This window comes from Manis javanica, chromosome 13, assembly GCF_040802235.1.
Source record: "Manis javanica isolate MJ-LG chromosome 13, MJ_LKY, whole genome shotgun sequence".
Taxonomy (NCBI): Eukaryota; Metazoa; Chordata; class Mammalia; order Pholidota; family Manidae; genus Manis; species Manis javanica.
Window position 1 is genome coordinate 67434391 of NC_133168.1, and position 144179 is coordinate 67578569.

The following is a 144179-nucleotide window of genomic DNA, read 5'->3' on the forward strand; positions in this document are numbered from 1 at the left end:
AGGTGGAATTATGGAAAGGGAAGTCAATTCAAGGTGGAATTTTAAAGGCTAAACAGGAAGGAGGGTCTTTCTGTAATTTCACCGGTTAATTTGTTTTCATTTTTTTTAAACCAGCTTTCTTGAGATATAATTCACATACAATTCATCCATTTAAAGTGCACAGTATTTTAGTATATACACAGAATTGTGCAGCTATTACCAAAATCTGATTTCAGAACATCTTCATCACCCCTAAAAGAAGCCCTAAGCCCTTTAGCAGTCACTGCCCTTTCTAGTCTCAGCGTTTGGCAAACAGTAATTTACTGTGCATCTCTATGAAGTTGCCTCTTCTAGATATTTCATATAAATAGAATTATAAAACGTGGTCTTTTGTGACTGGCTTCTTTTCAAGGTTCATCAGCTGTAGCATGTATCAGCACTTTATTCCTTTTTACTGCTGTGAACTCTGTAGGGATATACCACATATAGATACACCGTATTTATCTACTCATCAGTGGATGGACATTTGCATTTCCATTTTTTTGAGTATTATGAGTAATGTTGCTATGAACATTCATATACAACTGTTTTGTGAAAATGTATGTTTTCTTAGGGTATGTACCTAAGAGTGAAAATACTACATAACCTGGCAGCTATGTTTTACATTTTGAGGAACTGATAAACCATTTTCCAAAGTGTTTAGAGTGTTTTACATTCCCATTAGCAAAGCATGAGGGCTCCCATCCCTCCACGTCCTTGTCAGCACTTGTTATTGTTCATGTTTTTGATTGCAGTTGTGCTAGTGGGTGTGAAGTGGTATCACATTGTGCTTTCAATTTGCATTTTCCTATTGAATAATGGTGTTGAGCATATTTGCATGAGCTTATTGGCTATTTTTATATCTTTTTTGGAGGAATGTCTTCAATTCTTTTGCCTTTTTATTATGTAAGAATTTGTACATATTCTGCATAAAGTCTCATTGATATATAATTTGCAGATATTTTCTTCCATTCTGTGGTTGCCTTTTTACTTTTTTTCTTTTTTATTAAGGCATCATTAATACACAATCTTATGAAGGTTTCACATGAGCAATATTGTGGTTATTACATTCACCCATATTATCTAGTCCTCCCCACACCCATTGCAGTCATTATCCATCAGCACAATAAGATGCTATAGAGTCCCTACTTGTCTTCTCTGTACTATACTGCCTTCTGTCTGACTCCCCACATTATGTGTACTAATCATAATGCCCCTTAATCCCTTACACCTTCCCTCCCCACCCTCTCTCCCCCTCCCCCTTCCTTTGGTAACCACTAGTCCCTTCTTGGAGTCTGTGAGTCTGCTGTTGTTTTCTTCCTTCAGTTTTGCATTGTTGTTCTACTCCACAAATTAGTGAAACCATTTGGTACTTGTCTTTCTCCACCTGGCTTATTTCACTGAGCATAATACCCTCTTGCTCCACACATGTTGTTGCTGATGGTAGGATTTGTTTTCTTCTTATGGCTGAATAATGTTCCATTGTGTATATGTACCACCTCTTCTTTATCCATTCATCTACTTATGGACACTTAGGAGGTTCCATATCTTGGCTATTGTAAATAGTGCTGAGATAAACAGGGGTGCATATGTCTTTTTGAATCTGGAATCTTGTTTTCTTAGTGTAAATTCCTCAGAGTGGCATTCCTGGGTCAAATGGTATTTCTATTTTTAGTTTTTTGAGGAACCTACATATTGCTTTTCACAATGGTTGAACTAATTTACATTCCCACCAACAGTATAGGAGGGTTTCCCTTTCTCCACATCCTCACCAGCATTTGTTGTTCCTTGTCTTTTGGATATTGGCCATTCTAACTGGTGTGAAGAGATAACTCATTGTGGTTTTAATGTGCATTTCCCCGATAATTAGCAATGCGGAGCATCTTTTCATGTGCCTGTTGGCCATCTGAATTTCTTCTTTGGAGAGGTGTCTGTTCAGATCCTCTGCCCATTTTTTAATTGGGTTATTTGCTTTTTGTTTATTGAGGTGTGTGAGTTCTTTACATATTTTGGACATTAACCCCTTATCAGATATGTTGTTTATTAATATATTCTCCCATACTGTAGGATTCCTTTTTGTTCTACTGATGGTGTCTTTTGATGTACAGAAGCTTTTTAGTTTGATTTAGTCCCAATTTGTTCATTTTTGCTTTTGTTTCCATTGTCTAAGGAGATGTGTTCAGGAAAAGTTGCTCATGTTTATGTTTAAGAGATTTTTGCCTATGTTTTCTTCTAAGAGTTTTGTGGTTTCATGACTTTTGTACCTTTTTATACCCTTTGCCTATTTCATCCACCCACCTACTCCAACCCCTCCCTCATGGTAAGCACTTATCAGTTCTTATGTCTGTAAGTTTATTGCTGTTTTGTTCCTTTTGTTTTTCTAGTCCACAAATAAGTAAAATCATGGTATTTGTCTTTCTCCTCCTGGCTGATTTCACTTAGCATAATACCCTGTAGGTCCATCCATGCTGTTGCAAAAAGCAGGATTTCCTTTCTTTAATGGCTGAATAATATTCCATTGTGTATATGTACCATATCTTCTTTAGCCATTCATCTATTGAGGGACACTGGTTGCTTGTTTATCTTGGCTATTGTAAATAATGTGGCAGTAAACAAAGGGGTGCTTATATCTTTTTGCATCAAAGATTTTATTTTCTTTGGGTAAATTCCTAGGAGTAGAACTACTGGGTTACATGTCATTTCTATTTTTAGTTTTTTGAGGAACTTCCATACTGCTTTCCATAGTGGCTGCTCCTATTTGCATTGCCACCAACAGTGTAGAAGGGTTCCCTTTTTTCCACATTCTCACCAACACTTGTAATTTTTTGTCTTTTAAATAGTGGCCACTCTGACTGGTGTGAGGTGATATCCCATTGTGGTTTTGATTTGCATTTTTCTGATGATAAGCAATGTGCAATATCTTCTCATGTGCCTGTTGGTCATCTGTATGTCTTCTTTGGAAAAATGTCTGTTCAGGTCCTCTGCCCATTTTTTAATTGGCCTATTGTGTTTTTGGTGTTGAGGTGTGTGAGTTCTTTACATATTTTGGATATTAACTCCATATTGGATATGTCATTTATGAATATATTCTCCCATACTGTAGGTTGCCTTTTTGTTCTGTTGATGGTATATCCTTTGCTGTACAGAAGCTTTTTAGTTTAGTGTTGATAATTTTTCCTTTTGTTTCCCTTTCCCAGGGAAACCTGTTCAGAAAAAAATTACTAAAGCTTATGTTTAAGAGATTTTTGCCTATGTTTTCTTCTAAGAGTTTTATGGTTTCATGTCTTACATTTAGGTCTTTAATCCATTTTGAGTTTACTTGTGTATATGGTGTTAGTAATACATTTTCATTTTCTTACATGTAGCTAGCTGTCCAGCCAACACCATTTATGGAAGAGACTTTCTTTTCCCCATTTGTATATTCATGACTCCTTTGTCATATATTAATTGACCAAATATGTGTGTTTATTTCTGGGCTCTCTATTCTGTTCCATTGATTTACATGTCTGTTCTTTTGCCACCACCATACTGTTTTGATTGCTGTGGCTTTGTGGCATAGCTTGAAGTCAGGGAGTGTGATATCAGGGAATAGGTCTATCAGACCCTACTTTGTTCTTCTTTCTCAAGACTGCTTTGGTTATTTGGGGTCTGTTTTGGTACCACATAAATTTTAGGAATCTTTGCTTCAGTTCATTGAAAAATGCCTTTGGTATTTTAGTAGATATTGCACGGAATCTGTAAATCACTTTGAGCAGGATGGCCATTTTGACAATATTAATTCTTCCTATCCATGAGCATGGGATAGATTTCCATTTATATGTGTCTTCAAATATTTTCATTAGTGTTTTATGGTTTTCAGAGTACAGGTCCTTTACCTCCCTAGTTAGGTTTATTCATAGGCATTTTATTCATTTTGATGAAATTGTAAGTGGAATTGTTTTCATTTCTTTTTCTGCTATTTCATTGTTAGTATATAGGAATGAAACAGATTTCTGTATATTGATTTTGTATCCTGTGACTTTGCTGAATCCAGTTATTAGTTCTAACAGTTTTTTGGTGGAGGTCTTTTTACTTTCTTGATGGTATCTTTTGCAGCACAAACATTTTAGATTTTGATGAAGTTTGCTTTAGCCATTTTTACTTTTGTTGCAAAACATTGGTTTTTGAACTGTTTCATAACATCCCCTTCAGGACAACTGGAGTGAGTGGAGACACCCAATGGATGGGCTCTGCCCACAGTCCCCTCTCTGCTCACCTGCTTCTGTCTACCCCAGCACATGTGGCCTATATGTTTGGCATGGGTACATAATAGCATAATGGACAAAGCTCTGGAGTTGCAGGATAGGATTTCCACTGAAGAGCTGAGTGATCTTGGGAAACTTCCCAAAGTAGCATCTCGAACTGTTTCAACTGCTGATGCCATACTTGGTTAAGTATGAGTAACTCCTGGATAAAGCATCTTCTAAATTTCATGCAATACATTTTAACAAGACACAGATCTAATATCTTAGGTCTACTATGATGGAAATGTGGATGAAAAGTAGGCCAATTATTTAGGTGAGGATGGTGGTTTATATCCTATGAGTTTATGTTACTTTCTGATTAAACAGCAAGTTGACAAGTTTTGTTGGGATGATGCATCATTTTCTATAAGTTGAGGCAATATTTTGAGTTTGCTAAAATGCAGTAATGCTTTTGAACCTTTATAAAGCCAGAACTGGTCTTATTCAACCTCAAGGTCATGTTTCTGTAAAAGAAATACCTGCCATAAAAGGCAGTATCAACATAGTTCAAACACTTTACTTACATTTAAGAAAACCCCAGAGTGGATTGAAAACACAGTTCAGAGTTATATTTATTAAAATTCCCTCTCTCCCCTATTATTTTAACATCTTTCTGCCCAAATCCCCATTGAGCCTGGTTCAGAGCCTCTTCCTCCATAATACTGAACACTGAACACTCCTACACATGTATATGTAGGTAAAGTGCTAATATAACATCTGACATGGTAAGCAATCAATGATATCTTGAAATTAAAGAAAATGAATAAAGCAGAGAGAAAAATGGGAAGCACAACATAATCTTACCACTTCTAAATACTTCTGTTAAGATTTTGATGTTTGTATTTCTAAGTTTTTCTTCATGTATAGGTATATTTTTTGCATTTCTAAGATTAAAAGGCCAGGATCATTCTGAAGTATTTTCCAATTCCTGAAGTTTTTGTCTGGTTGGTTTTGTTATTATTGTTGTTGTACTTTTATTTTTGTAATTTTTTTTTCCAATTTACTAGTTCCTGCTGGAGGGATAGAAGGTTTTTCTTTTCTTTTTTTCCTTGGATAGCAGTATGATCTGGCATTCAGTAATGGCCTGGAACTCATAAATACTTGATTTCTAATCCCTCGTCTCTGATTAACTATGTGACCTAAGTCACATTCTCAAAGTTTTACTGGAAAAGAAGTTATTTGTGGTCAACTTGAATGATGTTCAATCTCAAACCCAGATTCCCCAAGGGAAATGGGTCATGCTGAAAGATAATAGCATTCTGACATCCCCTAGTGGTCACCTGAATATTCCATAAAACCACTGCAGACAGGTGCTGCTGTGGACAGAGCATCAGTTAGAATGAACTAAGCCATCACATTAGAGATTCTTGTTTTCCTTGTTCTCCTTTCTTCTTATTTTTCTTTGGTGGATCACATTTCCCCTTTTCAGTTTAGTTAACCTTCACCCATTTCCAGAGCCTTTAGGAAATAAAAGGGAAAATCAGTTCATACAGAGGATACTTCTAAAGTGTTGATTCTCATTAGCTGTACATTTCTTGGGGCAGGCACTGACTATGTTTTCTGTGTATTTGCCCCACAAACCATTGAGCACAGAGTAGGTGCTCAGCAAATGACTGATAGGTGATGAATTCCAACATTTGAAATGATTTTTTAAGCCTCTGAGGTGATGCTATTTCAATTGAAGGGTGAAATGGGTCTGCTAGAAGGCATAATCAATTAGATTAATTAGTAGCCAAATGATCAAAGCAATACATAGAATATAATTGGTAGCTTTTCATAAATGTATGCATCTTTGAATCCTGGTTTATTCATTCAATATTATATGTGATCAATTTCCCATTTGTTAAAAATTCATAAAAAATGTGACTATAAATGGCTACAACTGTTTCATCATATAGCTAGATCATATTTTTTTTCTCTGTAGATTGTTCAAAATTGTTGCTATTTAAAAAAGAAGCTGATGAACATCTCTGACAACTAATACCCATTAAGATTTGGAAGTCTTCAGTTACTGTGAATTATGTGAAGCCACCCAAGTATTCTACTTCTCCTACAATAGTGTTTGTATTAGATTTATAGCCCCAAACTCTCAATATTAATTGCTTTATATGAGAAGGAAAGTTGCTTTTCTCCTTACTTTTTATTATTTAATTAATACTATGTATCATGCTGATAACTTTCAATCCTGCTTGAGTTCAATACAAAGGTTAGGCACAAGGGGGAGATCCTTCAGCATAGTAAAGTGGCTGGATTTTTCTTCTGTGCTATTTAGTACAGAGATTACAGCAAGTGAAAAACTGGCAGAGTATAATTTTCATTGTTGACTCCACACATTTTTGTGGTTTCAACTTTAGAATCATTATACTGGAGCTAGGATTCTAGTATCTTCCATGGTAAAACCCATTCAATGACAATAAAATTGTGTTCTTGTTCCTTTCTTGGCTGAAATTTTATACATACGTATAATGCTTGCAACAAAATATTACAGTGGTTTCTCATAGAAGTATAAAAAAGTGTACTTGAAAATAAAATTTGGGGCAAGTGGAAAAAGGAAAAATAATTGTTAACTATGTACATAGTCACACTAGAAAAAACTTGGTAAGAAAATAAAAATAATTGCTTTCCATTCACTTAACCTTTGCTTGAAGGAAAGAAACAATACTATATTTGTTTTCTTATTTTGTTAATTGTAAAAGAGCAAATTAATTTTTACCATAATTGAAAATTTGATGGAATTAGTACTCCAATTCTATGTTAAATTTAAGAAGATACAAATTAGGCTTGATATCTCTTCAATGCAGAAATTCTTCAACTGGTGTCTGAGGGATTCAGCAGACAGAATTCAGATGGTTTGTATATTTGGGCAGGAAAGAAGTTTCACCTTTGTTTTAATTAATATTAGGTTGAAAGTTCATAATTTCTTCAATTTTGGTTATGGACCATAAACCTCAGAATATTAGCAGTATGTGTATCTCATCACCTATAGAAATCACAGGTCTTTTCAAATTACATTATGGTTATTCAGGCTATCTTGAATTACTGCTTCATCACTACCTCAAAAACTTAGACACTTTATTTGAAGAAGTTCATGCCACAAATAAGTAGTTAAGAATGCCTGCTCTTATTTTTCTCCTTTTGCTCCAATTTTCCTTCTTTTCACAAAATGGGTGGGAGTGGGGGGGAGCCTTGGTTCATTTTACTGCCCTTTTTTTTTTTTTTAGGTAAAGAGGAGACACATTATACTGTATTTTCTTCCTAACTGAAATTTCACTAAATACTAATCTCCTATTGTCCAGCTTGATGCCTTCCAGGGGTACTTAAGAGAAACAGAAGATTTTACCAGTGCACATGGATGGAGTCATACTTAACTTTATCATTAGGAGTTTTTTTTTAACAAAAAGAGACGAAAATGTATTTGGAATGTTTATTCTATTTATAATGCTTATCTTAAAATATGTTAAAGATCCTAAAAATCAGACATCGGAAAGAGCTGTTTAAAATACAGAGCAAGAAGCAAAATTCAACATTTTCTTTCATGTATTTTCTCAATTTTTATGACAGTTTTTGACAATCAGTGAATATCAAGCATATATAGATGCATTATCATCAGAATAGATACCATTTATGGAGCATTATGTCCCACCCTTAATGGCTTTACTCCTAATGTGGCATGATAACCTCATAAAAATCTGGGAGGCAAATATTTTTATTGCATCATGCATATAAGAGCACCAAGTCTCAGTGATTTCAAGTAACTGGGCACAAGGTCACTCAACTAGTCAATGACAGAGCCAAAATTTACACTGATACGCTGGACTCCAAAACCCAACTTGCGGCTTTCATTTGAAGTTACTATGCCTTTAGCATAATTTGTAACCATGTAATTAAATTATTTTTTAAATGAATAAATGTATACTATCAATGGAAATCTGCCATGAGATTATATGGATCATAAGCCATATTATAATTTATTAATATGTTGAAGTCTCAGTACAAGAAGAAAACAACTCAGCTAAGTATCAATTATATGTTTTAAAATAACTATCCAGAATGGGGAGTAGGGAATGGGGATTGTTTTCTCTTTATTATATTCCATATCACTGGGCAATATGAATTCATGGAATTTTACAGTAGGCTGGATACCACACTGAGAAAGGAAGTCTTCTCTGAGAACTTTGGTGTAGAGGGCTAAACATCAGCAAATCCAGGAATGAAAAAGAAGCTTTTCATATTTCAGGCCATCAACCAGCTGAAAACCAGTGGGTAGTTATTTTGGAGGGAAATGATTCTTGTGAGCAAATGGAAATGATTTGATGAGATGAATTGGCTCATTCTTCCAACCAAAGGGTTGATATAAAAATTGTTTTGCTATCTTGAAGAAATCCAAAATCTGTTCATGTTAAGTATTCCAATTCTTGCTCCGTCTTCGATAGCAATACTGATAAGTTGTTTAAAATTAAATGAGGCACAATTTTATATTAATCTGTAAAAGTGCATTTGTTCTAGATTTCTATTTCCTTTCTCATCAGTTCCCAACTGGAATGTGATTTGAACTGCTAAAACCCTAATGGTGATTTTAGAGAAGACCCTCAGCCACTTTCCATTATTAAGCTGGGTTCTTATTCAAAGGGTTGATACCTTAGGCAAGGAATCTGAATTCCAGCCCCAGCTCTGTTATTAATTAACTATGTGATTTTTAGCTAGGTCTTCAATTATTCTGCTACTTAATATCCTTATATATAACAGTAAACTCACTTTTAGCTCATTCTGTAATTTTATGATTTAATTGCGTTTTCTGCCATGCATGAAGACAGGGCAAACTTATTTGCTCCTCTTGCACAAATCCTGGCATATTATCTTTGTGGAAAATTCTGCTTTCTTATTGCTTCTTTGTTTATGTCATTTTTTTCTTCATGGAAAACTCTACTTTTCCTCTCCACTAATTTCTGTTTAGCCCGTTGAAATATTGACTAGTTTCTCTGGTGATTCCTATCCATAAGATAATGACTCCTACCACCACTTTGGGCAGGTTGATGGTACCTATTATACATGACAAAGCACTTCTGCAAACTTAAGCATTTTGGAAATTTTAAGTGGTTTCTATAAGACAAATCATGAGGATATAATTGAACATGTTGATAAGAATGAAGGGTTACAATTTCTTTTCAGTTAAAAGAATTGATTGAAAATATTCCACATTGTAGACTGTAGATACTATAGACAGAAATTCTTATGGAAGGGAGAAATATTTTATTATATTGAGGAGCCTAGCTTAATATATACTCACATGCTATATATGATCATTTTACACATGAGATAACAGACTCTGACAGCATAAGAAACTTACCAATGGTAGCAAGTGGCAGACCTGTATTTGAACAAGGTCAAAAGGGTCCATCCCCACAGTTTTTGCCACACCTACATTGCCTCCCATTGTAACAATACTCTATCATACACTTTGCAAAAGAATTCACATACTATGTCACATCATCCCAAGAGCACTGTGAGATAGGTTATCATTGCCTTCACTTGATCTTTGGGGCATCAGAGGTTCAAGAACATTCCACACAGCAAGTGACTGGATTGGAGTTTGAACCCAAGAGCTTCCAAGTCCTCTGCCTTCCTATGTCCCCATGAATTCTTCAAGACAAACAGTAAGACCTCCTAGAGATTAGAAATAACATTATAAAATGTTAGACTTTTCCTATTGGCCTCTGGTTCTCAACCTGTACTTCTAGGAGCTCTTGGGGTTCAAGCGAGGTACTTTGTGGATTTGAGGCGTGTGTAAGATGGGGATCATGGGGAGACACTTTAATGGGACTCTAGCAACTCACTCCCTGTCAACTAGGTGAACCAAGGGAATATCCAAATCAGTCGGCTCTGCACACTGGGTTACTGAAAAAAACTCCAATTGAACAAAGATTCATTGATTTTAAAAGAAGAAAGTCTTGGAAACCACTGCTACAGGAAATAGGGAGCCATTGAAAGTTTCTAAGGAGAGAAGTGGTAAAAGTCATGTTTTAGAAAGATCAATCTGGCAGTTTTGTCCAGAAGACTTTCAATGCAGAGAGTCCAGTAGAGAGACTTAGTTGGGGAGAGAAACTAGTTGGGGAGGGGACCCAGGAGAGCGTAGGGGAGGGCAGGAAAGCTGAAGCAAACAGTGGGGAGCAGCAAAAACTCAAATTTTCCAGATCTTAGGGTTGATAGGACTAAAAATATATATGTATATTTACATATTCATGTATTTCTAAAATTATCATATAGTAAAGTTGACTTTTTAAATTTTGGAGTAAAATTCCATGAATTTCAACACATGTGTGGATTTGTGATCATAATCAGGATACAGGAGAGTTCCATCACTCCCCAAAAACTCCTTTGAGTTGTTCTTTTATAGAGGGTTTTGAACAAGAGTGGCCTGCTCAGAGTTATATTCCAGAAAGGCCACTCATGCTGGTGGGAAGAGGATAGGCTCCTAAGAGAATGTGTACAACATGGATTGGGAGAGTGGGAAGAAACTGAGGCAAAGGAGCCATGTGATCTGGGCCTGAATTAGGCTGATGGTAGAGAAAAAAATGGAAGAAAGGTGAATGTGAGAAAATATTTTAAAGGAAAATTGAGTTTATTATCTAAGAGCTTATATAAATTGAAAATTTAGTAATTCACAGAAGTGCAGATAAACTGATAGATGATAAGTCAGTCATTATAAATCATAAAGGAAGCTAAGGATGGTGGTGGCACGTAGTAGCTTGTGATTGAATTCACAGTGTGAATTCACACTGTGCTCTGAAGAGCCTGTGGGTAAGGTGTTTCCAGGGGTTCCAGAAACAGTTTGGAGCTGGAATCACCTTTTCAAACCCCACTTCAACCAAAGAAGGTCCAAGATGATCTGTCTTATATATTTGCTTCCCTGTAAAATTTCACTGGAGTGGTGTTACACAGGTAAAAAAAGAGGATCATTACTCTTTGGGAAGCCATACACTCGAAACCTCTTTTTCGATGATTGAAGAGTCTTAGTCTCCCCCAGAGATAGAAGCTGGCCCTATAGCATGGGGGCCAGGATGTAGAGGGGTGGGGGTATTATAGATCCAACCCAGTTAAGAAAAATTCCCCACAAATAATTTTATCACTCTATGTCTTCTTCTAACTGTATCTTATACAGTTAGTTCTAACACTTCAGTTTTAGTTTTACTCACTATTCAAATGTTTTATTTTTAAAAATGAAAATGAATTCATAATACATCTCTTTTCATACATTTCTAACATTCTCCAACAAAATTCAGCAGATCACATGTCTTTTTGCTTTATTTTTCTGTTGTAAAGATGATACACTCTATAGCTAAGGCTGTTAGTTGTTACAAAAGGTAAACACCTAAAGTTCATTGGGTCAACAGAATAGAACATACTCTTCTGAAGTCTAGTTGACCAGGATGTGTGAGTGGGAAGTGATGGAATTATCTGCTCCATGCAGACATTCAGGGATCTAGGTTGTTGGAGGCTCTGCCATCTTTAGTATGTGGCATCAGTGGTCATCCCGGAATTAGGATCTAGCCAGAAGATGGGGGAAGAGATAGCACACAGAATCACTCACGGGCCAAACCTGAAAGTGATGTATTTGATTTCTACACACATACTGGCTGGAATTCAAGACCACACCTAACCAGTTTCTGCCACTTACATATATGGTAGGGATGTAAAAGTTAGAAAACATAAACATGGGCCCTGGATTTATGTCTTGCTTTGGAGCAAGTCAGGCTGCATTTCTGTCTGAGTCTTTGTGACTGTGTGTGAACCCTGCAATGTGTAAGGTGGATTCAGAGTTTTGTTCACATGTTATAAAATGGCTATCCCTGAAGCGCCAAGTGCTGGGAGTTAGGAAAATTCTTGCTTTTTCTCATTGTATCTTTTGGAATTCCGGTAAGCTTCATGTCCCCAGTGAAGTCTGTCCCAACCTATCATCAGGTATCTTCATAACTTCAGCCTGACTGTGTTTGCAATACTGCCCAGTGACTCATTTTTTGTGGTTGTGTTTTATGGTTTTTCTCTTGTCCACATCTCATAGTACCTCATTCATCTGTAAGTCCTCGAGGTTAGAATTAGATACCTTTTCCTCTCTTTTTAACTCGCTGTATGTTCTGATTGCTATTCTCTATGAAGCAGGTATTAAGTAATTGTAACTGATTTAGCCAATGAATAAAAGGCAGTTTACTCTCATAAATCAGTGTTTCATATCAATGATGAAACTTAGGAATCATCTCAAGAGGCTTTTGTCCCTGGGAAAGCTGAGGCGTTCATTTCTTTAACAAATGATTAGCTGGATGCTGGGCTTCCTGTATCTTGCTTCCTTCTCTTTTTTATTAGAGGAAGTTTTATAGACCAAAGAAATTTATGATTAGTAGTGCAAGCTTATAAAGAGGGTATTTTAATTGAGGTCAAATCTGAATCAGCAGAAGATAAAAATCTCTTTTCCAAAATTAATTTATTTGGATGACTTTTTGAGAGGAGTAGCCGAGGATCCTTTTACACGTATGTTCAGAGCTGGCTAAATCTCACCTGGTAATGAAATCTAGCCTGGTCTGAATCAGAAAACATATTGAAATGGTTTTGATTACTTTTGTGAAAGCCTCAGCAGGAAGTTGGAATTAGTACCGAGAAGCCAGCGCAGTGCATGTGAGGAACTGTTTTCCCTCCCAACTTTTACAAACTTTTTATTAACAAGAATTATTTGCTGCTTTTTGAAAGAAAGCTGGCATAATTTAAAAAGAAACCCAAAGCATGTCTAAAATGGGGTCAGGAAAATCCCACACTCTTCCACGCAAAGCCATAAGATTTTCCAAAATAATAAAGACGTTTCCAAAATAATAAAGATCCAGAAGAAGCTGGGTTTTGCTTAATTTAGAAACCACATTTGCTTTTGAAAGTTGATTTTAGTGGAATGTTTGGCAAATTATCATATTTTTCGGTGGAATTTTTAACATTGGTCCTCCAAGAACTCCAATTTGTGGGATCAAAAAAAAACCCCGAAGAACTGCATTCAGTTTTTTCATCACTGTCTTAGACTAATCCTGAGTAAACATAAGGTGACATTAGGTCCTGTTCTCTTGAACACTCCCCTGCACATCCTGTGGATCGATGAGATCCTGGGGGAAGACAACTTCCCTGGGGAGGACTTTGTGGCCACAGGCTTGTAGGCTTTGAAGGTGGAATCTGGGTCTTTAAAAACCTGAAAGCCTATGTATTAATTTAGATAAGAAATAAAGCTATCACATCACAGGTCATTAGTGTTTGATGTCCATTACCTTTCCCCTGAGCTTTCATTGTGCAATAACTTCTCTTGTGATTACCATATTCCTTCCTTATATATGTTAATGTATTCAATTAGGCCCCAGTCCTTTTTGGCTGGGGAAAGAGTACCTGTATAGGGTGTTTTGCATCTCTTTGGTTTAACCAAATGAGGCCAAGTGATACCTAAATTCTTGGAGATGAGGCACCTCTGTTGATTCCAGTTACTACCTACAAACCCTTTCTATAATTTTTATTTCCCAAAAGAAAAGAAAATGCCTTAAGAATTTGTTCTTATGTACTGAGTAGTTAAAAAATTTTTCTTTTTTTTAAAACTACGATCTCCCAAAGTTCTGAGAAATCTAGAATAAGAGTAAACACTTTTCTAGTCCTTTTTTGCAGTGCCTTATGGGGGATTTTCCACTCTGTGTTTTAAACTAACATTTATAACCCTTAGTAGCTAACACTTATTCTGTACTTTGTTCCAGGTTCTATACTAGGCACTTTATATGCATTAACTCATGTAATTCTTAAAACAACCCCATAGATTAAGTACTATTATTCCCTCTATAGTACAGATGAGGGAATAGGCCCAAGAAAGTAGAGGGATTTGCCCAAGATTACAAGGCTAGGAAGTGGCAAAGCCAGGATTTCATTCCAGGCAGGCTGGATCTAAGGTCTGTCCACTTAACCACTTTCTGAGGGCCTCCAAGTCCAGGGGTAAATCCAAGGACTTTTAGTATTTTTAAAAAAGGACAAGATCTTGATTGTTTATAGTTCATGATGCGTGATCAAAACTGAAAGTTTCTGTGATATGACTGCCCTTGCACTGTTCACCATGTAAGAACTTATTCACTATTGAAGAACTTGTTCACCATGTAAGAACTTGTTCACCATGTAAGAACTTGTTATGCTTCAGAAGATTGGAGACTGTTGAGAATTAGGCTTGGGGTTGATTAATGATTGTGCATTGAGTCCCCTGTACAGAATTTTATTGTTGTTAACAACCATTTGATCAATAAATATGAGAGATGCCCTCTCAAAAGAAAAAATTAAAAAAAAAAGGACAAGATCTCTCACACAAGTTTATACTTCACTAGTGCTTTTTTTTTTCTTTCTTGTATATGAAAAGAACTAGATGTCATTTATAATCTGATTTCAATTAAGGGTAAATATACTGATTGCCAACTTTGTGAAAGTTGGGGAAATGCTTGACCCTACCACATTTTCACTGGGTAGTCTATTCTTTATTTTCAGCTTCTAAGGAGGAGGGCTGGCTTTTGCCTGGGAAAAATTTGCCAACTGCACGGATCAGTTCCAACTTTTCAATACATCTACTGAAGTGATACAGCAGTAATATTCTTTCAATGTTGTAAACCTGTCTTTTAAAGATTCTGTTGCTGTCTTAACAACCAAAACTATTTTTGTAAACATCATTGTTGCATTTTTCTTCAAAGAATTTTATAATCTCTTTGATACTTTCAAGGATATTTTGCACAATGAATTTTGATTCTCACATCTTTTTGCTGATACCATTAATTTTACTTAAAATTGTACCAAATTAATAGCCAGCAAACACAGTAAAAGTTATTATTTTTTCTAAGTAACATTTGGTTTGCTTTTTAGAATACATGATAAATGGTGCAACTGTTTGACCTCATTCTTATTCTTCACTTCATTTTTTCATCCCTCAGGAGTTTACAATATGGATAGAATAAAAAATTCTATGAGGCAGAGAAAATAAAGATTCACAGATTCACATCATTTTGTCATGTGTGATAAAATTCCCAAAACTTTGTACCTGTAGAATGTTTTGGAAAATCTATTTTTACTTAAGGTGGATAATTTTTAATAAGAATATAAAATTAAAAAAATTCATATTACATAGTCATGTATCAAATTAGCAGGAAGTACATTTGGCTTATTCCATTTAATTATCACAGCATTAAATACTAGTTATTTAATGGCAATTGTCAGAATGAAAATACATGTAGATTTAAATTGGGAACTCAAAGATATCATTCTGTACAATCAACAAACAGCAGATCCTACAAACTGCAAAGTGAAGGTCAAGTTTAGTCCGTGTCTAATTCCAGTGGAATACAGTAGATTCTTGTTATGCACAGTAATTGTAGTCTATAAAGTTGCTTCAAACACACAATTGGCAAATACTGAACCATTTTTCCTAGGGGAGACACGAGACTAGGTTCCTGTGAAACTTTGGTCACAGCATTTTCATTGACTGATCAATACATAGCCTTGTTTTATGTGTGTTTCTGTTTAAAGATATTTTATCTTTACTTTTTTGGCACTAAAGAGACCAGAAAAAGGACCCTAGTGTGGATGGTGTCCCTTAACATGTGGTGCGGTCGTGTTGTGCATGACCCGACCAATCACTGATTGCACAACTAATCCCTCAACAGTTTTTCTAAAATAGTAAACTATTTCAAACTTATAGTTTTACAACTGAAAGATCATTTCAGTAAGGCCATGGAGGATGGTGTCATGTACAACAGCTCTGTTTTGGCTAGTTGAGGAAATGTAGATTAAAATTGAATTAAAATGTGTTGGATAAAAATTATGTAAGTTCAGAAAAAAATGTATTTATCATGGGTGTTTATCATTACCCTCTATTTACCCAGCTAAAATATTTTTAAAGTACTTTAAATTTTGGTAAGTGTTTTGCTTTTTTATTTAACAGAATGATCTGTAATTTCCTTTAGTGGTGGAACGGGAGGTCCATGAGTTGGTTATTTTCCATAAAGTGAGCTCTCAGTGGTTCTCTAAACTTACCTTACAGTAAAGTTGTAAAATGGATCATATTTATTTTAGGCATAAAAAAACATTGGAAACAGTCATATGTATGGAGAAAAAGAAAATGGTCTTTAAAAATAAGCAATACAAAAATTTATGAAGATCTGTGGTAGTGACATCGACAAATTGTTTTATAACTAGGCTACGTTGTCATAACAGAACAAATAAGGGACAGGGATTTGTTTTAGGATGAATTGGTAAAACTAAATCATTGCTGAAGAAGGACTTATTTATTAGAGGGCTCAAACAAAGAAGAGAACAACTCAAGTCTCAGGGAGGGCTGAGAATGGCTTTAAAGACCTTTAAATGCTGTCACAATAGCAGTAGATTTTCGTGGTCTCTATTTCCCCGAGGAATCTCTGTTGGATGACTAAAGTAGTCATTCGTAGCCTTTGGCAACATTTCATTCAGTTGTTTAGGAAAATACTTAAGTCAAACATAAGTTTTAAAAACAGTCTCTAGACAACTAAAATGTCACAGGAATGGTTTCAGTGTCAGGTTTCTAAGTATTAATAAAAAGCCCCCAAACTTGCTATTGTATCAAAAATTTTCCCTTGAGAAATAGGTATATTTGCAAGACAAACAAGCACACAAACAAAAGGAGGAAACCAGAGTAATAATATATTTATGGTGCCAAAAGAAAGCTCAAAAGAAAAGCCGAAGTTTTAGATGGAATAAGAGGGAGAGAAAGGGAGAGTTCTGCATCACCCCAGAGATACTTCTGAAGCATTTTTATCTTTTCTCAGATACCATGTTTATTTAACATATATTTCAGCATGCCTCATATTACAAAAATATTTCAGGATAAAATTTAACATTATAGCAGAATGAGCTGGAAATTTTGGTTTAAGCTGGATGTGCCCAAATGGGATTTCCTGTTCCCGAACTGCAAAAAATATTTGCCTTCCCCGATCAGCTAAATTTGTCCCAAACGAACTCTCTCTTCTGCCTCCTCTGCTCCATCTCCTTGCTGTCTACAGGCCTCCCCATGCTTCTGGCCTATGTGAGTAGCTCAGAATCCAGCTGATTCCATCTCCAAATTTTCTCCCCTCACCATTGGCATACCATTCCCACAGTCCCAGCTCTCACCTGACCTAGGACAGAGCCCCCTCCTGCAGGCCTCCTCGCCCCCTCTATCTCTACCAATATATCCCACCTACTATTGCCCTGTTATCTTCCTTTGGGTGAAGCATTCATAATGTTGCTCTTCAAAACCTTGACCAGTGAATTGACTTCCCATACACCATAGTCCAAACTCAGCCTGGCATCTACTTTGGGGGATCCCATTTCTATAAAAAAAGTAGTTATGTGAGGTGTGCTAGGACACACAATTGGCAGCTTCCTGTTTGCTGTCATTATAAAGAAAACACAGAAATCTGCACTGAGGGAGTATAGTTCGTAACACATTGCCCACACATGTGGTTTTGGGAGAAATCTAGGCTGGGACATGCTTTGTGCATTTTTACTTCCTCCCTTGCCAGCCTTCAACTTTTATCACCATAGTCCCAGCTAGTCCCAAATTGTAATCCCTTCCAGGTTTCATCTCAGACCTGCAACTGTACTCAGAATCCTCCCTCTCAGCTCTCAAAGGACACGTCATCAGATGTTGCTGTGAGGACTCACCCAGCTCACGTCTGGACATCCCAGGAAGCTCAAAAACATCCGGGCAGGGGCCAGGCTACTCACTTTTTCTGTGACCACCTACCTCAAAAGTACATTGCTTTCACACAGAGAAACATGTTTCTCTGAGTAAATACATTTCATATGTGTGCATTTGTTTTTTTCAGCCTCACTGATGCATAATTGACAAATAAAATCATAAAATATTTTAAGGTGCATGGTGACGATCTGGTATATTCACACACTGTGAAAGGAACCTTCCTGTCTAGCTAATTAACCCATCCATCACCGACACTGATGTTTAAAAACTGCAAATTGATATCTCTTATCATGGAGAGTTGCCCAGTTGACCAGAGTTACCAGAATTAGACTTCATAAAATTGAATTCTGAAATTATCGCATGAGACTTTCTCAGGTTGGTTCTCCTCCAGGTGTTTTGACGTTTCCTAACTTTTGCGTTTCCTTGGGCAGTGTTTTTTCATCGAAAATTTAACAAGTGTGTAGTGTAGTGATGCTACTGAAAGGAAAAACTGCAATTTGAAAACATGTTTATTACAAACTGTACTATTAAGAGATTTATGAAAGCCTAGTGTCCATTAAGGTTTTTTTTAAAAAATGTTGCTTCAAGTGAAAGCATTGAGGTGATACTGGATTGGATATTTGGTAGTGTTACTGTAAAATCAGAAACCATTGTCAAGGGCAAAAAGTCTTCAGAGAGAGTACTGGATGCATGTAGATGGCATGAAGAGAAATCGCCATCTCTCTCTCCGATTTTTAATTTTAGAAAGCACACAGGTCTACCAAGGGCCTTAACGTGAGGTGAACAGTGATTCCATTTTTTAGGTTCTGCAAAAAATAGTGGGATTTTAGGCGGGTTACTCACCTTTGTGCTTTATAAAGCACAGGTCCGATCCTCATTCCACCACTGATCAGCTGTATACTCTTAATTTATTTCATTTCCCTATCATTGTTTCCTCATTCAAAAAATGGATTATTCTAATACCCACTTCATAATCTTGTTTTATTTAATGAGATCATACGTGGAAAGCTCTTAGGGCAGGTCTTGGAAGAACACTTGTGAGTCTCATCACGGGGAGCTGTGGCTGTTACTGACACTCGGAGTACTATTATATTTGCCTGCAGGATTGTTGAGAAAGTTAAATTAAAGGACCATCACTAGGACAGGCTACATAATTTGCGGAGCTCAGTACAAAATGAAAATGTAGGGCTCTTCGTTCAAAAATCACTAAGAATATCAAGACTGGGCCAGCGGAGCCGTAAACCCGGCGCGGGACCCTTTTCTGCGCATGCCCTCGAAGCCGCCTCCGGGGCTGCGAGCAGAAGCGTTTGCACACAGTAGGCGCTGAGTAAATGCCGTTCACCTGTGTGTCTGCACGCGTCTCCACCTCGCGCGCCCCAGCGCCCTTGGCAACGGCCACTCGCTGTCGCTTGTCCCCGACTTGAGGACAAGACCTGGAATGCGCTCGCGGAGGAGACCGCGCTGCGAGCCCGCGCAGCCCGGTGCTCCGACCCGTGTCTGCCGCTCGGCCGCGGCGCCGGCGCAGGGACCCCGGGCCCGACAGAGGGCGGCCCGGCCCGGACGCGCGTCCCGCGAGCGCCGCCAGCTCCCGGGCTCGCCGCCGCGCCGCGTGTGGACCCGTTTCCGAGGAGACGCGCCCGGCGGCCCCGCGCGCCGCAGCCCGGCTCCCAGCCGCTCGCGGGGCCCGGCGCGCCGCGCGGTCGGCCGACATGAGTCGCGGCGGCTCCTCCGGCTCCGCTAGCCTGGACCGCGCCCGCCCCGGCGTCCTGGCGCCCGCGTCTGAGGTACGGTTCCCGCCGCGGGCGGCGCCGAGAGCACCCAGGGCGGGCGGCCCAGGACGCGCGAGGCGCTCCGGTTTGCGAACTTCCCTCTCCAGGGCGCGGTGGGCGCTCGCGGATGGGCGCCGCCTTGGAGGGACCGGCCGGGCCGGCGGCCGCCCACCGTTTGCAAGATACGGGCAGGCCCTGGGCTTGTGAAGTGCGTCTGCATTTTAGGTTGCACCAATTTGCTTCTCTGACCATTTAAATGGGTTAAATCCTGTGAATGTCGGGCTCCTGTAGAACCCCCACCCCCTTCCTCTCCCGGGAGCGAATAATTCTTTGGTTTAATTGACGCTACGAGCTACTGAGACGTGATTTAGAGCAGTTGCTTCGAATTCTGATGTGGTAGGATTCATACCAGTCCTGAGCAAAGTCGCTGGTCTTTTTGGTGCTAATCATTTCAGAAAGAATACTTCAGTTTCAGTTGTCATGGGATCTGTTTACTTATTTACTCCCAGGAGGTGTACACACACACACACACACACACACACACACACAAACACACACACGACGCTCGGGCTGGCTCAGCCTGGGTTAAGTACCCTCTTTTGGACCTGCTGTTAGGGGCCCACCAGGCATAGAGTGTGTCAAGGGTGGTTGCCAGGCATTGGGAAATTTGTGTGCAGCTGAACTGTTAACCTAAGAGGTGTCCTCAGCCTGGCCGTACTGACCACAGGAATCTCGGGAGCTGCTTTTAGATTCAGAACATGCGGTGGATTCTCCAACATGCTATAAGGAATTCTTCTAATATTCAGTAGCTTTGATTGTTGCCTTACATCTGACCTGTATTTAGATTTCTCCGATTCTTGGCATATCTGTGGAAAATAGCCAAATTTTCTTCCATTTGATATTTGCATATTTTATTCTGGTGTCGTTTGTGAATTAAGAATGTTAACCCTTGCATAAGTACCTAATAGCTTTTCTATTATTTATATTTGTTTGGAGAACCAATTGAAAGTAAATCACGGACATCATGACCCTACATCCCTAAGTACTTTAGGGTGTGTATCCTAAGAACAAGGACATTCTCTGACTAAAATATAATGATCAAATTCAGGGTGTTTAACATTGTTACAATTATATTATCTAATGTACACTATCAACAAAAATTTAACCAGTTGTCTTAATAATGCTATTTACTGCAGAAATTTTTTTCCTTTTTTTTAGTTGTTATGTATCTTAGTCTGTGTGAACCTGGAATAGTTTCTCAATCTTTCTTTTCCTTTGGTGATACTGGTATTTTTACAGAGTCTAGGTCATTTGTTTGTAGAATAGGTTAATGTGATTGTTTTTTATGATCAGATTTTTGGGAGATACTATGTAAGTGATGTGACTCAGTGTGTCATACCAGGAGTTGCATGAATATCAGTTTGTTCCACTACTGGTGATGTTCCTTATTGGTGGTATCTGCCAGAGCTTTCCACAGTAAAGGTGGAAAAATAAGTAAGTTTTAGCAATAAATAAGTGATCATATTGAGTAATCTTATTGATTCACATTGAGATTTTGGTATAAATTTTACTATCTACATAAAGGAAAATATCCACCAATCCCAAGATTTTAATTGACTAGAAAGACCTGAATTTTACTGAGAATAAAAGTAGAAGCAGGAAGGCCAGTATTTATTACTGTTAATTTTTCAGTTTACAAAATACTACATCTGAGACATTCTTATAACAGGTAGGCAAGACGGGAATTTCTCATTGTGTAGATGATGGAATGGCTTGCTCAATTAGCAAATAGTGGACTCAAATATCTTTCTTTTGAAAGTTTAGTACTTTTCCTACCACACCAGGATGCATAGAAAGACATTAAAATACTAAGCAGGGATAGTGTGCAACTGTATGAAGAAACAGAATACTGCAGAGACTGATCATACCACTTATTATCTGTGACACCTTGGGCAAAAAGATTACTTAAGGTCTCCTAACTTTCGTTTCTTCACCTGAAATATTTATTTTAGCATAATTTTGTGGTTTCACAATTAATATATGTAAAGAGTCCATAGAGTGACAGACAAGTGCTTATTAACATTAGCTATTCTTACTCCTTATAACTTCTGGAATTTGCCTTGACATCACAACACCCTACCACCTACTACAGTAATATTGCCATTACTGACACTTCTATCAATACCTCAGCCACCACCTCAATAATTAGTTACTGATGATCCATGGGAGGGACTGAGGACACAAGTGAATTTGATACAGTCCCTACTCTCAGTGAAGAATTATGATCTCACAACTGAGAGACACAGACACATAAACAGATGACTGGTTCATTGTTATCATCCATGAAACAAATTTAATGCTGCATTTTTCTCAGGTTGGGTTTACTGCTAATTAAATCACCAGCAGAGTTTTACTAGGCTAGAAAATGTGACAAACACCAAGAGCAATATTACATGAATTGAAGTGTTAACAGCTCAAGCCTGGAGGACAGAAACACGCGTTGGGGAAATTTACAAATACACCTTTGGGCAGAACAGTGTAACTTTGCGATGCATTTGAAATAAAGTATGGAAGCTGAAAAATGTTACCAAATCTAAGTGTAGTATCATCAGCTGGGAAAAAGCTATAGCATTCACTTAGTGAAAAGTACTGGGATTTTGTATCAGAGGTACAAACAGTGGTGACTTTCCAGCTACTTTGCTGTGCTACTGTTTTCACATGCCTGGGAGACCTGAACTAAAATTATGGCTCCAGTGTAGACTATTGTTGGGAATTTGAGCCAGTTTCTTTCCTCTTTGTAAAACAAGGGCTAATGGGAGTAACTCTCTGACAGGCTGTTATGAGAGGCAAATGTAAATAGCGACACAGTTATGAACAACTATAGACTCAAAGCAAAGTTCCTCAAAGCAGAGGACTGAGAGCTGGTCACGTATGATTATGAAGGAAATCAAGTCAATTTTCCCTTTATTTCCACTTTTTAAAAAATTGTGGAAAAATACACATAACAAAATTTATCATCTTAACCACACTTGAACTACACAGTTCGGTGGCAGTAAGTTTATTCACATTACTGTGCAACCATTACCACCATCCATCTCTAGAACTATTTTCATATTGCAAAACTGAAACTCTGTACCCCCTAAACTGGAACTCCCCATTGCCTCCTTTAAGTAGCCCCTGGCAGCCAGCATTCTGTTTTGTGCATCTGAATTTCACTACCCTAGGCACCTCATATAAGTGGAAGAATCATACTGTTTGTCCTTTTGTAACTGGTTTGTTTCACTTAGTCTAATGTCCTCAAGGTTGATCCATGTTGTAGCACATGTCAGAATTTTCTCCCATTTTAAGGCCGAATAGTGGTCCATTGTATATGAATACATATATACAATGTCTTGTTTAACTATTGCTCTGTCCATGGACACTTGGCTTGTTTCCACCCTTTGGCTATTGTGAATAATGCTGCTGTGATCATGAGTGTACAAAAACCTCTACAAGATCTTTCAGTTTTTTGGGGGTATATACCCAGAACTTGGACTGCTAGATGATATGGTAACTCTATTTTTAATTTTTTGGGGAACTGCCATGGTGTTTTCCTTAGTGGCTGTACCATTTACTTTCCCATCAGCAATGCACAAAGGTTCCAGTGTCTTCGAGCCCTCGTCCACTCTTGTATTTTCTTCCTTCCTCTCCCTCTCTCCTTACCTCCCTCCCTCCCTCCCTCCTTTTCTCTTTCCTTCCATCCTACTTTCTTCCCTTCCTTCCTTCCTTCACACCTACCTACCTGCCTTCCTTTTTTATACTACCTATCCTAATAGGTGTGAATTGGTGTCCATTTCCACTTTTTAAAGAACGGTTTCCTCCCTCTTCTAGTTTGCTCTGTTCTTTTTTCCTTTTTCCCCTCCTGCTTTTAATCAAACTTAGGTTTAAGAGAAGATCTGAATCTAATCACGTATCTTCAAACGAACTTAAGTCACAAGGCAAACTCCCTACATAGTCAAGAAAGGAAAGAAAAAAAACAGAAGACAGAGAAAAAAAACCAAACTGACTATGGAAACAAATACAAATATATCAGTAACTACAAACAATATAAAAGGACTAAGTGCTCTGTTAACTGACAAAATTGTCAGATTGAATTAAAAAAAATCTAGGTATATGCTATTGAAAGACACATATAAACAAAAGTATATGAAACAGTTGAAAGCGAAGTGTATAAAAGAGTTTACCGGGCAAATGATAATCTAAAGAAAGCTGATTACATATAATAATAATAATGTACAAAATACTTTTAAGACAAAAAAAGCATTACCAGAGGTAAAGAGGGTCACTAACTATATTGATACCAATTATCTCACTGTCACATAATTATAAAACATTTCACTTACCAGGAAGTTATAACAATATTAAATGTGTATGCAATAACATAGCATCAAAACTTGACATCCAAATACATGAAACAAAAGTTGACAGAAGCAAAAACTCAAAGGAGATATAGACAAATCCAAACTAGAGTACTTTTCTTAGTATCTGAGAGATCAACCAGATAAAAATTCAGTAAGAGAGCTTCTAAAAAAGCTTAAAATACAAAAATACAGATGCGGTGGTGAGCTGTTGAGAAGAAGAAAGTATATAAAATATTTGAGATACTGCTATAAAGGTTAACAGGATGATTTTTTCCCTTTGACCAGGGGAATATATACCTTTAGACTATGAAACAATTGGACAGAATCCTAGAAATTGTACTCTATTGGTAGGGATTGAACTAGCTAATTACAGGTTTTCCTCGTGTTTTAAATAAAAAAGGGCTTTATACTATCTAAAATAAATGATGACAATCTGACCATGATAAAACATTAGGCAAACTGAGTTTGAAGGATTTTCTACGAAATAACTGACCAGTGTTCTTCAAAAGAGTCAAGATTGTGATTGTTGGAAGCCAAGGAGACATGAAACTAAGTGCGATTTGGGAGCCTGGAAAAGGATATGAGTGGAAAAACTAGTGAAATTTGAATAAGGTCAGTATGTTATAGTATTGTACCAATATTAAATTCCTTGTTCTAATAAACGTACCTCGGTTATGCAAGTTATCAATATTAGGAAAAGCTGAGTCAAGGGTAGTCAGAGACTCTGTTCTGATATTGCAGCTTTTCTCTCAGTCTAAAATTATTTAAAAGTAAAAAGTTTATAAAGTAAATGATAACCAGTTGATTCATTTGATATCCAGTTGACTCATTTGATATTGTTTATTTCAACTACAGCTCTTAGTCACTCTTACCTAATTTTCCTTGGACCACCTGGCTTTAGAACGCAGCATGAAAGAAAGCATTCAAGGGACAAGTAGGAGAGAAGTTTTTAAACACCAAACCGAAAGCAAGATTTTCTTTGCATATTTTTTAATGATTGTGTGTGTATTTACTTAATGTTGCCAAATATAATGTGCAGTATATTTGAAACAATAGTGAATGCTCCTTGGTTTGTACTTGAGTTGAGTTGACTAGTGATAAAGACTTTTTTTCTGTGTTCAAGGACAACTTAAAAAAATTTAATTGAAAGAGGGAGTAACTTTTGCTGCACCAGAAATTATTTATGCTATGTACTTTACCCAAGGTTTCTTTTTTTCTTTGTTTCTCTTCCAATTTTTTTCCCTTTGAAATTGGTGCTTTGGTGGCTTTGATCTAAGGCAGAAAATTTCAAAGGCATTTGGTGAATGGACCAGTAACACTACATCCTGTCTCTTACTGATGCCCTGTATCTATTGATCATGGCTTCGATACCTACATATTTAGATAGTGCCTGAATAAGAATAAATATTGCTTATAAAAATAAGTATATGAATTATATATCTGGGTAACTGACATAGCTCCCTTTTCATTGACTGAATTTACCCTGTGATTTCCCTCTTGTGACTTCCCTGTTAGCTTTGTACAGAAATGGGTTTCTCAGCATTTTCAGGACATCATAGTCTACCCTTAATGTCAATGCCAAGGGGAACAGTTTTAAAACCTGACTGTAGTTATCACATTTCTAAGTCTCCTCTACTTCAGGGTAAAAGCGATGGATAGTAGTGGTGAATACCAACAAGGAAGTCTTGACACTGAAATCTTGTGAATGTTTGGACAAAGCAAAGATGAGAACTTGGGAGGAAATGCAAAACAAAGACTCTTGCTTAGTGAATCAGACGTCGTGTCAGTCACCAACCCGGCGACCTTTCACTGGAGTCTCAAACTCTTTGTGAGGCACCAAAGATATGGACATTCTTTCCTTTAGCAACTATAAAATGAGTGTCTATTCTAAAGCAGGCACTGTTTCAGATCAGCTTCCATTTCCATAAAAGTTATATTCTTGTGGGGGAAATAAGTAATAAAAAAGTAAACACACAAACAAGATAATTTACGGTAAAAAAAGAGAAGAGTGGTAAATGCTTTGAAAAGAACAGAAAGCATGATAACAGGCCTGAGACTGACTGGGGAAGGGTGGCCTGCTTGGGTTAGGGTCGGCAGGGTGGGCTCCCCAGGGAGAGGAGTCTGTGCTGAACTGGGGAGGATGTTGGGAGGGAGTGTTCTCAGAAATAACAAGATCAACTGCAGGCCCTTAGGCAGGAACAGGGGCCATGTGTGTAAAAAGAATACAGTTTGTAGAATGTCCTTCCGTTTGGGTATGCCTAATATTTCCTCCTTATAGATTCAGGTTAATCGTTTTGGCAGTTGTGGTGATTCTTTTTGAGCGATGTGTTCTTCCCGGTGATCATGGAGCCTTATGTCAGTTTTATCTCATGACTGATGTTATGAGAGTCACAGAAAGGCTGAGAATCTGTTCAAGATTAAACAGACTAAGCATTCCCAACAGCACATGCAGCACATGTATAGTTGTTCTAAGAAAGATTATTGAGAAAATATGGTATTGTTGTTAAATTTCTTCAATTTGATAATGGGACACAAAGGAATGTCCTTGTTCTTTGGAGATAAATGCTGAAGTATTTAGGGATAAAAGGCCATGTTCTCTGTAAATTACTCACAAATGATTCAAAATCGTAATGTACACATAGGGAAAGGAAGAAATCAAATGTGGTAAAATGTTCTTACATTTTGAATCTAAGGGAAGCATATACTTAAGTTAATTGGATTATTCTTGCAGCTCTTCTGTAAGATTGAAATAAAACTTAAAAAAAGTGTGCCTCCAACAGATGGGGTTACAATGTAGAAGGCAGTGTTTCTAACTATTGAGCTTACAGTATAGAGAACTGAACAATAAATGCTAGCAAATAAAAGTTTAAAAAAGGAAGAAGGCCAGTGTGGCTGGGGTAAAGATACAGTCCTGGATAAGGAGCTGGCAGGCAAGACAGGCAAGCAAACAATTAAACTGGATACTCCGGTAGACCAGGGGAGGGGATGCAGAAAGGGAAGTTTTGCTGAGGCTCTTGCGGGCAGTGGTGGTGGTGGTGAGGGACGGTGTTGTCTTTGAGGCATTAGCAGGACATACAGGTGATGTTCAGTAGAGAGGTGGAAACGTGGCTCTCGCTAGAGATGCAGATTCGGGAGCCGTCAGTTACTGGAAGTTGTGGACATCCCAGGAGAGCATGAAGTAGGCCAGTGAAGGTGAAGAGGCAAGAAGGCTGGGGACAGGACCCCAGAGAATACCAAGTCAAGGAGTGTGTGGAGGAGGAGGGGCTACAGGAGGGGCTGCGAAAGGTGGGCCAGATAGGCCGGAGAAAGGAGAGATGCTAGGGGATGGTGTGTGGAGATGAGTAAGAGAGCTCCAGGAGAGTGTGTGGCACTGGGTGACTGCCTGCCTGCGGGGTAGGGGGTGAGGGGTCACAGTTCCTGGGGCTTGGTGGTCAGAGCAGTCTTCTCCCAGGAAGTGAAATTTAGGCTGAGCTCTGGAAGGTGAGTAGGAGTTAGCTTGGCAAAGGATTGAGAGTGTTTGTATTGGATAAACTTTCTTTGTGGCACAAAGCTTGCGTGACGGCTGTGGGATGGGAGGAAGCAAGGTCCATACAGGCAACTGCAGAAGGCTGGAGTGTGGTCGGGACGGTGAGGTGAGAACATAGTGGGAGATGAGCTTGGTGAGGTAGCTGGGGCCAGATTGTGTACTTAATTCAGACCTTGCATAATATTTATTACCTGGTGGCTATAAATAATAATAATAATAATGCTCTCCTGGAGCATTCTGATAAGGTGAAAATCACCTCAAGAAAGGAAATAAACAAAAAGAGGCTGATAGTTGCTTAAAGAGCTCCAGAGAAAAATTCCACATTTATACTAATTTTAGAAATGAATTACTTGTTACAGTCACAATGGAAGGAAAAGGCAAGACAAAACATCTTTTAATTTTTTCTGATTAACTAGTGATTTAAGTGACATTTATCAGTGAGTTTACAGAGTAAAGCTGATGAAGTTATAAAGCATGGATTAATGTAATTTCCTGTACGTCCAGCATGTACAACTTCCATATCAAGATTAGCTGTTGCACAGGGCATGACAAGCTTCTAAAGACAGTATGAGTTAAAGAAACAGTTGCAAATTTATTAGCCAAGATAATTTCATAACACAATACAGAATACTATAAATGAGATAGGAAGGGTCCTTTACCCTAACAAGGACTAAGGTCCATAATTTTGGTTCCTTCAAGGTAAGGATTTGATAGTTGTTTTATGCTTGACCCTTATCTAACAAAATGTGGATGAATAATCCATGTTCTTTTCCTCCCAGTATATCTTGGTCAACTATCTCCTATCCTCTCCAGCTTCTTTTAAGGCTCATAGTTCTGCTCTGGATTGATCTCTAGCCAAGGCTAATTCTAAAACATAAAGCTTATTGTTTCCTATTTTTATAAGAGGTGAGTAAAATTCCATGTATACTTCTAAGGGGCCATTGTTTAGCACTACTAAGGTGCTATTATAATTGAGTAAAGAAGTAGAGCCAGGTATTTTTATCTTTGATATGCTACCCCTAGAGATGTGAACAGAGGGAAGAAACCTTTCCATTCTGTTTGGTCTATCCATCATCCACCCATCCATCTACCCATCCATCCATTCATTTATTCAACAAGCACTGAACATATATCCACTCAACAGATCGTCATAGGCTAGGAAATGTGCTTGGTGCTAGGGATACAAATGTAATTAATTTCTAGGTTCTGCCTTCAAACTCACAACCTTGTAGCTGAATCATTCATTCATTTGTTAATATTCAGCATGTATTCGTGAGCATCCACTCTGTACCTGGCACTGTAGTAGATGCTGAGGATACAGTGCCGAAAAACAGACACAGGGCCTGCCCTCCTAGAGCTTACATCTGCTGGGATGCATAAAAACAGGTGTAGACTGTAAGAGCTGTGCTCCCCAAACAGGACCTGTGGCTACAGGGTATACACAAAATGGTTTGAGAGGTGCAGGAAGAAATAGTTAAATTTTTATTTATCTTAATCTCACTTCACTTAATTTCTATTTTTTTGGCTATTTTATAATGCACCTAATCTGTGCAATAGTACTTGTATACCATTTATACATAAATAAATATTTAAATTTAGTCCATAAATTCATACTGATAGGTTCATAAACAAAAGCATTTGCAGACCCCAGGGTAAAAGCGTGGATTTAGGATCAGAAAGACTTGTAGGTTTGAAGTCAGTTTCTGTTATTCCCTAGCTGTGGATCCTTGGGCAAATCCAGCCTCCTTATATTTTGTAAGAATTGTAAGAATTGAGTGTAATCATATTAGTAAAGTGCTTACATTGTGTCTGTTTATATAAAATCCTTAAAAAAATGTTGACTAATGTTACTTTTGTTAGTATTCATGTGATAATTATAAAAATGCAGGTATCATCAAAGTGATACACAAAATATTGAGAAGGGATTATTATGTAATGACCCTTAGTGTCATGAAAATGTTATAATAAATTGTTGGTGGGAATGAAAATTGATGGTCCAAATCCTTAAAATTTTCATTTACTTGGACCCAGTTACTTCCCTTCTGGGAATTTATCCTGAGAAAACAATCAGAAATTCCAATATAAAATTCTGCATTTTATAATAGCGACAGACAAAAAAAGAACTAAATGTCCAAAAATAGGAGAATGGTCAGATTGAATTACACCTTTATGAAGGAATATTGTGCAGTTCTTCATGTTTTTAAAGGATATTTGGGAAAATACTAATATTTAGTGAAAAAGATCAAATACAAAATTATGGTTATAATGTGACTCCAATTGTATTTTTTAAAAGAGTGCACAATATATGTATATGTAGGAAAAGTACTATAAAGAAATGTACCAAAATATATCAGTATTGTTCTTGACCGGTAGAATGAGGGTGACATTCATTTTTAGATGACATTCTAAATGATTAGATAATCAATGACATTCTTTGGTTAGATAATCAGAGAATTATTAACCAAAATAAATAAAACAAGATGAAGGTAAAGGCAGGAGTGGTAATTGGAATGGAAGACCCTGCCTGGGGGGTATCTTTTTTCCCCCACAAGACTGAAGGTTTAGTTGGATATCAGACACTGGGGCAGAAACACTGGTAATGGGGGCTGAGTGAGAAGAGATTTGTGGACCTTAAGGAGTTCATTCCTGGTCTTCGGTGTGCAGCTTTTGTAGGCAGGAGGAGGCTGAGCAGGTGTGCATGTCACCACGTCTCCTCTGTGGCAGTGAGAAGGTTGGATCCTCACAAAGGGAGATGGAAGGAAGGGAGCACAGTAGCAGGCTACTGCATCCACCTGTATTCAGTTTTGGATGACACTTTTAAAGGGCCGTTTCCAATCTCCATGTTGAAGTGACTTAAATTTATTACATCCAAAGAATATATGACATTTGAGAGCTTGGCAGGCTGGAGTTAGGTATAGAAGGCTTCTACACACACCTATCAGGACATGTTTCACTGGTCTGAGCAGGAAGCTAGATCCAGATGGTTGGGAATGTAGTCTTGACCCTGGACTAGAGGTCTCAGAAATATGTTTCTGATATGAACTAAATTAACGTTGTAAAATATCTGAAATGATATTCAGAGGATTGGCTGAAGAACGTGCATTCATTCATTCTATGTTCTACTTCAAAATTGTCCTTGAAAAGCCAGAACCTGAGAGATATCTGCTTGGACTCCATTGTTTTGATCCTGCTATAGAAATGCTTTTGCTGAACAAGACCTGGATTATGCTGTTGGGTTGTTTCATGAGTTTAGAAATTTGTCATGATTTCCCACAGTGAATAGATGGTTGTTACTGAGCAACTTGTCTGCTTCACCTTCTGGCTGCAGTGGACTGTGTGGCTCAGGCTGATCTGCCCAGGGGAGCCGTGTCAAACTGGAGTCCCTCTGTCACGTGACACCAGTAGACGTGTGTGATACTTTCTTGCTTCCTCTTACTCTTTCCCTCTTTTAATTTTTCTTTACTTCTATTTGCCTACTTCCTTTTTTGTTTTTCTTGTTTTGACATTGGATAAGAAATCAACATGAACCTTTGAATGGAGGTTTCTATGCAGGAAACACCAGCAGGGTGAGACTTGTCTTTGGTTTATGATCTTGCCACAGTACAGGAGAAGCTATTCAGTTATTGGGAGGCAGGTTCCAGAACTCCCATGGGTCAAAAGGAAGGCAGCTTTTCTCCTGTCAGGGCTTATGGTTATGTGATACATCCACTGTTTCTGGTTTGTTAATGCTACTAGAGAGGGGCAGGCTGAGGTGAGGCATAGTGGGAGAATCTGTAGGCTTCCTAAGCTAGCCATCACTGGTGCAAGGCACTCCAATAGAAGTCAGCCAGCTGCCGCAGCTGGTAGAATTTGGTATAGCATATGAGAATGGGATGAAATTGTGGAAAGAATCAAATAAGAGGACTAGGATATTAGTAAAAAGAGCATTCATCTATCCATTCATTCATTCATTCACTTGTTCACAAATAATTATTGAACGGTTTCACAAATTATTGAGGTCCTGAGCTCAGGGTTGTTGTGAAGAATGAATGGGAATAGTTCATGGGCTCAGTAAATATTAGCTGTGATTACACACACACACACACACGTATTATATTTTAGAATTGCATCAGGGTTAGTTCTTGAAGCAAACCCCAAAAAGTTTGGCATCTTAAGCTTTTCTAACTGCAGACTGTTTCCACTCAATGAAAAGAAGACTCAATTCCTTTTAATAATAGTATTAAGAATATTTTGGAATATTATATTTTTACAATAGACAGATTAAATTATATGGGTTTTAAATAAATAAAAATGACATCCAAGAGAAAAGGGATGGGAAAATATTATAAAATCAATAGATCAGCTTCTTCACAAAACTTGATTTTAGCAGAAATGTCTGTCCCAAACTTTTCCCGTAACTGCTAAGATGGAGGCACTCAGGTTTATTTCCCAGATCCCACACCCATGACGGTATCCCCTGCAGGCACTAGTGAAACCCAGAAACAACGTGCAGATACACCAAGAAAGAAAAGCAGGAGGACCTGGAAAGTCCTTCAAAGTAGGGGGAAGAATTGGTGAGTAGTCCAGAATTTATTGGAGCATTGATTAAGTTGGAGAATTACAATTTGCAAGACTTAATTTATGCACTGCAAATTAGGGAAGAAACTTTACTCATTGGGAAGAAGTTGTAACAGAGGGGGTCTTAGAAGGGACTGCTCACTGGGGCAGCACTGGAAGCTTGATGAGAGACGATGCAAGGGAGAGAGAGTGAGAGAGGGAAAAAGGGAGAGATGCTAAAGGAAGCCCTCCATAATGGGAGAGCCCTAGCCAGACAATGTGCCCTGCAGTATGGAATAATGCTGGAACAAAGGGGAGATTGGTCATGGGTAGACGAATGGATTTAGGAGCTCTCCTGTGTCAGCGGCTCGAAGTGATTTTCTTCTCATTTTTTTGTCCATGGCATAATAAGACAACCAATATCACAGTAGCAAGACTGGCCCAAGACATTGTCCCTAGGTCAGATAATTGGGCACATTGTGTACTAAATTATGAAGAAGCTTATGTCTTCTTTATGCTATTCAGCTTTGAAACCATCTTTTTTACTGAAAAGACATTGAGCCACCCTGTGAAGCAGTTTCCATCATTACCATATCAGTAGCAGCATCAAATCAGATGGAGCTGGCTTTCTAAAATTAATATAAAATTGCTTGATGGGTTAGCTGACACAGACCCAGTAATTCAGGTTTTTCTCATGTGAGGACCAATGGATGAGTCTTTTTTTTTTTGCCATTTTGAATAGCGTAAAATTAGTTTTTTTTCTTTTTAAGTGAAGATGGTTTAATACTTATGGAAAAAGCTGAAAAAATTTCAAAACATTTTACTAACTATAGAAGGTTTAGTTAAGAGAGAAAAACCACTGAAATGCATCCAGGCAGAACCCCTCTCAGATGCATTCAAGGCTTCTATGCTACCGAGGGTTGTTTCTTTGTCTTCACATTCTCTGTAAAGACACCACATGGCAGGGTTTGTGATTTCTGTCTATCCTGTCCTTGCTCCTTTCTTTTCACTTAAGGGGTGGGGGGAATGTTTACTCGGATTATGAAAGTAATACATGGCTATTGCAAAGGATTTGCAAAATACAAAAACTTATAGTAAAGAAGAAAATAAAATCTAATCCTATAGCTAAAAGATAACTGAGGTTAACATTTTTCTTTCCAGTATTTTTCTTTCCTTTCAATTATTTTTAATTATACAAATAGTGCAAAAATACATCATTCTTGAAAAAATTGCCTTCCCACCCCCAACTCTAATTCTAATGTCACACCCCAGAGGTGAGGACTGTTATTAAGGTGATTTTTCTCTCAGACCTTTTCCTCTAAATATATTTGTAGAAATGACATAGTACTTTTCCCCCATGTGTGTTTTATGAAAAAGGGTGCCAAACTAAGGATCTACTTGTATAGAATGATATATCTTAGAGATATTATTATACCCAAACATGTCTCATACTACCTGCTTACATAGTATTCAAAAGTATGAAAATGCCTTTATTTAGTAATTGCCCTGTTATTTTATTCAACCGTCCCCCTCTATTTCTCTTGGTATTAAAAATAATGGTATAATGAGTATTCTTTGGATATTATCTAAATAAGTAGAGGGATACCTTTTGGTGTAATCTAAAGATACTATTTAAAGTTACAGTAAGAATCTTAAAACTAGAGCAAAAATACAAAGCTTCTTAATTACCAGACAAAACAAACAAAAACAAGACTCCATAGTGAAATATTTTAACAGAGCAATAAAACAAGAAGCATAACATAAAATAATGCAGCAGAACTAAGACCAAACTTCTCTGTCATATTAACAAATGTAAATGTAGTAAAGTCATTCAGGAAGGGAAGAAGAATTTTAGAGTTGATGACAAAACCAGACCCAGCTTTATCTATATATGAGACATCTAAAACAAAGTGATACAGAAAGGTTGAATATAAAAAGATGGCACAAAGGTCAGATGCAAACAAAAAGAAATCAGGGACAATGATCTCATCAGAAAAGAGTGAATTTAGAGCAGGAAGGCGTGAGACAAATAATGCCGCATTATGATGCTGTGTGTACAAGGCACAATGAAGATACCAACATTCTGAATCTTTGCACCAAATAGCAGAGCACCAGCTTTCATAAAGCAAGAATACAAATGCTCCAAGATTATAAAGAATCACATTAGTAATAGGCAAGCCTAGAAGTGCCGAACTAAAATAATGATTAAGGCAGGACTAATTGATATATATTGAACGCCAAGCCCTGAAGACAGAGAATATACTTACTTTTTGGCTCCCATGGGACCTTCATGAAATTGGGCATTCACAAAAACTTAAATAAAATCTAAATACATAGATATTACTATGCTAGAAACAGGAATGATGGTGAAAGCATAGGGTAGCACAGACACCTTCCAGTCTCAACAGACCCAGTTCTGAATGGATACTGGTCAGTCACACTGGTGTCCGCCAGTGATTGTCAGCCCTGACTGTAGACGATGTTCTCTGAGTGCCGTGCAATAAAGTAGAAATCCATAACAAACCTCAAAAATAGAGAGCCACAGCAACAAAGCTCTTGTGTAACTCAGGTCAAAGAAGAAATCCAAACCAAACTGAAGACTGTAGGAGAGAGCAAGAATACTGCACAGGGATCCATAGGTTAGCAAAAGAAAGGCTAAGAGGGAAAAGCTAAGACATAATCCGTAAATTCATGTGTTCTTCTTTCAGTATTCATACCACCTTTCCTTGTCCCTGTAATCCTGTCATGCTACTGCTGTACATTTCTCAGCCAATCTACCCCGGAGTGTTTTGAAGGAATGGATTTTTGTGGTCCACTCCAAAGCCTCACTCAGCACAGAGGTGTCTCTGGGGCTTAGTCAGAATTCTCCAGAGAAATAGTAGGAGATATGTGTGTGTGTGTGTGTGTGTGTGTGTGTGTGTGTGTGTGTGTGTATGCACATACAGTAAGAGATTTAGGATAAGGAATTGGCTCACACAATAATGGAGGCTGAGAAGTACCAAGATTTGCAGTCAGCAAGCAGGAGACTCAGTAGAGCTGATGGTATAAGTTCCAGTGTGAGTCCAAAGGTAAAAGAAGTCTGCTGTCCCAGCTCACGGACAGTCAGTTGGAAAGAGAAGATTCTCTTTGCACAGCCTTTTTGTTCGATCCAGACCTTCAGTGGATTGAATGAGGCCCACCCACACTGGGGAGGACAATCTGCTTTATTCAGTCTACTGATGCACACATTTATCTCATCCAGGAACACCCTGACAGAAACACCCAGAATGTTGTTTAATCATCTGTCTGGACACCCTGTGGCCCAGTCAAGGTGACACATAAATCCCAGCTATTAAGAGACATATAAGAATTCTTGAATATATGGGGAAAATGTTTTCATTTGGAAGACTCAACACTTAAAAGATGTCAGTTCTCCTTAAATTTATTTATAAAATTAACACAATCTCAATAAAAATACCAACAAGATATTTTGGAGTTTGATAAGCTGATTATAAGTTTCATATGGTAAAATGCACAAGTAGAATAGCCAGAATATTCTGGAAAAGAAGCCCTATCAGGTACTAAACTATAGCAGTGAGCTCAGGGCTGCTTTTCACACCCCAAAGCTACTGTTCCTCAATTGCTCTTATCCCTCAGACCCATTGCCTTCTCTCATCGTTGATCACACGGGAATACTCCTGCCACAGGACCTTTGCTCGCACTTTTGGCTATTTGAGTGATGTGTGTATGTTGCTCCTGCTTCAATACCTCTTGCCTATTTAATACCTATTTAATCACCATTTATTTAGGGAAACCTTTCCTAGCCACTTCTTTAATTCTAAGTCAGTTTCCTTTGTTGTCTGCTTCTTTCTTTCCTTGCACTTATTTGAGTTTAAAATTATGCAGTTACTAGTGAGGTTGTTTCATAAATGCTCTTTTTCCTACTAGATGGTCAGGTCAATGCCTGACCCAGAATAGGTTTTCAATAATTATTTGTTGGTGAATAATCTCTAGTCTTCTGATCTTTGAAGGGTGATTGAGACCTAGCAATTGTCTTCTCAACTCAGTAATGAAGAGTCTTCCTGATGTAGGCCCTGCTCCAGCATGAGAGGTAATGATATCCTAGTGTGTTGTTTCTTTCACCCACACACATTTGAAGATGCTAATGCTTTTTGGCAGTGTTCTGCCTTAGATGGCAATCTCCTGAAATGAAGGGCCTTATCTGAACTATCTTATGTAGCTTTTAATATTATGTCCAATGGATATACTGTTTTTTCATATAAAGGGGATAAAAAATTCTGCAATGAATACATCATTTCCTAAAAGGTGATATTAGTTCTGAAAAGAAATAATCATAGCTATTTTTTTTTGAGAGGGCATCTCTCATATTTATTGATCAAATGGTTGTTAACAACAATAAAATTCTGTATAGGGGAGTCAATGCTCAATGCACAATCATTAATCCACCCCCAGCCTAATTCTCGTCAGTCTCCAATCTTCTGAAGCATAACGAACAATTTCTTACATGGTGAACAAATTCTTACATAGTGAATAAGTTCTTACATGGTGAACAGTACAAGGGCCGTCATCACAGAAACTTTCGGTTTTGATCACTCATTATGAACTATAAACAATCAGGTCAAATATGAATATTCGTTTGATTTTTATACTTGATTTATATGTGAATCCCACATTTCTCCCTTTATTATTATTATTATTATTATTATTTTTAAATAAAATGCTGAAGGTAGGTAGATGCAAGATAAAGGTAGAAAACATAGTTTAGTGTTGTAAGAGAGCAAATGTAGATGATCAGGTGTGTGCCTGTAGACTATGTGTTAATACAAGCTAGACAAGGGCAATAAAACATCCACGGATGCAGAAGATTTCTCTCAAAACAGGGGCGGTGAGGTTCTAAGCCTCACCTCTGTTGATCCCCAATTTCTCACCTGATGGCCCCCCTGCGACTGTGCCTGTCTTAGGTTGTTCCTCCCTTGAGGAATCTTACCCGTCTCTGGCTAACCAGTCATCTTCCGGGGCCATACAGGGAAATGTAAAGTTGGTGAGAGAGAAGCCATATTGTTTGAAAAGCTTAGCTTTTTACTTCTTTGCAGTAATCATAGCTATTTTAAGGGCTTACTTTCCTAATGAATTGTATAAAACAGTGTGCCATACACAGTGTAGTTCAAACCTCTCCTAAGTGACTGAGGTTCTTACATGTCCTATGTTAGAAAACACTGCTGTGGTAGTTAGGGTGGAGAAGTTCCTTCTGAATATTGAAGGAAGCTGACAGGATGTGGTTCTCTTATTAGATGCAGTTAAATGTTTCATGCTTTCTCCCTAGGAATACAACATACCTACCATTTTCTTGGAGATGTTGTGATTGGCAAACACTAGATGTTGCTAAGTGCACTGAAGGCTTTGTTTGGTGTTTTGTGGCTTGAAACATACTAGCCATGCCAACGCTTGTTTTAAAGTTAAAGACTGTAAGTTGACTTTTGCATTCATGAGGATTTCCAAACAGTGGTCTTTGGCAGCTCAGTAGCAGGGCAATCATACACCAGTGTTACTGGGGTGTCCCCTAAGACCCCACAGGTAATTCCAGGAAACCCTCCTTTTTGTGACCTCTTTCATATTCTTTCAAAAATGAATGGCTTTCTTGTGTGTCTTTCCCAGAGACTGCAGGCCCTGGAAACTTCATAGAGATGGGCATAGGTATATGACCAAGCTCAGGAATAATTTCTTGAAGGAAGCAGGTGTTGTGGCGTGGGTAGGACAGAAACAGAACCAGAGGTTCCTGACTGCGACTCACAGGCCAAGACCATCAAATCTGCTCTGCAGATGTGTTTATTTGGATCATACAGTGTTCCTTTTTCAAACATTTAAATTAGTTGCCAAGCTGCAAAAACTGGGAATTTTTACTTCAGTAAGTCTGGATATGTGACTTTTCTTGAAAAACTGGAATACTTTGGCCATGTTGGGATCCATATTTTTGCAGTGGAGCTGAGAGCTATTCCCTTCCTGAGGCAAGATGGGGCAAGAAGTGCACCCGTGTACCACCCCACGATCTCTGGTCTCATGCAGTCATTTGAGTCACCTTCATGACCCCTAGATAGGCTTGGAGATTGAGAATAAACGTCATAATCAATCATTATGAAGGAGACAGCATTTCGCATTGAACTCACATGTTCTCTTTGATACACAAACAAAACACTTTATTCAACAGACCAGATGAGATGCATTTGTTGTCTGGAAACAGAAGAACAATGAAAACTGCTTCCTAGGTAATGTGATACTACGTTGTGTTTCTTCCGACAATTCTTTGCTTTCAGTACTGGTCAGAGGCCAAATATTGGGGTTGGGTGGCAGGAAACTCTATAATGTGGCAAAGGCCATTTCTTAAATGCCATCCTGAGGGAGAAAATCATATGTTCCTACACTGTCTCCTGCCACCCTTAGAAGTTTGAGAATAAGAATGAAATGATCAGACCAAAACACTTCTCTGGGCAGCATTTTTGACACATTTGGACAACAAAAGAGTGCTCTGTATTTAATCTTTGTATAGCTGCACGGAAAAGATTGCTCATCACTCTTTTGTCTTTTGCGGAACCCTATCAGAAAACTCACGACCATTTTTTGGAAGGCCCCATCACTCGGGAGCGATTAAACCACTATTGGAATGTGGCTGAAGACGCTCGAAGTGAACTTGCAGCAACCTTGGTCAAATTTGACTGTGCTCAGTCTGAGGTAAGATTGTCCATCTTCAATTAACTCAGAAATGGGCCTTTTTGGCTTCTTACAGAGTGAAGCAGAGTATAGAAGTGATGAGAAATAGGACAGGAGAGTACAGATTTAAACCTTTTGGCAAAATTTAGCAAAATTTATAGTTATTGTCTTACTGTGCACTCAGCCACTTGCAGAGAATTCCTGAGAAGTTATGCCTTTGCCTTGCTGCAAAGCAAGTGAAATAGGCTGGATTCTAGATTTCAAGGGCCTACCACAGCCTTGAGAGATATGGGGGCTCCCGAGGACTGTGTTGAAGCTGTGAGGGCTTTGGGGCACTTGAGGATCTCTTGGGATATATATTTTTTAATGTGGATTGCTTGTAGTCTACAGCTCCTAGGATGGAATTCAGAATCCTTTCCATGTAGTTCTGATTTGCTGGGGGTGTCCTTGGAAAGTGTGCAATCCATCTATCCCGTGGGCTGAACACATACTGCCCATAGCCTGGTGACCTTAAAGAGCCCTAGGCTTGTCTGTGAGGTGACTAGTGGTCTTACAAGACTGCCAGGATCCCACTGAAAGATGAGTGGATAACATGCGCACATGCGTGTGTATGCATGTGAGTAAGTGTATGCATGCATACTCACGGCTTGAAGGAGTACATGAATTCATGAATTTTGCTTATAGGGCATACCTGACATCTTAACAGAGCACATACGTGGTTCAGCATTTTGGTGCCACAGAATTCATAAAAATTAAAATGTCTCCTTTGTATAAATCCTATAAGGATTTTCCTTTTCTCCCATATTTTTCCCAGAAATCTTAATATTACTTTTCTTTATCATCCACAATAAGGGTCCAGAAAACATGTGGGAGAAATATAGTGATATATCAAGTAGTCCATATTTACTCGGGAACCAGTTGTGACCATGGAATAAATTATAAATAGCATAGCTTGTAGGTTCCTTGTTTCATTGTCAGCAGCAATAGCAGCAAATGCAGATTTAGAAAATGAGCTACCATTGCAAAATATTTTATTGCTTTTTGCAAAATTTGCCATAAATGTCTCTTGAGTGAGACCAAATCACCACAAGACATTGCTCAATTGGTTTGGAAAAAGACAGAATATGAAGTCCAATAATTAGGCCTAATTTCTCATCTGGTGTTACAGATACAAATATGAAAAAAAAAAGAGGCAAATAAAGTTGGATTAATCCATGAACAAAAGAGTGAAATGTTGAATGATGGTTTTGGGTTTCTTAAAGGTTCTCCAAACTTACACCATTGAAATCCTTTTCCTCTTTTTACTTCTTTTCCACGTTAGCTTCGAGACCTCAGATCCAAGGTGCTTTCTCAAGACGTCTCCTGTCAAGAATTGAAAGCTGAAATAGAGAACTACAAAGAAAACAATGCCAGAAAATCATCTTTGCTCGCTTCTTTGAGAGACAGAGTTAAGGAGCTAGAAGAAGAAACAGCAGCAATTTCCACTTCTAAAATTAGAACAGAAATCACAGCTCACAATGCAATCAAGGAGAACCAGGAGTTAAAGAAGAAAGTTGTAGAACTAGACGAGAAATTACAGTAAGGGTATTTCAGCGTATTTCTTAGTTAGTGTTAAAACACTGGTTGCTGATAGGTTATGCCTTTGAAGGTACTGGCATTTTGTATTATTTGGCCGTGACACTCAATTTGGAAACAAAAAAATTATTGCCCTCAAATATGTCTGGAGTCTCGAAGATTATTCCTAAGCTCATTTCTAAATGTCATCAAGAGTCTTAACAAACATGACATTGTCCTAAACATGTTTCTGTCTTATGGATTAGGGCTACAAATGCTTATATATATAATTGGAAGATTTCCTCTAAGTAGAGGTTTAACCAGAGGCAGTAGAGTAGTGCACAGAGGGAGGTGTTTTTTCAGAACCTAGTTATAAAAATGCCCAGAAGCCCAGACCACTCCAGACCACCCGGAACATTCCTTGTTAGGTTTTATTGCCAGTTTATGCAGAGAACTCATGAAACCTAGGTTTTTCCACACTTAGTTCTGGCAAAAGGTAATTCTTGAGACAAAACTGAGAACTGCTTGTTCCCAAAATATACTTTTAAACTTCTACACGTAAAAACATAAATAACTTCATTAATAAAATACTTGATATTTATTTTGCTTATTCCATCTTTAAAAAAAAAAACCTAACAATTCCAGCTCCTGTCCTCTTTCTCTCTTTTTTACATAAAATATTTGTATACATTCTCTGTCCCCAGTTTCTCTCATCTCTTCTCTCTTGGATATGCTCCCACTGAAGCCACTCATTAAGATGACCAGTGACCACATTGCAAATTAACTGATCAGTCTTTATCTTACTTGACCTATTGGTACAGCAGTCGCAGTTGGGCTCTCTCCCTGAACCACTTTCTTCTTTTGGCTTCCATAACACTACACACGCCCACTTTTTATCTTTCTAGCTGCTCTGTCATATAGTCTCTTGCTTTTTCCTTTCTATCTCCTTACTTCCAAATCCTGAGTGCCCTGGGCTCAGGCCTTTCTCTCTTCTTGTTTCTATCTTAATTCATTCTCTTGGTGATCTCTTTAAATCTGATTTAAATGCTTCTGACTCCCACATTTCTTGATCTAGCCTCGATCTTTTCCCAGAACTCAAACTCAGATATCTTACTACTTACTGGTCATCTCCATGTGGATGCCCAACAGGTATCTCAAACGTAACATGTCCAAAACTGAGCTCCACAAAATCCTGCTGTGTGTTTCCTCATCTCAGTTAATGGTAATTCCATTCTTCCAGTTAGTCAGGTAGAAAACCTTGGTAACATACTTAGTTTCTTCCTCTTTCACACTCCAAGTCTGATCCTTAAGCAGATACCATTCTCTGAGCCTTTAGAATACATCTATATTTTGACTACTTCCCATTGCCACGCTCATTGCCATTAACCTGATCCAAGCAATTATCATCTCTCACCTGGACGTTTGCAGTAGCTGCTTCAGTGGTTTTCCAGCTTCTGCTTGAGCCCCCTGAAGCCAGAATGACCCTGCTAAAACACAGTTGGACCATATCAGTCTTTTGCTCAAAGACCTCTGATGACTTTTCTTCTCACTCAGGTAAAGACAAAACATCTATGACCTTAAAGGCCATCTTCACCTTGGTTTGCTTCCATTCTCTCCCTTATTCTTTCCATTCCAACTCACTGGCTTTGCTGTCCCTTGACCAGTATGATTGGGTATTGACCCTACTGCAGGACTTTTGCACTTGCTAATCCCTGCTTGGAAAGCTCTTCCCCCAGATATTGCATGGCTGCCCCTCTGCTTCCTTTATGCCTTCACTCAGAACTCACCTTCTCAGTGAGGTTTCTCAGGAAAAACTACATCTAAAATTTTAACCCACTCTCCCCTAATGTCTTATCCCCTTTCTTACTTAATCTTTTCTCTCTAGCCATTTTATAGCATAGCATTCACTTTACATACACTAGTACTTTGATTATTGTTTGTCTTTCCAACTAGAATGTAAGCTCCATGAGGACAAGGATGTTTATCAGTTTTGTTTATTACTGTATGTTTAATACCTTATTTAATAGGGCCTGTTGCAGAGTAAGTGCCCAATAAATATTTATTAAATAAATGAATAATAAAAATGACCTATACTCATTATGAAAAGGGTTTAAAAATATAGAAAAGTGTCAAAAAGAGATTAAAATTACTCAAAATCTTAAGATCCCAGAAAAGCTATAGTTAACATTTTGTTGAACAGATTTTCAGACAGTTGTACATAAATGACATCACATAATGTACTATTTCTACTTAATATGTTATAGACATTTAAAGAAGCATTCATTATGTCATTTTTTTATGGCCCATGATATTCCATTGCCTGAAATACCAAAATTTACTTAACCAGTAGTCTTTCCTATTTCCTGAAGACACTTATGTTAGTCCCACTCAAAAAATTGCAAGTGGATACAATAAATATCTATGTACATTTACGTGATTATGTCCTTAGGGTAGATTCCTGAAAGTTTGTTGGGTCACAGTGATATGTAAATAGAACTTGTTTAGAAATGCTCAGAATGGAAAAATGAGATTGGAATCTTGGAGTGAATGTATTGAATCATATACATAAATCAGTCTGAGCCATAGCATTAACTGTTCCTTTCATGACTTAAAGAGACTGAATAAATATTACCTTTCATATGCTAAAAATAAGAACTTAGAGATATATTGATGTTGGTCCTTTATTGTTGAAGATTTTTCTAAATAGAAATATGATATGTTTTTGAGTATATGCAATTACATGCTTTGTTAATCTTTGAATAGAGTGAAAGAATTTACAGTAAACACTCAACATGATAAAAAGAGAAAGCAATAATCATGTTTATTATCTAGAGTACTGAAAAAATGATACCAAATTACTGAAATGATTCTAATTTGCCTTTAAAATATGTCTTATTTTTTGATGATCTCTTAATCGCTAACATTTAAAACATTAGAAATAGACCATGCTATTTCAGCAAACCCATCTGAGATTTCAAATCAAATGTTTATAGCAGAGCACAAATTGACTGATTTTTCCTTGAGAACTGACCCATTCCAATATTCTTTAAAACTCTGGGTGTATGAAACTAATAAAGATCCTTGCTGGTGACTGAACACTTCTCTTTTCCAGAGGTGGGAACATCCCCTGCTCCTGATGTATTTATTATAGTTGTGCTTGGTCATGAATCAAGGTTTGCCTTAACCAACCCTTATAGATTAGTGGATAGCCTTTGAAAGTAAAACAAAGCATGACCCCCTAGAACCAGTGTAACAACACTCTCCTTCATTCCCAAGAAGCCCCGAGATCCATGACTATATGGATCCATGTGTCATTTAAAGACTGTGTGTCACTCTGCAGATCCTAAAAGGTTGAGGACAAGAGGCAGGGAATCTGTCTCCCTTGCTGTTGCTAGATCTAAGATTTCTGCAAAGTGTAGGTACTCCAAAATTGCTTCCGATTTTCTCCCTCCCTCACAGGGCTTGCATGAGAGTAATGGGCTCTGTGCCTGGGAAACCGTGTTGTGTTGAGCATGATGACTGGTTCTCTCCCACAGAAGGTTTTAAGCTCTAACACCCTAGAAATGGTGGTAAAACAAATTATTTATTGTTTGCCCCATAGAAAGTGTTTAAAGGAAAAGGAGGAGAATAAGAATCAAGCCTTGGAGAATTGCAGGAAACAGGAAGAATTTCTAGTTCAACTGCATGATTGCTTAGATCCAGACAAGAAGAATGAAAAGGCATCAGATGAAGATTTAATTCTAAAGGTATTTTTATGCAGATTAAAAATGCTATGAATGTAGTGTTCATTCTGACATGTGCCATGAAAGGTAGTGCAGGGGTTGAGAATGGGGTGGCGGGAGAAGGGGTCAGTAGCCCAAGTGCAGCATTAACTGACTGTGTGACTTGGGATAAACCACATCACTTCTCTGAGCCTCAATTCCAAGATCCTTTCTAGCATTATTTGGGATGAATTATTCTCCAGAAGGGATTAATTGTTTTGTCTAAAATATATTTAGGTTGTCAAATACAATTAATTATTCATTTTAATAATCTATTTTAGGAAGACTCTTTTTGTTTTAATAACAGACAGAAACACACACACAACCAACACCAAAAGAAGCTATGTAGTATTTTTGGGATACATATTGAGTATAAAATTACAGTTAGTTCTAAAATACTTCTAAATTTTACATTGAAACAAAGTGTAAAAATTCTACCCTAATGGTAGATTAAGATAGAAATTAATTATATCAACTGAGTAATTCACTTGACACATGGTGATACATTAGGGCACCTGAAAGTGCTTGAGTCTCACCATGACTTTGCTTATTCACACCCCTTTAATGTCCTTGTTTCCTGACAGATTTCCATGCACCCAACCTCTTTTTAAATAGAGGTATAATTGACATACACCATTATGTTAATTTCAGATCTACAGTGTAATGATTTGACACTTGTTTTGTATGCACTGCAAAGTGATCAATCACCACAGTAAGTCTACTCACCATCCATCACCCTACAAAGTTACAAAAACATTTTTTTCTTGTGATGAGAACTTGCAAGATTCACTCTCCCAGCAGCCTTCAAATATGCATTCCAGTACTGTTGTCTGTAGTCACCGTACTGACATACAGAACCATGCTTTATATCACCTCTCTGTAATCTACTCTTTTCACAACTGGATGTCTGTACCTCCCAGCCCCCTTCTACCATTTTTGCCTACCCCCAAACTTGGCCCCACCCCAGTAACCATTACTCTGTCTCTCTATCAGTGAGTTTTGTTTGGTCTTGTTTGTTAATTTGTTTTGTTTTTTAGATTCTGCATGTAAGTGAAATCATATGGTATTTCTTTCTCTGACTCATTTCACTTTACCCCCTAGGTCCATCCATGTTGTCATAAATGGCAAGATTTCATTCTTTTTTTGGCTGAGCAGCATTTCATTACATATATATGATATCCATTTTCCACTGAATTACACACACACACACACACACACACACACACACACACACACACACACACACACAGGTTGTAACCAGAATAAGATGTCCACATCTTCTTTATCCTTTTACCCATCAGTGGACACTTAGGTTGTTTCCATATCTTGGCTATTGTAAATAATACTGCACTGAACGTAAGGGTTCGTATTTCTTTTTGAATTAGTGTTTTCATTTTCTTCAGATAAATACCCAAAAGAAGAATTGCTGGATCATATGGTAGTTGTATTTTTAATTTTTTGAGGAATCCCCATATGTTTTCCATAGTGGCTGCCCTAATTTACATTCCCACCAACCGTGCACAAGGGTCCCCTTTCTCTGTATCCTTGCCAATGCTTGTTATTTCTTGTCTTTTTGAAACTAGCCATTCTGAGAGACAGGGGTGATATCTCATTGTGGTTTTGATTTGCATTTGTTAGATGTTAGTGACATCTTTTCATGTGTCTGTTGGCCATCTGTATGCCCTCTTTGGAAAAATGTCTATTCAGATCTGCCCATTTTTTAATTGGATTGCTTGTTTTTTTTGTTTTTGTTTTCATTATTTCATTGTATAAGTTTTTTATGTATTTTAGATATTAACCCCTTATTGGATATATGATCTGAAAATATTTTCTGCCTTTCAGTAGGTTCCCTTGCCATTTTGTTGTTGGTTTCCTTTGCTTATCTTAGCTTGATGTTGTCCCACTTGTTCATTTTTGCATTTGTTGTCTTTGTTTTTGGAGTCAGATCCAAAAACACATGGCCAACACTGATGTTAAGGAGCTTACCACCTATATTTTCTTCTAGGAGTTTAATGGTTTCAGGTCTTACATTCAAGTCTTTAATTTTGAGTTAATTTTTGTGTACAGTGTAAGATAATAGTCTAGTTTCATTCTTTTCCATATAGCTACCCAGTTTTTCCAACACCATTTATTGAAGTGACTGTCCTTTCTCCACTGAATATTCTTGCCTCTTTTATCATAAATTAATTGACCACATATGCATGGCTTTTTTCTGGGCTCACTTTTCTGTCCCATTGATCTATGTGTCTGTTTTTATGCCAACACCACACTGTTTTGAAAAATGCCATTGAGATTTCGATATGGAGTGCATTGAATCTACAGATTGCTTTGGGTAATATGGACATTTTAACAATATTAATTCTTCTAATCCATGAGCATGGACTATCTTTCCATTGTCTTCTTCAATATTGTCCATCAATCCATGTGGCCATTCTTAGAGGCCATCTCTCAATTGTTTATTCGTAAGATCCCCACTTATACTCTTTGAAAGCACAAAATAATTTCATCTTCAGGAGTACTGCCTCACTGCTGGATTTTGATTTCTAAGGGCTAGAGTCTCCTTATACCCTTGAGGATCCTGGATGCATCTCCTCCTCTTCCCTGTTGCTCACATGTAATCAGGAGCCTGACTATAAAAGTCTACTTTTCACTGTAGTTCAGGGGATTATCTTTAAAGCCAAGGGGTGGAGAAAAGAAAAGGGAATTGAGAAGCTCCCACATTAGAGAAAATCTCCAGGTGCTAATCTGGGTGTTGATACTTCATTAAACATGCCTTATTATTTTCTGTATTTCTATCGCTTTGACATCTGGGGCTTTCCTGACCCAGCAGAGACTGCTGATCCCAGGTAAGCCAGTTCCTAGTAAATGACTCTCCTAGGAGCATGGCTTTCATATGCAAACCATGATCCAGAGTCCCCACCCCAACATTTCCTCTGTCAGGCTCTGATACTCTGGGCCCCTCTCCACCTTCTCTAATCACCCCTAGAGCCAGGTACCACATACCTAGGGACAACCCCAACACTCCAGAGCCTGCGCAAATCATTCCAAGTAGCCAATCCCAAGCCTGCTTACCTTGCCTTCCCCATTCCTTTCTGTGGAAGCCACAGTGAAGACTCTTGCCTACCTTTTCCCCTCACTCCCTCTGTCTCCTGACCAGCCCTGGTGCTTCCCTGTGTGGCCCTCCATGTCATGGCATGGCCCTTCCTCTTGAGTAACAGGCTATCTTTCTATGGCAACTGTCTCCTAATCTGTTGGCCTCGCCATACCTGGATAACAGACCCTTATTTTATAACAGATACTGAGATCCTAGAGCTTTAGCATCCTGAACACTTGAGCAGGTGCCTGTCTTAAAAAAAAAAGACTTGCCAAGAGCAGAAAGGCTGCTGTCTAGATTAACACTCACCAGGTGTTCCCCTCCTTACTTTTCAAAGCTGTCCCCTCACGTTTACAGCCACATGCGCCTCATGACCACAAGTGCACACACACTCCCAAGGAACCAAGGAGGCATTCCCAAGAGCTTATTTGATGTTCATTCATGCATTTAACAAATATTTACTGAGTGACTCCTGTATGCTTGGTGCTGTTCTAGGACAAGCAGCAAGTGAGACAAGACTAGGTAGGTCTGTCTTTCCTAGAGTTTTCATTATCATGAGCCAAAGATGATGAGGAAAAAAACAGATACAAATCTAGTATTATCCCATGTGGTAAAAGGAGCACTGAAGAAAAACCAATCAGAATGTAGGGATAGAGAACACAGCAGGTCAGAAGCGTGGGATGCCACTTTACGTTGACTGGCCAACGTGTGCTTCTCTGAGGTGGGGGCTTTTCAGAGATACTAGGGAGTGAGCCTGAGGATATGAGGAACAGTGTTTAAGAGAGAAGGAATGACATGAGCTGGGAGCAGGGCACCAATGTTCACGAATTACTGTGGCTTCAAGATATGTCACTTCTCCAGGTATTCTTTACACAAATGCTGACCCTGTCATGTGGAGAGTGAGCTGTCTGCATGGCTGGTTCCCTGGGGGCAGGAAGCCTGTCTGGTTTTATGTGACTTTCTTGTAAATCTACAAATCTCATTAATGTTCCCAGTTAACAATTCAAATGCACAATACAGACGAAAAGGCTTGCTAATACCAATGATAACCCCTGTTTGAACATGTTACTCAGGAGTTTTCTATGCTTAGATTAATTAGAAGGATTTTCTTTTTAAAAAAGAGAGTCCTGCTTTCTTCTCTGTATTCCCACACCTGCTCCCCACCCCATTCCAGGGACCACCTTGCATGCAGTTGGTGCCAGTGGATGTGGGCTGAATACAACTCCCTTGCTTCCTCACCTGCAGTAACCTCTGTAGAACATCACCTCCCCTTGATTGTTTAGCAGCCAGAGGCTTGCTGATACTTTTTCTGTGTTCAGAATGCTTTTGGTTGAACTCATCTTTGTTGCCTTGTAACCACCTTTGGATTGACTTTAATTTCATCACTGGGTCTGCACATAACAAAAGGGTTTAGAGGCTGCCTTTGCAAATGTAATCTTTTGAATGGATCAGGGTATAATGCTTTCGCTGTTTTCATATGGTGATACAGTCATTGGGAGTTGCTTAGAGGAAGTGGCATGAAATTGTTAATTTTTGTAGGACAGCTGTAAATGCTTTCTCTTCAGATTAGAGAGCTGTGCAAGGAAAATGCATCTCTGAAAGGACAAATTGCTACTCTTGAAGAGACTGTAAATGTCCATGAGATGGAGGCAAAAGCTAGCAGAGAAACTCTCATGAGGCTGGTTTCAGAAGTAAACAGAGAGCAGAGGAAAGCTGCCTCCTGTACTGAAGAGAAAGACAAGCTGAACCAGGTACAGTATGTGGAAGTGTGTGTGCATCTGTGATCATGTTCATGAGGCAGAAATTGAGAACCACATGTGGGTGAGCATGCTCACATTACTTCCAAAGTCTGCTTTCAGCAGGACGGCTGGGGGCAGCATGGGACCCAGTGACCTGGACAGGTTATTTCATACATAGTTTTTTCTAATTAGAAACAAAACAAAACAAAACACTTTAAAATAAAGAGTTTGTAGAGAATATGTCTTACACTGGTTAAGCTCTAAGGATTTCTAAAATTTCAAAATTTATTTTTTTGAACAGATAATATAGCCACAAGATACAAAATTTTAAATGGACACAAGAGTATATGGTGAAAAGCCTTGTTCCAGCCCCTTCCTCCTGACACCGAGTTGTTCTCCTCAGAGGCAACCTCTGTTAACCATTTTTTATGTACCTTTCTAGAAATATTCTGTATGTACATATATTTATTCTTTTTATTAATTTTTAACACAAGTGGCAACATACTCTGCACACTGTATTTTCTCTTTTTATTGATTTGAAACACCAAATAGTAATATTCTGCATGGTATTATAAACAAGGCTGCTATGAGTAATCTTCTATTATTTCTCATGCATGAGAATGTATCAGTAAGACAAAATCCTAGAACACTTGCTGGGTCGAAGGATATGGGTCTTGTAATTGTAAGAGATATTATCAAAGGGAAGTGTCTCTTAATTCTAACTTTTATTTGGGTCTTGTAATTGTAAGAGATATTATCAAAGGGAAGTGTCTCTTAATTCTAACTTTTATTTATGCAATGAAGTGCTTGATCTTTTCAAATTAGCTAGAGCCTGTTTGAGTGTGAGAACTAATACTGTATTTTCTTTAACACTATATAATCCTTTAATTGTGTTTAAAAGTTTTTGTAACAAGGAACTAATTAAGGGATTAATAATAATGATCAGTTTCCAGAAGCAAAAGGAAGCTAGTGCAACCAGTTAACAAAATACACAGGAGACAGTTAAGTAGTAAAGGAGATGGGATTTAAAACTTGGTAAGACTAACGTGCAAAGGAAAGGCTTTGAGAAGTGTGAGGATCCAGGGGTGTCCCGCAGGCTGAATGGCGTTCTGGAATTGATGGGATGCAGTAGAAGGAGCCCTCTCTGTGGGAACAATTTTGGGTTTTCCATGTCTACAGTGATGTCACCGCCAAGCTGAAGTGAGACGGGACATTGGGGTGTGAAAGTGATCCACATTAATGACAATAATTTCCACCTCCATAGCCCTCCAGCCCTGCAACTCCCTGCCTCAATAAACTCTTCTTACTGCTGGATTTCTTCTCCTGACACGTTAGCTTTGTGGAAAAGCAAAGATTTTTATCACTGTTAGCAGGCAACTCCAATCATTTCAACACCCTTCTCTTAGTCTGCTGGGGCTGCCATAACAAAGTGCCCCAGACTGGGTGGCTTAAACAATGGTCAATTATTTCCCCCAGTTCTGGAGGCTGGGAAGGCTAAGATCAAAGGTTCCTGGTGAGGCCTCTCTTTCTGACTTGCAAATGACCACCTTCTCATTGTGTCCTCACATGGCAGAAAGAGTGAGCAAGCTCTTGGGTATCTCTTCTTATAAGGGCACTAATCCCACATGAGGGCCCCACCCTCATGATCTCATCTAAACTTAATTACCACCCAAAGGTCCCACATCCAAATACTATCATACTGGGTGTTAGAGCTTTAACATATGTATTTTGAGGGTAACACAAAATTCAGTCTACGGCAATCCTAAATTATTTTTCTGTGGCTTTTTCTTATGAACCATTTCAAATACATGAAAAGGGTGAAGGAATACAATGAATACATATCTATCATCCACCTAGATGCAACACTTGTTAACATTTTGCTCTATTTGCTTTATTACTTTTACACACACACACACACACACACATATTTGCACAACTGCTTGAAAATAGGTTGCAGACATCATGTGTATTGTTCCTGAGTCCTTAAGTATTTGTATCCTAAGAATAAGGACATTACATAACCGCAAAACTAATATCACATCTGAAAAATTAACAGTAATGCCACATTATTATCTGTGGTGGTTTTCAAAACCATACATCTTTTGGTGGTTTCCAGAAGCAAAAGGAAGCTAGTGCAACCAGTTAACAAAATACACAGGAGACAGTTAAGTAGTAAAGGAGATGGGATTTAAAACTTGGTAAGACTAATGTGCAAAGGAAAGGCTTTGAGAAGTGTGAGGATCCAGGGGTGTCCCGCAGGCTGAATGGCGTTCTGGAATTGATGAGATGCAGTAGAAGGAGCCCTCTTTGTGGGAACAATTTTGGGTTTTCTAAAATTTCAAAATTTATTTTTTTGAACAAACAGATAATATAGCGAGGTGGAGTTTAATTTCCCTCTCTTTGTGTGTGGGCTGGACTAAATGACTCACTTCTAGTGAATAGAATATGTCAGAAGTGATGGGATTTCACTTCTGAGATTGAGTTATAAAAACACTGTGGATTCTGTCTTAGATATGCTCTTTTGGTCTCTCTTGAATCATTGCTCTTGAGGGAAGCCACCTGCACATGGTGAAGTCCCTCAGGCAGCCATTGTGAGGTCCATGTGGCCAGGACCTGAGGCCTGTCAACTACCAGGTGAGTGAAGTTGGAAGTGAATCTCCTTGAGTTGAGTCTTGAGAAGATGGCAGCCCTGGTTAACAGCTTGACTATAACCTTATGAAAGACCCCAAGTCAGAAATACATAGCTAAGTCTTGTCCAGATTCCTGACCCATAGAAACTATGCAATGTTTGTTGTATGGCATTAAGTTTGGGGTAATTTGTCACATAGCAAGAGACAACCAATAATCATCTAATATCATGCCACATTCAGATTCATGAATGTTTTATAGCTGTTTTCTCTTCAAATTGGGATCCAATCCAAGTTCATTCATTGCATTTGTTGATTATTTTTAGCCTTCTACAGTTTTTTAAAAAAATAACATCAGCTTTTGGGAAAGTCCAGAGTAGTGGTCTGATTGTTTCTTCATGATGTTGTTTAACTTGTTGCTCTATATCTGGTAAACTTCAAGTTAGATCTAGAGGCAGGACTGGATTCAGGTTAAATATTTTTGGCAAGAATATTTCAAACGTAAAGTCGTATACTTCATATCGAATCACATTACAGACAATGTTAGATTATCCTCCTTTGTTGCTGACACTAAATTTGATTGCCCATCTGTTTAAGGGTAAAGTTACATTTATTTCTTCTGCAGTTAAGTAAGGTATCTGTGGGGTGATAATTGGCAGTTATTTCTGGTCCTCAATGACTTTACCTAATGATGTTATCATCCATCAATTCTTGCCCAGATCAACTTATATCAGGGTTGCAGAATGGTAGCTTTCCGATTTTATTAATCCTTCTACTTATTAGCTGGCATTCTTCTGTAAAGAAAAGCTTTTTATTTTTCTTTACTTTTCTCAATTCTATGGGCACGTGGATTTTTATTTAGTCACTGTTTGTAATCAATTATTCTTTTTCTGCCCTCCAAATCTCCTAAATTTTCCTAGCTGGAGCCCCTTCCTGATGATCTCTGTGACTTGTAGCCTGACTCCTTTAAGTCTTTCAAGACTTACTTGTTTTCTGACAGAAGATGACACCTTAGGTTCTCTGACAATTTTCAGGACACAGAATTAAAACCAGCCCATCTTCTAAGGAGCTTTCATTCTGTTTCCTGGAGAATGGTGCTTAGAAACCAAGATTTAGGCTTTAGGTGTGCTCATTGCTATTGAGGTGTCATTTCTTTCAGTGGACAGAGCTTGAAATATGTTTTTAGTAATAAGTTAATATTGGTATTTTTAATTAAAAATTATATTTAATGTTTTCTTAATATCTTTTGTTTTTATACCTTTCAATTCTAATTATAATAATTACTCTTTTGCTTTGTCTTACAATATACATAAAATTATTTCAAAATTATACTTTCAATATTTTATTTACCAGTAAATTTTCTGAGTGAAGTTTAAGGCTCTCAGACTTTTTACATTAGCAATTACTAGTATAGTAGTCACTATTTATCAATCACCATTAGCATAGTCATTACACTAAGTGCTCAGGAAGGTCATGTATTTTGCTCAAGTTCACACAATTATTTAGTGGCAAATCTGGGATTTGAACCCTGGTCATCATCTTATGCTTTCATTAATAATCTTCTTTACATATATATTCACAGCTACATCCTACATATAAGTCTGATGCCAAAAATTGTCTGTGGAATAAAGTAAATACCTATGCACATTTCCTCAGTGAAAGAATAACTTTAATTTGATTATAAATAATAATTATGTTATTATACCTTGAAAAATTAGGAATAATTTAATATTTATGTATAAAAATGCATTTCAGGAGATATGCTATAGGAAAAGAAAATGTGTTGTAACACCACAGGAAAAAAAATACAGAACTTATTCCTTTTCTTATATAAGCTTCTTTACTTGTAAATGACTGATGCAATGTTGTTCAGACTTGGGAAACACATTCCCTTTGGGATGAAGTTCCTGCCAAAATAATAAAAGCTGTAAAAAAATATGGGCAATAAAAAAACTTGAGGTCTTTAATAAAGTGCTCATTCATAGGATTTGGACTCCAAAGATTTACTACTGAAAAATACTGTCAAGTGGCTTTACTGACATATTAATGGTCTCAGGAAGAGTCTTCATAATGCTTTCTAAAGCTGTTTTTGAGGTAGGAAACTTACTTTATTAGTGGAGTCCAGAATAACTGTAGAGGCAGTACTTGTAGGGCTGGATTCTGTTTCTCCCAAATTCAGCTTTTCTGATTTTCTTAATTACTCTATTGAAGTTCCTTTATGAAAATTTCCCAAATAAAAATCCAGGTTTATACATTTGGAAAATATATTACTTGAAAATCTTTAGTAGTTAATGTTGAGGTAAATTTTACAAACTATCCAAGGTTGGTACCTTTTCTCTGGGTTATCTTGAAATAAAGCAACGTTGAGAAAAGTAGGCTCTTTACCTACATGAACCAAATGCATATTTCCTATAGACCGTAGACATTCAAATCAGTGGATCAGAAATTAAACATACACATTGGATTTCAAACGGCTTCTTTTCCTTTACAGTGTTAACATTTTCTTTAATTCTAGTAGCTAGAATTGATGCTAGGAAAGAAGACTTGTTTTGGAGTCAGGCAGACCTGGTTTGGAGGAATGTCCTTGTCTTTTGTTTGCTTGGTTTGTTATCCTGCAGTGGTGAGTGTTCAGAGGTGAGAGCGGGAGAGAGTCACACACAGAAGAGTGGTTAAGAGGCAAGGCGCTTGGGTTTTTTATTCAGGCTCCAGAATGACTTGGCTGTGTGATCTGAGGCATATGGCTTGACTTCTTTGAATCTCAGTTTCTTTCTTTCTTTTTTTTAAAATTAAAGTATCATTGATATTCAATCTTATGTCAGTTTCAAATATACAACACAGGGGTTCAACATTTACCAATATTATCAAGTCCTAACCCCTTCCATTGTGGTCACTGTCCATGAACATAGTAAGATGTTACAGAATCATTAACTGTATTCTCTGTGCTGTTCTACCATCCCTGTGACCAACCTATATATATTGTGATTGTGAATTATTGTGCCCCTTAATCTCCTTCCCCCTCCCTCAAACCCTCCCTTTTGGTTAACACTAGTCCCTTCTCTGTGTCTATGAGTCTGATGCTATTTTGTTCCTTCTGTTTTGTTTTGTTTTGTTTTTATTCTCCACAAATAAGTGAAATCATTTGGTATTTGTCTTTCTCTGCCTGGTTTATTTCAGTAAGTATAATGTCCTCGATCCATTTATGTTGTTGCAAATGGGAGGATTTTTTAATATTCCCTTGTATATATGTACCACGTCTTCTTTATCCATTCATCTACTAATGGACACTTAGGTTGCTTTATATCTTGGCTATTGCAAATAGTGCAGTGATAAACATAGGGGTGCATATGTCTTTTTGAATCAAGGATCATGTTTCTTCAGGTAAGTTCCTAGGAGTGGAATTAATGAACTTCAGTTTCTTGTCTGCAAAATAGGAAAATAATTTAAGGACCTATCTCATTATAATTATGAATGATATTATTTACATAAAGTACTCAGGACATAGCCAGTACATAATTGATGCTCAGTGTTTTTATTTTTCTTTCCTAGTTATTTACTTTTTCCCAAGGATTAAAATAAACATAAAAAATTTTAAGGAGTATAGGCATATGGAAATAGTTCCTGAAAGTGGGAAAACATTAGACAAGATACATTTCTAAAGGAATCTTTCCAGTCCTAGAGTCATAATGTTGGAAGTGACTGTGAGGTCTTTTAGAATCTAGATCACTTAACACTCTATGTGAAATAGGAATCATCTTTAAAATGTCCTTGTCTAGCTAGTGTCCAGCCTTCCCTTGAGCCCCCCCAAAGGCAGGAAACTCACTACCTACTAGGAGGTCCACCTCCTGTGTGCATTTGTGATTGTTTGATAGTTCTTCATTGTAGCAAGTCAGGATCAGAACCCCTGTAATTCATGGCCTCATATTGATTCTATCTTAATGAACTTCATAGAATAAAATGGAAATCTCTTTTCTTAGGGCTAACCTTCAAGCATTTAAAGACATTTATCATGGATTCTAAGTCTCTTCTGTAAACAGCCCGAGCTTTCAAACTTTTCTTACTTGAACCTTCTTTCTTATCATTTGTTTGGTTGAGAGAATTCTAACCTCTGGGTGAGGAATTAAAATGAAAATAGACACTAAAATAATATGTACACATAAAAAAATTAAACTGTTCATAGGAGTCTAAAGTTGTAAGAGTCTAAAATTTAAAACCTCTCCTTCCATGTCTAGCCTCACTCCTATGTGCTCGTTTTAACTTCTGATAATTACCATTAAGACTATAAAGTTGTAAATTTCTATTCCTGATTCACCAATCTGAGGTCACTTCTTCCATGAAATATAAGAAATTTAATGCTTCCTACGTTTTATTTCCCCCTTTCTACTTCCGAGTTTTATTGAATTATTGTATTTACAATATCAAGTTTTCTAATATTTACATACTGTTCTGTCATTTTAAGTATTCAATGCTTTGCATTAGATTCATTCTACATGTTTAGATTAGAACATGTAAAATTACATGATTACATAAATAATTTTATTGTGGGTTTAATCCTAGTGTGGATTGCTGAACCCATTCCACTTTGATGATGTTTCCCTTAAAATGGCCAGCTGGGAACTGTCCATGGTCCTCCAGGCACAGTCTGACCAGTTCAGGGCACAGGGTTTGCAGTACTGTAGTAAAGCCGAGGAACCCAGTGGCCTCTTGGGCAGCTGAATTCATTGCCAGCTTTTTCTGAGTTTGTCAATAATGAGAATTTCTATCCTAAGCTGAATTCCTATTGTTTTCTAAGGTTGATGATGCCAACAGGACAGCCTAAGTTTGTGTGTGTGTCTGTTTTCTTATCGCTGTTGACCAGCACTTTAAATGGACCAAAATTCCCTATGTGTTTTCATAGTTGTCATTGTTCTGTCACATCTTCCATTTCTGTTCCCAGCTACAGTTCCCTTCTCCAGACATACTCAGAATTGGCAGTTGTTTGTGCTTATTTCTAGAAAGACTTTCTCTTTTATTTTTAAGTTTAATTAAAAAATTTTTTAATTTAATTTTTATTTTGATATTAATGTACAATTACTTGAACATTATGGTTACTAGACTCCCCCTATTATCAAGTCCCCCCCACATACCCCATTACAGTCACTGTCCATCAGCATAGTAAGATGCTATAGAGTCACTACTTGTCTTCTCTGTATATACTGCCTTTCCCGTGTCTCCCCACCTGCTACATTATGTGTGCTAATCGTAATGCCCCGTTTTCCCCTTTATCCTTCCCTTCCCACCCATCCTCCCCATTCCCTTTCCCTTTGGTAACAGTAAGTTCATTCTTGGGTTCTGTGAGTCTGCTGCTGTTTTGTTCCTTCAGTTTTTTCTTTGTTCTTATATTTCACAGATGAGTGAAATCATTTGATACTTGTCTTTCTCCACCTGGCTTATTTCACTGAGCATAATACCCTCTAGCTCCATCCATGTTGTTGCAAATGGTAGGATTTGTTTTCTTCTTATGGCTGAATAATATTCCATTGTGTATATGTACCACATCTTCTTTATCCATTCATCTACTGATGGACACTTAGGTTGCTTCCATTTCTTGGCTATTGTAAATAGTGCTGTGAGAAACAAAGGGGTGCATATGTCTTTTTCAAACTGGGATCCTGTATTCTTAGGGTAAATTCCAGAAGTGGAATTCCTGAGTCAAATGGTATTTCTATTTTAAGTTTTTTGAGGAACTTCCATATTGCTTTCCACAATGGTTGAACTAGTTTACATTCCCCCCAGCAGTGTAGGAGGGTTCCCCTTTCTCCACATCCTCGCCAACATTTGTTGTTGTCTGTCTTTTGGATGTTGGCAATCCTAACTGGTGTGAGGTGATATCTCATTGTGGTTTTAATTTGCATTTCTCTGAAGATTAGTGATGTGGAGCATCTTTTCATGTGCCTGTTGGCCATCTGAATTTCTTCTTTGGAGAAGTGTCTGTTCAGCTCCTCTGCCCATTTTTTAATTGGCTCATTTACTTTTTGTTTGTTGAGGTGCATGAGCTCTTTATATAATTTGGATGTCAACCCCTTATCAGATATGTCGTTTATGAATATATTCTCCCATACTGTAGGATGTCTTTTGTTCTACTGATGGTATCCTTTGCTGTACAGAAGCTTTTTAGTTTGATAGAGTCCCACTTGTTCATTTTTGCTTTTGTTTCCCTTGCCCTGGGAGATATGTTCATGAAGAAGTTGCTCATTTTATGTCCAAGAGATTTTTTCTAAGAGTTTTATGGTTTCATGACTTACATTCAGGTCTTTGCTCCATTTTGAGTTTACTTTTGTGTATGGGGTTAGACAATAATCCAGTTTCATTCTCTCACATGTAGCTGTCCAGTTTTGCCAGCACCATCTGTTGAAGAGACTATCATTTCCCCATTGTATGTGGGAATTATTGTATTATTGTATATTAATTGACCATATATGTTTGGGTTAATGTCTGGAGTCTCTATTCTGTTCCACTGGTCTGTGGCTCTGTTCTTGTGCCAGTACCAAGTTGTCTTGACTACTGTGGCTTTGTAGTAGAGCTTGAAGTCAGGTAGTGTAATTCCCCCTCCTTTATTCTTCCTCCTCAGGATTGCTTTGGCTATTCGGGGTCTTTTGTTGTTCCATATAAATTTTGGAACTATTTTCTCTAGTTCATTGAAGAATGCTCTATGTATTTTGATAGGGATTGCATAGAATCTGTAGATTGCTTTAGGCTGGATGACCATTTTGATAATATTAATTCTTCCTATCCAAGAGCATGGGATGAATTTCCATTTATTAGTGTCCTCTTTAATTTCTCTTAAGAGTGTCTTGTTGTTTTCGGGGTATAGGTCTTTCACTTCCTTGGTTAGGTTTATTCCTAGGTATTTTATTCTTTTTGATGAAATCGTGAATGGAATTGTTTTCCTGATTTCTCTTTCTGCTAGTTCATCATTAGTGTATAGGAATGCAGCAGATTTCTGTGTATTAATTTTGTATCCCGCAACTTTCCTGAATTCAGATATTAGATCTAGTAGTTTTGGAGTGGATTCTTTAGGGTTTTTTATGTACAATATCATGGCATCTGCAAACAGGGACAGTTTGACTTCTTCCTTGCCAATCTGGATGCCTTTTATTTCTTTGTGTTGTCTGATTGCTGTGGCTAGGGCCTGCAGAGACTCTCTTTTTATGTAGGTAAAAGATGGAACTAGACACATGGTTAGCCATCTTACTTTTTTAACTACGTTTTGGAGAGTTTTCCATATCAGTACATAAAACATTTCCTCTATTATTTTTAAGATTACATAGTGTTCTGTGGTATGGATGTCTTTTCTTTGTTTATGCAGTCACTTATCAATGAATATTTGTGTACTACCTAATCTTTTGGTATAATTGAATAACTTTGCACATACTTCATTTTCCAAATTTAGTAATCTCTCTTACAGATATAGTCTTAGGACTGGAATTACAGGGCCATAGGATATGTGAATATTAAATTTTGTTAGATATTTATGCCAGAATTTTACCTATTCATACTTCTACCAGCAGTATATCAGAGTGCTTGGAAGACTTTCTGAGTTTGTTAGTCTTAACTGCAGTAGACAGAGGTAACCAGTTGGTTTTAATTTTACAAAATTTGTCTAGGTTTGGGTAAATTATGCTCCAGTCACAGGTTCTCTACCTTGATGATAATTGGCCATGGCATTTTTGAGAGGCAGTTTGATCTCATGCATACCCAAGTCTGTAAAATAACAATATTATGATAGGCATCAATTGTGTTTTAAGAACACAAACCTTTGAAGGGTTTCATTACTTAATACATTTAGTTGGGAATTTAATGCAGACATGCATTTAATTGGGAAGTTATTGAAAACATTAATCATAGTATTTACAATTGTTTTGTTAAAACTAATTGTGAAGGGGTCATTATTCATTTGTTACATTAGTAGGACTGAATATAAAGATTCATTAATTGAAAAATATTTTTAAGTGATCCCCGTCACGGACTCTGTAGGGCCTGACCTCATTGGCAAATGTACTTTCTTTGGTGGAGGTCAGCCCTGATTTGCTCAGAGGCAGCTGCTTGTTTCTTGTCCTGCATGTCAGTGTGGTCTGACAGCAGTCCCCAGGTCCTGGTGAGTGATACCAATGTCACTTCAGTGTATCCTTGAGGTAGCCATGCAACCAGACTCCACTCTAGCTGCTGACTCCTGATAGCTCTACAGGTAATTGCATTTGCAGTCTGAGGACATCTGTTTCCAGTGATCCAGCCCAGTGCCCCTGAATCCTGAAATGCTTAAGCAGGTCACTGGGGGAGCAGCCAACTCGAAGGCATGGTCACTGGCTCCCAAGTCCTGAATTTCATACGAGAAACAGCATATAGTTCACTGGGCTGAAATGTTCCAGAAAAATATCTGCCCTGCTTCCCTGTGCCTCTCTATTCTATGATCACAAAAGAATTTTCTGATTTTTACTAGATATAAGTGTTGGTGTTCCGAATTTGTTAGAGGACTGTTTTGGCCCATGTCTCTAAGGCAGAGAGACAACCGGCTGATATTGGGGTGGAAAAAATTCCTCATAGATGAATATTTTAATTGCATCCATTGCTCTCCCAGTGTAAGCTGCCAGTTGATTAGTTTACTCCAAACTGACAGTAGATCTATAGTACTCAAGTGTCTGATGTATTTTTTGTGTATTTTGAGAACCTTCTGTAAACACCTGGTTTAAAATATCACTCTGTGGTGTCAAGGTAACTCTCTTCTGTATTAGGGATTTCATTTCAATATAAAAGTTAATATATAATATTCTATAGGGTTTTAGAACTCTAAGGGAATTAAAATTAATTTTCATCCCCGATTCATTGAATTTAGCACCTCAATTTTCTAACCACACATTAGATTGCAGTTTCTGAATAAAATACAGGCCCGATTTATTACCCCCAGTGCTGATACTAGTTACTCTAATTGAGCAGCTTTTGTATTACTATCTGAAAAGAAATGTGTAAAGTGTTAAAATATTGTATTCTGGATAAAGTGTCCTTGACTTTTTAAGGGCTATAATTTAATCAGCAGCAGTAGTGGGGCCTCTCTGCAGAGGACTAGTTAGGAAAGGGGATAGGGAAATGAAGCTGTTGCCAGGACCTTGAAAAGCTAAGCATTTCACAAAATAGGTTTCATAATTAGGTTAGTTATTACATCTGAAAAGGGCAGCCTTCTCTAACTATCTAGCCACTTGATGACTTTTATTTCAAATTGATGCCTGAGACTTCCTTGATTTAAAAAAATCACCAGAAGGGAAAAAAGAGGTAAGATACTTACCTTTTCATAAAAGGTAGGAAGTAGCATTTCAAGGGACATTTTTCCTGTCTCCAGGCTGTTAGTGAAGACAAATTTCTTTTAAAGTCTGGTTCTGATGTAAAAGGGATGATTACATTTTAACCAGCAGCCTGACATGTTACTGGCCACTTTAGAGGTAGAATCTGTTATTCAAATATATTGTTTCTTTTTAGTTGTTTTTGACCCTTACATTACTAATTTTAATAAAAGACAAAATATTTTTTTGCCAGTTACCTAGGCAGTAATACCATAGCAGTGCTAGTTAAACAACTGCTTAATCTTATTTAATGTGAACTCATGTATTTTGGAACTTGATGTCAACAAGTGTTTTTCTTTTCTTTAATGAACTTTAAAGATATCCCTTACATTGCCTCTTTGGACCATTTTAGATTGTGGTAAATAGAACTGGTGCAGAGGTAACCCATCGAGAAAATGGAAGTTCCACGGCCAGGGTTCTCACCTGGTCCTGGTCTACTTGCCCACTGTGCACGTGCAGTGCTCGCAGGTGCAAGCTTGCACACGTGTGGGCCGTGAGTTATTACTGACTATATAAAGAGCTCTGCCCAGTGTTGCGGGGTGGCCCAGAGTCAGAGATGGGCTTGCTACATGCAGACTGGCCTGGAAGCAGATGGGGTTCTAGTGCTTGACCTGCCGCCAGGAGAATAAAGCTGGGTATAAGCCCTTTTACCCCCAAAATTTTCAGTAATCATTTTTCTGTCTCACTGAATCCAGAGTGAACTTGCCCACAGCTGAAATTGTCAGCCTTCCCTATGCCCTTCATTATTTTTATGAATCTAATAATACATAGTACATTCATTAAAATTTCGTTCTCAGTATAGTACTTTATCTTCCTCACTTTGTGATCCTCCCACCCACCAAACTGCTAGCTATTTGTCTCCTTTCTTCAGGTTCTCTCAGTTTTGGTTTTGTCTGTGTGAGACAAGGGAATATACAGTCAATGAATATTGAAGGAAAGATCTGATTCTCTTTTATGCCATGATGTGTTTATGGTAATGCTACTCTATTATTTAGAATAGTATGAAGTAAGTATCTTTATTCAAATAATTTTTAGTGCCTAGTTAAGACTGAGGACTTACTGTGCGTCCTAAATCAATTTCCCTGTATATCACACTTGAGAACAGATAATTATGTAAACGTTTTCTGTATGTGGTTTGAATCTACTAGTGCATTAGCCAACGATTTGTTTTTATTGACTCTTTCTAGAGGTCCACATAGAACAGGCTTATGTGTCAGTTTCCTTCTTTCTCAAGTCCTGATTTTATATCCCTGCTCTTTTTCAGGCCTAAATTTACCTGTCATTGCCTTTACAATTTAATAGCTTTTTGAAGAGACAGTAGAGAATTTAGCATTAAGAATGGAATGAGCATTTGACCCTAACTCCTCAAAGTCACTCGTAAGGCAAGTGCATGGAAAGCAAATGCAGGTGCCCGTCACTGGCCGCTAATGTTACCATCTTCCCTTTCTGTTTTCACTTTAGGACCTGGTCAGTGCCACAGAGGCAAAGGAAGCTCTTGAAAGGGAAGTTAAGCTCTTCCAGGAAAGGCTGCTTGCTGGCCAGCGGGTCTGGGACGCCTCGAAGCAGGAGCTGAGCCTCTTGAAGCAAAGCTCTTGTGAGTTGGAGAAGAATGCGAAGGCTAGTTTGGATGCAGCCACAGCCTCACAAAGCCAGTACTCCTCATTCAGGGAGAAAATTGTAGCCCTTCTTAGGGGCAGCTTGAGCATGACTGGGTCCATGGAGGACGCCATTTTGGAGAGGATTCGAGAAATGGGCAGCCAGGAAGAGAGCAGGGAAAGGGTAAGTGGCTGCTTATAAGCTTCTTAAGGACAGTAAACTCATTCATTTAGCCTATGCAATAAATGAGTTAATTAAAAGTGTCATTCAAATGTGGTTTTTATTACTTTCAATTATATGTCGTCCTAATGCCACAGGTTAGTATGGGAGTCACTCAGGTCGCAGCTGACTGTGATGCAGGTGCTGGGGTCCGAGCTACCTGTGCTGAATCCTGTCTCTACCACACACTCCCTCCCTCCAGGTGTGACCTTGGGCAGTTTCCTGAGATAACAGCCTCTGAGATTTTGTTTCCTCAGCTTCTGTACACGGACAGCCCAGGGGCCACAGCCCTTATCTGAAACCCTTAGGGTCTGATATGTGCAAATTCAGGGTTTTTCAGGGTTTGGAAAGATCAAAGAGTACACAGAAAGGTAACAGGGAAAGCAGTGTTACCCATTCCTCCTCAGTAGACGGCATCCGTAATCTACAGCAAAATCTGTGTCAGCTCCACCACGTGGGACACCAAGACAATGGATAGCGTCCATCACTTCAGGTCGGGGTTTCCTGCCAAACCCAGTCAGGTCAACTTTAGCAGCAAAAGAGTTATGAAAAAACTGTCTAGTGTCAGATCCCTTTGGATTTTGGAATTGCAGATAAGGGTTGCTAGATAAATAACAGTATCTGCCTCCTAAGGTTATTGCTTGCTGAATGCATTAAATGAAAAAGAAAGGGTTATGAAGTCCTTACCACACTATCTGCAAATAGCAATGACAAATATTAACTGCAGCTGCTCATGCTTCTCCTCCTCCCTCCTTTTCATAACGTGTTGACATCTAGAGCAATCTTCTAGGGGACCTTTGTTTCTTTATCATCACATATCATTTTCTAATTGAAGGATGATTGACATAATATTAGTTTTAGCTGTATAACATAGTGATCTGACATTTATATACATTAAAAAAGTGCTCACCCAGGTAAGTGTAGTTACCATTTGTCAACACACAAAGTTATTACAATATTATTGGCTATATTCCCAATGCTGTGCTTTTCATCCCCTTGACCTGGCAATTTTATAACTGGAAGCCTATACCTTCCAGTCCCCTTAGGGGACCTATTTAACAAGTGGAGAAAAATGGTTTAATTTACAAGAATAACTGAAGCTTGTTTAATTTGTTTTGTTTATACTATTAATAATTCTCATTTTTCAGAATGGCTAGTATCAAAGTGATAAGAAATAACAAGTGTTGGTGAGGATGTGGAGAAAAAGGGACCCTCCTGCACTGTTGATGGGAGTGTAAATTGGTTCAGCCACTATGGAAAACAGTATGGAGGTTTCTCAAAAAATTAAAAATAGAACTGTGATACAATCCAGTAATTCCACTTCTGGACATTTACCCAAAGAAAACAAAAACACTAATTTAAAAGGCATATGCACCCCTAAGTTTATTAAAGCATCAGTTACAATAGCCAAGATATGGAAGCACCCCATGTGTCTGTTGATAGATGAATAGGTTAAAGAGATGTGGTACATATACACAATGGACTATTACTCAGCCATAAAAAGAACAAAATCTTGCCATTTGCAACAACATGCATGGATCTAGAGGGTATTATGCTAAGAGAAAAAAGTCAGAGGAAGACAAATACCATATGGTTTCCCTTATATGTGAAATCTAAGAAAAACAAAACAGAACAATAAGTGAACAACAACAAAAAGTCCAGAAACAGACTCATAAATACAGAGAACAAACTGGTGGTTGCCAGAGGGGAGGGGAGCTGGGGAATAGATGAAATAGGTGAAGGGGATTAAGAAATACAAACTTGAAGTTATAGAGTAAATAAGTCGTAGGGATGAAAAGTACAGCATTGAGAATATAGTAAATAATATTGTGGTAAATTCTTTCTATAAAAAATTGACTCTTTAGTTAGCAGAGTCAGCTTTAGCCCATCTCTATTTAAATTATCATCAAACCCAAATTATTGAAGTCCTAATTAATGAAGTTTTAAAGCAAATAATATCCAAATTCTGTCTACAATCCCATTATGACCTATTTCTTCTATTGAATTCATGCTTATTCACAGGTGAAAATGCACTTCTCCATCTCTTAATGTTCCTAAAATACTCAGCGATCACTAACTCAGGGTTCAGGGTTGCATTTGTAAACTTCCTTTAATGACAAAACCCTTAAAATTCCCTTTAGAAATTCTCCAAAATTCATGTGTGCTCTAGGAGCAACCCAAGTTACTCCTGTATCCAAGCGCAGGATTTTCTTTGTGGATAGAAAATGTTCATCCCTGGAACCTGAGTGTGACTTCAGTTTTGCCTGTGATTGGCACTGGATTGGGGAAGAAAATTATTTATAGGGCTGAGAAAAACTTCATTAAGTTATTTACCTTGAGGAGTAACAGATGTAGTTCAATAGCTAATGGTTCTTTTTCATTTCATTGCTTCCCTCATCTGTTTTTCCAAATGTGTTCCTAAAAGCATCTTTATTCCAGCATGTGAAAGATGGCATAAAATTGTCAGCATGGTGTATATGTTTATTTTCTAAAGCAAAACGATGTAAATTGGTTAAGCTGGCTATGCCTTCCCCTAGTCCCCATAAAAATTAGAATGATTCAGAGTCTTTTTAGTGTCTTTGTCTTTCCTACCCTGTAATTTTTTTCTCAATAGCTGCTCTCACTGTTTAAAAGCCTGAAATCAAGCATATAGCTGGCATCTTGCGTGACTCATCTTCAAGTAAAATCAGGAGAAAATGGATTTCATATATTGTCTTGGAAATGTTTCTGAAGAATGAGAGCTTTACAAATTGATGAATCTGTTTGTTGAGGAGGCTGCATCTCCCCGCCAGCTGCCGTGGCTAAGCGCACAGTCAACAGTTGAGTCATACTCGAGTGAAGGCCCAGTGATGGGTTCAGGCTGGGCCTGGCAAATTCTCCACTTCATGCCGTCTCCTGCTTACTGAGCACTGCTTTTCGCATTTACCCCTTTGCTATTTGTGTTTAGTCTCCTGTATCTGCAGTTCTCTGCAAAATTCAGGATACCACCCATCCTTTTGCAGTAAGTCATTTCTACTTGTTCCTTGCTTTTCTGCTTATAGCAAAATCTAATTTTCTTTTTAAAAGCAATACTCTATCTTAGAGCAGGGTTTTTCAGCCTTGGTAGTATTGACATTTTGGGCCAGATAATCCATTGTTGTGGGGGCCATTGTGTACAGTAACAGTAGGATATTTAGCAGCATTTCTGGCTTCTGCCCATTAGATACCAACAGCATCTCTTCCCTCCAACCCCCCCAATTTTGTGACAACCAAAGATGTCTCTAGACATTGCCTAATGTCCTTGAGGGGTGAAATCACCCCCATTTGAAAACCACTCTCTTAGAGCAATGTTCTACTCTCGGGTTCCCAAGAATTCTAAATGTGTACTTAGATTACTTAGATGTTATTTAGCCTTGAAATTTCAGGACACTTGAAACAAGTGTTTTTGCAATAATGATTTCTTGCACAATGACAGGAAGTTGTGGCATTTTCAGATTTTCATTTAGGGTTTTGATGCAAAATTTTTTTCTTTTAGATGTTTCCTCACTGGCTAATGATTTGGATGAGAATTGATTATGTACAGGGAGTACATGATCATGAATGATTTCAATGTCATTTCCCAAATTAAAGACAAATTAATACAAGCTCACAGACATTTATCTAGACAGCTCTTTTGTTCTTAGGCACACATAAGGCTTTATTTCCTCCACTGGAGTGCTGCTTAGCCCGGTGGCTCTGGGTGCTGAGGCGACCCAGCCTGATGCCCCAGAGGACCTGAGATGCACTCCACAACTCCCCTTCCTCTTTTTGCTCTAATCTTAGTCCTCCAGTGTACTACACTGAACGTGTGCCTAGAAGCTTCAGCAGACTTGCACTGACATTTGACTGTCCAAAATTATGTCACATGGTCATCTCTGCAACAAGGGCATCTGCGAGAGTGAACAGAGATTTTAGCTCTCTCAGCCAGCAAAGTGTGTTCATTTGCTAGGAGAGCTACTAACAAAGTACCACTAACTGGGGGGCTTAAACAACAGAAATGTACTGTCTCACAGTTCTGGAGGCTAGAAGTCCCAAATCAAGGTGTTAGCAGGGTTAATTTCTTCCAGGGACTGTGAGGGAGAATGTGTTCCATGCCTCTCGCCTAGCTTCTGGTGGCCCGAGGTGTTCCTTGGCTTATGGATGGTATTCTCTGAGTCTTTACATCATTTTTCCTTCTACTTTGAGGTGTCTATGTGTCCAAATTCCCCCTTTTTAAAAGGACACCAGTCATATTGGATTAGGGCCCACCCTAATGACCTCATTTTGACTTGATTATCTCTGTAAAGACTATTTCCAGCAGGGTTGCATTTGGAGGTACTGGGGGACTTCAGCTTATCTCTTTTTTGTGGGGGCGGGAGGGAACCCAATTCAAAACATAACAAAAGCTGACATGCACAAAGGTGGAGCAGGGTAGGGTTAGCCAGTCAATACTGTTGGACACACATATTGACAAGAAGGAAGGAAGATTTGATTGATGTTATTATATTCCTGGTTCCTGACAACTTATTTTATGTATTTCCTAGGTGGAAATGATAGCTCAAGTAATCAGAAAAGAGTTGTTTATGTCCAAGAGGCACTGGTCCTTAAGTGACCCAAGTGGCTTTTTCTTCACTTTAGAGCTCTTGCTCTTCCATTTGGCTTAATCTTAGGGCAAAATTACCTCTCTAGTGAAACCACCTAGTACTTGTCCTGGGGAAGTAGAGAATTCTTCTGGGGCATTATGACTTCCTTTGCAAAATTCAAGCTGTTGGCTCTTGAAGTGTAGTGTGCTTTAGTGCCTTTTCTGTTTTAAAAAAAAATGAGGTATGTATTCTTTATTAACCCTCGCCCCTCCCACAGTCCCAATATCTCTAGCATTGACATTCCTGGCTTGTTTTGTTCCACACATTATCAGGGATATGTTAACAGATGATACTAAGAAAAAAAGAAGGGCTTATTGATTCTTTAGTTTCCTTGGTATGAAAAATGTAACACAACTTCACAGTTGGGCAGGATGCATATGTTCACCCAGTCACTGGCATTTAATGTTCCTGAGAAGAGAGTCATATTGGAATGTTTATTTATTTGAATATATTTATGTAAACTTAGCTCTTAAAATTTGGTGGTAGCATATGCTCTGAGACCTAAAGAAGCTTATGAAGCTAAGTTCTGTGACATATAAACTATACGGAGGTTCTCAGCTGCGTGCTCTTCTCTGGAAACTAGAATCTTGGCAGGGCAGTGTTTGATTCTGCATTGTTCAGCCATCTACAAACTGTGTTTTAAAAGTTATTCTCCGCTGAGTCTTCAAGTTCCATAGAACACTCTTGGGTCCACACAGGATGCAGGAGGGACCACTCACCTTTGATGCAACATATTTGTTCCTTATTTGTCCTTTCCAGAAAGACTTCTTGTTGAAAAGCAGCCTCTATGGGCTGAAAATAGTTTGAGAAACATGATGTAGGACAATTGCTGCAGGGCTCCTTTACCTCTTGATGCCAAAAGCATAGGATTGACTTGACTGAACCAACAAACTAGAATAGTAATGCTGCTGCTGATAAAAATAGATGCAGTGAATTGAACTTCAATTGGGTTCACACCAATTGTGCTACTCAAATGATCTCAGTTAGCCAGCCCATCTGATCATCATGACAAGTCTATACGTTTCAGAGAGGTTAACCGCTTGCTTCGGTGAACATGGTGGTACATGGTAGAGTGGGAATTGAACCGTATCCAGTGTCCCTGTCCCACAGTTTGGTCTACACCAGGGCGCCTGCTTCTTCCTTCAGGTGCTCCCTTAGTCTAGCTTCCTGCGACTGCTCCTTATACCCGCTTCAAAATGAAGTCTTCTACCGAGGTCTGTGGAGGATTCTGCGTTCCCCTGCTTAGGTGGGCGGCGTGTAGACTGTGGTTGTGGTCGCTCATTTCTCCATCTCCCAGTGGAGGTTTTCTATGTCTCTTTGGTTTCATTCTCTTCAGGTCAACTCTGAGGTGGGAGAAGTGTCGAAGGATCTCCAGGGAGAGGGACTTACTTCCTACTTGGAGTCACATGTGAAATCACATTTCCCACCGCACAGAAACGCACGCCTTACCTTGTATAATATAATATCATTAAACAGCCCCCAGCAGGCAGTGTCTTGGGGATGTCACTTCATGGCTGCCGTTCTGTGGGTTCCTTTGTGTGCTGTACCAAGACAAGCACACCTTTCTCTTGCACTGAAATCAGATCTATTATTAGTTCATAAGTACTGAGGGTAGAAAATACAAATGAGAGTTCTCAGAGCCTAATAGTATGGAATGAAATTTCCTTGGGGAATATAATTCCTTGCATGTGGCACTGAGCAGTTTGCCATCGAATATTTGATTTCAAGCACCCACAAAAGTATAGAATTAAATAAATTGTGGGCCTGGGACCTTTAGAGCCATAGAAGCACAGGATTAGAGAGTTTAGAGATTCAGTAGTCTTAATATTCCTGATCGTAGCACTTCAGTTCACCCTATGACCTTTTTAACAAATGGTTGGCCAACTTCAGGCCATCTCCAGACACTGGCTATCCACTACTTGGCATGGGAAGATGCTTAAGATATGAGGTAAAAATGAAGACATAAAATCGCAAATATAGTATCATCTCAACTGTTTTTTACCAAGGCATAAAAAGAAATTATTTGAAAATATTAATAGTTGTTGCTTCTGGGTTGTGGAATCATAGAGGTTATTTACTTGCTTATTTATACTTTTGTTCTTAATGAATCTTTTACAATGAACATTAATACTTTGTAATATGTATTATTACAAAGGGAAATATTATATGGTACGATTATAGGGAAATATATATTACATATAAAATAATCTCTATTATTACAAAGGGAACAGGGAAAAATTCTTACATTGTAGTAGAATTCTTTCTCTGGTTTTTCCCTGTTTTTCCCTCACTGCAGCTCTGAGGGCAACTCTGAACAAATTCTATTGTTCTTCCATATATCACATGAACAGTCTTAAAAGTATTTGAAGACAGCTTGAATGTCTTATTGCTTTTAAGTATGGTTGTTTATAGATCAGCAAACAAATTTTTTGAAAACTAAGACTATAAATCTGAAACTCAAGAGATTTCAATTTTTGTGAGAATGGTACTGAGTATTATGTAAATATCTACTTTTTTCCTTTCCATTTCCAAAACGATCCATCAAAAGAAAACCAAGTTATCACCTCAAACTCTGTGTCTTTTATTTATTTTTTAAAATTGAATTCAACATTTGTTGAAAACTTCATTTGGTAGAATCAATTTGAATATTCTCAAAGTGTGCCTGAGATCTTTGGTAAACTTAGGTTCTTGGTTTTAGGGAAAGTCAAGGACAAAGAGAAACTCCAGGGAAAGATGGAAGTACTGGGTAAGCCAGGGCGGGATATGAAGAGTCCTTGCACCTTTAATGGAGAAGCACTGATTTTATGCTGTAGAAGAGGAGATAGACTCAGATTCTCAGGCCTTCTTGTATGTTGCCATTGAAGGAGTCACCCTATTGAAATAATTTTGCTAAATGATTCTTTCAAATGTGGAGATAATATTACCATGTAACTATGCAGCACAGAGAGTGCCACTAAAGTTTAGTGCATGACTAGCCAATACTCAACAGAATATTCAGAAAAAGCTTGAAAAAATATTATGCACTTGAATTCCTGATAATGTCCCAAGGTTACTCTCTGTATAATCTTTAATCCACTATATATGGCAGAAGAGTTTCTCTGGAAAATGAAACTTTTATAGATTTGAAAAATACTTTCTGTATGAACTCTTTTTCCAACTAAGTTTTGAACCTTCTAAGCTAATGGCAGTTTTAGGGGTAAGTAAATATTATCCATAAATACTGAGCAACCTGTTTAAGGAATTTCATAAATATTAAAAATATCAATAAAAATACAGGCATACCACTTGTGTTACTGTGTTTCACAGATACCGTGTTTTTTTTACAAATTGAAGGTTTGTGGTAACCCTGGGGCGAGCAAGTCTATTGGTGCCATTTTTCCAACATATTTGCTCACTTTGTGTCTCTGTGTCACATTTTGGCAATTTTAGCAATATTTCAAACTTCCGAATGATTATTATATTTGTGATCTGTGATCAGTGAGTATAGCTTGCTGGAAGCTCATGTGATGGTTACCATTTTTTAGCAAGAAGTTTTTTTTTTTTTCAGTTTACTTTGAATTTATTATACCTATTTATGTTTAAGTTGAGATAGAAGCATTCAATTACAGAAGTCATATGTGATGACTGGAAATGTTTACATGATACAGAGATGAATAAGGTTGAACATGAAATTACAGCATATTATGTCCTAGAGTAATTACTGTATATAGTTTGCTATATATTCTGCCAGGTTTTTTGATATGCATATACTGACATTGCTTTTATTGTTAGTATTAGAAACATCCATAGTGTTGACAATGAAATATTTTAAAATTATGGTATATACATTGTTTTTTAGATATAATGCTATTGTGTACTTAATAGATTGCAGCATAGTGTAAACATAGTTTTTATATGCCCTGGAAAACCACAAAATTTAACATGCTTTGTGATATTCCCTTTATTGTGGTCTAGAATCAAATCATCAATATCTACAAGCTATGCCTATATTTTATTAGACAATGAAGGTAGATTTATTTCAAGCAGAGGCACATACAGTTGTCAGTTACCTGTTTTTCACTTAGTTTTTACAAAGAACCTGGAAGTTGGTCTTATAAATAGTTAGGTTGCTTGGGCTGAGCACTAGATTTTAACACTTGAGTTGCATCTAAAACAAGGCTTATCCTTGTTCTGTTTCTTTGTTTCCAGATGATCTCCCAGCTTGAAACCCAAATATCTGAGCTTGTTGAACAGTTGGGAAATGAGTCTGGGTTCCACCAGAAAGCTCTGCAGAGAGCCCAGAGAGCAGAACACAAGTTGGAGACTCTCCAGGGTCAGCTGACACACCTGGAGGGGGAGCTGGTTTCTGGAGATGTTTTGCGAGACAACTTGCATTTTGAGAAACAAAAAGTAATAACCCGAGGGCATGTCCATGGGTGGAAACATCTGTTGCAGCGTAAAACTGTACCTGAATATATTCTGAATTTTATGGTACTTTGGGAGATTGGTTAAGTTCTGAGTCATGAGTAAATGCCAAGGAACAATGGATATTTTTTGGAGTGTCTTCCTATTGTTTGGAACTTCCTTGATTCAAATTAATCCAATTCAATTCAGTTAAACTCAACATCTATTATATAGGAGACCCTGGAGGGTTGGGGGCTAAGGTATAAATAACACACAGTTCTTGGTCTTCAAAGGCTGGTAGTTGAAAAGAAGAGAAGGCATTCAAATAATCTGCTGTACATGAGGCTGTATGTGTTGTAAGAGATGTGTGGATTACTAAAGTGCAATGGGATCCAATGAAAGGAATGATAACTTCTAGATAAGGGGAGGATTTTACCAAGGAGAAGATAATTAAGTTCATCTTTGAAAGGCAGGTAGGCATTTAGTGGAGAGAAGGTGTAGAAACGATAGGGGAAACGGGGTAAGGCATGCAAGCTTGTAAGGGACCGTGTGTTCAGTGAATGCAGAGTGGTTATTCTCATACAGAGGAACATGGCACTCTTGTTGGGGCTATAGCAGGAGAGGAGACTGGAATGGCTTAGATTATGAAGATTGGGTATTCTTTTTTGCATAGAATATGAAGTAAAATATGTGATTTTGAGCATCACAGTATCTAGAAAGATCATGTGATGGCCCTGTGGAGCTGAGATTGCAGGATGGAAAGACTCAGAAATGACAGTGGTGATAACCCAGGAGGACATCAGGACAGCAGGAGAGCAGGAGGAGAGAAGGGGTGCTCGCTGGTTCAGCCATGGGAAGGTCACCCGTGACCTCCGAGAGGCAGGTCAGTAGAGTGGCATAGAACAGAAGCCAGTTTGCCGTGGGCTGAGGGGTCACAAGAAAGGGATGGCGACAGATGTAGAAGTAGATTACTACAGAGTCTGGTGACCACAGAGAATTGAGGCGTGAAGCAGAAGGGTCCAAGCTTTTATTGGACAGAATGGGAGGGTACCTACCTGACAGTTGCAGGCATCTGTAGGGAAAGCAAAAGAGAGAAAAACGGGATCAAGCATAGGTGTGGAATTGGGCATGAAAAAATACTGTTAGGTTAAAAAAATCTGTGCTCTGGAAACTCATTCATTTTCATTCTCTGTACTTAAAATAATTGAGGATGCATTGTGCTTGCAATGAGGGTGGCTGTGCAAACATGCATAGAGGTGTCTGTGGGAAGTTCTAACCTGGTGGGTGAGACAGGCAAATCAGGACACATTTGGTACAATTAGTGCTATAGTAGAGACAGGTACAAAATTCAACAGGAGCTCAGATAAAGTAGTAATTACATCCTTTCTATTTCTGTGTGTAAGAAAATAAGCCATTTTCAAACAAGAGGTGACATTTGTGAGGGGCTTAAAAGAATGAGAAGGAATTTGTCAGGCAGAAGAGGTGGGGAAGGGATTCAAGGTAGAGGGAACAGCAGGAGGGCAAAGGAATGGAGGTGTGACAGAGCTGCACAGGAGAACAGTGTGGCTGGAATGGGGTGCTTGGTGGGGCCGGAGGTGTGAGGTGGCTCTAGAGGCAGGCAGGAATAACACATGGGACAGCCTGGTTACTCGAGGCTTTATCCTATAGCTAATGGGATATTGTAGAAGGTTTTTGAGTAAAAGAAAGATTTCTCTGACCCATAGACTGACTTTAGAGAATAAAGGTAGGGAATCCAGTTGGGGGGAGTCTTAGAATAGTGATCAGAAGATAATAAGGGCTGGGAACAAGAAGTGCTTTTATGAATGAAGGTGTAGACTGCAGCAATTTGATAGGGTGAAGGGAATTTTTCCATCAGATATCTGAAAAAGGTGTGTTGGTTGAAATTCTGGGTTTGAAAGGAAGTACTGCACCTAAGGATAATATGTTAAATTAGAAGAAATCTAACTCTTCTCAAATTTCCCCTCTCCTGCCTCATCATGACCTGCTTTCTTCTAGTTGCCTAAGCCCCAAAGCCCTAAAGTCATCCTCAGTGCCTTCCTCTTCTAATCCATTCCTAGGCACTGAAAATTCTGTCTCCTTAATGCACCTCAAATAGCCTCCCTCCTGCATCTCTATATTTAGTAGCAGTGCTTTGATTCAGAACATTATGCTAATTTGCATGAACTATTGAAACAGCCTTCTAACCCATCTAACCAATCATTTCCCCACTGCTGCCAGGGAGGGCTTAATAAAATGCATTTCATCTTATCTTTCTCCATGTTAAAACTAGTCAGGGGCCCTCAGGATCAGCTACAGATTGCTTCTTCCCATGGCTGAGCATTCCGTGACCTGGCCAGTTCCCCTCTCCAGGCTCCCCCTCACCTGCAATCTTCCAGCCAACAGAGGCCTGCTGGCACCAGCAAGGCTCCTGGTAGGGTCTGCTATGAGTGGTTGCTGAGCCCAAAGACATCAGCATTTCAGTTTGTAAAAACCAGTGGCCTAGCCAAAGAAAAGAGGCACCCTTGCTATCCCACATTGCCATTCTCTCTGAGAAAATGTTCTCCTTATCTTCTTCACCTGGTAATAACTGCCCCTCAAGACTTACTTAGCCCCAACATCAATTCCCCTGGAAATCTTCCCAAGGGACTTACCTCTCCCTCATGAGCCTGTGCCCTGTGTCTGTCACAGCACTTCTCACCCTGGTGGTATTCATTTTAAAATTTGTCTTCTCCAATCAATTCCAAGCTTCTGAGGCCAGGGAAATTTTTTTCTGGGTTTCTCCAGGGCGTAGGGAAGAGTCAGTAAATATTATTTACTTTATAGAGAGAACATATTAAAGGCAAGAATTTTAGGTAGAGTGGATCTCTTCTCTTCCTGCATCATAATGACTTGCTCATTTGAATTGAGATTATGCCAAAACAACTCTCAGTTATGAAAGCAAATTATGTAAAATGATACTGTCTGGTGAGTTTCCCAGAGATAACTGCTCATGACATGCATGTCCTAGTAAGGATGGCAGGCACGTACCTTTGAAAAGCAAAGTTGTACAGAGTTTAAGTTTGAATACAGGTAATGGAGGTTTACACAAAGTGGAATGGAATGTATTCATGCTAAACTGTGATTCAAATGACAAAATACACAGTAATCCTCCCAGCAGCCCTAACTCTTGGAGGCATAGCCAGGGCGGTTGAAATAGGCACATCCTCTGTGGCGCCTTGGCTGCGTCCTGTTTGAGTCCCTTTTTGCCTGTTGTAACTGTTGCCTGCTAAGTGGATGGGTCATATACAGAAATAATACAAGAGGCGTTTATGTCTTTACATGAGAGGTCCCAACTCTACTGAGAATAAAAGCAATATTAGTTACTTCACTTTTCATTCCCACCAGTTGGGGATGAGAACCAGGGGAGGGCTGATATGCATCACAAAGTGACAAAGTGAACATGCAGAGACACGCGCAGCCTGAGGGGTTCTTTGCAGCACATTACACTAAGCGGTATTTGTAAGGACTGTGACTTATAAAGAAGAGATTAAATTTTGTGTAGGCTACTTAACAAAATTGGAAATACCTACAAATAATTTCATTCTGATGACTCAGCTATAGATAGCTCTGGGCTTTCAGCTGGCATGCTTCGGTCACAGGAAGTTATATTTATTTAAACATAATTGCCTGAAAATGCCAGATGGATGAGTAGTTATTGCAATGACAGGAACATTTCAAAGACAGAACCCAAATCATGAAATAGTGATGTAGAGCTCATTGAGTGATTTACTCATCCAGCCAGTATTTAGCAAGCACTACTCTATGTCTGGCCTGGCCAGATAAACCACAGAAACCAGGTGGAGGAAGATGCTAGAAGAGTTTTATAACTTTAACTTATTAGAATATGACCCTTGACTTCCTGGATGTAACTACTTTTGAATGTTATTCTTGATAAATGTTGTTTAATGATAAATGAAAAGCCCTTGACACTTTCTAAAACATTTTAACTTAAAAAAACCAAAACATTGCCTGAGTTTGTTTGTATGGAGAACTTTGATTTTGGAGTGATTTATGGACCCAAGGAGAAAAAAGTGGCAACTGGTTAAGTTGTCATTTTGCACTTTTGGGACAAGTGCCCACTTAGGTGGGAAATGCTGCCATGAAAACTATGTGGATGAATGGATCTGGGGGGCCAGATCAACCTGGAAGGGGAGGGTGACAGCAGCATGCAGCCAAGCAGAGAGATGCAGATGTCATCAGGAGTGGGCCAGAGCTGTCATGGGTGGGGTTAAGCAGAGTGAACATGTCAGATTGAACATCAAGGTCACTGACCAGGAGAGTCCAGAGAATTTGGACAAGGAGCAGGACACGGAACAGGCAGGGTGATTGGGAATTCATCGCCGAACATGGGGCTCAGGCCCAGGCTGCATACTGGGTCCAATGAGAACTACCTTTTGAAGCTTAGTGAAAAAGGATTCTGTGAGTTCACCTGTTAACTTTACTTTTGTGTCCCCTTTTCATTTTTGTTCTTGGGTTTAGTATCTTAAATTTCTGGATCAGCTCTCAGAGAAAATGAAATTGAACCAGATAGCTGCTGAACTTGGCTTTGATATGCGTCTAGATGTAGTTTTAGCTCGCACGGAGCAGCTAGTCCGCCTTGAGAGCAACGCAGTCATCGAAAACAAGACTATTGCCCACAATTTACAGAGAAAGGTACGGGATTTGAAAGTTTTTAATGTTGAAAGAAGGAATTCTTGAGAAACTTAAACATCAAAAAATAATCTACTCCCACTATACTTACTGGTGTGACTAGGAAACATATAAAGATATGCATTTAGAATTTGAGTCTCTCTTTCAAGTCTGAAGGGATGGTTAAGTGTATCACCTAAGGTTATATTTGAGAGTGAGCAACAGACCCAAAATAACAGTGGTTTAAACAAGGAGAAGTGTTTTTGTTTTTATTTTCCTTCACATAAATTTCTGAAATGTGGCAGCTTAGGGTGAGTGTAGCAGCTCTGTTTGTAAAGTCTAAGGAACCAGGCTCATTAATCTCCCGCCCCTGGGGTGGTCCTTAGCTTCATGATTCAGAAGGGTGCCTAGAGCCATTATAACTGTATTCCAGGTAGGAGGTTGGAGAAGAAAGGGATAAAGAAGAGCATGTGGGACCTATCTTTTAGGGAGGCTTCCAGAATCAGCTATGTGAACTTGTGTTTATATTCCACAGTTCTTTTGGGTAAATCTAGCTGCAAGGGAGGTTTGACACGGTAGCCTTTATTCTGGGTAGCCACTTGCCTGCCTAGTGAACCAATTCACTGTTTCTATTGCTTAGGGGGAAGAAGAGAACTGGAGAACACCCAGCAGTCTCTGCCTTCACAGGCTCTTGCACTGGAAAGGAGAGAGAAGAGCAGCTTACTTTTCACTCACTCAAAGAAAGAGTTAGAAACAGTTTAGACTAAATAAATGAATGAATTGATGAGAAGGATAAAAATATAATTACTAGTTAAATAATTATTGTCATTGGGGAAAAAAGAGGAAACACAGATGTGTTCTTATAATAGTTCTTAGGAGAAAGTTCTATGGTAGAATTATAGAGTGCAGGCTGTATAATGTCACATCTGGGTTCCCAGTTTAGCTCCACCAAGCTTTTTGACCTTGGGCAAATTACATACCTCTCTGTCTCTGTTTCCCCATGTTTAAGATGGGGATGATACCTACCCCATGAAGTTCTTAATTTTTTTTTTGAGAGGGCATCTCTCATATTTATTGATCAAATGATTGTTAACAACAATAAAATTCTGTACAGGGGACTCAATGCACAATCATTAATCAACCCCAAGCCCAACTCTCAACAGTCTCCAATCTTCTGAAGCATAATGAACAAGTTCTTAAACGGTGAACAAATTCTTACATAGTGAATAAGTTCTTACATGGTGAACAGTGCAAGGGCAGTCATCACAGAAACTTTCAGTTTTGATAACGCATCATGAACTATAAACAATCAGGTCAAATATGAATATTCATTTGATTTTTATACCTGATTTAAATGTGAATCCCACATTTCTCCCTTATTGTTATTATTATTATTTTTAATAAAATGCTGAAGTGGTAGGCAGATGCAAGATAAAGGTAGAAAACATAGTTTAGTGCTATAAGAGGGCAAATGTAGATGATCAGGTATGTGCCTATAGACTAAGTATTAATCCAAGCTAGACAAGGGCAACAAAACATCCACGGATGCAGAAGATTTCTCTCAAAACAGGCGGGGTGAGGTTCTGAGCCTCACCTCTGTTGATCCCTAATTTCTCACCTGATGGCCCCCCTGCGACTGTGCCGGTCTTAGGTTGTTCCTCCCTTGAGGAATCTTACCCGTCTCTGGCTAACCAGTCATCTTCTGGGGTGAAGTTATTAATTTTTAATAAATAATATCTTTAAACTTTTCGCCCACAGAATATGCTTATTAACATTTGACCTCTTTTCCATTTGCCATATCATATTTTTATAAAAGAAAGCAGACAACTTCCATTGCCATCAGAGGCTTTAAATTGAGCTACAATTCTTTCTGAAGTTCTCAGATAATCGATTTTTCCCCTCAATATCCAATGCCATTCCTTCTTAGGTATTGTGTAGTTGTTAAAATTATTAGAGCACAGAACTTACCAGTGTAAGTTTGCAGTAGAGTGGAAGCTGACATATAAAAGCTCGAGGAAGGGAGTTCAGTTAGAGAAATATTAAAAGCACGTTGTTAAAAATGGACCTGAATGTGGACATTGCTGTTACAGTTAGACTTTGTTTCTCTAAGTCCCTCACACCTCCGAACTCTGCCAACACAGAATGTATAATTAGCAAAAGTAGGATGGTCTTCAGCTCCTATGTTCTATGATTCTATACAGTTCTGATTTCCAATGTTTGTAATAGATGAAAGAGGTTTCTGTACTTAATATTCCATTCACTAATTGTAACATGTGAAGCCCAGGAGGGTTTTTTCCCCCTTTTAGAGTCCATACTCTTTTCCTAAAAACACTAAAATTTCCTTCATCACGTTTGATTGTCAATGATAAGTGCTGTTTGAAGACCATAATCTCTGCTCAGTTTGTGGATGGGGTGGGCCAGGCATATAATAAAGACATCAGTGAACTAAAACTTTTTGAAATCCCTTCTGTTTCTAAGATTTTCACCAGATGAAGCTTTCTGAAAAGCCTCCTTGGTATTGCTTACTTTAAAAATACGTCACTCTTATGGTTGATGCCACTCAGTCTGGTTCTAAGGGATTGAAGTTAGTCATTCTAGGTTTTGGTACTAATTTGTACTGTATCTTGTTTTGGAAAAGACCATTGCAAGTATAGTTGCCATGTGGTGTTGGTGAGGATTTTGTCTCCTTGTCTTATCATATATTTGGCTCTTGAGAAGCCCATTTTATTTTTTACTAAAGTATAGTTGATATACAATATTATACTGGTTTCAAGTATACAATACAGTGGTTCAGTAGTTGCCCATACTATTAAATCCTCACCCCAACTAGTGCAGTTACTATCTGTCAACACAGAAAGATATTACAGAATCATTGGCTATGTTCTCCATGCTGCACTTCCATCCCTGTGACCAGTTGAGAAGCCTATTTTAGCAATTTAAAAGGTAATTTTACATTTTTATTATGATGCACATAATTTTGGCGAGAATCAGATGTTGCAAGCCCACTTCTCTGCACACTTTCTGTGGCTCTTTTGGGTCCTATTTTGCAGCTACAGAACTAAATTCTTGGAAAAAATGGGAATAAAGAAATGCAACCAGGAAAAGGAATCCAATAACCTTTTTTTTTTGATGGTTTACAAATTAGTCTTATTGAAGTATAGATAAAGATCAATGTTATCTGAGTAATTCATTTATATTTACTGACTGTTCAATTATTAATGTTTTTGAAAAAAATTCCTGTTTGTATCAAACCAGCTGAAGACTCAGAAAGAAAGACTGGAGAGCAAAGAATTGCACGTGAATCTCCTCCGGCAGAAGATAGCACAGCTGGGGGAGGAGAAGCAGGTGTGTGCGGCCTTGGCCGTGGAGCGGGATGAGGCCAGTCTCACCCTAAGGAAGTTACAGAAGAAGGTGGAGAGGCTGCAGAAGGAGCTGAGCGTGTGTCAGGAATCAAACACTGAGCTCAAAGCCAAGCTGGCTGATACCAATGAGCTTAAGGCAAGTGCTCAGACCCATTTCTTTGTTGCTTTTTGCAAGTTACAATTGAAGTTTCTGCAATAGACTGACAGACTTATAAGAGACACACCAGAAGAAAAAAAGATGGAAACTTTCTCTGGTTTTTCGAGAGTTGTGGGAAAAGTGCAAAAATTACACAAATCAACATGTTAGGTCAATTTAGTGCCTTCCTTTCATACCTGAAATGGGCTGTTAGCTGCTGAGTGAAAAGTCAGAGAAGGGTGATGTTAAGTACAGAAAATTAGCACATTTCTTCAAAGTGTGGGTGCCTGTGATACTAGGGATCACGCCGGGCTGTAAGGATTTGCTCAGGAGGAAATGAGAAGGGGAACACAGCTGTTCACAGATAAGAGCCAGGCAGCTGCAGTGTTGAGGCTGTGCCCTGTGAGATGCACCACACCAACTAGCAAAGGGGGCACACAGATTGGGGCACTGTTTTCTGGATTTGAGGTGTTCAACTTCTAATGAATATAGAGAAAAAAGAAATGAAACTTAATTTAATAAAAACATTTAAATGTCATGTGTGCCACTGGCAATAATATGTAACTTCAGATATGCATGCCATGAATACAGACGAGCACTTTGTAGAAAAGCACTCTGAAATGGGTTTTGGAATGTTTCTAAGTCTGGAAACAGACCAGTAAGGAAAAGGAATCTGGAATTAAACAGCACTTAAATATGTGTAATGGGGAAAAAACAATATTTTAGGAAATATTTTCCACTTCATTTTCCCCTCTGAGTCCTGAACTCTTTTTGCTAAAGCCCTTCTAAGGTGAGGCTTTTAGAGAGGGGAGGGCAAACAGCCCAGGGGAGGGGACATGTTCAAATAGAAGGGAAGGAGGAAGAAAGGGGAAGCATAAGATGGGGTGCCATGGCTGGGGAGAATGTATCAAGGGAATTATATTCAACACCCCAACCCCACACCTTGAGACTGACTTTAGGGTATGTGTGTGCTGGATTGCGGGTAGAGTCCCCAAAGTCAGCATCAGCTGCTCCCACTCTGGCAGGAAGGGACTGGAGGAGGTGCTGAGGAATGGAACTAGATTGCTCCTTGATTCCCTGTAGCCTGAAGCTCCATCCCCGTGGTGGATGTGGAAGACAGCCAGCGATGCTGCTGGACCGCTCAGTGTGGGAGCAGGTGGTGGGACCAAGTGACCCTGCGTCAGAGTCTCCAGAGCAGACACCCAAGCCACAATCCAATGGCAGTGACAGCCAAATCTTGAATTAGCTAAGGCCAATGACCAAGCCTTGCCTTTGATCAGTGAACCCTCACAAATGTCACCAGATCTCAGATACAGGAAGGTTTCAGTGAGAGTCTGAGGATAGGAATCCCCTCTCCTAACACCGCAAAGGTTTTCTTTTCCCAAATACCACCTCAGGAAGAAGGAAGGGAGAGAAGAATCCCTGAAAGATGGAGTGATGCAGGAACAAAACAATTTTAAACCAGAGGAAATATGGTTAATTACAAAATGCCATCTACTCTGACATTTTGGGATGGTGGCGGGAGTTGGTTTCTTCTTTCTGAAAGGTAATGTAGCTTATCCTAAAGTTAATGTGCTGGGACCTTGCATTAGCTGTTCCTGACCTGCAGGTTGTGTGGACTGTTCAGGTCCAGGCTGGAGACACATATCTCCCCCACTTCCTTTTGTGGGGCCACAGGAGCGTTGCTTTATTAGAGAGAATAAAGGGTCCCTAAATACTTCCAAAGAAGCCAGAAAGGAAAAGTTAAAGACATGAAAACCAGTCGTGAGACATATGATAGTGGGAGAATATCGTGGAGCTTAAAGGAAAGAAAAGGAACTTCAACACTATAGTCAAGGTATAAATAATATAGACCTTTGAAAATGAAACATAGGTTGGTTTTCTCTTTCATCAAAATTTCTCCTCTATTAGTTACTTTTTTTTCTACTTTGGTTTATTTTGCTATTTCTTTTCTATCTCCCTAAGATGTGCATCAGCTTATTCATTTTTAGTGTCCCTTCTTTTCTAATACATGTAGTTATGGCTGTGAATTTTCCTCTAAGTATTATTTCAGCTGCACCCCCAAAAGTTTTATATGTAGTAGATTGGTTGTCATTTAATTAAAAATAGTTTCTAATTTTCATTGTGATATTTTCCTTTGATACAGATTATTTAGAAGCACATTTCTAAACTTAAAAGTATTTGGAGGTTTTGTAGTGATATTTGTTTAAGTGATTTGAGGTTTAGGATGATTTTATCTTCCTTCAGAGAGGATTTTATTTCTTTTTTCCAGATTCCTGGGGACATTTTTACCTTGTAGCTCAGGGTCATCTTAATCCAAAATTAAGACTTGAGACATTTTGAGGTGACTCTGTGTTGACATGAAGTGAAGTTACACACTACATGAGTGAGGATTTTTTTCTATTTCCCTTCCTTGTCGGATACAGCCTTTCAGGGACCTCTTCTAAAGTAGGAGTGATTTGTCAAGTGTTCCATCAGTTGCAGGAACCAGGCTCTGACTCTTGAGACCCATCCCTGAAAAGCTGCCAAAATGCTCCTGAGCCTCTCAGCCACCCCTTCCAGATTACTACATGCTCCCATAGGACAGAGGACCTCAAAGTCTTTGTACACTTCTGAGTCCCTGGCTTCTTCCAGATGTTGGCCTAGTAGTTTCTGGCATCTTATAAGCTCTTTGAATTTTTAAGAGGTATTTTTTTCCTTGTTCCCTCTTATTATATTGAGTGAGAACATTAGTCTGGACTACCTAATCTCCCTTTTCCAAGGTGATAAGAGAAGGTGGTGTTTATTTAAATCTTAGCCACTAGTGGAAAAGTGGCTACCTCTGTACCACGGCAGCAGTCTCTATTTTTTTCTGAGTGTGCACTCTACTTTATAGACCACAGTCTAATAGCAGAGGTGATAATGATGGAGCAAGGAATTTCCAATCTCTGATGTCCAGGATGAGAGCAAGTGAAGAGCAGTTTTAGAAATGGGTCAGTACCTAGTGGATGGCAGTGTGAGTGCCATTGGGAGTTTCGGTTTGAGGCAGGGTGCTTTCCAGGCTAGGTAGATTGAGAGTGGCAGTGGAACACCTGGCCAACAGCCCTGTGAAGTAGGATGGAGTTGGGGTGCAAGTAGCCCACACTTTCTGTGGCAGGTAGCAGGTAGCAGAAGTAGGAAAACAGCTAGTGAAAAACAAGTCCCGTGTTTATATAATATGTTCCTGTTTGGGGTCTATGACTTCTGCCTTGGGTCATTTTTCACATGGATTATTATAATTATTTATAAGTGGTCTTTTTCACTTAACCTTTTCACAAGCAATCCTGATTGCTATAGTTAAGTTTTGTTCTTTGGGTGATGTGATTATGCAGCATGTGGTTCTAGTAATACTGTCTCGTTTGAGAATTTCCACTTCCTGCATCATCAGTGTAATGCAGTGTTTTTAAGTGTCAGGCACATACCTCTGGGAGTTCACAAGATGTTTCTGGGTGGCACATAACAATGATGTTCAATCCTGAAGTGAAAAATGAATTGCCTTTCATTTTTCTTTCAATTCTTTCACTATCAAGGAGAAAAATCTTTCAAGTTATTATGTTCTTTTACACCTCTAGAACACCCACTAGTCAACTTTTTGAACAAAGAATAAGACTTAAGCTCAGTGCTGAGTTCAAGCAATAGTACCTAGTTTTGTTTTCATTATAGAGTGTTTGTTTTATTGTTATCTTCCAGTCATGATAAGTTCTATTGAAATCATATAAAGTTCCCTTGAAAACAAATAAATTCATTCCAGTTAAAGAGATGGTTGATTTAAAGAAAAAAATGATTAATATAGGAGATATGTGGCTGTGGCAAAAATTGTGGAGTTGAAATGGGAATAATGGAAAGAGACAGATTGGAGATGAGAATGATAATAAATGATAATTAAATGCAATTAGCAGTTAAATAGAAGCTCTGATTGGTTGCTTCTGATACCATGATAATTTCTGGGAATTGGCTAGTGGTGGAGGAAGAAGCTGGGCAGAGAACAAGGGCCTGATCACACAGGGCCTCATGAGTTCCCATAAGATGCTTGGACTTATCCTCTGAGTCCTGGGGAGCCATTGGAGAATTTCAAGCAGGAGAGTGAAATTATCAGGAAGGAGACTAAAAAGAAATGGAGAGATATGAGGGGAGCAGGGGACCTCCAGAATGAGGCTGTGATCAATAGTATCAAGTGCAGCAGTAAGATAAGGATGGGAGGGCTGTTCACTGCACTGGGCTTTAGAGCATCTATGGCTGAAGCGTGTATGTAGTAGGTTGTGTTGGTAGTGGGTGAGGACTTTTAGAGTAGCCAAATTTCAGTAGGCTGCAGGATGAAGGAGAAGTGGAAACCAAAAAAGTGGCCTGCTTTTCTGGAATACTTGGATGAAAAGGGGAGGAGTGTTGGGAAAGTAAAGACAGCCTGAATGTTTACTTTGTTGTTTTATTTTGCATAAAGAGACCACACTTTTACTTAAAAGATAGAGGAAAGGTATAGGAGAGACTGGACTTGACTACTCAGAAATTACTCAGGCCCTTAAACATTTAAGTAGAACACTAAGTCTGCCTTCCAGTGGAGACTGGAGATCTAATTTACTGACACAGTACATGCCAATTCTATGAATCTATCAGAGATGTCAACCACAGAATAGCTTATTTTTTAATTTAAGACATATGATATTTGCATCCAAGATAGACTAGTAATACCAATTATCCATCTTTGACCAGGGCATGTATTAACTTTACTATTGATAAAGCAACATTTCTAGACATTAGAAAGAAGGCCTTTCTGTATTCATTTTCTAAGGCTGCTGTAACCAGTTACTACAACCTGGGTGGCTTAATCCCACAGAAAATTTTCTCTCTCTCTCACAATTCTGGAGGCCAGAAATCTGAAATCAAGGTGTTGACAGGGTTGATTTCTTCTGGAGGATCTGAGGGAGAATTTATTACATGTCCTAGCATCCTTGGCTGGCAGTTGTGGAATTCCAGTCTCTGCCTCCATCTTCATGTGACCTTCCCCTCTTGTGTGTGTCCTTTTCGCATCTTGTAAGGATACATTTGAGTTAGGGCCCACCCTAACCTGGGGTGATCTCATTATGAGAATCTTACTTACACCTGCAAAGATCACATTCTGAGGTTCTGGGTGGACGTGTCTTTGGTGAGGACATTATTCAATCCATTAAAATTAAGAATTAATTTCACCATTTATAGAAGATTGATATAATTTGGATTATATACTGACATCATAAAAAATTGAGATACAATTTACATGCAATAAAATTCACCCTTTTAAAGTGTACAAGGCATTGGTTTTTTAGTATGTTGACAATGTTATGCAGCTATCACACCACTCCATAATTCTAGAACATTTCTATTATCTGCATTACCCTCCCCCTGCCCCCAAAATCCCATACCTATCAGCATCACTTTCCATCCCACCTTTCCTTAACCTCTGGAAACCACTAATCTGTTTTCTGTTTCTATGGATTTGCCTAATCTGGACAATTCATATAAATGGAGTCATGTAATATGTGGCCTTTTACCTCTGTCTTCTTCCATTTGGCGTAATGTTTTCCAGGTTCATCTATGTTGTACTGTGTATAGCAATTCATTCCTGTATTAGAGTTCTCCAGAGATATAGAACAGGAAATGTATGTGTATATATCTGTATATAGTATTTATATCTGTATCTATATCGTCTATATCTGTATTTGTAGATCCCTAATGTAAATAGAACTAACAGAATGTGTGTGTGTGGGTACATATATATATGTGTGTGTGTATATATATTTGAGAGAAAGAGAGAGACATTGATTGATTTTAAGAAATTGGCTCATGTGATTATAGAAGATCAAGTTTAAAATCTGCAGGATAGGCTGGCAGGAAAAACCAGTGTTGCAGTTCAAGTCCAAAAGCTGTTGGCAGAATTCCCTCTTGCTCAAGGAAAGTCAGTCAGGCAGTCTTTTGTTCTTTCAGTCCTTCAACTGATTGGATGAAGCCCATCCACATTATGGAAGGGAAATCTATTTTACTCAAAGTTCATTAATTTAAATGTTAATCTCAATGCAAGACACCCTCATGGAAATACCATAATAATGTTTGACTAAATATCTGGGTGTGGCCCAGCTTAGTTGACATGTAAAATTAATTATCACAGTTCCTTTTTTATGTCTGAATAATATTCCAGTATTTGGATATACCACATTTTGTTTATCCAGTCAGCATTTGATGGACATTTTGATTATTTCCACTTTTTGGTTATTATGAATAAGTCTGTTATGAACATTTATGTATAAGTTTCTTTATGCATTTCTATGTCTGTTGCAAAACCATGGCTGAAGACCTTGATTCCTAGGTTATCTAAATCTCCCTCTTTAAGATCCATGAAGTAAATTTCTCCTGAATTCTAGACCAGGAAAAAGTAGAACTTTCCAGATGAACTATTAAATTTTAAGTTGGCAGGCAAACATAACTATTGTAGAAACCCCTTTTTGTAAGAAAAATATTTATTTGTAGATTCTCCTCCTTTGTTTAGTCAAATTAATTTTGTTACAATGTTGCTTACATATGTACTAATTTGACACTGTAGTAATTTCTTAATCTTATTACACTTTTACCATTATAAAATCCAATTTAGAGATCAAGATGAAGTGAAAACAATAAAAAATTAGCAATATTCAATATGCTAGATTATGTTATTTTACTAAAATTATCATTAATAAGAATGTGTGGTATGAATTACTCATGACACAGGGTCTTTTGAGTTTGGCATGCCTATAGTTTATGTTACCTACTATGTGCTTTATTTTATGACTGCAGATACTTTGTTTGCACATGCACCATGACATAGTTTAGCCTTTACTTGGCATGAGCACATTATTTATGTATTAACTCTACCCTTCCTTTTTTCTCATTAACCTGGGATAATTAAAATAGTACTACTGATTGGCACAAACACAGCCTTATGCACAGATGCAAATGCAGCAACTGAAATCATGTGGCAGAAACTCCAGAGGATCTAGACAATGCTTTGTGTAACTCATATAACACTAGTTTCTTCATAGCCCACATGAGTTATGATTAGGTTCAACTGAATACATTGAAACATCCCGTAATAACAGTGGCTTAGACAGGAGAGATATTTATTCCTTCTCACTAAAAGGAAGCATTGAATGAAACATCCCATGCTTAGTAGGGTAGTTCCACAGTCATCAGCAGCCCTGGTTTGTTCTATCCTTCTGCTTTACCATCGTAGCTATATCTTTCATTCTGAACACCATCTCTTAGTGCAAGCTAGCCACTGGGGCTGTGGCCTTACTCCAGTCTCCAGGCAGGAGAAAAGCTGGAAGGACATCCTGTATGCCAGTGCAGCATTTCCTACGTATCCATTGGTCAGAGCTTAGTAGCTGGACCTCACTTAGATGAAGTCAACCTGGGAAATGGGCCTTTAGTCTGCACAGTAAGAAAGAAAGGAAGAATAGATAAGTGGAAAGCTATCTGCTGAAAGATTGTGCCCCATCTTAGTAGGGGGCTGTGGCCAAAATCAGTAGTCAGACAACCAAAAACTAGTGGAAAGCTATTGGTATCTTCATTGTAGTCTCTCAAAGAAACACCAAAAAGGAATAACATTCTTCAGCCACCAGCCAAGATCTCTCCTGCCTTTGAACTCTCTTGATCATCTCCCACACAAGGTAGCTGCTCCCATGCTTCTCCATTCCAGAGCTTTTTCCACCCCAGCCAGTGTAGCCTTTCCCTCTCTGTTTTATTCTAGGCTACCATTTGGATTCAGTTCTGATTCAGTAGATCCATTGACCTTGAATTTGAGCACTCCCCACTCTGGGTGTGTGCACCAAGCAGAGCCTGTCAGGAAGAGCTTCCTTGGTTGTGGAGTGGTCTGTGAGCAGAGGTGTACTCAGACTGCAGAGTTGAACACCTTCCTCTGATTTCTGCTGTGGTTTTCCTGTGGTTCTCTTTAGGGGGGGCACAGCATCTCTTTGGGCCATCAGGAGACTCTCCCATTTTGCCGTCCCACCTTTTTCAGAGAGCCTGAGTGCAGTGCCCAGATCCTGCAGGGTGCTTCAGTGCAGCCTCTTGAAAACCCTCCAGCTGCAACATTGAGAACCTCTAGGGGATTCAACAAATCTGTTTTAACTTGAGTCAACAATCAGATTTTAAATTGAGGCATCTTCTCTTTCAGGCCTTTTGGCCCTTGTAATGTGAGAAAAAAATCGTTCCCTGTATTTCAAAATTCTTTCCCTCAAGGAGGCATACACTGGATATGGTGTTCACCGGAAGTGAAGCACACTAGGAAACGTCTATCTTTGCTGGGGGGTCTGGGTAGCACATCAGTCTTGTTTATGACCAGTTATGTCCCACTGGAAAAAATCTAGGGCACAGTCTCTTGCAGAACTCTGGGTTGGATCTGAGAAGCTCCTTTAGGAGGATTAAGAAAGTTGCTTAGGCCCATCCCACTCCCCGGCATCTCCTTTGTTGGGTTTGATTTAGGAGGCTGAGGCCTCTGTCACCACCGCTGGCTCCCAGTTCTATCCTGGTGGCTTGGCTCAGCGTTCTATTACTTACTCTCGCTCCCTGACAGCAAGAGTTGAGGCAGCCCTCAGGATAGTGATAAAGTCTCAACATATTTTTCAGAAATTCTTGGCTCTGAATTCTTCTCATTAGGACCTGATTTATGTCCTTTGAGCTTTCCAAGCTGTGTTCCTTTGCCTTTGGTAGATAGCTGACTGTAAATGTTTTTCCAGCCTGTGCAGAAAGGCTGAATGTTCTCCACTTCTGTTAATACAAGTTTTGAATTCAACATCCCAGTCCCATCCACTTATCACTTTGCCACATACTTTCTCTAGCAGCGATGTATTTGGCAATGAAGGGGATCTCTTTGTTTTAAATGGGGATGACTTTGTTTTAAAATTGATATTTATTGTGTTCATCTAATATTCCCCAATTTGTAAAATGTTTGATAATCCATAGAACATATTATTTAGAGCTGTTGTTTATATACTTTACACATAAATATACATATGTATGCAAACATTTTTTTGACAGATGCATGATCAATACAGTACATGCAATACATTATGCATGATGTATTGGTCATGTGTGGATCAGGTCCCTTATCCAACTTTCTGGTTAGAAAAATGTCAAATCTATAGAACAGTTGTAAGAATAGTATACTGGATAATTTTTTACTCTTCAATAATGATTCATGTAATAATTGTTAATATTTTTCTGATTACTATAATTTGTCTGATGGGGTTATTTATTATTTTTTTGAGAGAGCATCTCTCATATTTATTGATCAAATGGTTGTTAACAACAATAAAATTCTGTATAGGGGGGTCAATGCTCAATGTACAATCATTAATCCATCTCAAGCCTAATTCTCGTCAGTCTCCAATCTTCTGAAGCATAACGAACAAGTTCTTACATGGTGAACAAATTCTTACATAGCGAATAAATTCTTACATGGTGAACAGTACAAGGGCATTCATCACAGAAACTTTTGGTTTTGATCACGCATTATGAACTATAAACAATCAGGTCAAATATGAATATTTGTTTGATTTTTATACTTGATTTATATGTTGATCCCACATTTCTCTCTTTATTATTATTATTATTTTTATTTTTAATAAAATGCTGAAGTGGTAGGTAGATGCAAGATAAAGGTAGAAAACATAGTTTAGTGCTGTAAGAGGGCAAATGTAGATGATCAGGTGTGTGCCTATGGACTAAGTATTAATTAATCCAAGCTAGACAAGGGCAGCAAAACATCCACGGATGCAGAAGATTTCTCTCAAAGCAGGGGGGATGAGGTTCTGAGCCTCACCTCTGTTGATCCCCAATTTCTCACCTGATGGCCCCCCTGCGACTGTACCTGTCTTAGGTTGTTCCTCCCTTGAGGAATCTTACCCGTCTCTGGCTAACCAGTTCTATGCCCAGCGCTTGTCTCGAGGTATCTTTACCACCTGGAGAAATTATGATACTCGATAAATTCGATATGAGGCACGAATTCTATTTAAGGGTTGTAATTAGGAAGGAAGAAGAAAAGCTATAGAGGTAGCATATGGAAGAAAACATGGGAGGATTGATTATTTCTTTGACATATCTTCTTGTAGAGTACCTTAAGCATGTATAGGTTTTAAACTACCAACTAATTTGCGCTCACATATTAACATAATAGGAATACGGTGACATAAACAAAGCAAATCTATAATTACCATCCATCTCCAGTGAAGCCAAGAAAACCATTTAGGCACCCTAGGCATTTGTGAAAATTTGTCTATGATATGATGGATATTGTCCAACTGTACTTGAACAGTCTGAGAGAAATCAGACAAATTAAAGCAGCCCATTTCTGGGATCTGTTCACATCTGATGGGGTTATTTTTGCAGAACCATTTGAGAGTTAGTTGTGTGCATCATGACACCTCATCCCTAAATACTTACAAGGTATCTCTTAAGAATAAAATGTTCTGTGTGAACTCTGTGTAGTTGTCACATTCAGGACTCAACATTAGGCAATACTCTAATATACTGGTATCTAATACACACGTCTATATTCATGTATGGGTTTTGATAACTTGGAATCCATGAATGATCTCAAGATTGGACCCTGTAGACCTGCACTTACTGGGTGGTATTGTCTCAAGTGCTTGCTCTACAACTGCCATTTCATTGGCTAAAAAGCCGATTCAGAGACCCTTCCCCTAGCTGCTGCCGGCATTTTACTTGTGCATATTTCCCAAACTGCCATGTTTGTTCTTACACCTTCTTGAATTCAAGTCCCACAGCAACCTGTCAGTTTTCCAAGGGATTTCCTCTTTCCTGTACAGAATCAGTTCAAAGCCTTGAACTTGTGCAAGCATGTCTGCCATCGACCTCCTCTCTGCCTGGGAAAGAATTACATTTCTTAAGAAGTTTGTCTGTAGGTAAAAACAAGTTTCCAGTTTAGGCATTGGACTCAGGCTTCCTTAATTTAGTAAAGTCACACAAGATGATATATATCTAGTTTTCCATCCAGATATCCATATTCTGAGCAGTCACTTCTCGGCCATGTCATGTTGTGACTCCAGTTTTAGACGAGTTTCTGTCATTCCTCTGACTTTCTAGAAGTACTGGAAGAACCTTCAGAGTTTAGATCAGCTCTGCTCATGCTCCTTGTGCCATAAACCTGATACTTGGTTAGAGTGAAGTTGCATTCTAAGCCTGAGTGAGACTTGGTGAAGATTTTAATCTCTGACAATATCCTCCAGATGTAATCTAGGTAAGTCACAATCTCAAAATCCTACATCAATAAATAATCAACAGTCCATCAACTAAATGACTATTGTTAGCTTTTTATTGTTACTCAGAAAAAGAAAAATAGGAAAGAGAAATACAAGTGGGATTTCAGTTGGAACTTAGAACTGGGATAAATGTTAGAGTAAGATCAGGTATAATTCTTTCATATTAAAATAAAATTAATATATAAAAACAGCAACACAGACAACAAACAGATATCGCATGAACCCATTTAATCCTCCTCTGAACCTGAGGTTTTCATAAAAGAACTTGACCAGTTGCACTAGAGCCCAGAGCAAATCCCTGTCAGGAAGGCTGCTCAGCACAGTGTCACACCACAGCAGCCCAATTGGGGGTGTCAGGAGCGGAGGGTCAGGGTCCCCAAGCAGAGTTCATACCACTCTGTTATGCCCACCACAGAGCACAAGGCAAAGGAGTGAATTCTTATTGCAGAGTCTCTGAACTATAAAGAAAAAAACCCCCTGTTTTTCTGGGCTGGTAAAAACAGTACTACTAGGGAGTAAAGAGAGGGTGTCCCTAAAACAAACAAGGACTCCACTCATCAGGAGTGGCATTTTTAAGCATCGTTTCCCATTTATTTTTCTCATTTCCTTGCTCCCTGACACCTTGTCTAAGCACCTCAAATTCCCTCTTCCACCATTCCAAATTTCTCCAAAAACCTATTTCTGCAGCCTAGGTAGGACAGACTGTCTTTTCCTCTCCATGATGCTCTTAATCACACAGATCAACTTAGTGTCCCAGGCTTTCTTCCTTCCTGACACTCACCCGACACCCCCAGCTTCTGCCTGAGGAGCTGGGATGGCAGCAGATACGGCAGGGAGGCACCCCCCCCCTTCTCAGGAAAGAAGGGATGGGACTGGAGGAAGAGGACAGCGCGCACTCTTTATTTGGTATCTTATTTTATCACTTTTATAAGCAATTTGAAAAAGATTTTCAACAAAATTAAAACCCCAAATTATACCTTTTTTTCTGTGAATCTGCCTGGAGCCCTTGTCTGAACTGTTAGAAAGCTCAGAACTAAATTCAGAACGCTCCTGCTCTTCTTCATTCATTCCGTAGGTACTTATTTGTGTGTTTCAAAGTGATTTATTTTGATGCCTTTTAAAGACTTCTTTGTAAATGTACTTTCAAATAATAGCTTTATCAAGATACAAAGCACATACCATAAAAGTCACTCTTTTAAAATGTACAATTTGCTGGTTTTTTAATATATTCTCAGAGATGGTGTATAATGGTGACATTATCTAATCTCAGAACATCGTCATCACCCTAAAAGGAAACCCTGTGCACATTAGTGATTCTTCCGCATTCTCCTCCCACAGCCCCTGGCCTTTTCTGGATCTTTTTTACAAATGGATTCATATAATAAGTGGTCTTTGATGGCTTATTTCTTTCTCTAAGACTTCATAGTGTTTTCAAGGTTCATCCGGGTCGTAGCATATATCAATACTTCATTTCTTCTTCCTGCTGGGTAGCATTCCAGCACACGGATAGATCACATTTTATTTATCTAGTCATCAGTTGATGGATCTTCGGGTTGTTTTCACTTTTTGGTAATTATGGATAATGCTGCCGTGAACGTTTGTGGACAGGTTTGGTTTGGTGTGGGCATAAGTTTTCACTTCTCTTGAATATATATACATAGGAGTGGAACTGTTAGGTCACATGTTAACAATATGTTTAACATTTTGAAAACTGGCAAACTTTTTCAGAGCAGCTCTATCATTTCACATTCTCACCAGCAGGGCATGAGGGTCCCAATTTCTCCACATCTTCACCAACACTTGTTATTGTCTCTCTTTTTGATTACAGCCATCCGAGTTAATGTTAAATGGTAACTTACTCATATTTAGTTTTAATGCCCAGTTAAAAAAAATTAAGTATCTAATTATGCAAAACTACCTCAATTTCTTTTTTTTTTAGTTGTGGTAAAAAACACATAACATGAAATCTGCCATTTTCACCATTTTTATGGGTACAATTCAGTGGCACTAAGTATGTTTGCAAGGTTGGGAACCCATCCCCCATCTCTATTTCCAGAACTTTTTCATCATCCTAAGCTGAAAGTCTGTGCCCATTAGGTAATAACTCCCCACTGCCCCAGTGGGAATGTAGAATTCTGTTCTGATAAGAATTAGCCTGTTCTAGGTTCCTCATGTAAGTGGAAGTACACAATATTTGTCCTTTTGTGTCTGGCTTATTTCATTTAGTGGAATATCTTCAATGTTCAGCCATGTTGTAGTATGCGCCAGAATTTCATCCCTTTCTACTCAAATTCTTTTTGTAAGCAGAGCAGGTAAAATTTTAAATATGAAGCTAATAAAGAAAATGTGCCTCATCCTGTAGGATGCTCTGTTTTGGCCTTAAGGTCCTGTGACAGCTTCCTAGGGAGAGGTACCACCCTTGGGCCCTTGTTCGCAGTGGAATGCTGTGGCCAACTCTGCCTCCCTTACTCATTGGTAAAGTCAGAGGACATTTCTTCTGAAAAGTGGCTGACCTGGGTTTTCCTGACAGCAGCGATGACTTACCGAGAGAATTTTCTGTGGGGCTTCTTTGTGGCAAAGCACTAGTAGAGGAGACATTTTACTCTTCCTAATGTTTTTATGGCAGGGATGGCCCATTGTTTGGGGCAAAAAGTATAAGTTCTTTTGCTTAGGGAGCCCATGAGAGTCTGGGTGTAAGTACCAACCAACTTTATTTAGATGTTTAACCCCAGAATCATGCTGTCTCCTATTTTATCCCATTGATTTTCCAAATAATGCTACTCCAATATGTTTATAAACTGTAACTGTTGTAAGAAATGTTCGTCCAACATATATGCTTATTAACAAATAACTGGGGTGGATTCCAACCTTTATTTGATAAAGAAGTCAGTAAGTGAATTTCATTGCCTTCTGATTGGTCTTATTGATACAATTTTCCTAAATAAATACAAAAGAAGTTATCAGCATTCCCTTAACTTCTTAGATTAAAACTTTGGAACAGACCAAAGCCATTGAAGACCTAAACAAATCCAGAGACAAGCTTGAGAAGATGAAGGAGAAAGCTGAGAAAAAGTTACTGTCTGTCAAGTCAGAACTGAATACTGCAGAGCATGAGGCTCAACAGGATAAAGAGAGGGCCCGGAACATGATAGAAGTGGTAACCAGCGAAATGAAGACACTGAAGAAGTCTCTGGAAGATGCGGAGAAGAGAGAAAAGCAGGTGGGTAGAAATCTGGTGGTGAAATCTTCTTTAGGAAAAACAGGACAATTCGAAGGCTTGGTAATACCTGCAAAAACAATTTACAAAGCTTCCTATATGATTTCAGTGTATTTGCCTGCCCTCTAGCATCCTTTTGGCATTAAAATAATTTGGCATTATGATTTACTCTGCTGAGAAAAGCAATTCACATCTTCATGGCACGAATCGTAGGAAAGAAAAAGAAGCTCTTATCAAAGCTGTGGAAAGCCAGTGGAAAGCCAGGTCCTGGCTGTGGAGAGGTTTTTATTAGATTCACTGGATTGCCTCTGAAGTTTGCCATCACCCCCGGGATTTCAGCCTCAGGAGGGAAACCTTATCACCAGCAGAGATCAGTGGCAGGGAACAGTCCCAAATCGCGAACGGCGGCACCGGGACTGGATGGCCGGCGAGCCCGGATGTAAGCTGTGACCCGGTGCTCAGCTGGTTGCACGGAGGAGAGTTTTATCTGGTGAGCACATCAGGAGGTCAGGCTTAGCGAAACGCGCCCCGGACAGCCTGACCCCCGTCGCCCTTGGCTTTCATCTCTCTCTCTCTTTCTAAAGCTCAGAAGGGCGTAGCGCGGACTCGGACACGAGGATGTTTTTCTCTCTGGCTGCCTCTGCTCTGGCTCATGTGTCAGGTGTAGCTGGGGAAGGTCACGCTGTGGGAGTGGGTGTTGTCAGGGGGCGACCTCTCCGGAATGAGGAGCTTTGGCTCTATTCGAGAGGATGGAAAACCTTCAGGGAAACTTTCATCCAGGAGACTAGGCTGGGGAGAGTGTTCTGTTTCCCGAACTGAGCTCCCGTAGGAAGGAGGTTGGAAGTGAATGAGCACGTGGTGGGAATGTCTGGAAGGCTGTTCCCCTGGATTCATATCTGTCTTCAGGTTGGATCACATCATTTTTTAGAACGGAAGGGACCTCTAGTGAGGGGTTGCTTAGATATCCCTGGCTTACCGGCTTCTGCTTTAGCCTAGAATCACAGCAACCAGCTGATGAGAACTGGAGGGGGTATGAGGCACAGTTAATCCGTTGTCTCCAGCCCCACCATCCATTTTTCCTTTTTTGATGGACAAATAGTGTCCCAGAGTCCTGGATTAGGCACGGGTTGAGAGGAGGCCATCTCTGTGATGTGATCTGATCAGCGTTTAGAAGTCCTGCTTTCATCAGCTCAGACTTTCTGGCTCAGACTTTATGTTCTTCCTTTGGTGTAAGAGGTTCACAGCCCAGTTAAAATTCCAGTGTGTATGCTTGTCGCCCACAGACACAACCCCGCCATTTGCAAAGCGCTTCCTAGTATGCAGAACCCATACCCAGTCATCATTCCACCTGATCTGAATTTCAGAACAGCCCCTACAGGAAGGTATATGGTTATTCTCACCCTGAAAATGATAAAATAGACTCTTAGTGAGGTCAGAGTCTCATTCATGGTTGTTTAACAGGGATTCTTGACTTGGTAGCTAATACCACACTAACGGGCTCATCAGAAAGGGGGTTATGAAATATCTGAAGGTTGGTGCCAAAAGGACTTTAGAGGTCATTTAGTAGACTTGCCTTCCTATTTTATGATTGAGAGAACTAAAGTTCAAGAGAGTATGTAATTTGCCTACTTGGGTTTTCCACAGTATTTTATTTTTTGGTTGCATTTGGCCTAGCAATAGTTGATACATTTTTCTCTCTCAGTTAATGTGCTTCTGTTTGTATTATAGCTGGTGGACTTCAGGGAGGTGGTGTCCCAGATGCTGGGCTTGAACATGACCAGTCTCGCTCTTCCTGACTATGAAATCATCAAATGTCTTGAAAGTCTGATTCATTCACATCAGCATCACTTTGTCACCTGTGCCTGCATCAAAGATGTGACTACTGGGCAAGCTAGGCACCCACAACACCCCTTAAAACTTCTTAACTGAATGTCGTATCTCTTGAGGGAGGTGGAGCTGAAAGATAGGGCACAATTCTCAATTTCACAAATTCCAAACCTTTGAAATTTGATTAGTGTGTGAATATGGTACACTTTGATGATAAAGCAAGACTCTTATCAGTGGCAAAAAAACATCTCAAAGGTGCCAGCCGTAGGTAAATGTTTGACACTAAAACCACCTATTATTTCATTTGCTTGTGATTTGGGACCTAGAAGAATCCCACCCTGTTGTGTATCTAGAATGGAAATGGCAGAGAATTAACATTTTTGGGGTATCTTTTATGAGATGGGGCTTTACCACCTAATTTAATTCTCATAATAAGTATGTGGAGAGGCTTTAATGTGTCTATTTGACAGCCTGTCTGGAGCTCAGAGAGGGTGTTTCCCACCCAAGATCGCAGGTGGTTAGTGGCAGGACCAGAGTGGATACCACGTTGGCTCTGTGTCAAAGGCTGCGCCTTCTCTGCCCCTCCACGGGCCTCCCATTGCTCCTGAATCCCTGTGGTTCTGCTGACAATTGCCAGCATAAAGGAAGGAAAACATTCATATAATCAGGAATTGAAGTCCAAAAGTAACTGGGATCTATGATTTCTTTAAAAAGGAACACATCTAATTATTTGGATAAAACATACACAGGTCTGAAGTCTGAAACTTACCTATTCTAAATGTTGCTGCCAGATCATGTTTGGTGGTAATTTTTAATGTTTGTCCAGGGCAGATCTCAGTACTTTAAAAATGAAACCTTTAGAATGTAGAACCATAAGATGAAGGAATCCTGCACAGTTTTATTCACCAAGATATTAACTGCACTCACAGAATTTCTGTCACTTCTTACCTTCCTTTTAAGTTTCTATTTCACAAACATTTCTTCAGGAAACCATATTCTTAACTTGAGTGAGAGGAATGTATTACTCATTTTGGGTGATTCTTATTTTTGTCATATGAAAAAAGCATTGGTGTCTAATTAAAGGAGAAGGACAAACAATAGATTACACCTAAACATTAAGAGAGAACGGAAACTCTAACAGAAAGGAAAGGAATTTGAGACCTGGAGGTTGGATGACAGACCACGTGGAGGGAGAGTGACCAAAGATCTCCACCGGGGGTGGTTCTCCTCCGCCTGGCTTTCTCTGTCCTGTGCAGGGGCTGGATGAAGTACGTTTTGCAGTGGAGTAAACACACCTGCACAGCCCTGACTGAGGACAGGAGCTAGGTTGGTCTGCAGCAGGCAGGAGGGTAGCCTTGTATTTCCCAGGGGAAGGCCTGCTGTCTCTGGAGGGCCCCTCACATGCTCCAAAGGTGCAATGGCTGCCACCCTGGACCTGCCTTCACCTGGAGGAGGCGACTTCCCCATCGGGGTCTCTGGAGGGTCTCACTGCTGAGTGGCTGCTTCCTCATGCCATAGACAGGGGGTTCCAAAGGTGGAGGGATTGTTTCTGTCCATTCTGTGAGTTTTCATTTTCCAAATAAAATCTTTAATGAACTTCACTGATTTTTCTCTGCAAATTATTTTTGACACTCTTCAGAGATACTTTAACAACACTTTAAAAACATATACTGTGTCAATACTTGTTTTCCATTTTGACTTCTCATTAATTACATATCTAGATTTATATAAGATACTGAAGATGGTCCATGGTGGTTAGTACTGTACTCTTCATTGTACAAAATTTCATTCCATTTATCCAAATGCATATTTATATGGCATTTCCATACATGACTCAGGCATATATATAATAACCTTTAATATGTGTAAAGGAGTATTAAAACTGACTATAAACCTTATGGATTTCTGGTGGGAAGATGGGTAAGAAAAAATTCTGTGCCTGTATATAGTCCATATGCACATTAGCTATTTGTCATTTGGGAAAATTGAAAATCCCTTAATAAAGCTATTTCCCTTCTTGTTGAAATGCCTGTTGGTTGTTAGCTTTCCTTCTGTGGCATTCATCCCAGAGTTGGCAGGCCAGCTTCCCATTTTTGTGTTAGATTTTGTCCCTCTGTAATATCCATGTATATTTTATGTTGTCCAGTAAAATGTGTTAGGTTGATGTGATTTTCTAACTAGAGTTTTAAAACATTTAACACTAGCTCTTCTACCAAATATATTTGAGTGATAATTGCTCCTGAGGCTATTATTCTGGTCATTGTCTGAGACATTTAAATGTATGCATAAAATAATTAGGAAAAAATCCTTAAACCTGACCCATCTAAATTTCCAGTTTTACCTTGTAATCTGTCTTACAGATGAACAGTGAGGGATTCAAGGCCAAGGGGTTGTGGGCTTAAGAGTGATAGAATAATGTTTATAGTATTGATATTTTAATAATACTTAGGACTTAGAAGTGGAGTTTAATTTTCACTGGGGAAACATTTCATGGTTGCAAAGCCTTTGACCTGGAAAGCTCTGCCCATGTTATGCACTAGTGCTCTTACCCTCGTGATCGCGCACCCTGTTTAGCTTCTCAAGGCTGGTGGGCCCTGTTTCTCTTTCCCCTATGCAGCCCCTGTACTATTGTTCCTTCATCTTTGTATAAAAACTCTTGCTCAGTGGAAGCTCCTGCTCACTGATCTATGACTTTCTTCTTGTCCTCCTTGCAGTTACCTACTGACATCCCATCTCGTCTTCCTCCTTAAGACTGTTGCAAATGGTTCACTAGGTGTCTTCTCCATTTCCATTAAGTTCTGCCTTCATCTCGGGTGAGTTTACTGCCCATTAGGGAACCCCGTGCACTACCGTATCTTTGGTTTCTTGGGCTTCTTAACTTTCATATGTTTATCTCCTTTTGTTTCAGCCATTCATACCCTATATTACAGTTGATAGAAATCCAATTTAGACTATAGCAAACTAAACAGAGAATTTGGGGGGCTCATCTGGAAGACTCAGGGTAGTCTAGCTTTGGCATGACTAGTTCCAGGGATTCAAATTGTTGTCTGGATTTGTTTTGCTCTTCTATCCATCTTTTACCTCTGCTTGATTTGCTCATCTCCGCATGCTGGTCTCCATTTCTCCTGTTTAGATGGGTTCCTCTATGCTGCCAGGAAAGATGGTCAGAAGCAGCTACTCAGTGTTTACAACTTGTAAGCTGAGTAAGAGACTCTCTGCTTCCAACATTCACAGAAGAGGGAGAAGAATCTGATCACTCTTCTTGGTCACATACCCACCCCTGAGCCAAGCCCTGCAGCCAGGGGGTGAACTCACTGCCCTGCAGCCAGGGGGTGAACTCACTGACCTGCATCTCATGCTAGGCCCTGCAGTGAGGGCGGAGGTGGGGTGGGGTGAGGTTACACTGTGATCTGTTCAACCAAAAGCACATGTAACAACAGAATGAAAGTTCCCCAAAGGAGAGGCTGGACAGACACACAACATGGTCTACGACCATGACACATGGTCAAATTCAGAATCTAATCATGCAGAACTTCTCCATCTCTGAAATCTAAAATTAAGATCTCTAGAAGTTCTTATCATCCCAGACCTCTCTTACTCTCAAATAGCTGTTCTTTGAGTTTCCTTGGTCCTCATATTTTCTCCCTACTAGCTTTGCAGTCTTCATTCCATCTGGAGTCAGCCTAGTTATTATGGTTCATTTCCTCCATTCTTTTCCTGACACTTTGAATTCCTTGTGCCCTTGCCCTTCTGTCCTCAGATTTGAGATAATCCCAGCTACCAATGTTTCTGCTGTTTTTCCAGCTCCACTGACAGAGAGTGGAGGAAATCTCATAAAATCACAGCTAAGTAGCATGCCAAATCCATCGCCTTCGATCTCACTTAAGCCCTCTTTGTTAACTGGTTATCCTTCACTTTTTCCCAGTTGGATCTCACTGCTATTTTCTAAAATGATAATAGCAAACATTCTTTTCTTCCATAAGGTTCTTACTCTATTCTCCCCCCCTTCATTGTTAGTAGATAATTTCACCAACTATTTCACCCAGAAAATAGAAGCCATTACAGAAATACCTTCAATGTCCAATCCTAAAATAGCCTGTGTGTCCACACCCATCCTTGCCTCCCTCCGTCTTCCTGCCTCAGATTATTTCCTCTACCTGGCTGCTGGCATCCTCAGTAGTGTGGTCCCCATCAGTTGCTTTTCTCTGTCACAAATATTTCTAGCCTCATTCTCACTTGTGGCTTATTTCCATCAGCATTTAAATATGTTCATTAAAAAAAAAACCACCCCCTCTACTCCATAACATCTTTTTCCTAAAGCCTTATTTCTCTTTCTTGTCACAGGTGAACCACTTGAAAGTGTGGCTTATGCTGCTGTCTTTCTGATCTTTTATCCTATTCATGCTGTCATCCACGGCAATCTGGCTTCTGTCTCCACTCACACAGGTCTCACATTTTTTGTTAGCAAATTTCTTTTAGTTTTAAAGTGCTTATTGTGCTTGATCTTTCTGTAACATTTGATACAACTGATACAATTGACCCTTTCTTTCTTGAAATGTCCTTTTCCATTAGCTTCCATGATGTGACATTCAATTATTATTATTTTTCCACTCTCTTTGGGTGCTTCAGGTTAGCTTACGGTTGTAAGAAAAAAGAATGAAAAAGGGAGATTAATGTAAGGCTAAGTGCAGACACAAGCATGTATGGGGATCTTGACCTCACAGCCAGAACTCAGTGAAGAAAGGTCGTACATCCCAGAAACTGGAACTAGTTGATATTCCAAGAACCGGAGCGCCAAATGCAGAGTGCAGGGCCGCCCTGCACCTGTCCCGTGAATGTTGGCTTCCTTCGCTGCCATGACGACTCAACTCTCTGCCTCTGTTTCTGCTGCTTCAGCTTTTACCATCATTGTCTCTCCACTCTCCTCTCTACCTTTAGCTTCTGCGTCTGCTTATTCTGGGCTTCCACTTGCTATGTTTTCTAATACTTCCTGGCTTTTCTGTGTGTCTTTCCATTTCTGCTCCACCACTAACTGCTCTCACATTTTCTGTCTGTGTTTCTCCTCCAGAGGGAGAATCTGACTGATTCAGTCAGTCACCCTTCAGGGCGAGGTGTCCTGTTGCCCTGACAATCCCTAGTGACAAGCCTGTAGATTGGCTTCCCTTGCACTGGGCCCCCAGTTCTGGTCCAGTCTACTGCGGTCACAGGAAGTGAGGTCTCTTGTGTTTCTCTTGGATGTAAATGTTCCATGGGGGTCTGTCCTTGGTCTCCTTTTCTCATGCTTTATAGACTCCGCAGTGCGGTTGCCCTGTGACCTCAGGCAAGTTACTTGTCTCCCTGGGCCTCAGTTTCCTCATCTGTAAAGTAGAAGTAATGATATCTACCTGTTAGGGGTTGAATTGTATCCTTCCAAAGGAAGTTGAAGTCCTAACTCTTAGTACCTGTGAATGTGACCTCATTTGGAAAAGGGTCTTTGCAGATGATCAAGTTACGATGAGGCGATTAAGGTAGGCCCTTATCCAATTTAATTGGTTTTGCTGTAAAAGGGGGAAAGCTGGATACAGAGATACACATGCATACAAGAAAAATGCCAGGTAAAGATAAAGGCAGAGACTGGGTGATACAGCTATACACTAAAGAAGGCCAAAGATGAATAAAACACCAGAAGCTAGGGGAGAGGCATGGAGCATATTCTCCTCCCAGTTCTCAGTAGGAACTAACCCTGCCAGCACCTTGAACTCAGACCTCTAGCCTCCAGAGCTGTGAGACTCTGTTGTTTAAGGCCACTCAGTTTGTGCAATTTTGTTAACGTAGTCCAGGAAATGATACACTATCTTATAAGATTGTTATAAGGATTAAATAATGTAAAGAATTTAGAAAATTTTCTGGCACTGGGGGAGTACTCAGTGTATGTTAGCTAATATCACTGTTACTTTAAATATAACTAACCAGTTCCACCTGTTCTCATGGCTTTGCTGATCATCTGTGTGATGATGATACAACCTTTCTGTTCTAGATCAGATCCCTGCCCTGATCTCACCAATGTGTGCAGTAGTATGGTGTGGAGGGGACACAGGGAGCAATTGAACGAAATAGACTTAGGATCAAATACAGGCTCTACTGAGTGACTTGGGCTAGTGGACAAACCTCTGAAAACCCAAGTGCTTCAGTGCTGTAATAGGAATAAAAGAGTGTTTTCCTCATAGAATCCCTATATTCAGTGAGTTCATAGAATCCTTATAAGTATTCAATGAGTTGACATATATAAGGAGTATAGCTCAGAACATGGATGCCACGAGTGCTCAGGGAATGTTATCACTCCCTACAGGCATCTCAAATTCAACATGTGCAACACTGAATGTGTAATTTCTGCCTCCAGCATCTTCTCCCCCCTCCCCACCTGTGCCGCAATGACCTCCCTCCCTCCTGGACTTCCCGCCTCAGTGACTGGCTTGGCGTCTGCTCAGCTGTCCAAGTCGTGTTGGAAGGGAACTGTGACTTCTCCCTCTACCTCCTCCCATATCTGACAAATCACAAAGTCCCGGCTGTTCCACCTCCTGCCGTCTCCCTTATTTATTCATATTTCTCCTTCCACATTGATACCACAGTAGTTTACACCCCATTTCTCACTCACTCTCTACTTCAGCGTTCCTGGAATTAGGGATTGTCCCCTCTCTTCTCTGTGGTAGGTAGTCAGAGTGATCATTTTAAAAAATGCAGATATGATCTGGTGATTCCCTGCTTCCTACCCTTCAGTTGTTCTCCCTGCTTTCTGGACATAGGCCAGCCTTGCTGGCATGGCACACAGGGTTCTCGACCAACCCCGATTCCCCATTAACACCACACTTGATAGAAAACGACTCTTACAGTTTCTCCAGTGTTTTCTTGCCTCCATGAGTTTGTCGCTGCTGATTTGGGGCTATCTATCTTTGCTTCTCTTGCTTGACTGATACCTGCTTTTTTCATCAGTCACCCCCCCACCCCCACCCCCAAAAGAATTTTCCTTGATATCCTATAACTGGGTTTGGTAACCCACCTATGGGTTTCCATGAAGTCTTGTGCATAACTTGCCAGCACTTATTCACAACACTCCCTCATAGTGACATCTCCGCTCATGGACACGGGGACTCAGAGACGTGAGGGTTATAGCCGCTTGAACTGAAATCTAAACCAATCTTATTTTGAAGTCTGCAGGATTCGCTTTCAGCCTCCTGCCGGCTTGTTCATTTTATGTCTAGGGCTGGGCCCAGAGTTGATGCTCAGTGTTTGCTGAATGTTTGGTTGAATCAGCTAATGGGATAGAGTTTGAATATCCAGATGGATTGGCTCTTTCTCTCTTTATGTACCAAGATTTTCAACTGTGTACAGATTTGGCTAGGTTTTCAATACATAGTGATTTGCATGAGTCACTGTAAAGTGGGCACTTGACTAATAATAACTATAGCTTACAGTTGTATTAAAATTCTTACCTGTCACCATGTTCTCATATACATTCCTTTTTTGACCTATAGAATAGGACAAGATAGGCATGGTTATTTCTAGGAATTGAAGAGAAGGAGGGAAAGGGAGAGGTTGAGAGTGAGAGAAAGAGGGACAGAACTGAGAATAGGCCTTAGGCTTCCTGTGTCCTGGTCCCATGCATTTTCCTCTTCACAAAGCTGCCTCTCACCATCTTTTGGGGAAAAGCCCGTGGTTAGTTTTTGACCTAGCAGAAAGTAGGGAAGAAGATGGCATAGAAAATGTTACTACTCAACGTTATAATGGCCAAGAAATAAATGTGGAGAGATTATATCCAGTGTTAATCTGGAAATAGGAGATAGGGGGCAAAGCCTACCCCCTTACTCTCTGAATCCAGACTCACCACTTTTTATCTGAAAAACATGCTTAGCTGATTGTATTGCTAAGTGGAAAATGTTTTTTTCACTCCTATCATCCTGAAAGCCATTTACATACTAAGAAAATACTTTCCCTGTTTTCCTGTGTGGGCTGAATGTCTTCACAAGTCATTTAGGAAGCTGTTGGACATGAGAAATACTTCTCTAGGTTCTGAGCAGTTGCTGTGGTTCACCAGCCAGGTACCCCCTTTAGAAATGAAGTACTCAATCTTCAGCCGCTCAGAGCTCTTGGCTCTTGACAACCCTTAGCTGACGCCCTTGCAAGGACTTGGCCTTGGCTGAAGGGAGCTCCCTCATCCAGGATCACAGACCTCTCCCTAGGGCAGTTTGCTCCAGAGAATAGCCAATGTTGGGGCACAAAGACCTGGCCTTCTCTCAATTCAAGACCGCACTGAAGCATCATGTCAGATTCAGGACTCTCCCCTCCCCGGTGAGATCAGCCAAGGTTTCTATTGCAGCCGCATCACAATGCAGCTGCTTCCTCTCCCTGGACCTGCTTTTTTACCTTCTTTCAGGTTTTGCTCTAAGTGTGCAATTCAGCAAATCCCTTAAATCCAAATTCCCCCGTCAGGGTCTTTCCAGGAAACCTGACCGAAGACAGATTCATTCATTTTCCTTGCAACTATTTGTAAAGGTCCCAAACTGGTATTTTCTATTATATGGTTTTGTCAGTTAACAAGTATTTGTTGATCACTTTGTAGTATAGAATCCACAAAAAATAAAATCAGCAAAACAAAACCAAAACTACCTATGACTTAAATTACTTAGTGTTCTCCTTCTTTTCAGAATTCTCTTAAGAGATTAGTAACTAGTTTCCAGTATCATGCTGAGTACCAAAAACCATTTTATTCCATTTATTATCCTATTTCCTGTCAGTTTCAATAGGGTGGAGTACTGAATAGATACCATTCCAAATAGTTTAAGCAAGAAGGGATTTATAATAAAGTATTAAGTGACTTACAGAATCATTTGAGGGCTGAAGAAATAGACTTGAGATTGAATTTTCCATAGCAATTCCCAAAAGCACGCCACACAACCGAACTACCGGGCGAGCTGTCTTACTTCTACAGACAGAAAGGAAGTGGGTCCAGCATCTCATGGAAACTCTCGAGCTCTGGAAGCCTCCACCGTCAGAGTGCCTCTCCTGCAGCTGCTGACTCCAGAACCTCAGTGCACCTGCTGCCATCTCCAGGGCACAGATTCCTGTGCCTTGCTTCTGAGGACCCGTGGGTCTTTGACTGTGGGCTGGGTCCTCTGTTAATGAGGCCACAGAAGACTAATGAGTGGCTAATGGATGGCAACCAGCAGTTTATATTACACTGTAAGAGAGCAGACGTGGATGTTGAGTGCCAGTCCACGATACTTCACTGTACTATGCTGTTCCCTCTGTTGTCCCTGAATTGACAAAAAGGATTTAAGGCTATGCACAGAAGGGACCTAGTGACGGGGTACTGTGTATAGTGGACCTAGAATCAGGAGAGCGGGTTCTAGGCTTTCCACATGGTTTCTCCTTTTGTCAATGAGAGCATTGGGGTGGCTCTATGTGCTATGACTCAATTGATACTTATTTAGAAAAATTAAGAAGGTAATTGGTACCTTTTAATTTTTAGTAGAGGATGGATTAAGCTCACAAGGCAGTCTTGATGGCAAATGCACTAATGGATCAACTGTTGTACTCTTATGAGATAATTGGTTGGCTTCAGTTTAGGTCCTGGTATACAAGCAGGTGTAAAATCTGATGATTCATTCATTCTAAGAGCCTGATGGTGTGCATTGAATGTGAATGTGAACTGTATAATTAGTTCATCTGCCCCATGTTTGGACAGTGAGTGTTAATTTTGCTGTTACGGTTTGTAAGGAATGTAATCCCTTAATGTAGAGCTTTGAAGTAAAAGCTTATATTTGTCAATGATTGAGGCTTTCAGTAAGGCCTTTTTCTAATGTGGTGTAGGGTTTGGAGGTAATTGGGTTTTAAGCAAAGCCTATTGAGAAGGCAGAACAAATGAACATTTTACAAATGCCTATGCTGTGCCAAATGGTGTACAAAGCATTTTCATCTACAATGACTTATATAATCCTCACAACAATGCTTAGGAGGAATTTTAATTGTCATTTTAACAGACAAGGGGGAAAAAGCTAAGGTGATGAAACGGGGTTCATCCCAGGTCATTAAACTGGCAAGTGGAAGGGTGTGGAATTCGCACTAGGTCCTGGCTGACTTGCTTTCCCTTCTGTACTGGAATGTCTCTGCTGCTGTCATTGTTTGCTCAAGGTGAGTGTAGGTGAGAAAATACTCAAAACAGACTTTATCAGGAGAGCTGAAAATGTGTTAGAAAAAGAGATTTTATAATGGGTACTTAAGCTGCCCATTTTATTTGAGAGTTTTCTAAGCCATACTTCACTCTTTTTGGACCTTGCTAACTACCAGCAATAGGGGACTGTGAAGATGATTTACAGCATTATTTTCATTTAATATTTTTTATGATTTTCTTTTGCTTGTGATAGTGTTTGAAGGAACTGGAAGAATTGGTAGTAACATAAAATACTCCCTTAGGCATGTCCATTTTGTAAACCTAACACAATGGTCTGTTGTCTATACAGGACTTTAATTTTGTGTATACTTAAATTAAATGAGGAATGCTGAACTTGTAAAATGAGATGAAAAAAATCTACCAAGTGTTTATGCCTCTTTAAACATTTGCCTCTTAACTCAATATTTGTTTTCGAATTTTTCCTCTTTTAGAAAAAATACATAAAACTAAATAAACTACTAGACTAAAAAGAGCACATTTCAATGTGATTCTTCATCCATGGAATTGATTTTGTTACCCAGAATATGAAGGTTGAACTGACTCACAAACTGACATGATAGATAATATATGACCTTGGGGGGACCTGGTTCACATCCTTTTGAGAATCACGTTGCTTTTTGTTTTTCTTTCTGGCCAAGTTCAAGTAGCTTATTTACAACCTTCCTGAGATTATTTCTTATAAGTAAGCTAATACACGGCCACATGGTTCTGCTACCAGTCCTTAGAAGGTCCTCTACAGTGAGGACACAGCCCCTTGGAAGCTTCTCTCAGATACGGGGTGAGTTGCAAGGAAGAGGCAGCTTCCAAAGAAAGTCTGAAAAGCAGTCAATCTTGGTAATGATAGTTTCCTGTTATTTATGTACCAGAGACTGCAGTTGAGCTCCTTGTAAGCTTTATCTAATTTAACCTTCCTCTCTGAGGCCAGACACTGTGATCAGCCTCTTTTTAAAGCCGAAGGAACAGTTCAGGGGAGGTCAAGTGACTGGTGTCAGATCACACCTCCTTTTCCTCCCGTGCCCACCTGCTGCCTCCTCCTCCTCCTTCTCGGGGGAGCCCATGGCTGGGCCCCAAGCGGGGTGATCTCCCAAATGAGAGCAAGAACCGTATCTGTGCACGTGTCCTGACCAGGTGACCAGGAGGAAAGACGTCTGCTCGCAGAGAGCTTCGGGCTGGCAGGAGCCCACGCTGACTCACTGGTTAGGGAATGAGGATGATGAACTTCAATGTAATGTTAAAGGTTAATTTTTAAAGACATGCCATTGTCACTACAGTGGGGACCTCTGTGCCATTTATTAGAAGTCTGATAGGGGGCTAAAAGAAGGGAGTTAGGCCTTGTGCTCACTGGACTCTCACCTGAGCCCTACCTTTTGCTCTTTATTTCCGTATCTGGCATCGGCTCTCTCATTTATAAAATGAGGATTTGTAATGGTGCCAGTCTTCTACAGTTGGCATGAGTGTTAAGAGAAATAATAGATATGAAATGTTCAGCCCAGTTCCTGTCAATATATAGATGAGTGATTACTGATATTAGACCCTTAATATGCCTAGTCATCATGTTTTCATGTTTAATGCCTTTGTTCCCAGACTAAATCACTGCAGTCAAATATTGATTTTTTCCCTCCATCTGGGGAGACTGTATGCGGCTGGCTGCCAGAGAGTGCTGGCGCCCTCACGCAATCCTTCTGCACTCCACAATGCCTTCGGGCTTGGCCACAGGACCTGCTTTGGACAATGGGATGTCAGCAGGTGTGACGTAAGCAGAGACTAGATAAGCACTTATACACTGGGGCTTACCCTCTCAGAATCCAGAGGTCATGGGAAAAAAACCAGACCTGGGTGGTCTTCTTAGAGAAAGATCCCAAGACTGCATGGAGAGAGTGGCCAGCCATCCCAGCATTCTGATTCAGCCCAACCCTGGGCCAGTTTTCTAGCTGAAGACGATGACATGGGGGCCCCAGTAATGAATAGAAGGACTGCCCAGATGATCCACAGAATCATGAGAGATAATAAATTAGCATTGTTTAAGCCCCTGATATTTTGGGGTGGTTGGTTGCTATGCAGCAGTAGGTGATTGAAACCCCCTCTGTCATGTCTGCATCATAAAGTGAAGCATAACCCTTACCAAACCTATAGTAATAAATACGCACCACCAACACTATAATCCCAATGGCAAATGGACAGCTGTGCAGAAAAGGGTTTCAAAGAGCTCAGTGTAGCACATCTACAGCATGGACCCACGTCCTGTGGCCAAGAAATCCCTCATAAGGTACCAGGCAGTTGCTAGGACTCCCGCCTGATGGGAAAGGCATCACTGTGGCTGTTGGCCTGTGGAAATATGGAAAAAACCCCACAGGCCCTCCAACCACCTTGCCACAATAATTGAAACTCACATTTCTATTTGCCAACAAGACCAGTGTTTACAGCAGGAAAGTAAGACAATTTATATTTTCAGAAACAAATGTTTTATTTGGAAAATGTAAGTGCCAGTTGCACCCTAATGGTGTTTTTCCAAAACATGTGGTTAGTAAGAAGAGTAGAGTGAAGGCTTGGGTTATTTTGAGAGCACTCTATGAAGCTGACTAAATAATACTGGACATTGTTATATTTGGAAGGAAGGATCCTGTTAGCACTGTTGCTGTTGAATGGACACGACATGCGATTTATTTGTGTTCCTGGGGCCGACATGTACATGCGACCCAATGCTGCTGTGTCTCGAAGTCTCAGCTTCCCTCTCTGAACTGATTTTATTCAGTGCATTTGGATGAAACTGAGTGGTTTGGACATTGGAGAGGATTATAAATCTTCAGGGGAAAATACATTTAATCCATGACTAGAATAGAGTAAATACAGTCAATTTTGAGTGAATAGTTCTATATAAAAAACAGACCTTATTTTTTAGAACAGTTTTAGGTTCACAGCAAAACTGAAGGAAAAGTACAGAGTTCCCTTGGACCTCTCTCTCCCCCCACGTACACAACCTCCCACACCAGAGTGGTACATTTGTTACAACCAGTGAACCCACATTTATACACCACTATCACCTAAAGGCCACAGCTTACGTTAGGGGTCACTCTTGGTGTTGTAGATTCTGTGGATTTTTGACAAATGTATAATGATGCATTTTGTAGCATATAGATTAGTCTCACTGCCTAAAAAATCCCGTGTTCTGCCTGTTCATTCCCCCTCGCCCACAAGACCCTGAAAACCACTGATCATTTTTTTTTTCTGTCTTCATACTTTTGCTTTTTCCAGAATGTAATCTAGTTGGCATTGTAAGTATATAGCCTTTTCTGGACTGGCTTCTTTCATTTAGCAATAAACATTTTTGTTTGTTTATTTATTTTTTAGCAATAAGCATTTTGTTTATTGCTATTATTTCTCCAGGTCTTTTGATAGCTTGGTAGCTCAGTTCTTTTTAGTTCTGAATACTATTCTATGGTCTGGATTACCACAGTTAATTTATCTACTCACCTATTTGTAGGACATCTTGGTTGCTTCCAAATTCTGGCAGTTATGAATAATGGCGCTATAAATATGGGTGTACAGGTTTTTGTGTGGACATGATTTCAACTCTTTGGGTAAATTCCAAGGACCATGAATGCTGGATCATATGATAAGAGTGTGTTTATTTTTGAAAGAAACTGCCAAACTGTATTCCACAGGGGTGTGCCATTTTGCATTCTTACTGACGACATATCAGAGCTCTTGTTCCAAATCCTTGTCAGCATTTGGTGTTGTCAGTGTTTCAGATTTTGGCCATTCTAATAGGTGTGTGCTGGTATCTCACTGTTGTTCTAATTTGCAATTCCCTAATGACATATGATGTGGAGCATCTCTTCCTATATTGTCATTTGTATACTTCTTTGGTGAGGTGTCTGTTCAGATCATTTCCCATCCTTTTAAAATTGGGTTGTTTGTTTTCTCATTGTTGTCTTTTAAGATTTCTATGTATATTTTGGATAACAGTCCTTTATCAGATATGTCTTTTGCAAATAGAACAGTTTTTTTTAGAGTAATAATCTTTGGTAGATTTAAATTAATCTTAGCATTGTATAAACAAGAAGTAAAAAAACTTAAGAACAGATAGAAATATATTAACTATCATGATCAAATTTTTGGCAATGCAATGGTAAGTTGTTAAATCTTTGATAAATCTGATAATTTTATGGAGAGAATATAATGAAAATTCTTTTGAGCTACAAAAATGGAGTTATGAAAATTATCAAAGAATTGGTAAGGTAATCTAGTAAAGGCTGAGCAATAGGGAAAATCTGCAGAGAAGAGGGGAACTTGTAAGTGTATTTCTTTGTTTTGCTTCTATTGTACTGTATTATGGTTATTTTTTGTCTATCTTCTTTACTAGCTCTTGAGATAAAATATCTTCCTGACATTTGAATCTTTGCTGCATGTGAGGTGAGACATGATAGACTTTCAATAAATGTTTCTTCAGTGAATAAATGTATGAATGAATATACACTAATTTGAAAACATTCTGAAGTATCCATGAAATTGGATTTGTCAGTGATCTTAAATGTGATTTGATGTCCAGCTTGGGGCCTTTTGGGGCACATTTGGGCACCCTCTTACTAAGTAGGTAGGAGTTTGGGCTTTGAAATCGGAATGATCCAGCTCTGAATTCTGATTCACCACTTGTAAGCTATGTGATCTTGGGCAAAGTATAAAGTATCTTTCTTATCCTCAGCAGTAAGATGGAACCAAAGTAATACCTGTCTCATGGGGTGGTTCAGAGGATTAAATACAAATGTGGGTGGAAAGTGTAGGGACTCAGGAGATATTAGTTATTTTTATATTAAATAACATGATGCACAAACAATAATGAAATTGTGTTTGTATAAGTAAGGGAGGAATGCCAAGTCCTACTGCAGAGACAGGGAAACCCCTGGAATCCATTTGTGCTGTTAGAACGAGATTCGGTGCTAGGAGACAGGAGTAAGCCTTGCCTCAATACAGGGAGCACTGGGCTACTGTATCTTTCTGCATTTTTTCTTTCTATCATAGTTGGCGTTAGGCCAAGCACACATGCCTTAGGGCATATTTTGATTTTAGGCAGGGCAGGTGTGAGCTAAGGGACAAGCCTGTAGGCAACTTCACTCCTAGAACTCACTGCCAGCCTGCAGTGACTCTCTAGTCCTATGGACCCTACACAAGGCTCCTACAGTACCCCAAGCCCCCAACACCTGAGGCTCAGACTAATTCATAACAATCAGTGATCTCTTAGTTTGCTGTCAACAGCCATAAAACCCAAACACGATGAAGACATTGTTGCTTACATGATTTTAAACCCTGTTCCCTGTTTTACTCCATGGCCTAATATGGAAGGGAGTGCTAAGCGTGACATAGAGGAAGCTAAAACCCATGTTCTTGTTGCTCTTTGGAATTGATGTGCAGTTCATGTGGCACTAAAAGGTTTCACTGGAGAGAGATTAGGAGCAGATGTATAACTATGGGCAAATAAATAAATTATCTCATTTTTAGTAAATAAATCCTATGAAAGTGAGGCTGCTTAAGAGTAAAAGAAGTGGTGAATGGCCCGGGTTAGGTTCTTTGGTCTTCATGAAACACTCTATCTCATCATGAGCCTCAAGGATGGAAGCATTTGCCTCATTCAAAGAATGACAGCTTGGTTCTTACAGCTCCTCTTGACCTGTCACTTCTCTTTGTAAAACCTGCTCCAAAAACACAGCAGTTTTTTCTACCTGATGCCTAGTCTGGGTCACACTGACTGCAAATTACAAATAATAGTGTAATGTATATGTTGATACATTTAGATAATTGTTGAATTTATGTATGTGCATTTCTTCTTGTCTGTTTTATCTGTCTACCCACCTATGTCCACCCATCTATACCTGCCTGACATCTGCCTATCCTGAATGAGCTCTCTCTTACCTATTAGGAAGTACACTGGAAGTTAAGTGTTCTATGCATTCCTCTCTGATAACCATGCAGTGTTTTTCTGTGGAATTAGTAGAAACAGAACTCCTGGGTAATATGATTTCTTTGCATCCTTGATATTTGAAGTAGTTTCTAGATTCTACATATGTAATATATGCCATTATGTGCAGTGTTTATGGAACCTCAAACATTGCCCGACAGCCCATAGGGAGAAAGAAGAATTACTATTACTTGAATTAAACACACACACACACACACACACACACACACACACACACACACACACACACACACACACACACACATTTCCCTGAATATACATATATGTATCCATGAAAACTATATATGAATAGATTCTCCTTGTGAATGTTAACAAAAATCAGGTAAAGTTAAAATTTCCTTCACCACTCCAAATTCCATTCCTTTACCCAAATACAATCACTTATAACAGTTTATTAAATACATGCAAGTGTGTGTGTGTGGAGAGAGAGAGAGAGAGAGAGAGAGAGAGAGAGAGAGAGAGAGAGAGAAAGAGAAAGGAGAGAGAGCGAGAGGAGAGAGAGAATGCCCCCTTGGCACTGCACGCTTGCAGCATTCAAGATGTGCTGGTGGAGAAATTCCGCACTGGCTGCGGTAGTTCCTGTGGGCATCAGGGATGGTGGTGAGAGCAGGCAGAGGGGCTACTCTGATGCCTATTTTTTCAGGGCTTGGGAAGGGACACTTTGTGTGAATGCTTTGGGGGAGAGTGTTGCAGTGAGAGGGTAGGAAAAAGCAAGTCATACAGACAGCACCTCTTCATGTTATTTCACCTATTTTACTGTTCTTTTCAAAGAAAAGCTTTAATAATAAGTAATAATAAGTAATATTGGTCAACAATTTTTTATTAACCGTTTAGTTTTATTTTCAAGTTGACTAATTTCTGCATTTTTAATCATTCATTCCTTTCCTTTTCTGTTTTTGGAGAGGTTTATTTTGTTGTTCTTTAATTTCTTGAGTGGAAGGCTTGTCTCATTTATTTTTAGTCATTTTGGATTTCTAATGAATACATTTAAGGCTTTGAATTTTCCTCTGAATACTGCTTTGGTGGTATCCCCTTGGTTCCATCCCACCCTCAGTCAGAGTTTATTGGTATCCTTTCAACATGCTCCAACACTCATGACACTGTCTATATAACTAGTTATTTTTTATAAAAGCTTTATTGAGATATAATTCATATAATATACAAAGTATACAGCTCAATGTTTCTAAAAATATTCACAGCATATACAACCATTATCACAATGTAATTTTAGAACATTTTTGTCTTCCCTAAAGAGATCCCATTCCCTCCCTCCACCCCACTTCTACTAGTAAGCCACCTTTCCGTCTTTATATATTTGCCTATTCTGGAAATTTCCTATAAATGGAATCATACAGTGTGTGGCCTTTTTAAACTGTCTTCTTTCACTTAGCAAAACGTTTCAAGGTTCATCCATGTTGCAGCATGCTTCAGTATTTCATTCCTTATATGGCTAAATAATATTCTATTATATGGATATCTCACATCTTAAATTCATTTATCAGTGTGAACATATGGGTTATTTTAACTTTTTTGTTATTATGAATAATGCTGTTATAAGCACAGTGTAAAAATTTCTATATGGAAGGATATTTTCATTTCTCTTGTTTCTATATCTAGAAGTGTAATTGCTGGATCATATGGTAACTGTATGTTTAACCTTTTGAGGAACTGCTAAACTGTTTTCCAAAGCAATTGCCCTATTATACATTCCTATCAGCAATGCATAAGGGTTCCAGTTTCTCTCCATCTTCTCCAACACCTGTTGTCTGTCTTTTTGATTGTAGTCATCTTAGTGGGTGTGAAGTAATAACTCATTGTGGTTTTTATTTGCATGTCTCTGATGCCTTATGATATTGAGCATATTTTTACATGCTCATTGGCCATTTATATATCTTCTTTGGAGATATATTTATTCAGATATTTTGGCTATTTAAAAAATTGGGTTATTTGTCTTTTTATTATTGAGTTGTAAGGGTTTTTTATAGTTAGATACAAGTTTCTTATGAGGTACATGGTTTGCAAATTTTTCTATTATTCTCTCTGTTTTCATTTTCTTGATATATCCTTTGAAACCAAATGTTTTAATTTTGGTGAAGTCATTATCATTATTTTTTATTTGGTTGTTTGCTTTTGGTGTCATATTTAAGAAACCATTGCCTAATTCAAGGTCACAAAGATTTACACCTCTATTTTCTTCTAAGAGTTTTATAATTTTAGCTTTTATGTTTAGGTACTTGATCTGTATTGTGTTGAGATATTCAACTCTATTCCGCTGATTTATGTCTACTTTATGCTAGTCATCACTATTTTTCATCTTACTTCTATGTCTTGGATTATTTTTTTCTGTAAAACATCTCCTATAAGGCTTTAAATGATAGTTTGTTTGACAGTCTATTTATTTGCTGTCACATTTGTTTGGGTTTAGAAATATTTGTATTTTGACCTTTGAAATGTCCATTTCATTGTTGTCTTGCAATCAGAGTTACTGAAGAAATGATGTCTGATGTCAATATGATTCTGTTTTCTTAGTTGATGATCCGTGTTTATTTTCTCCCTCTGCACAAGACTTTAGGACTTTATATTTGGTATATACTGGGATTTTCATAATAATGCATGGTGTGATTCATTTTTTAAATTTCCTTTTGTTTTTCAATCTGAGGTTTTTCTATTTATTCTGGGATATTTCTCTTTCCATTTTTTCTGTGAATATCTCTTCTCTTCTATTCTCTCCTTCAAGCACTCCTATTTTCAAGCATTTGCAGTTTTGGATCTAGCCCCCCCCCCAAAAAAAAAAATTTAATAACCCAGTGATTGTAACAGGGTATGTGGTGGGAGCTTGATAGTGGGGGGAATCTAGTAACCACAATGTTACTCATGTAATTGTATATTAATGATACCAAAAAAAATTAATAACCATGCTATGCTAGAAATAGAAGGAACATGCTAGAAATTGATAGGCCAAGAGCTAAGAGAAAGCCCAGGTATACCAAACAGATGTTCCCAGGTCAACTTGTAGGAGAAAAATACTGCTCAACAGATGTACAGGAGAGGAATGCTAGCAAGGTGGAAGCAGCTCCAGGGGTGTCCCCATCAGATGTAGGGCCAAGCGAACAAAGCGGAGTGTGCCTGGGTGAGGAACAGCTCCAGGAAGAGATAGACAGCAGCCAAGTAGCAAATGGCAATATTGGTGTACTCCAGCAGAAATCTGGCTTGGATAGTCATGAAGTACCCATAGCAGGTGGGCATCATCCCAGAGTAATGGGGAGCATCATGCTCCAAAACTAGTAATTACTGCACCCTGTGGCAATACATTCCAATCACCTCACATCTTCAGGGGATAGTTTTGATAAAAAGGTACAGTGATCATGGACAAGCTAATGACAAAACTCCAACTAAAAGATAACTATGAAACCAAGACTAAACATTTAGAGGGCAAATCACTAAAAAAATAAAAAGATTTCAAATTCAACAAATAAAGAAAACAGAGTTAGTGGAACACATAGAAACAAATATTAGTGTTAAGTATTATTAAGTATCTATAAACACACAGAGAGATGTTAGTGATACTGTATCCATAAGAGAGAAACAAATGGAGACCTTAGAAACTGCAAATGTGATGTTGGGAAACAAAAGACTTCAACAGATGAGATGAGTAACAGAATCCGAGACCAGGTGAGGAGTGAGCTAGCAAGCTGGAAGATCAGGCCAAAGAATTTTGTCAGAATGCTTTCCAAACAACTTAAAAGCAGGAACTGAGCCTTACCTGTTTGTTTTGTGTTGCTTTGTTTTTGTTTTAGAGATGCAGTGTTGGAAAGATGAGGTTCAGTCCACCATCTTGTTTCCCTCCTACTTTAAAAACCTGTTCAAGTAGACATAGATATTTTCCTGAGATTGAAAGAAAAATCATCAAAGAATTATCCAGTAATGTGAATTATGAAAACACGATTTCTTCTATTTCATTCTGACTACAAAATTTCCAAAAATAACATACCAATTTAATGAATATTTGTTGAGTGCATGCCAGACACTGTGATTGCTTTCTAGGATACAATGAGGAATAAGATAGTATTGGTCTTTTAGGAACTTCTTTGTGGAATCTAGCAATTTGAGAAAAATCGTAAGAAGTTTCTCACTCACTGTCCTGTTACTAATAACCAACATTTGCACAGAAACTTATAGTTTATAACTGCTTTTTTATACAAGAGGCATTTTGGTTCATTCTCATTATGACCTAAGATGTAGGTGTTATTTTTGTTATTTTTTTTTATCCTTATACCATTTTCCTATGAGAAAATGGTTGGGCTATTTCCCCCCAAAGTACCAAAACATAAATTATCAAAGCTTATGTACAGATTATTAATAACACAAGAAAGGTGATAGAAGTGGCAAGATATAGAGACACAATTAAAATTCTGGATCCCAAAATCTTGGTATCTTCCCACCATCTTATTCTGTATCTATGTTAGCTGGGAAGGTTAACCATTGGATTCATGATCTAAAAATGGAGGAGGAGATTGGTGGTTAAAGTAAAATGTCTAATGTTCCATGTTCCTTCAAATCTGGCATTTTATGAGCCTACCTTGAATTGCACCTCCATTTATAGATTGAGCATTTTGATAAATTCACTGCAGGCTCTTAATTTTATTATTGAAATTGTAATGAGAGCCAGATATTACTCTATGGTAGGATGTATTTGACTCATTTCATTGCTATACTTTATTGTAATGATACACTTGCTAGAATTACTTGCTTTTCCTACCCCAAATAGCATATTATTGAAGTCAGAAAATACAAACTATAGAGAAATAATTTTTTATGAGGCCATCTTTTCTCTAACAGACGAGCACTAAGAAGTCAGATTTCACCTTGGCCTGATACTTACTGTCAATTAGGTGCCTGTGTTGATTTGATAGCTGATATAGCTCACAATGCTACCTCATTAAATATGCAGTCCCTGTTGAGTAACATTGCTGCTTATGTTGCTTAGGTAACATAATCTGAAATATTTCTCTGTTAGCTGTCCTGATTTTATGACTAGACTAGGGGACAATGTTAGTACTTATTACTTCTATGCACATATAAAACTACTGTCTCTTACACACTTACCCAAAGAGACTGCTTAGGTTATAAGAGCAGTGACAGCCATGTCCTGAGTTTTGGCCCATGGGGGAGGTATCTCTGAACAGGACAGCTGGAGGTGCCATAAGTAAGTGTTCTAGAAAATGCAGCCAGGCAGAGGAAATCACAGAGAGTGAATCAGAACTTCAGTTCTGGACCGGGTGCCACCCCTAACTCTTGCAGAGCGTCTCAGTTTCTCTTTATTAAGGCAGGAAAAAGAATGCTTTATCTGCTTCATGTCATTCTTTCTCTTCTTCTTCCTTCTCTCCCTATCCGCTCTCCTCTTTCTTCTCTGAGTTGTCGGAGGCACGGCCAAAAGTTTAATGAGTATCTGCTTTGTGCCTGGCACTGGTGCAGGAGCACTGTAGAATTTATATAATATTCCAACTAATCCACAAGATAATGATACTGCCTTTCGTTTCTGGAGGAGGAAGCAACCAAAAGCTTAAAGAGGTCAGATCAGGTGTACAAGCTCTGAATGTGAGCACAAAGTGGAGAAGTTTCCAATCAGATCTGTCTGTCCCAAAGTCTGTAGTTTTACTTATGATCAATCTATTGATTTCCTTTGCTTAAATAAAATGCCAGAAAATTGCGAGCAGAAGGCTGAAGGTGTTTTTAGTTTGGATAGACAATTTTCCTGAGGTGACACCTTTGATCTCAACTGCCTCACCAAGGGCTCGTTTGGTTGACAAAATTGCATGGTGAAAGTGTCAGCTTGGAGATCCGAAAGACACAAAAGATAAAACTCTGCTATAAAATTTTGGCAGAGTTTGGCAAATTAATTTTAATTTGAGCTCTTACTTAGAGAAAAAATATGGACCAACTGTCTCTAATTTGAAGGGAATTCCCAAGAGAACAAGTTAACTTTAATATGAGCATGAGTAAGATGCCATTTATTCACTTACAGTTCTTTGCTTACTGCCTTCAGCTAAGTCAAACGAAAGTGGGCATATTGGGAGGGCACTGTAGATCACAGACTAATAGGCCACCCAGAGACTGGGGCCACAGGAGTCATTTTGGCTCCGGGGAATGGGCAGCCTCTGGTCACCTTTCCTTTGTTGCATCTGATCAAGATGACAAGCCCTGGAGAGGGTCTGATTAGGCCAGCTTGGGTGGTGTCCCCAGAACTATCTTGCTGAAGTTGTCTGTGATGGACACTGTGGATGCATTAGGCTTGAAAATATGAAAGCCCTTGGTTTAGAATGCCATCAAGTCTGTCTGGGCACAGTGGGGAATATTTATACTTTTATTCTCCCAAGGGAAATCAGGTGATCCCAGAAAGGAGAAATGGTTACTAAGCAGGTGTCTTCTCTCCAGCTAAAAAGTCTGTTTCAATGTATACTTCTAACAACTTTCTATTTTAAAATATGTTTAGGCTCACAAGAAGTTATGAAAAAAATACAGAGTTCCTGTGTAACCTTAATCTGGCTTCTCTCAATGATAATATCTCATAAAACCATAGCACATTATTAAAATAAGGAAGTAGACATTGGTAAAATACTTAACTGAACTACTGACCTTATTCTGGTTTTGCCAGTTTTTATATGCATTATGCAATATTTATTTGTATGTGAAAATGTGTTTGTGTGTGTGTGTGTGTGTGTGTGTATACATATGAGAATTCAAATCATATGTAAGCCTGTTTTGTAAATCATTTTTTCCAATTTATCAGCATTTTAAGATTATTCTCCCAGGTCATTTGCTATTTTTTCTACAACATATTAATGGCTACATTGTATTCTATCTTGTGGACATATCAAAATCTGTTTATGTGAAACTTTAAGGATTTTAAAAAACAGTGTTTTAATGTTGTAAAGATCCTGTAATGGACATTTCTGTACATCAAATTTTCTAAAAGTTGAGTTCTTATAAGATGTTAAACTAGCAGAGACTACTGGTTCTTCTCTTTCACATCTGGAGAAATGGAAAGAAAACATCAAGATTCAGAAAAAACTGAGGACTGTTTTGAGCTGGGGTGTGTGTGTGTGTGTGTGTGTGTGTGTGTGTTTGTGTGTGTGTGGTGTGGTGAGGGGGGCCAGGTGTGGCTGCAACCCAGGGCAGAGGTTTCAGGGGTGGCTGTGGGGTGACAAAGCAGACAAAGAGGTTTTCGAGTTCTGTTTTGCCTGCCCCGACCCACTGTGGGGTAGGTGTCCTCTGCAGCAAAGTCCAGGAAGTGAGGAAGCTGTCTGGGAGCCTAGGCAGGCAGTCCAGGAAAAGAAGTCATGGGCTGTAGTATAATCTTCCCTCTTTGTGTCTATGTCCTCATTTTCTCTTATAAGGATACCATCATATGAGATTAGGGCCACCCTAATGACTTCATTTTAACTTAATTACCTATTTGGAAATACAGTTCCATTCTGGATACTAGGTCTATGTATGAATTTTGGGGGAACTCAACTCATTCCATGCCAGTTTTTTTTCAAACTTGTCATTTGGCTTCATAGATGAACTATCTTTTACTGCATCAATCTTAGTTTAAAATAATGTTTAAGAATAACTGGCAGGGAAACTCATCCTTTTTGTCAGGTATATCAGGTTATTCTCATGCATCAATTTTTCTAGAATGCCTCAATTTAGATGCTAATTTTAGAAATATGGTTATATTTATAATATTAAGTTTCTGAGTTGGTAACATTTTCAGTTTTTAAAGATCCTTTATATAGAAAGGATCTGCTTTTTGCTTTCATGTGTGGGATATTTTTACAATTATACTATTCTGATCTGTAGATTAGACAATAGGAAAGCTTTATTTTTCGGCAATGTTTTGAGATTTTGAACTGAAGTCAAATTGGTCTCCAGAAAGGTTGTAACAATTTATACTTCCACCAGCAGTGTTCCAGAGTGCCTTTTTCTACATATCAGGACCATAAATATTATTTTAAAACTGGTTAGCGTACAGTTAAAAACATTTGTGATTCTTTGGTTGCCAGTAGGGTTTATTTATTTATTTTTTTTTATTTTTGAGAGGGCATCTCTCATATTTATTGATCAAATGGTTGTTAACAACAATAAAATTCTGTATAGGGGACTCAATGCTCAATGTACAATCATTAATCCACCCCAAGCCTAATTCTCGTCAGTCTCCAATCTTCTGAAGCATAATGAACAAGTTCTTACATGGTAGTTATCACAGAAACTTTCAGTTTTGATCACACATTATGAACTATAAACAATCAGGTCAAATATGAATATTCGTTTGATTTTTATACTTGATTTATATGTGAATCCCACATTTCTCCCTTATTATTATTATTATTATTATTATTATTATTTTTAATAAGATGCTGAAGTGGTAGGTAGATGCAAGATAAAGGTAGAAAACATAGTTTAGTGCTGTAAGAGAGCAAATTTAGATGATCAGGTGTGTGCCTGTAGACTAAGTGTTAATCCAAGCTAGACAAGGGCAATAAAACATCCACGGATGCAGAAGATTTCTCTCAAAACAGGGGCGGTGAGGTTCTAAGCCTCACCTCTGTTGATCCCCAATTTCTCACCTGATGGCCCCCCTGCGACTGTGCCTGTCTTAGGTTGTTCCTCCCTTGAGGAATCTTAAGTAGTGTTTATTTTTAAAAATAATTATGTTTATTGGCCTTCAGTATTTTGTCTTTTGTAAACCTTTTGCAAGTTTTTCTGTTCACATATTCCATTTTGAAAAATAGATTTTAAGAGTTTTTTTAATATTTAGAATATTAACCTACTGTCTATTATAATTAGCATTTTGCAAGATCTCTTTCTAAGTACCGTTTTTTCATCTCAAAGGCTCATAATACAAAATACTTGTTTCTCGCTACACCACCTTTTTGCTAGTTTATGATGTCTCCAGTGTGAACACCAGCTCCGGTCAGCTCAGCATTTCCTATTTCATCATTAATAGCATATTTGCCATCTTTGGGAAAAACTACTGATGGTTCTTGAGATAGTTGCTCTGTGCTTTCTTTCAGTAAACAACGTTTATCTGAAAGCAGAAATGACTGTCCCAGGGATGCTCCCAATGCCTGAACAAACTGTTACCTTTGTCCAAAAACATTTGGCTAATAGATTTTATTTGGGTAGGTTCTAAGATTCTGATCAAATAAATGACTATGTAGCTTCACATATCTCTAATCTATTTGATTAGAAATTATATTCTCTAGCTCACAAAGAAGGGAAGTTTTAATTTTTTCCTACTCTATTAAATCCACGTCAGATAATCTAATACTGTAATTGTGAGGGAAAGATATAATCAGATCAAGGCCTCACATAATGGGCTCAAACCATAAAAGGCAGAAAGAACATTCTTTTTTTTCTAAAGTGATGCCGAGACATGGGTGTGAGATATATGAGGGCACAATCATTGGTGTCTTCTAGGACTTGATAAATGTTTCCTAGAGTTTCAGAGCTTCTTAATTATGATGACAATCTCTCACATTAGGAGAATTCTTAGGCCATTGAGGAATGGTGGCTGAACAACTCTTTAACTGTATTAAATTAGTCAATATCTTATTTACAGAGAACACATTTTGTTTAATTTTTCTTTGTTAAAGTGAGGTTATCACATGTCTTTCTTTTTAAAAACTCCGATTTTAGATTTACAATTTTAAGTAAGCTTACTACATGGGGGTTTAAAACTGTTTCAAAACATACATAGCAAAATACAGATGAATTTCAAATTTTAAGATCTACTGCACCAGGGAAAAAGAGACATTAGTCAAACAGGACAACTTTTAAAGATATGAGCCTCTAAAATTAAAATTTTATTGAAGTAAATTGAAACAATTTACTATCCATTGTGAGGTTTTTTTGGGTGGCAATTGTATTTCATCAGTGTTCATAATCTGAATAATCTTCTAAGCAAAACTAGTCTTTTTTGAAGGAAATCATTCTTTATTTAATTGAAGTATAGTTGACATATAACATTATATCAGTTTCAGGTGTACAGCTAGTGATTTGACAGTTACGTACCATATGAAACGCTCACCATGATCAGGGCAGTCCCCAACTGTCACCTTATAAAACCATTACAATATCATCTACTGGGTTCTCTATGCTGCACTTTATATCCCCAGGCTTATTTATTTTATAAGTGGAGGTTTGTACCTTTTTATTCCCTTCACCTGTTTTGCCCATCTCCCTACCCTGTCCTCAATGGCAGCCACCAGTTCTCTGTATTAATGAGTGTGTTTCTGCTTTGTCTGTTTTTTAATATTCCACATCTAATTGAAATCATACAATAATTGTCTTTCTCTGGCTAATTTCACTGGTATAATACCCTCTAGTCCATCCATATTGTCACAAAGAGCAAGATTTCATTATTTTTTATGGCCAAGTAATATTCCATTGTGTATATGTACCACTTCTTCTGTATCTATTCATCTATAGACAGGCACTTACGTTGCTTCCATATCTTGGCTATTGTAAATGATTCTGCAATGAACATGGGGGTGTTGATGTCTTTTCAAATGAGTATTTTAGTTTTCTTTGGCTAAATACCCAGTGGAATTGCTCAATTGTATAGTAGCTCTATTTTTAATTTTTTGAGGAATTGCCATACTATTTTCTAGAGTGGTTGCACCAATTTACATTCCCACCAACACTTGTTGTTTCTTGTCTTTTTGATATTAGCCATTCTGACAGATATGAGGTGATATCTCATTGTAGTTCTGATTTGCATTTCCCTACTGATTAGTGATGTTGAACACCTTTTCATGTGGTTGTTGGACATCCATATGCCTTCTTTGGAAAAATGTCTATTCAGGTCCTTTACCCATTTTTTAATCAGATTGCTTTTGTGGTGTTGAGTTGTATGATATCTGTATATATTTTGGATATTAATTCCTTATCAGATATATCATTTGCAAATATGTTTCTCCCATTTAGTAGGTTACCTTTGCTGGTGGTTTCCTTCAGGAAGTATTTTAAATTTGATTGTTAAATAATATCACTGTACTAGCAAGGTTGCTGGAGTAGATCTACCACGAACATTTAAGTTTTTCTTCTTTACAAAATTTGTTGGGTGAAATTTTCTGCATCACTGATCAGCTTTTTGTACTCGTTTTTTAATCCCTGAGTTTAAACATGTAAATTTTTCTCCCCAAATTTACCCTTAATCTGAAAGGCCCCAGAAGAAATAACTAGGAGTTTAGAGTGAATAGAATATAAGTGTTACACATAGACCAATACATATTTGACTTTAAAAAATGGCTTGTTGAAATGAAGATTAAACCATATAAATTTCTGGTTATACATGTAAAAAATGATTGAATATTACATTTTCATGGCATTCAAACTAAAATATTTCTTTCAGGAGTTTATTGACAAGAAATCGTGATGACTAGAGACTTGTTTATTCTCTCATTTTAAGCTTTTTGCTTTAAAATATTTTTTCAGTATTAGAGTGGCATACATTCTTGAGAACACTGAAAACTTTTGTAGACTTGTTTTTTTTCACAATTTTTTTACAGATTTAATTTTGTGTTATGTTCTGTCTCCCATGTTATATTTTAATCATCTGAGGCAAATACTTTATTCTATACTTCTTAACAATTCTCCATATCACTGAACCATAAATGCAGCCCACACTGCCAAGTCTTGAGTGCATTATGCTCTCAGTAAATATTTGTTGATAGTTCTGATTATAGTGAGTTGAAATATGCTAAAGGTAATAAGCTCTTGTCAATAAAATTAGGTTTCAGGTTAGTTTGACCTTTCTAGTTTCTCTAAATGTTTTCTTTCATGTAGACTAAATGACCCACAGAAGCACTTATTGATTCGGAAACTCTTTTTCCCTTCTGCATTTTTGAACTCTGAATGTAAGAAGTATCTCATAATTCTCACTCACACACAAAAAAATCTGTTGTCTCTGGCATTTGTTGAAATCATTCCCATTAATCTTTATTTAACATAAATAATTGGTCCTCAGTATGCTCTATCTAAGGACTGTTTATTTCACTGAGTCAATAACATTGCTTTGTTTTCCCTCTGTGTAAAAGTTGATGCTAATATTAAATATATTAATATTTATAAATATATTAAAAATAATACAGATATATTTATAAATAATAGGTGTTTTGCATACTGTTATTTAAAATAGTAGTATCATATATAAGCATCTACTATGTGGTGGGCAGTGTTCTAAGTGCATTTAAATTATTATTATTTCATTGAATCCTCATGCAATCCTGAGAGGAAGGAATATTATTGCATTACAGATAAGGAAACACAGGTTTAGAGAAACTTATGTCTAATTCAGGTCATAGTTAGTAACAAAGCCAAATCTGGATCTAAATTCAGGTTGTAAGTACTGTAGTACATATGCACATAAGAAAGGTTTTCTTCAAGATAGCCAGCCTAATGTTCATTAAAGAAAGTTAAAGCCCAAGAAGCATGAACAAGAAATGCTGAGGCAAGCATTGACCAGTGGAGGTGGGACTAAACCTCAGGCTCATTCAGTCCTAGTGGCAAGTCTTTCCTACTTAGAATCAGCCAGCAATTTCCCCCTTTCTGGTTCCATTATTTATCTTGCAAACTTCCATTCATAAAATGGTTTCCCCTTAAATTTGCCCAATGATGCAGATGTCCCAGACCTTTTTATCATCAAGTTTTTTGTGGCTAAAAGAAACTAAATAAATTGGTATTTGGGTTTATCTGTAGGACTCTGTAAGCCAGCCTCTGAAAGAAGGCTCCACTCTCAAGCTGTAGACAAGGTCTGGAGATTAGATCTTTGATGGGAGTAAATGATCAAGACAAGTGTCTTTCTTGCCAACACTCCAGCCTTACCAAGATCTTTCTATTCAAATCAATGACTTAAAGGTTTATAGTGTGAATCTCAACTAAGTTAAAAAAAAAAAGAATAGAAAAAGAGTGCATGTGATAAAAGCATCAACTCATAATGTTTATCCTAAAATTCAGAGCGATGATGGCTGAGTATTAGAGCCAGGTTAAGGAGGCAGCCCCATGTAGAAACAAAAGCAACCGTTAGACATAGTTTGTCTTGAAAATAACACATGACTATGCATAGTTGCTTGTGGGAAAAGACTTACCTTTATTTAATATGGTAAAAAGAACAAGAATTTCTAGCACTTATCTATATGCAATCTTCTAATAGACATGTCTGTATAGTCATCAGTTTAGCACTTTAGAATTCAATAGTTTCATAGCAATCAGAATGAACATCTGTTCTATACCCTCACCTGGTAGGTGAAATGGGCATATCCATTCTATGGGAAAATGCAGCAGCTTCCTGAGGAGCTTTAAAGTATATACACTAGTGCTCAGGCTCCACCCTCAAACATTCTGACTTAATTGCCTTGGGATTGGGCCCAGGGATCAGTATGTTGTATAAAAAGTTCCCAGGTCATTCTGAGTTAGAATTGACCTTTACTGGGATTACTTTGTAACAGTTAGTGCAATAGGTCCTCGGTAAAATGGAGGGGAGGGTAAAAAATAATAAAATGATTAAACTAGTTCAGTGTTTTAGATATCATGGAGAAAAACCGCAACTTTGTTGGTCTTCTTTACACAGATTTTGCAGTTAGTGTTGTTTCTATTTTGAAGTTTGTTTTCGGGGAATCAGGGCGGGAAGAGGAGAGCTGTGTGTAAGGCGGCCACGCCTTGTGACAGGGTGTCCAGAAGAAAGGTAAGTGGAGGCCAAAGTCCAGCCTGCTCCCCCAGTGTGTCCCTTAGGGAGGAATTGCTTGTAATGGGAAAAAGTTATTTTTCCCAATTAGCACAAACGTTCTCAGAGTGCTTACCTTTGTCCCATGGGTATGGCTTTCGTTTTTGTACTTAAAGTCTATTTAATGTCACAAAATATTTGTGTGAACACAAATATTCAAAATAGTTATAGGCACAACCAAAACAATATGGGCACCAACCAATTTGAAGGGATGTTGGCCAGGGACACATGAACAGTGTCCTGGATGTCTCCCCCAACCCATCTACCTACCCCCTGCCAGGTGCTAACCCTTCACTTGTTGGGTGGGATAGGATAGGCAGTCCTGGGGTGGCCAGGGCACTGGGGGCAGCCCAGAAGGGCACTCCAGGGACTCGAGTTAGTGGCTCTTTTAACAACTGGTGTGGAGTTCTTTCAACATTTTAACACCCAATATGGCCTTGCTGCTGTGTACAGGATAACTGTTAGCTCTGCTGGCTCCTTACCACAGAACTTGAAGTCTTTCTGTTTTTTTTTTTTTAGCTGTCACTATATAGTTCATGGCAACAACACATAACTTCTGGTTAATATTGGCAAAAACTGATAATTTCATTTCGTCCTCAGACTACCCTTTGGGATAAGAATCATTTTAAAGGGGAAGGAAACAGCAGTTAAATAAGTTGCCCTGTCAACAGTTGGGAAGTGAGGACCAGGTCTGTCTGGGTTTCGAGCTGAGCTTGAAGTCTGTGCCCTAGTGCCCAGGACTCCTGCTGCCAATCCCCCTACCCCCTCAGCCCTTCCTTCTGCATTAGCAAGTCTCTGGAGAGGAATGGAGAAGTCTGCAGGTGAGCCGAGCCAGCAGCAGCCACTAGAGGCGGTGAACCAGGACGCGCTGCCCGGATACTGTGCTCCCGCTTCCCGGGGGCGCTGGGAGCCCTCCGCCCCAGGTGCAGGAAGGGGACTGTTTCTCAGTGTTGTCCTAAATTAGTTCAAAGAATTGATTTTAAGGTCTCTAGCATGTATTTGGAAAATGAGGGGCTTTATTTAGAAGAAAAAAATGTGTGGAGTGTTCCTGTGCTTCTCTGGGAAATTCTTGTTAAACTTTTGTGCAGCTAGTAAATTAAGTCACTGTTTATTCTACGGAATGGAAAGCATGCCTGAAGAGGGACTCAGGAGACCTGGTTCTAGGAATGGGTTGACCCCCAATTCACTGATACTGGGTAAATCTCCTGAACCGCCGCAAGTCTCATCCAGTAGACAGAGGTCTGGGCTAGTCCCGCACGCTCTTAGGTAAGTTTTCTCACCTACCTGAGCCTCAGTTTCCCTTTGGTGATTATGTAATTGTATGAGGTAACACAGGAGAGCGTTTTATACAGCGCCTGGGACACATGGTGTTTGAGATTGTGTCTTTATTACAGTAAGGAGTTGGTTTAGAAATTAATTAATTAAGTAAGTAAGGGCCTGTAGATCTTCATCTTTTGGTTACTTCAAAAGTTTGATCACTTTTGTTTCAAGCTCTTTTCTTCTGATGCAACCACTGAGAGATTTCTGGACAATAGTCTGTGTCAGTACTTTGCTCAGTACGTTTAGTAAGAATTGGACTAGGATAGGTTCAGACTTAGTTCCCTCCAAAGGCTTGGTGCCTTTTGTTCCCGTGTTTTCCACATTAATGGCACATAATAATTGAAGCATTAGTCAGTTTCTTTAGGTTATTAATCACTGATGGGAGAATTAAGTTTGTTTTCTTTCTTTGTTTCATTCCATTCATTTCCTGCTAGAGCTTTTACTGTGTCCCTACAGCTGTGTGAGGTGCTAACAGTGGTCCCCAAAAGTACAGTCTTGTATTCAAGGAGATGATAATCTTCTTCGAACAAAAGCCTTACATGTGGAACAGTTAGGGAACAGCACCAGAACAATACAGAATGGAAGTTTTGATGGTGGTATGCTTTATGGCTGTGGTCTAAAACAATGCACCAGTTCTTCCAGATAGTGAAGAAATAAGTCTGTGAAAGAATGGGCAACCTAAACTTAAAGTGAATTAACCCAAGAGGGAATTTGGAGCATGTACATTTTCACTGACCCCTCTTGTTTGGTGTGTGCTTCTTCTGATAGTGGTTGTGTTGGCACCTTCTGCTTCAGATCCTGTTCTTCAAAGATGCCCTTTTGATGAAGGACCCTGGATACATTTTAGCAGCTTCCCTCATGCCCTTTGGTTTATATTCCTTGATATAAGGCCAGTTAACATCACACCCTTGCTAAGTGAGTAAAGATAAGCATAATTTGAAGAACAACAACAACAACAAAAAAATTGCAATGGTGGCCTAGAAGTGAGGAAATCTAGATCTCACGGAGAAAACCTTATTTAGATTGTAGGAACATTCTAACACCACCAGAAGGAAGCGCACACTACTTTTATGGATTACTGGGAGAGGGTCAACCTTCTGTAAGAACAAATAAATAAGTGCACCACTGCCATCTTTTCAAGTAAACTAATTTAGAGAACTTAAGTAATGCTAATATCAACATAGTTTCCAAATGATCTACTGTTAAACCCAGTGTTTATTGAAAAATTATTACTAAAGAAATGACTATGAAAATGTATTAAGTTATGATAAGGGTGAAGCTTTAGATAACATGAGAAGATAATTTTTCTTTAGGCAGAAAAATGCCAGGCACAGATTTATCTTTGACAGCATGACCTGCTCAAATGCCTGTTCTCCAGCCCATCTGATAAAGGTCAACGACTGAACACCCAGACAAGTTCATACACACAGCACCTGCCCGACAAAAACAGCAAAACTGTTTTCCTGGACTCAGACTGTGCCATTGGCTTAAAGTTTGGAAAGTAATAAGCTGCATGTCCCTGTCTTGTGTATGAAGTTTGATTTTTTCTTTTTGACACTAGAGGCCAATCAGTGGTGTTGCTGGAAGTCACAGAACATGATGTGTCTGTTTTTTCCTGCCTTCCAACCTTTCTTTTAAACACCTCTTACAAAGCTCTCCCACTTACTTCTAAATTGCAAGGGGAAGAGGAAAGGAAGACTGTGAATTGTCTTTAAAATGGTCTTAGAAGAAAAGAGGTAACACTCATAATCATTTTATTCTTATGATGGGTTTGGTTTTAAGAAGTACTAGGTGTTTTCCAAATTACTGCCTTCGATTGTACAATAGGTAGAAAGCATGCCAAATCTAATTGCCAAAAAGTTGGAGTCCTTAAAATGTATATATATTTGTAGTATTACTATTACTATGAACAGAAATGAAAGTGATAATAAAATCAAATCAAGTTTTGTGAGACCCAAAATTCCATTGGTGGGAGGTAGTTGAGAAGTAGCAGAATTAATGTCCTGCTTTGGTCACAGCTGTGTCCTCCACAGTCACTTTCATGATCTCATTTTGCTGGCTAGGAGCCCCCGACATTAAAGAAGAAAACAAAGTGGTGGGTGGCAGGGGCCAGGGACGGTCAGAGACATGGTAGCATAACAGGGAATTGGACTTGACCCCAAGTGTTCTCCAGTCCACTGATTTTTTAAGCGGTTTGTTTTTTAGATGTGTCTGTCATGGCATGTAAATCATTATTAATGTCATCATTAAACAGAGCTGAAAGAGATTTTGTCTTAAAGAGACAATGCAGTTAGAGAATCAAGAACTCTGAACTGGGAAGCAGAGAACTCCAGAGCTGGAAGCAGTATAACCAGAGTGAGGCAGCTTCCCGTGGTGGGGCTGCTTTTGATTGCTGTTTGCCTGGCTTCCTCTGGTTTCCACGCAGCAGTTTACTCAGCATTGCCCTCTCCTCTTCTCAGGCCATGTTGAGCTTAGTGGGAGTGAATGTTGACAGTTTATTTTATTCAGGATGAACTTTGATTTCGGCAAATATTGAACCAGTGCCTCCTCTCTTTATTGGGGCTGGGAGGGGTCAATGGCCATCTGGTCCCAAGGAGTGGGATGGCTCACCCTGCTGTCATCCCACGAGGCCGGCAGGATTCTTTCTCCCATTCCACGCAGCTTCGTCTTTTCAAAAAGTACATCTTCTCTCCTTTTCTCATGCCAAGACTGAAAAGGTTTCAAAGACTTCAAAAATAAATGATTTCCAAATCACTTCAGATTACTAACATAAAATGTTTTATCACATTTCCCAAAAGCAGAATGGCATATTAAGAAGGGATTTCATTTTTATCCATATTCTCCTTTAGGGGTAGAGAGACATTATCTCAAATTATTACTCCAAAGAGACAGAGACAAAAATTTGCACCATTCTAGTTCTCAAATCATTTTTGTTATTTTATTTCAATTCCAGTAAATCAGGATAGTTATTTCCTTCTATATTTTCTTATATCACTTAAAAATTACATTTTACTTGGTCAGGGTCTAAAGAATCACATAGAAAAACTAAGCAATTATTGGAAAAAAATTCTATTATTACTGCTATAGTGATCAGAAGAAATTGGCTAATTTCAGTGTCTTTCTCTGGGCTCTTCATAGAAAATTGTTGAAATGTGTCTGCCATAAGTAACTGGCATTCTGAAATTGATTTAAAGCTGTAGTGGGGAAGAAAGGCCACATTGAAAAAAATTAAATCATAGGTTTGGAGATATTAAAAAGAAAAAGTCCCACGTCTAGAGGATCTCAAACAGCCCTCCTTCAAAGCCATTAGAAATGAGGACAAGAAGTTGCACAGCTTCTTGAGGGAGGACAGACATATGCTTCCTCTAGCTGTTATGCACTGAAGCCTTTAAAGAACATTTTTGGTTAATAATCTCAACTATTTCTATGAGATAAACTGCATGTTCCTGCTCTCCTAAAGAGGCAGTAATCAGGTTCCCAGTGGATGAGTTATGACCATGCACCCCCAGCTCCCGGGCCACTTGTCTCCCCCGTCCGTCCTCCACTGACCTTGCCACGTCTATTTCAGTCTTCAGCTTAATCTAGCTCTATGAGCTCTCAGTTCTTTGGAAGTGCTGGAGCTCCCGGGCTTCATACGTCCATCTGTGTGGCTAGAAGCACCATTCACTGTGAAGCAGGTGCAACTTGGCTGATTCCTTCCCATCCTGTTGAGGTCTCCACTTCTCCCAGAAACACATGTTGGCGGTGCTGGTGAAGAAGGCTCTGTTCTTACTCTCGGTGTACTTCAGTGCAGCAAGCTTCCTTACATGCTTTGTGTAAGGATTGCTAAGTACTTGTGAGACTAGATGGAAGCAAGCTGAAGGGGAGGGGCAAGGGGAGAGGCAGGACAGCAGAAAGGAAAGGAATGGAAGAGAGGTGGGCAAGTGGAGAATAGCTGGAATGTCCCAAGTATTCTGAGTTAGAAGAGGGGAATTAGAGGGTAGGAAACAGAGCTCAAGTTGAAAGCAGAGTGAGACAGACAAAACATTCATAGGGTTGACATCTGGCCCAGATCTCACTAGCTAGCTTGAACCTTTCACCTTGCTTTTGCTGACTGATCTCTGCTGCATCCCCTTCACTTCCTCTCTGCTTTACTTCCACAGGGAGGCTCTGTGTTCTTTTAGCAACTGATACCTTGCATATCAAAACACTTGACATTTTATTAACATGGCTTTTGGTTAGCTTTGTTTCCCATTGAACAGACAACTTCATAATTTCACGAAGGGTCTATCTGTTTTTGATCAGGGTGGCCCTAAAACTAATACAATGATGGCTGCCCAGAATAAAAAACTAGGCATTTAAAGATTAGAGGTGGCATCCTAGGTGGGGAGAACAGTCAAGAGAGTAGAAAAGCATCTGGCATTTATGAACATAGTGAGGATTTAATTTGGCTATGGCAGGTTACCCAAAGCTGACTTGACTTTATAGGAAATGTGGAACCAGAGCAGATACCTGAGCAGGGTGTAAGCTACAGCCGGGCTTTGGAAATGTTCTCATCAGTGCTGGAGAAGCTGTTTAGGGGCTGGGAAGCCCAAAGGGAGTTGGATCAGAGGAAGCTAGTACACTGACGTCAGGCTGGGGGTGCTGATTTCCAGAACTGGTGTAGTGTCAGGGGCAGGAAGGAGAGGGGTTGAACATGGGCCCCAGAGAAACTGCAGGAGTGAGTCCCCCATGGAGAAGGTGTCCAGTAATATAACTTTACAGAGAAGTTGAGGAACGGGGAGAGAAAAAGGACAATATACCCTTGAGAAAATTGCTTGAAGAACCCGAGGAGACAAAAGTCTAATTCCAAAGAGGGAAGAGCACTCAGCTGGCCCCAGGGGTACAAAGAGCAGACTAAGAGTGACAACACCAACACTAGAATGTTTGAGTCAGAACCTGGGGGTTGCCACTTGCTAACTGCATGACCTTGGACAGCTTGTTAACTACTGAACATGACAAGCATGCTCACTCTCACTACTTTAATTCAACGTAGTACTGGAAGTCCTAGCCATGGCAATCAGACAAGAAAAAGAGATAAAGGCATCTAAATTGGTAAGGAAGAAGTAGAACTGTCACTATTTGCAGATGATGTCATACTATATATAGAAAATCCTGAAAACTCTACCAAGAAACTATTAGAATCAAAAATTGGATTCAGCAAAGTTGCAGGATACAAAATCAATATATAGAAATCTGTTGCGTTCCTATATGCTAACAATGAACTAGCAGAAAGAGAAATCAGGAAGTAATTCCACTTACAATTGCATCAAAAAGAGTAAAATACCTAGGAATAAACCTAACCAAAGAGATGAAAGATCTGTACTCTGAAAACTATAAGACTCTGATGAAAGAAACTGAAGAAGATACAAATAAATGGAAATCTATCCCATGCTCATGAATAGGAAGAAAATATTGTCAAAATGGCCATCCTACCCAAAGCAATTTATAAATTCAATACAGTCCATATCAAAATACCAATTTCATTTTTCGATGAACTAGAGCTAAGAATCCTAAAATTTATGTGGAACCACAGAGGACCCTGAATAGCCGAAAAAATCTTGAGAAAGAAGAACAAAGCTGGGGATATCACACACCCTGACTTCAAGCTATGCTACAAAGCTACAGTACTCAAAACAGTATGGTGCTGGCACACAAACAGATCCATAGATCAGTGAAATAGAATAGACAGCCCAGGAATAAATCCATTCATTTATTAATTAATATGACAATTATTTTGAATTAATATATGACAAAGGAGCCATGAATATACAAATGGGGAAGAAGACAGTCTCTCCCATAAATGGTGTTAGGAAAACTGGACAGCTACATGCAAGAGAATAAAACTGGATGACTGACTAACAGCATACACAAAAGTAAACTTGAAATGGATTAAAGATCTAAATATAAGACATGAAACCATAAAATTCTTAGAAGAAAACAAAGGCAAAAATCTCTTGAACATAAACCTGAGTAATTTTTTTCTCTGGACAGGTCTCCCCTGGAAAAGGAAACAAAGCAAAAATAAACAAGTGGGACTACATCAAACTAAAAATCTTCTGTACAGCAAAGGTTACCATCAGCAGAACAAAAAGTCAACCTACAGTATGGGATAATATATTTGTAACAAAATTGTCCAATAAGGGGTTACTATCCAAAATACACAAAGAACTCATATGCCTTTACACCAAGAAACAAATAACCCAATTAAAAAATGGGCAGACGATTTGAATAGACATTTTCCTAAAAAGACATACAGATGGTCATCAGGCACATCAAGATGCTCCACTTTGCTAGTCATCAGGGAAATGCAAACCAAAACCACAATGAGATATCACCTCATACCAGTCAGAGTGGCCGCTATCCAAAAAGACAAAAAATAGCAAGTGTTGACGAGGATGAGAAGTGGCAACCCTCCTACACTGTTGGTGGGAACATAAATTGGTACAGCTATTATAGAAAGCAGTATGGAGGTTCCTCAAAAAGCTAAAAATAGAAATACTATATGACCCAGTGATTCCACTCCTAGGAATTATCTGAAGAAAACAAAATCCCTTATTCAAAAAGACATATGCACCCCTATGATTATTGCTGCATTATTTACAATAGCCAAGATATGGAAGCAACCAGGGTACATCAACAGATGCATGAATAAAGGAGATGTGGTACATATGCACAATGGAGTATTATTCAGCCATAAAAAAGAAAGAAATCCTGCCATTTGCAACAACATGGATGGATCTAGAGGATATTATGCTAAGTGAAATAAGTCAGGTGGAGAAAGAAATGCCATAGGATTTCACCAATTTGTGGAATCTAAAAACAAAACAAAACAAAATGAACAAAACGTCAGTCGACTCATAGACCCTGAGAAGTGACTGGTGGTTACCGTGGAGGAGGAGTTCAACCTCTTACCATGGAGGAAGAGGGGGAGGGGGATAAAGAGGCAAAAAATACTCAATCATAATATAACTCGGTCATGGCAATGGTTGTACAGCATGGAGAATACAGCCAACGATTCTGTAACATATTTCTATGTTGACAGATAGTTACTGCACTAGTTGGGGTGAGAATTTAATAATGTATATAACCATTGTATACTTGAAACCAACATAATATTGTATGTCAAATATATGTCAATAAAAATATATCAAAAATAAAAAATCAGCACTAGGAAAAACTGTTCAACTATTTGTGCCTCAGTTTCTTCATCTGTAAAATAGAGATTGCAGTAGTAAACACTGGATAGGCTTGCTGTGAGGGTTAAAGGACTAGTAAACATAAAGTTCTCAGAGGCTGGCATGTAAGAAGCACTGTGTTTGCTATCATCAGGATACTTTTTTTTTCTTTTTTCCATTTAGAAGAGCAGGATTTTATTTCCTCTCTGCACAGCTAAGAAATCAGAATCTTCAGCTCTGGAAAAGAGCTTTTAAACCCTCATCAGGATACTTTATAAGTGCTTAGTAAAAACAAAAATAAATGGGATTCATTGGAGTGAGCCCCAGAATCAAAGGAAGTTTATTTCTTTTAATTAATAGGAGATCTGTAAGCATGTGAGGGGAAGGACATATGGGAGAGGGGAGAAATGAAAGATAGAGAAGTTTTGTTGGAGATAAATTTAGACTCAGGCCAAAGGCCATGAAATAAGTGCATGGGGGAAAACAGTCTTAGAGGGAGAAAAATGGCCTCGCTTTGCACTCTGGGTAAAATCTAGGCCCTATGTGGGCTTCCCAAGTCCCTAGGAACTGGCTCCTTTCTGCTTCTCTAGCTATAACCCCTCCCATTCTGCTGACAGCTGCGATGTTGCTTTCCTGCAGTTTCAATTACCTTTGGTAACCACAGTGGGGAAGCAGATTATCCTCCTTCTGACGGAAGCAGCGTCCCAAGGTCAGTAGTTGTCTAATGCTACATCACAATGCCTATGTCATTCACTTCATCTCATCACATAGGCATTTGATCATTTCACATCATTGCAAGAAAGTGAGTGCAGTACAATGAGATATTTTGAGGGAGAGAGACCACATTCACAATATACAATACTGTTATATTATATTTTATTATAATATATTGTTATAATTGCTCTCTTAATATTAGTTATTATTAATCTCTTCCTGTGCTTAATTTATAATTTAAACTTTATCATAGTATGTATGTATAGGTATACATAGTATATATAGGGTTCAGTACTATCCATGGTTTCAGACATCCACTGGGGATCTTGGAACGCAGCCCCTGCAGATAAGGGGGTGGGCTGCTGTACTGTCTCTTATACCTCTTGCATTTTCTCAGCCTTGCCTGAGCCTTTCCTCCAGCTATTCTATCTTTCCACAGTGCCCTTTGCTGTGACCCATATGTGGTCTATGCCATTGCCCACTTTCCCGTCTGTACAAGCATTTATAACCATTTGATGTTTTCTTGTTTATTTATCAGTTCTGCCCCCCTGAACTAGTATACAAGCTTCAACGGGGCAGTGCCCTCTTCTCTGTTTGGCCATCAGTTTCCTTAGCTCCTGCCACATGGCAGGAGCTCAATGAAAGTATGTTGAATGAATATCATTCTCTAATTGGTGAGAAAAATGGGAGGCAAGTCTAGGTGAGGAAGATGTGTTTTGAAGTGGAGAGGAAGGACGTTGAGGGAATGGAGCCATATTTTACCTTTCTTTTTTCTGTAAGTCATGGAGTAAAACAGTATGTAGAAAGGGAAGGGGGACTCTGGGCTCAGAAAAGATCTCAGAAGAATGTCTTGAGGAATCAGGGAGGAATGGAGTAGTGAAGGGAGAGGAAGCTGTGCCCCAAGGAATAGAGAAGAAAGTTCTTAGAAAGGAGCCTGGGAATTCCCACTGCAATGTGGGTAAGCAGGAGTTAGAAGTTCTTGCTCTTGATGGTAGATGTTCTCTTTCTGCTTTTTGTAGTTTTCTTGGCCTAATTGAAATAACGACAATGTTTATCATTTTTTGTGCTTGACACAGAGGTAAATCTTTGCAAGCATGCATCTGCTCATTTCGTTGACATGTAACCCGCGGGGTGGGTGCCACTTTACATCCCAGCTTATGGCTGAGAAAATGGAGGCCTAGAGTGGTTAAACAGCAAGGCAGTGGGATGCCAGGAACCAACTCCAGTCCAGACTCCAGCACGTACTGTCTTAACCACTCTGCTCTACCAGCTCTCTGTACTTTAAAAAACCGGTCAGGGCAGCTTTTGCAGGCCGCACCTCTCATGGGCATGGCTTCACGCCTCGCTGTCACGTTAGGCCCACAAAGTAAGGGTTTGAATGGAGAAAGGGTGTCTGCTGACTCTAGTCCCACCAGACCACACCTTCATGCCTCTGGCCTCAGAGGAGGCAGGGCAGCCCTGGCATTTAGGGAATGAAGATTTTCTCATCATTAGTCTTTCCTTTACTTGTTAAATAGGACTCTGCTGTGATGACAGTAGGTCAGAGATTCCTTTTCAAAGACAGTTCTCTCAAACCTTTCCCTCTCTCTATGATAATGGATCTACTCAACGTTTCCAAGGTTTTTGGGTCAATGTTAGTAATTTATACTTTTTAGGAAGATTTGCCAGTAGGTTTTCTATATTGTCTTATGTGTGTATGTGTATTTCTCTTAAATGCTACTGTTTTCTCATTCCTAGTTTTGCGTATTTTAACTCTTTCTCCCTCTTCTTTTTTTCTGTCAGGTTTATAAGAAGTTTATCTGTTTTATTGGTTTTTTCAAAGAACCAGCTTTCAGCTTTACTTTTCTATTTTTTTTCCTTTAGTTTCAGGTTCTAATATCCCTTTTTGTTGGTTTAGTTTGCTTATTCCTAGTTTCTTAAAATGACTAGTAAGTTATTTGTATATGATATATAATGATATCAATGTAATTAGATTATATATAGTATCTAAATATATATCATATAGTATGCATGTAGTACATGTAATGCATGTGATCTTATAATTATATAATCATATATAGTGATATGTAATGTATATAAATATGTAATTATATGATTGTAGAATTCTATCATATATTTGTTTTATATTATATATAACATCACATAGAATATATATTTTATATATTTTATATATAATATGATATACTTATGTCATATTATTATCTATTACATGATATATTATATAATTATATATAATGTAATCATAATATCTTATTATAATATATCATTATATAATGTAATTATATTGATATAATTATACAGATGATTATAGAAATATATATATATATATATATATAATCTACAATTGCCTTGACATCTCCCACTATAACTGCCTTTTAATCAGCCAAGTTCTTGCACATCCAAATAGGTTTGACTTTATGTATGTAGCTGCTATGTTGGTTGGGCCCTCCAGTTTTTTCACTCTTAAGCCTTCTATTAAAAAATGTGTCTTTTATATTACATACTATCTTTCTCTTGTTTGGTCATTTTTTCCAAAACTAATTAAAATGCCATGCTATTAATGTTACTCTTTTTCAAAGCAGCTTAGGTAACTCTGCTCCCATCATGTAGTACTGGCCCTGTGGATTTGTTGTCCTAAGACTGTATATCTCAATCTTGAGTCTATCAAGATAATCTACAAATGTCTATGTCATTTTTTTGCATTAAAAATGACCTCTTCCCCATCTGCTTAATTTGGATGTTAATTATAAACACATGATGTTTTTCCACTACGAAAGATAATGCATAATTTTCTATGGGACCTAAGTTGCAGTTCCGTTCTACCTAACCATCAGACTTACCAGCCCTGCTACATGCCTCCTAGACATTGGTGTAAGTACATGGATAAGAGAATATTAGTAAGACTGCATTACCTTCCCAATGAGAAACGTTATGCTTTCTAAAGACAGAAAAATATAGAGATGTATTTTTAGATCAGTATTTTCTGAACCAGAGCATTGAAGTGCTTTGGTGATTCATGGAAATAAATATTTTCTGTACTTCTAGGTCCATTTTGACCACTAGTATGGAGTGTGAAGGTAGGAATAAGCAAAGCCATGAGAGGGGAGCTGATGATGCACCTACTACTGAGTATCTGTGCATGATGAACAAGTGCTGTGTCTTGCAGGCTTTTAAAAATAACAAGTATGTATAGTGCCCTGAATGAATATATGGTTTACAAAATGCTGTTAATTACATGTGCATTCATTGATATAGTCAACAATTACTTTTTGAGTATACCTGAGTCCACCCAGGAACTGGTGATGTGGACATGAACATGTGAGGCATATATTTATGCTGCCACTATTTCCTTGGGTGTAACTGGCTGGATGGTTAACTCAGAAGCTTTAGATGCTGGAATTTATTCTAACAAGTTTCTGAGCTGCTTCAAAAACCAAACCAAGAGTGTTTCTTCCTCTTTCTTTTCCTTCCTGCCCCCTTTATTACTACTACAGGAAATTTGAAATAGAAGGAGAGAAAAAAATGAATGTTACATAAATGGTTGTTTTTTGGAATAACTCTATGTTCATATAGTGTGTCTTAGTGATTTTTTAAAAAGTCATCATTTGAGGCTGGATTTTTCATTATACTACCATTCTGCACTTAAAAAAGAAAATGCTTCCCCTAAAGTAGGTCATTTACTCAGTAGCATCACTTGGCCATTAAAGATTAGAGATTGCTTGGAACCTATACATTAAGTCAGGCCACCGTGAACCAAAATCAGCAAAATTCGAGTTGTCAGAATCTGGTGAAGCCGCGTTGGATTTAAGGGCCAGTTCGTCAAATTACCATCTGCAGATGCCGCTGTGGACCAGGTGGGGGCAGCAGAGAGCCAGCTGAGGGCCACCAAAGCAGGGTCTGCGTGTTCTCTTGGGATCCCAGGGCACAGGTGGAGGAGGAAATGAGTTGGGTCAAGGTTTTGACTCTGTGTTTGGGAGACAGGGAGGAAAATAAGAGAATTTCAAATACCACAAATGTCAGAGTGCAGGGGAAGCAAAGACTGAAGCAGGTCTGATGTAAGTCAAGAGGCGGGTGGTGAAGGCAGAAGAGCAAGAGATGCGTGCAGACGAGCGTGGGTTACGGTTAGGAGGTGCCGAGGGGGCCCACGGCTCCACCAGCCCTACTCCCAGTGCCTTCCCAACACCGTAGCCAGCTTCCTGCTGGGCCTGCCTGGTCTTCCAAGAGCAGTGGCCCTTATGGACTGAGATATGGGAAGCACCAACCACGTATGTCTCCTGAACCGAGACTGTAATTTAGGTTCTTGTTTTATATTGAGATGAGCTGAGAAAACTTGGGATGCCTTGGTAATGGTCAGGATGCAGCGGCTCAGGTTTGCTTAGGCTTTTCCTTCTGGTTCCGTCAAAGAACTGAAGCCCTCAGCGTCCTCCTGTCCATCTTTTGGAAGACAGTTCATAACCCACTCAGGAAATGCAGCTCAGTCCTCCTGTTGGCTACTGGTCTATTCCACTTGAAACATCATGCTCTCCCTGCGCGGTCCTGTCATAATTGTCTTCAAATGGCACTAATTAGCAGAGCCAACTCATGGGCACCATTCCCTCCCCTCACTTGGCACCCTGGCACCCTCCCACACTGCATTTTGCTCTCCTCATGGGAAGGCATTCTGGAGATCCCTTATCGGCACCCTCTCCCCATCTACCCCTTACCACTCACGTAAGCTGCCTCCCCAGAGAGACTGCTATCCAGTAAAGAACATGACCAGGTCCTAGCAGAGAGCTGCGCATCTCAGGACACAGAGTCACCAAAACTCTAGCAGAAGAAAAGCCATTTGGAGAGTTCCTGATGAGACAGAGACCGGGGATGTAGTCAGAGTAGGGTGAGGGCCTCCAGCGGGGGCCATGCAGGATATTTGCAGTCAGAGCAATGTAACGACATGCAAGGAAACCCCCCTATTAAAACTCTATGTTAAACATTAAGCTCTAGATAAAATCATTCTTCAGTGAGATCAGTTAATGTTCCTCAGATAAAGAAGAGTAGCAATGTTTTATTATGCTAACCATTTATAATCAGTGTGTGAGATTCACTTTAGCATACTAAAAGGCCCAGGCCTATGTACTGCCTTCCTCCTTCAGATTTGATGAAGTGATTTTGCAAACTGGGCAACTAATTTAGCAAGTAAACCCAGACATAAACAATGCAGTAAAAGTCAAGAAAGATTCCACCTTAAAGATAAGATTGCATTTTAATACCCAAGAAGTTTAGACATCAGAAATTCTTAACTTACTCTTTAGGAAACAATACCTCAGCCCACCTTGGGGGCTGAGCAGGTGGCCTTGTTTCATATGCCCCCAGACTAAGATGCTGGTTATCTCAGAGAGAAATCATCAGAGGAAGTTGCTTGTGTTAAGTTAATTCTAAATATTCGGGGACCACTTAACAAGTCCACACCCCTAAGTTTTTTTCATGTTCTTGAAAAATCCTCAACTGCCTATAAAACCCCCTTAGACAACACACCACTACAGGCTCTCTTGTCCCCAAGAGGTCTATCCTTTCACTTTATCTCTAAATAAAAGCCTGTACCTTGCTCTCCTACCTTGACTGTGAAGCTCATTCTTCAGCTTCGTGAACAAGAACCCCGGCATCACTGAGACCTAATTATAACCGAGGTGGAAGTGTGGAAGGTGATTTGGAATGGAGATAGAGTAAGAGACTACAGAAAGAATTATTGGAAAAGAAGGACAATTTGAGTTAGGTTGTAGAACAGAAGACTATAGATAACCACTGATTTTCTTGAGAAAATAGATGGAATTTTCTTGGTTAGTGGTGACACCAACCAACGGTGGTGCTGACTCTTAACTGTGCCGGAGGCAACTTAACTGCCACTTGGTGGAGCAGAGTAATTAACCTCTTCCTGCCTTGATCTCCCTTTCTGTAAAATGGAAATTAAAGTGCTTGCAGACCATGTTACAAAGAAGCTTTTTAAGGTAAGACTAGAGTATTACTGACATCCCAATGGTTCTATAAGTGAGAAGATTACTGTGAAGAAGTGCAAACACGCAGAGCATTTTATTAATGAAGTTCAGGGTGTCTGGTTTTTCTTTCTAAACACACGCCTAGTAGTATTGATTCAGGTTGCATTGTTCTGTCGCATTGTTTGTAATTCTTTTTGAGTGAGTACCCTGTATTTGTTCTCTATTGTTTGAAACACTCTTAGAAGCTGGATATAGAACCTCAGTCCCTGCTGGTTTTGTTCTTTTCCACTTGGCAAAGGTTGATTGATTTTATTTTTCTTTTGGCTTGTGTTTCTTAGCGGCTTGAAATGAGCATGGCTTTTTTTGTTTACTTCTTTACCCACATTGTCAATAACAGGATCACTCTGGGAACGGGTGCACGGTGTAATTTCTGCAGCAGAGTTTGAAAAGGAAGGAGGGCTTGGTATAAATTTGGAATATTGTATTGTTTTAGCTTGATTTTCTCAGATGCTGGAACTGCTTCTTGGGAGTTACTCTTCTTCACTAATGAAAATTTTCACCCATTTTTTTAAGTGGTACTGTAAAACATGTTAAACCTGTAAAAAAAATCAGTAAAAAATATGTTAAAGCAAATGTAATGAAAGATACAGAAAGTGAGCATATGAAGTTGGTGGTATGGGGAAGTGGCTATATCCTGACCTGGTTTGTTTCTGAATGGGAGGTTCATGAATGGGCTTGAATGGGATGGATTTTAGAAGTGATGAGGAAAGTTTAATCCAATCCAGGGAGTCTCAACTCTCACTGCACATTAAAATCACCTGGAGATTTTTAAAAAACTTGATGCTTGGATCTCTCCCCAGAAATCTGAGCAACTGAGGGTATGGTTTAGGCATAGACTCCTCATTTGACAGCCAGGACTGAGAATTACTGATAACTAATAAAAAAAAATGCTTCTTGGAAATGTCTCCAGGCCAGGGATCTCAGTCTAGTACCAGACACCTGTCTAGGCCAACGCACATTCATGGATTTTATGTAGCTCTGAGTATGTCTTCTCTTTTGGCATGACCCCATTCTTTCTGGCTCTTCCTGACTTTCAGAAAAATAGACTCTCGTAGCATTTAGGATGCTGTGAAAATGCTGAATGAAATGGTATGAAATAGTATGGATCTCCCTTATTTAAACTGTAGTGAAAATAGATATTCCTTCGAAATGTGGAAAGATTATTTTTTGAGTGTGGCTGACATATGTCTTTTTTTTTGTATCTCAAAGGCAATGCCTTTGGCCTTGGAGCTCAGGTTTCTGGGGAGAGACCCAAGCATCAGGTTTTTAAAAAATCTCCAGGTGATTCTAATATGCAACGAGTGTTGAGACCCCCTGGATTGGATTAATCTTTCCTCACCATTTCTAAACTCCATCCTATTCAAGCCCGTTGGTGAACCTTACATACATAGAATCAGACCAGACCAAGATATAGCCAGTTCCTCTTATCACCATCTTTACATGCTCACTTCCATTACATGTATTCCCACGTGCAATTCAGAGGATGCCACATGTCCCAAAATGTGACCTGCTTTCTTCCTTTGACATGGCCTATAAGTCCTCTACTTAAAAAGAACCCACATAAGCTTGAAAAGTTAATTTATAGACATATGGACCTGTTAATTTAGTCTATCTGCCAGTCTGTTACTTCCAAAGAAGAGTGCTCTGAGGATGGGGCTCAGAAAAAGTAAATGTGTTCAGGGTAAAGAGAGAGGTAACAGTCAGGAGTGGAGAAAGCCAAGCCAGGCGATGCCAGATAATAGAGGATTATCCAGGACACTATTCACTGTTATCCAATCGTTCCTTATTGAGTATGTACAATGCGGCAGGTGTTGTTCTAGGTGTTGGGGACATAAAACTAAGCAAAATAGAAATCTCTGACCTCATGGAGTTTACATTTAATATAATTATATATTTAATAATTCTTAGTTATACTTCAGCAGCCTGCAAATAGGGAAGGCAGGGACTCTGGGAGGCTGGGATGTGATGCTGGTGTCCAGTGTCACCAACCTGAGTTCACAGTCTTCAGTCTTATATACTGTCTATACATCTATGACCCCCGAATTTGTATTATGATCCAAGCCCTGTTTATTGAGCTCCAGTTGCCAACCTGCCATATCCATTTGGCTGTCTAAATTGGCATCTCAAATTTGACTGGTCTAAAACTGGACTCTGGAACCCACTTTTTCCCAAACCTGCACCTGCTGGGGTCTCCTTTGTTTTAGTAAATGATAGCTCCACACGAGGGTTCTGGAGGCCGGAGGCCTGGAGAGTTCCGATCTCGTTTTCTCTTACTCCTTGAACATCAAATCTATCAGCAACTATGTTGATTACCTTTCAAATACACTCAGAATGCAGGGACTTGGCACCAGCCACCACCACCAGCCTGGTGCATGCGCCATCGCGCACAACTGGGTTGTAGCAGCGCCCTCCTGACTGATCCCGGCCTCTCCCATCTCCCCACCCACACTCGGGTCTATATTAATCAGTTGTAGGGCTCCT

At 38.9% G+C, this 144179-nt stretch overlaps 1 protein-coding gene across 3 annotated transcripts; it reads left to right on the top strand.

The window, feature by feature from the left end:
* The first annotated feature begins 19290 nt into the window (after window positions 1-19290).
* CCDC170 (coiled-coil domain containing 170) lies at window positions 19291-98088 on the top strand. 3 transcript variants are annotated; one of them, XM_073219762.1, is made up of 11 exons: window positions 19295-19838; window positions 38883-39011; window positions 40312-40568; window positions 44146-44290; window positions 48965-49150; window positions 62598-62915; window positions 71780-71980; window positions 76493-76666; window positions 79898-80140; window positions 94427-94663; window positions 96389-98088. In XM_073219762.1, the coding sequence occupies exons 1-11, from the start codon at window positions 19764-19766 to the stop codon at window positions 96587-96589; spliced, it is 2166 nt and encodes a 721-aa protein (XP_073075863.1). In that variant the 5' UTR covers window positions 19295-19763; the 3' UTR covers window positions 96590-98088. The 3 variants fall into 3 exon arrangements, with proteins under 3 accessions (XP_073075864.1, XP_073075865.1, XP_073075863.1); XM_073219763.1 differs by lacking the exon at window positions 48965-49150 and having other exon boundaries at window positions 19291-19838; XM_073219764.1 differs by lacking the exon at window positions 71780-71980 and having other exon boundaries at window positions 19293-19838.
* Window positions 98089-144179: the final 46091 nt, after the last annotated feature.

Excerpts from the sequence above, each read along its gene's own strand:
- CCDC170 (XM_073219762.1), top strand. The coding sequence starts at position 19,764 with ATGAGTCGCGGCGGCTCCTCCGGCTCCGCTAGCCTGGACCGCGCCCGC. Across the intron at positions 40,569-44,145 it reads GAACTAGACGAGAAATTACA|AAAGTGTTTAAAGGAAAAGG; the intron begins GTAAGGGTATTT and ends TTTGCCCCATAG. Across the intron at positions 62,916-71,779 it reads AGGAAGAGAGCAGGGAAAGG|ATGATCTCCCAGCTTGAAAC; the intron begins GTAAGTGGCTGC and ends CTTTGTTTCCAG.